Source organism: Peromyscus eremicus, chromosome X (assembly GCF_949786415.1).
Source record: "Peromyscus eremicus chromosome X, PerEre_H2_v1, whole genome shotgun sequence".
In the NCBI taxonomy this organism is placed as follows: Eukaryota; Metazoa; Chordata; class Mammalia; order Rodentia; family Cricetidae; genus Peromyscus; species Peromyscus eremicus.
This window is the reverse complement of record NC_081439.1, coordinates 62,176,712-62,320,890: the sequence shown is the minus strand read 5'-3', so window position 1 is coordinate 62,320,890 and position 144,179 is coordinate 62,176,712.

Below are 144,179 nucleotides of genomic sequence, written 5' to 3'. Positions count from 1 at the left end.
TTGTGTTTGGCTTACTCAATTGCTACTGAAGATAACTGTGCTAAATCTCCAGTCATCACAATATCTATTATGCAAATAGATAATGTATCCCAAGCAAATGCTGCATGAGACTCTGTGTTAAGAGGTTCATGTGTGTCATTTTAGTTCCTATAATGAAACAATAAGCTTGGTGTTATAATTATTCCCATTTGTTGGATAAAAATATGAGAAAATAATTAACAAAGTGATTAACCCTGAATAAATTATCTAGTAAGTGGCAAAGATAGAATGAATTTGATTTTTTTTCTTTAACTTTTTTTTGTTTGGTTTTTTGAGACGGGGTTTCTCTGTGTAGCTTTGTGCCTTTCCTGGAACTCACTCTGTAGCCCAGACTGGCCTCGAATTCACAGAGATCTGCCTGCTTCTGCCTCCCGAGAGTACTGGGATTAAAGGCGTGCGCCACCACCGCCGGGCTGATAAAAATTTGAATAGACTTGTCAACAATATTTTTAAACTTTTTTTTACATCCCAACCAAAGTTTCTCCTCCCTCCTCTCTGCCCAGTCCCTGCCCCCTGCCTCCCATCCACTCCTTTTCCTCTCCAGGGTTTTCCTTCAGATACTGGAGGGCATCCCATGGATATCAGTCAGCCATGGAATATCTATTAGGTCTGTCTTTATATGTTACTTGGTCTTTTTCTCTTGCAGCTTTTAATATTCTTTCTTTGTTCTGTACTTTTAGTGTTTTGATTATTATGGGATGTGTGGACTTTCTTTTCTAATCCAGTCTATTTGGTGTTCTGTAAGCTTCCTGTACCTTTGTAGGCATCTCCTTCTTTATGCTAGGGAAATTTTCTTCTATGATTTTGATAAATATATTTCTGGATTTTGTGCTGAGATTCTTCTCCTTCTTCTATCCCTATTATTCTTAGGTTTGGTCTTTCCATGGTGTCCCACATTTCCTAGATGTTATGTGTAAAGAGTTTTTTAGATTTTACATTTTCTTTGACTGATGAATCTATTTTTCCATTGTATCTTCAATGCCTGATAGTCTCTCTTCCATCTCTTGCATTATTTTGGTGATGCTTGCATCTATAGTTCCTGCTTGCTTACCCAGATTTTCCATTTCCTGAATTCCTTCAGTTTGTGTTTTCTTTATTGCTTCAATTTTGATTTTCATGTCATGATTATTTTTTTCACCTGTTTATTTTTTATTAGCCTCCTTGGTATCCTTTAAGGGATTTGTTGATTTCATCTAATTTCTGGTTGTCCTTGAGCCCTTTAAGGTAGTTTTTCATTTTCTCTTTAAGGACCTCTATCATCATCATAAAGTTGGTTTTTAGATTGTTTTCTTGTGCTTTGGCTGCATTGGAGTACTCAGGTCCTGCTGTCATAGGATAGCTGGTCTCTGCTGGTGCCCTATTACCCTGGTTCTTGTTGACTGTATTTCTACACTGGCATTTATGCATCTGTATTTGGTATGATTAGTTTTAGTCCCTGATTTCTGAGCTTGTCTTTGTTGGATGGATGTTTTGTTCCTTGGTTTCTGTTTCCTCTTTAGTTTTTAAATTTTTGTGGCCTGGATTTCTGGCAGCTGCTGTGATCTCTGGTCTAATTGGGAATCTCTGTCCAAGCTGGGTGTTGACCTTCTGGTGGTTAGCTTGGTCTTTGGTGCATCAGGAGGTTTCTATTGTTCTGATTGATGTGGCCTGCTTCTGTTCTTCTGACTGGAGTGGCCTGCACCTAAGCAGCTGAAATCTTTTCAAGATGGTATGACTTGCACTTTTCTGACTGGGCTGACTTGGCTTGAGTGGTGAAAGTCCACTGTGGTTGAGGGCAGGGCCCAGCAGCAGGACCAACAATTAGCTGGAATGGTGATCCCAGGACTGTGGGAAGTGTCTTGGAATACAGAATCTAGGGAGTGGGGCAGTTCTGCTGGCAGGCTGGTCACTTACCAGTTCTGACTGGTATGGCCTGCCCTTGAGTGGCAGAGGTCTGTTGGGGTTGGGGACAGGGTCCAGCAGTGGGGCTGATGATGATCTGGGAAGACAAGGACTGCAGGAAAGATTCCTGGGAACCAAATGCAGACAGGGGTACAGTTCAGCTGGCAGGTAGGTCAGTCACTGCTTCTGACTGGCTTGGCCTGCTTCTGGGTGGCAGAAACCCATTGGGCTTGGGGCAAAGTCTAGGAGCTGGGACAGCCACAAGCTGGGATGGTGTGGGCCTGGGGAAGGGTCCTGGTGGAGGACACAAATTCTAGTTCAGAGACAGCAGATCTTTTAAATATCTCTTCAATAATATATTTGTAACACTCTACATTCTATATTTATTTTTACTTACTGTATGTCATTTGTTATTGGGACCACATATGGATATCTAATTGTCAAGAGTCAGACTGTTTCTTTGGAAGCAGATCTTGTGATGATTTCCAGATTTTATTTTTGTTACACATTTATGAAGTTCACAAAGTATACATGATGTTCTTCATCCCAAGAGAAACTACTGCTTCTAACCACATTTTGTAATAAATTTTCTTGGTAGGATTAGTTCATTATCTAAAGAGATATAAGAATTGCATGTTGATTTTCTTTGCCCGTTGTCTTGTGTTTTCAACTTCTCCTGGGACAGTATTCCCTTTGAAATCTCCCACAGTATTTACTGCATTGTTTTCCACCTTTCCTTGGGTGTTAGAATCTAGTCTTTAAAATCCATCAGAACATTCCTTTTTCTTCTTCAGAATTGACCTCCAAGTTCACTTTCTGAATTCTGGCTAAAAAAAAATCCGTTATATACACACAGAATTGGGAACATGTGAATTTAACAACACTTCATTGAGGAAAACAGCCGGAGGGTTGAGTAGAGTGTGATCTCAAAATGAATCAGAAGTGACGTATATACTTAGAAGGGACAGCTAATGTAATCTTGGTCTGCATTAACAGAAGTAATAGTGTTTAGCCTTTAGGCAGCAATTGTCCCATTGTGCTTTGTGCTATGGATTAGGCCAATATTAAGGGGAAGAGTCTTGATAAATTAAAACATGCCCAGAGAATGGCAAGTAGATAAGTATGGCGTATAAAAATACTACTATAAAAATTTTGAATTTACCATTATCATTTAACTTAAATTTAGTTTAAAATGTTTGCATCTGTGTTGAGAATAGGAAATATGATAACATATGGAAATAACTTGATTAGTTTTTATGTCTTCAGACAGTATCAACACAGGTAAGTTATGTGGGCAAAGGGGAAACAGATTTCACTTCACATTTTTGGAAGCTCATTAAGACCTAGTCAGGATCACCAGTACAAATGGTTATTTTGCTGACGGATGTGGAGAGAACACTGGAGTGAGTAGTCATGAAAATGTAGCTTGGCACTAGAACCCTCACAATGTTTTTGTAATGATCTTATAAAAATCATTGCTTTTCTGTAGGTTTTTATGCTATTGCTCCTGTTCCCCTGGAATTTAAAGATGCTGGCTTTCTTGAGAGCAGAACCCATTTCAAGCTCTACAAGACAATAATACCAAGGGAGAACTTTTAACAAATAGTTATCATCTATAAAATAAGTACAGTGTGAACACTGTCTTAGGGTTTCTGTTGCTGTGATAAAACACCAGGACAAAAAGCAACTTGGAGAGGAAAGGTTATATGTTATTTTACAGCTTGTAGTCCATCTTCCAGGGAAGTCAGGGCATGAATTCAAGGCAGGAACCTGGTAGAGATGCAGGAACTTAGGTAAAGACCGTGGAAGAATGCTGTGTACTGACTTGCTCCTCATGGTTTGCTCAGCCTGCTTTCTTATAACATCTGGGACAAACAGCCCAGGGGTAGTCCTTGAATCTACCATGGGATTAGCCCATCCAGTGAGTCAAGAAAATGTATCACAGACTAGCCTGTTGGCCAATCTTATGGAGCATTTTCTTGAGGTTCCCTCTTCTTCAATAACTGTAGTTTGTGTCAAGTTGACATAAGCCAGTTGGCGCAAGCACTGAGTGGAATTAGTAACTAGATGAACACCTGTATGGAATAAAAGTAGAGGAGATCACTATAATTAGTAGGAATATAGAAACTACAACTTCAAAATTCACTTCATTTTGCGTTATTTTGTAGTGATACATGTTCTGGAAATATGAAAGTTCACTCCCCGAATTAGGACACACACACCTCCAGGTCAGCAAAGCTCTAAATGCTGAACCGATAAGGAATTTAGGCAAACTGACTATATTTATGAAAACTGGAAGCAATTTACTTTGGTCATCTAGCTTGAACTCTTAATTGCATATATTGTATGACTATTAGTAAGTCAGTTTTATGACCTCAGATATCATTAAAACGAAGTTTTGACATATGACTCAAAATCCCCCTACAATGATATTCTAGGAAGAAAAATTACTTGATTTATTTTGCTTGTTTATCACTTGAAATAATGTATTTTGACATCACCAAAGGAGATTGTCATTTACAGACAGAAACATTTACTTAAATATATAAAGTCTATTTTCAAATATGGCAAGTCAAAGATCAGAATTCAGGGAAAATCCCAATTGTAAGAATAGAAGGAATAATTGACCACCTTTAAGCTATACCTTAAGTTATACAGACATATAGTTTAGAAATGTGGATGAGTCTGCTAAGCATTAAATACTTCTCAAGTGAAAAATGTTCTGGCCTCATTTAACTGTTTATTTGATTACCTTGTGTTACTTCTGAGAAAATAATTTTCTTCTTTCCATGGACTCTTGAAAGGAAATCCAGATGAAGTTTGATAGGTTATTCCTTAGAATGCTTCTGATTCACTTTAACATATGAATTACATAAAATAATTACTCTATTTATATTGCTTGGCAGACTAAACACAGGCAGATGCTCATTATGTTTCAAAGCTGAGTCCTAGGTAGTACTGGCCTTCCCAAAGTCTTAGGAGACCAGTATCCCAGCATATTTTTAAGACATTCCTAACATACCATAACACACCAGTGAACCCCAGTAAAGTAAGTTTTTCACAAGTGTGTGTATGTCATAGATTAGATAGATAGATGTATATAGATAGATATGTAGGTAGATAGATAGATAGATAGATAGATAGGTAGATAGGTAGATAGATGTATGGATAGATAGGTAGATAGACAGAAAATATGGATTGGACAGATGATTTTAAGGCCAAATATGAAGTGTAAATAAATGGTTTATTTTTTATATTTCCAGTCTGCCAGTATTTCCTAAGAAAAATTAATTTTAAAAGTTTGAGATTTACATTTACAGCTCTTTGTGAAAGCTCAGTACTACCAATAATATTTTAAAATTATTTTTGCCTGATTATGATAAGGATTCTTTTTTGACGTAACTGCCAATTAACAAATGAATGGAAAAAGAAAATTTGATATATACTCTTAATTACTTTTCTATTGCTGTGATTAAAACACCATGACCAAGGCAACTTATAAAAGAACATTAAATTGGCTTGAAGTTGCAGAGGATTTGGGTCCATGACATAGGAATGGTGGAACAGCTGAGAGCTCACAGCTTGATCCACAAACTTTGAGAGGGACAGTGGGAATGGCATGAGTCTTTTGAAACTTCAAACCTACCCCCAGTGACATACATACCTCCTCCAACAAAGCCATACCTCATAATTCTTCCCAAATAGTTCTAACAACTGTGGACCAAGTATTCAATGAACATATGGATATCATTCTTATTAAAACCACCATATTCCACTCCCTGCCCTACATAGACTCCCAGCCATATCATAGAGCAACATGCATTTAGTCCAATTTCAAAAGTCCCTATAATCTTTCACAGTCACAATACAGTTTAAGCTGTAAGAAGTCATAAAGAAAGTACTCAAAAATATAGGCATAGGCAATGATTTTAAAAATAAGACTCAAAGGCACAGGTGAAAAAAGTAGACAAATGGAATTATATCCATCTAGTTTTTAAAGTGGACTAAAGTATAAATAGCTACTACTTAAAGAAGGCATAAATATGGCTAAGTATAAGAAAAATTACACAACTCACTAATCAGGGAAACACAATCAAAACCACAATATCAAATCACAAAAATGCCAAGTTTTAGCAAGGAGGTAAAGAAGGGAATTAACACATTGTTGATAGGAATGTAACTTAGTACAGTCATTCTGGAAAACACTGGAGATTCCTCAAGCTTGAGGGGTTAGTTGAACAACGTTTTGATGCAGAAATTCTACTACTGGGTATAGTTCCAAAGGAAATAAGATCATTATGCAAGGTATTAGTAATTCTATGCCTATTGTGCCACCATTTCAAATAGCTACAATAGGGAGTTAATATAGATGCCCATTATTGAATGCATAGATAAAGAAAAAGATACTGTATACAATGTAATATTATTTTGCCATTGAAATAATGAAATTCTGACATTTTCAGCAACATAATCTTTAGGAACTGGAGATCATTATGTTAAGCAATGTAAGCCAGACGTAGAGAGACAAATGCTACACTTTCCTACTGATGTAGTGGAAATGAAAACGCTAATTTATTTGATGAATAACGGCAAGGAGCATGGGACATAGAAATAATTTTGATGAGAGAAGGATTTGTTTATGTTTTTTACATTGCACAGTAGGGTGACTGTTGGTTAAAACAATCTATAATGTATTTCAAAATGACTAGAAAAGACCATACATTTCTCAACACAAAATTTATTACTATTAGAAAAAACGGAAGTGCTTATTATCTTTATTTTTATTATACATGGTATCTAGATATCAAATTATAACATTCCCCATAAAGATATGCTAATATGCCTCAATAAAAACAGAAAAGACACAGGCATAAATCTGCACATTAAAGGCAATTTATTTTTGACATGAAAGAACAACTGAAAAGACTGAATCTTCAAAAATTAGTTTGGGGAACATTGGATAGTTACATGCAGAATAATGAAATTGGACCCATACTTCATATTGTGTACAAAAGTAAACTGAAAATGGATTGAACATTAAATATACTACCTGAAATTATAAACCAGCAGCGGAAAGCACAGAGGGAAAGCGCCAGAGTAGTGGTCTTAATGACGATATGTTTTGGGAAGTGTGACAGAAGCTTGAGCAACAGTGGCAAAAGCAGGTAAATCACATGAAAGTCTATAGCTTCTGTATAGCAAAGGGAATAATGAACAGAGTGAAGAGGTAATCTATAGAACCAAATGGCATGTTTATGAACCATAAATATGATAAGGAACTAATAAGCAAAACATATAAGGAACTCAAAAAATCAATAATGAGAAAACAAATAGCCCAATTAAAGCTCATTAAATACTTGCAACAATATGGTTTATAGTGTAACCATGTGCAGGCCCAAGTTTCTTCTTCACTGTCACCATTTTTCCGTCTTTCCATCACATCCAGTTCATTTGAAGCATTATCATGTATTTATTTGCTACACTTTCACTTTTCTTCGCTAATGTCATCTTTGATTAATTATTTTGCAAAGTCGTATCTCATGGTTTTGCCATTGGGAACTAAAGAAGCAACAGAATTGTGTGCTTTATCTTCTCTTTATGAGCATAATTACAGATAAACTCCAAAGGATTTTAAAGATATGATAGGCCACCTATTATTTTAATGAGTTTTTAAAAATTTTTTAAAGATTTTTTTATTCATTTTACATACCAATAACAGATCCCCCTCTCTTCCCTCCTCCAGATCTCCCAGCCTTTCTCCCCAACCCACCCTCCATTCTCTCCTCCAAAAAGGTAAGGCCTCCCATGGGGAGTCACCAGAACCTGTTACATTCAGTAGGGGCAGGTCCAAGCCCCTCTGCCTGCATCAAGGCTGTGCAAGGTTTCCCTCCATAGGTAGTGGGCTCCAAAATAATGAGCTTTTTTGTACAATGGTTTGCAACTGAAGAGCTAGCAGCAAAGTATACTTTATGAAGTTATTCAGTGTTACTACACTGTGGGAAATGTGATCTCAACCATGTTTCATGAGAATATTGCCGTTTAAATAAATTATAACAACTGAAATTCATACATATCAGAAATTTGAAAGTGATGGTTTCATGTATTTATTCTAAAATTGTTTCATTATTAAAACATTTCCAAAGGAAATCTGAGGCACAGATGGCTTTGCTGGCAAACGCTTGAAACATATGTGCAAGACATTGCTTTGGTATTGAACAAACTCTTCCAGAGGATGGAAAGAAAGAACATGTTACAACTCATTTTTTTCTTTAATGCTAGAAAAAATCTTCAGCATTAAAATCACAAAGGAACACTATAAGAACTGAAAATTATGAATGCCTTTTATGTTCATAGGAATGGTTGTTTAGTAGAACATTAATAAATTAACACTGACAATATATAAGAAGTATGATACAACATGGTAACTTATGAGAATCCTGGAGCATAAAATTTATCTTACATTTTAAAAGCTAATTGAATGTTTTTCCTCATGAATTGGGAAAAAAATGAGAAATAAACACATGGTCAGCTTGGTAGATGCAGAAATTAGCAATTAATTAAAATCCCTAGGCAACCAGAGATGGAATGAAACATTCTTAATTTGAAGTTTTTACCTAGAAAATGTAGTAAAAGCCTTTTACTTAGCGGTAAATTATTTGGAGCTGTCTTTGTGTGACTGGACACCAAGTAGAATGCCCACTCCTACCACTTACACCCACTGCTAACTTTTTATTTGTAGTCCTCACCAGTTCAATAAAGAAAGAGAAATTATCCCAGCATAGGCCCTAGGTTCCAAAAAGCCAGCTCATGCACTAAGGACAGGTCTTGGTCCCACTGCCTAGGGGCCTCCTAAATAGTTCAAGCTAATCAGCTGTCTCACTTATCCAGAGGGCCTGATCCAGTTGGGGGCTCCTCAGCTATTGGTTCATAGTTCATGTGTTTCCACTAGTTTGGCTGTTTGTCCCCATGCTTTCTCTAATCATGGTCTCAATATCTCTTGCTCATATAATCCCTCCTCTCTCTCACTGATTGGACTCCTGGAGTTCCACCTGGGGCCTGGCCGTGGATCTCTGCATCTGCTTCCATCAGTTATTGGATGAGAGTTTGCTCAGCCTAGGTGAAGGGAGGAGGGGACTGGACCTGCCTAAACTGAATCTACCAGGCTGAGCTGAATCCCCAGGGGAGTCCTTGCCTTGGAAGAGGTGGGAATGGGGGGTGGTGGATTGGGGGGAGGGCAGGGGGGCGGGAAGAGGGAGGACAGGGGAATCCATGGCTGATATGTAAATTTAAATTAGTTATAAAATTAAAAAAAGCAAACGAACAACAAAAAAAAACAAAACAAAAAAATTAGAAATTAATGACCTTAGGATAAACTAATAATATTTTTTGTTTGATAGCATGATTTTGTAGAAAATTCACAATATATCCATACCATAACCCTTTATTTAGTAATTGAATTTAGAAAAAAATCAGCAGAGTACCAGTGTATGTCCACATCAAACAACAGAGAACCATCATCAGAATATATTTTGAACTGAATGTATAAATATGCAGGGTATAGCTGAAGCAATCTTAGAAGGAAAGCATAACCACTAAAATCTTATGTTAGAAAAAGAAGGTAGATCTCTAACCTTCCAGGAAAAAGCTAGAAAAGTATGAGCAAAATTAACTTAAGCATAAAAGTAAAGGAGTCAAGAAATATAATAATAGAAATCACTAACATTGAAAAGAGAAAAATAGAATTAAGAAGACAAAAGCTGATACCGACCAAAGATGACAGGAATCATGTATATATGGAGGCTGTCTCACTTTTTTTTCTATGGAAAATGGGACTAGCTCCTTTCCACGATGTATATTCCAGGGTCAACAGTGAGGCAAACCAATTGCTTTGTCTCAGGAGGATTTCACTCACTATATTGTGTCTACATCTAGAGTCTGGAACCCAAGTTAGAAGCATGTGACTAGGCCGGGCGGTGGTGGCGCACGCCTTTAATCCCAGCACTCGGGAGGCAGAGCCAGGCGGATCTCTGTGAGTTCGAGGCCAGCCTGGGCTACAGAGTGAGTTCCAGGAAAGGCGCAAAGCTACACAGAGGAACCCTGTCTCCAAAAAAAAAAAAAAAAAAAAAAAAAGAAGCATGTGACTAAGTATTGCCAGGGTGAGATATGAGCCAGAGGGGACTTTTCAGAAGCTAGCCAAGCAGAACCAAACTCTCTTGGAGGGTGTTGGTCTAAATTAGTAACATAGGTGATGGTTGTAGTTTGGTTTCTGTTGATGTTACACAACACTGTCCAAAGCCACCTCGGGGAGGAAAGAGTTTGTTACATTTTACGTCCATCATGTGGGGAAGTCAGGGCAGGAACTCAGTAGGGCAGGAGCTGAAACAGATCACTGAGCAGCAGAGGAACACTGCTTACTGGCTTGCTTGCTTCCAGTGGCTTGCTAAACTTGCTTTCTTATAGAACCTAGGACCACCTCTCTGGGGGTGGTACTGCTGCCAGAGGCCTAGGCCCTCCCACATCCGTCATTATTTAAGGAAATGCCTCAAAGATTTGCTTACAGGACATTTTTGAGTTGAGGTTCTTTCTCCTATCCAGTTGATTGTTTCTAACAAAGCACTTTCATTTGATGCTATTATGCTTCCATGTTTTGCTTTGTGTTGTCTGTTTCCTTACCTGTCAATAAGAAAATCCCCATTAATCAGAAAATCTTCATTGTGTCCAACATCGTGGGTCTCTTTCTTTACGTTTTCTTGGCATAAATTTACAAATGCATGTCTTAAATTTAAATATTGAATCACTTGGTTTATTTTTGTATACCGCATAAAATGATGGTTTATTTTCACTTTCCTGCTGTCAAGTATTTAATTTTTCCAGCATTATTTATTGATGGACTTTTCCTATTTTGTGACCTTGTTGGTTTTTTTCAAAAAGCAATTAGCCATATTTAAATGGGTTCATTCCTAGGTTTTTTGTTCTGTTACATTGGTTTTCTGTTTATTTTTTAATAGTACCATGATGTTTTAACTAGTACAGATTTACAGAATATATTCTGAAAATGTAGAGTACAATACCTTCAGCAATATATTTTTGATTATTCATGCTTTCATGTGATTCCAATTAAATTTTAGGATTCTTTTATATTTCTGTAAAAATGTTGATTGAAATGTTATAGAGATTTCATTGACTATATAGTTTAGGTAGTAAAAGTATTATGAGATATATTTGTTTGTTGATATCTTCAGTGTTTGTTCAGTGCTTTGCACTTTTTAGTTTACAAATATTTCAAAATGTTGGATAATTTACTTCTGCATATTTTATTATATTCTCATAAGCGAGATTACTCAGATAATTTCTTTTAAAGAGAGCTTTTCATTAGTATACTGAAATGTTACTGAATATACTATGCTGTTTATAACCTGAAACTTTACTATATTGGTTAGTCTTTTAAAAAATATTTATTTAAGCCAGTCATGGTGGCACATGCCTTTACTCCCAGCATTTGGGAGACAGAGGTGTAACATGAATCTTAAAATAGTCTTTTAGTAAAAAAAAAACCAAACAAACAAACAAACAAAAAAAAACCCGGGACCAGATATTGGGGTGAATGCCGAGAGATCAGAGACACAAAGGAACAACCCACTGCCAAGTCTCACCTCACCAACTCCACAAATTCTCTGACTGAAATCCTCTGAGTCCTCACCCAAAAGGCTCCAGCTGAAAAAGCCTCTAGCTGAAAGGTATGCTTCTGCCGAAAAGCCTTTAGTTCCTGTCTCCTCACGCCTTATATACCTTTCTCTGCCCAGCCATCACTTCCTGGGATTAAAAGCATATGTGCTTCCCAGTACTGGGATTAAAGGTGTGTGCCACCACTGCCTGGCTCTGTTTTCTCTCCTAGACTGAGTCAATCTCATGTAGTTCAGGGTGGCTTTGAACTCACAGAGATCCAGACAGATCTCTGCCTCCTGAGTGCTAGAATTAAAGGTGTGTGCTACCACTGTCTGACCTCTATGTTTAATCTAGTGGCTTGTTCTATTCTCTGATCTTCAGGTAAATTTTATTAGGGTACACAATATATCACCACACAGAGGCAGGTGGATCTCTGTGAGTTCAAGGCTAGCCTGGTCTAAAAAAGTGAGTGAGTTCTTGGACAACCAGGACTATATAATAGATAGATAGATCCAGTCTCAAAAACCAAACAAAATCTTTATTTACTTACATATTTGTGTGCGTGTGTGTACCTGTGTGCATGTATGTAGGCAAACCTGAGCCATGGCATGCATGCCTGTAGAGGTCAGAAGACAACTTGAAAGAGATGATTCTCTCCTTCCACTAGTGGGTTCCAGGAATCAAACTCAAGTTGTCAGGCTTGATGCAAGAACATTTACCCACTGAGCCAGGTCTCCTGCTAGTTTGCTGGTATCTTTAAGGTGTTCTTTTCATAAGATAATGTCAGCACCAAACACATAATTTCACTTTTTCTTTTCCTTTTGGTACCCTCTTTTCCTTGAATTACTCTGCTAGGACTTTTAGTACTATATAAATTAGAAATGATGAGTGGACATTTTTGTATTTCTCCCATTTTAGAGAAAAACCTTTAAAATTTCAAGTACTGGAAAATACATCAGTTATGTGCTTGTCATATGTGGAATATTTTGTGTTGAAATACATTCCTCCTATACTGAATTTATTGTGAGTTTTTACTATGAGATGATGTTGAATTTAAAAAAAAATTGGCTTCTTTTGAGATTATATTCTGTGTGCTTATTCTGTTATGGCACTATCTGATGCATTTATTGCTTTGTTGAATTGTATTTGTATACTTTTGACAAATTCCACTGGATCACAGAGAATAATTTTAATGTACTATTGAGTTTATTTTTATGGTATGTAGCATTTTTTAATCTGTGAACATCAGATTTTTTTTTATAATTTTTTTCTTTTTTTCTTTTTTTTGGTTTTTCGAGACAGGGTTTCTCTGTGTAGCTTATAATTTTTTTCTTATAATGTTTTTGTGTACATTTATCATCAGGATAAAGATGACCTAATGAAATGAATTTAATGTTTCTTTCTATTGACATTTTATGGATATTGTTGAGGTTGCATAGAAGATATTCACTATAATTTTAATTTCTTTAAAATTTTCCTTTATTTTTAAGAATTTCATGAATGTATATAATGAAATAAGATCATATATACCCCCAGTTCCTCCATTTAACTTCTCCTTTGTGCCTCCTAACATATTCCTCTCTCAACCTCATGTTTTGTTTTGTTTTGTTTTTCAGTAGCCCACTCAGTCTAGTTAGTACTGTCCATATGTGCAAGGTCATGAGACCATCCACTGGAACACTGGAAAGTGGCCAGGCTTTACAAGAATGATGATTCTCCCTCCCCTAGAAACTCACCATTAAGGGGTGGGGCTTAGGGGTCATCTACTCCATCTGTGCCAGGATTCTGACTGGCTTGATCTTTTGTATTTCTTTTCAGGTAACCACAGCTACTGAGTTCATGATTGCCATACATAGACATACCATGTCCATAAGACTGCATTTCCCAGCACTTCTTGCTACCCTCCAACTCTTAGGTGCTTTAAGCCTCCATTTCCACAATACTCCCTGAGCCTTGGTGGTTGTGGTATTAATATAGATGTCAATCTAGGGCTGAGAATTCAGTCTGCTGTTCTCTGCATGTTGACGAATTATGCATCTCTCCATTGACTTGCCCACTCCAAAAGGATCCCCCAAACAAAAAGCAAGCAAACAAACAAAATAAATCTCTGGCCAAGATTGGGAGCAGCAGCCTGGATCTATAGGTATAAATACAAATATTTATAAGACAATTTGACTACATGATTATTTAGCAAAATAATAATAGCATGTTCCACTCTAGGGTTTGTGACCTCCCACACCAGAATTTGTCTAGAATTACAGTACCATGCAGGAAATTTCTTCCATGGAGGAAACTTCAAATCTAACAATAAAGTAGTTAGTTACACCATTGCTCTCATGTTACTGTTACACTATGAACATATCTAGCATGGAAGGTTGGCTTTGTAGTACATGGTGTATATATAGTGCTGATTGAGACCAATGTTGACTTCCAGCAGCCTGTACTTCGAGCACTATATTATCTAGCAAACAGAGAGGAAGTTTCTGGGTCTGAGATTGAATTTTCTATGTTCTTGGAGCCAGAGTATCTGGTGTCTTCATCAGTATATTCTTACCATGTAATTTGAACTTAAAAGTCTATTAAAACTTTTAAAATTATATTTTTAAATTAGCTTATGAGTTATTGTATTTTCATAAGACCTTAGAACCTTAGTTTTAGTTAACGCACCCATTACCTCTCATCTCCCAAAATCCCCACTCCCATCTCTACATAATCTTTTAACTTTCAGTATCTGTAGCTAGAATTTTCCTGCCTGGCCCACAGTCAGGACAAACCTCTATCACCTGCCAGTCCCACAGCCCTCAGACCCAACCAAGTAAACACAGAGACTTATATTGGTTACAAACTGTATGGCTGTGGCAGGCTTCTTGCTAACTGTTCTTACAGCTTAAATTAATCCATTTCCATCAATCAATACCTTGCCACATGGCTCGTGGCTTACTGGAATCTTCACATGCTGTTTGTCATCATGGCGGCTGGCAGTGTCTCTCTGACTCAGCCTTCCACTTCCCAGCTTTATTCTCCTCCTTGTCCCACCTACACTTCCTGCCTAGCCACTGGCCAATCAGTGTTTTATTTATTGACTAATTAGCAACACATTTGCCATACAGAACATCCCACAGCAAGTATCTTTCCCTTTTCTGTCATTTCATATATTTTCTACTACCCTTTCACTTTTTAAAGGCTGGCTTGTTGCCAGGCAGTAATGGTACACACCTTTAATCCCAGCACTTTGGGAGGCAGAGCCAGGCAGATCTCTGTGAGTTCAAGGCCAGCCTGGTCTACAGAGTGGGTTCCAGAATAGGTTCTAAAAGCTACGCAGAGAAACCCTGTCTCAAAAAAACCAAAAAAAAAAAAAAAAAAGCTGGTTTATAAGATGGTAGGCCTCCATATGGGTTTTCATGCTGTTTCTTTGTGTTAGTCCTCCCTCCATCCCTCTCCTTCTCCTCATTCTCTGGTGCTCTCCCTCACTTAAGCCCTACTGCTGTCAGTATTCACTCTCTACTTATGTTTTATATATAATCAAGTATTTTTCTTTCCTTAACATGTTTCCCCATAGACCACTTTCTAGTTTCCTGGTTTTTAGTTGTGCTTCAAGTTAAACACACAGAAGAAAAGATTTGAGCTAAGCTTTACATTTAGTCTTTGTCTTTGTAGGATAATTGAGTTTCCTCACTCAGTACACTTTTTTCCAGTTGAGAATTATTCCATTGTGTATATGCACCACATTTTTCTTAGACATTTATCTGTTGAATATCTATGTTGGTTCCATTTTCTAGCTATTGTGAGTAGAGCAGCAATGAATGTGGATGTGCAAGTATCTCTGTATTAGGATATAAAGTCCGTTGGATATATGTCCAGGAGTTGTATGTTTATATTCATTATTAATATACTTTGATGAAATTCACCTCTTTAAATTCCATCTGTTAATTCCATTGGTCATATTTCCTTCCCAAATTGTCTTTCTTGTGCATTCACTTAATTTTTAAAAATCTAAAATCTGAATACTAGACAAAATACATGATATTTTACTTTATTACTATAAGCATCCTAAGTGCCAATAAAGTGTGTTCATGTCTGTGATAGTAACAACTGATAGTGATTTTCTATTTTCTATTTCTGTCACTGGAAGAGTAATAGTTGAATGTAGCCAGCAGTTGAAGGTATTCTTCTTGATGATGAGGTGTGTTTGTGGGTACCATCACAATAGCTATACTGTTTTCTGATGAGTGACACCTATATTTTGATCATGAAGCCAGACTCTGGGGCCTAGACTAATATGAAATGACTACAGATATATAGTTTGGTAGCAGAAGCATTGTTTCTATAATTCAGTTTCCTTTGTTGCTTTCATTGGTAACTTTTTGCCAAGAAAAGGGAAGCCAGGAGTATGATTCAGGATGAAGGTCTTGCTGCTTTGAGAATCAGGACACCCATCTGCTTGCTTTGTTCCATAGTCCATGGTACAGGTTCACTTAGGAGTCATGGAAATAAGTACTGGTGGACAATTACACAGTTGATAAGAGCAGCTCGAGGGTCCACTGCACAGGACAGTAGCATACTGTGTCAGTGGTTCCTGTTCCTGATTTATGCATGTTCATGGAGTAACAGTAGTACAAGTGCCCGGAGTGAAACTTTGGGTAGAGAACCCACAGTTGTGCTGCTTTTAATGCTGAGGAGCGCATTTTGCAGCCCTGAAGCTATACTGTTAAACACAAGCATGTTATAGAATAACATAGACTCTGCCTTTGTGGAGTGGACCTATTTAGCATAAGTGCAGATATTTGAGGCTCACAAACTGACAGAAATTCCAGGGGTCAAGGTTCAGGCACATTCTAAACAGCTAAGGCTTCATGAGCCAAAGTCAGATAAGCTTCAAATTTCAGTGTTATATTTAGTTCATTTTAATAGTCTTCAAAAGTTTAACAGGTCTTTCATTGTTCAAAGGTCCGAGTCCAAAGTCTTCTGAGATTCAATGTAATTCTTAACTGTTAGCTCCTTCACAATACGAAGAAATCAATGTTATATACTTCCTGTAGACAGTGACATAAAATAATTGTCATTTTATGAAGATAACAAGGAAAGATCATAGCAAACAATATTGAACTCAGTAAGTCTAACACCAAACCCTGTGGCTCCATGACCAGCCTCTGAAACTTATATTGGTATCATTAGGCCTCAAAGGGGTTTGAGCACACCGTTTCTTCAGTTATCCTTTCTGCTGCTTTCCTCAGTGGAAAATCCAGAAGTCTATAGTGAAAATTAAACTTTTCCTTAATAGCTTCACAGATGGCCTCATTTCTTAGAAATCTGACCATAGACACTGTCTGTTCTAAGTAGATTTCTTGATCTCAGGCACAACTCTACAATAGCTCTGTAATTCTTGCATTTTACGTTCTTGCAAAATCAGAACCATGTAGGCAACACTGCCAAGTTCTGCTGCCATTTCAATATGTAGTCTGGCCCTCATCTAATATAGTTGGAGTGACCTCTGTGTGCCTTGGCTGCTGAACCTGTGAACTTATTTCCTTAAGCTATTGGGTCTTCAGTAGGAAACCCATTCAGTGGCATGTTAAGTTCAGGTTCTTTCCTGTCAAATGCATTTGTATTTCCACAGGATAGAGCCATGGAAGGGTAGAATCTTGCCCTCAGGACACCTTTTGCATTGTTCCAGTAAGGAGGAGATTTCTTTTTGATTACAGAGTCTCTTTTACAGTCATAAAAGTTTTATCTGCACCATCCGTGTCTGAAACTTTAAACTTACACTACTTGCCTGTCCAACAGTATATTTCATCTTTCTGTTCTATCTCACTGAAGATCTAAATAAGAGAATAGAGCAGTAACCATGCCACACCCTAATGTTATGTTCCTTTGAAATTTCCTCTGCTAAAGATATTGGCCCCATCACTTTTGATTTAATACTTTTTCAAGCTATATTGATATCATATTTTATCCAATTACAATAGAATGAAACTAGAAATCAGTATCTACAGAAATACAGGAAATATGGAAACCTGGAAGTTGAAGAATGCATTTTTGAATGATTCATGACTGATAGAATTTGGCAAGTGATGGATTTAGAAAATTCTCCTATTGAAAAATGAGCACACAGTATAGCAGAACTTGTAATAATCTACTAAAGTAAAATAAGGTAGTTCTAAGATAGTTCATAAGTTTAGATTCCCTTATGCACTTCAAATTCTTAGAAAAACAAAAATAAGAGAATCTTGAAATCAGGAAAAGAAATGTTAAATATAAGCTAAATTAACGAAATGGAAAATAAAAAATGAAGTATCAATGGATCAAATATTTGATACTTTCAAAGACTAAACTAGATTGACAAATTTTAACCAAGGTAATCAAAAGAGTGAAAGAAAAAACCAAATGATTATAAATAGAGGTGAGGAAGGCGTTACAACAGATACTCCTGAAATTCATAGGATTATTAAACAGTGTTCTAGAAGAAATGAATGTTTAAAAGATTTATTTGTGTGTGTGTGTGTGTGTGTGTGTGTGTGTGTGTGTGTGTGTATACAGATGTTTGTGCTCAGTCATCGATGAAGGCCAAAAGGGAGCACTGTATCCCTGGGAGCTAGAATTCTAGGTGCTTATGGGGTACCCAGCTTGTTATGTGGGATCCAGTCTCCAGTCATCATGATGATACCTCAAGTGCTCTAAATGACTGAGCTATCATTCCAGCCCCAATGAGCATATATGCTCCAAAACTTGAGTTATATTTCATTTCCCTCATGTAAATGTTGATGTAAATTTATCTATTTTTCATAATTTCAAGTACTCTTTAAGATATATCTAAGTTGTATTACTATGTAGATTTATGGGTTCAAAGATTTTGAAATTATTAGAAATTCAACTTATTTTTTGTTATTTTTTAATAATTTTTCTTTAACTTTAGAATTTTATACATGCTTTGTGTGTTTTTCCTGCTATTTTTTGATAGTAATAGCTCTAAATTTTATGTGGTGCTCACTCTTACTAATCTGTATTCCACATTAATGATTCTATCACTTTAGATGTGAGACCAACATTTTGATAATAGTTTCTGCAATGTACTTAAATTTATTTAGATTTAAAAATGTTTCTCTTGCTTTTAAAATGTTGAGTATTTTCCCATTCACTGTAAGAAATACATAAAAACTTACCATTTAAACCATTTTAAGTGTCCAACTCATTAACAATAATATATTCATTATTGTGCAAAAGATGGATATTCCTTATTTTTATTGTCCTAGGGGAAAATTTTGTACTCTTAATTAATAATTCCCCAATTTACAATGGATAGCAACATCTTTTTTTTAATTAGTCTATCTTTTGGACTTCATATAACTTAAATAATACAGTATCTGTCCTGTGTCTGAATTAATTCCTTTAGCATTATTCCCACAAGGTTCAGCCATGTTTTATTGTTTATGTTGAAACATTATTTATTTACTTATTTATTCATTTTAAAATTAATTAATTTTGTTTTGTTTTTCAAGATGGGTTTCTCAGTGTAGCCCTGGCTGTCCTGGAGCTCGCTTTGTAAACCAGGCTGGCCTTGAACTCACAGAGATCCACCTGCCTCTGTCTCCTGAGTGCTGGGATTAAAGGCATGCGCCCCCACCACCCAGGTTAGAATCATTATTTTATTGCATACAATATGATAGCAACAACACTGAGGAGTGGAATTAATTACTGTTCACCATTGTGACTGAAATACTCAACAGAAACAACATAAGGGAGAAAGGGTTGATTGTGGCTCCTACTTTCAAAGTCCAGCCTGTTGTGGGAGGGAGAGTATGACAGAAGAGTAGTTCAGTTTGTAGTTGGAGATTCAGAGAACAGGGGTGTACACACAGTCTGCTAATTTTTCCCTTTTCGTCTTTTTTTCTTTCTAGAACCTCCAGCCAATAAGATGATGGTGCCACCCACATTCAGGGTATATCTTTTCCTCTTAATTGGTCTTTTCTGCAAATGTCCTCAAAGACACAACCAGAGGTATTCCTTGCCATCTTCTCAGCAATTATGATATCAATAAAGTTGATAATGAAGATTGACTATCACAGAGGCTAATGCCATTGAAATATTCTTTTTTACTGTTTATGTTTTCTGAGAAAGGTAGAAAACTATTCCACTAAAGGACATACTGGAATCAGAAGGTTGTTGTCACAGGGTAGAAGGAAGAACAGAGGGTATGTCTAACCAATAATTGTTTTTAGGAGAAAGGCAGTGTAGGGTATATAGGTAAGGATTAGCTATTTGGGTAAATTCTGGCATGCTTCGGAATATAATGATGGACTCCCTTAATACTGCATCTGGCCATGTGGTGGTTTATGACAGGGAATATATTGCTTGGTTTTGTGGACTTAGTTTGTGGTATTGATCCATGAAAGGTTGTTAGTTAACGGAATACGTAGTTCCTATCCAAACTATGTTTTGACTAACCCTATAAGAAGAATTCTCTCTCTGGATAGCAAGATTTTAGTGTCCAAACCTTCATTCAAATATTAAAAGCATGACTAATAATTCACCTTTGCTATTTTGAATAATGCTGCTTCTGATATTAGTATGCAATCAGTTTTTATTTTTGTCCTCCATTATTGGGGTACATAGTTAAAAGAGGTCATGGCAATTCTTTTGGGTATTCTACTTTTTTTTAACAGACTGATCTCAGACTTACCATATTCCCAGGGATGATCTTGAACTAACTGCCCCTTCCTCTTCCTCTCAAGTGCTCATGTTACTACTACTACTACTAGCAGTAACAGTAGTCGGACCATTTTACATTCTTCCTAAAAATGCACAATACTTCTAATTTTTCCACATCATCATTAATACTGTTTTCTAGTTTTTCTAGAAAAGCTTCTACATTAGTTTATTTTTCCCCAACAAAATATCAGAAGCACTCTAAAAGGTAGAAGATAATTATGTCACAGTACTGGAGATTTGAGGACATGTCTGTGAGCATGAGTTTGGCTTTAGCACAAGGCTAGTAGCAACCTCATGGCAGACCTCAGGAGCATGTAAGACAAAGAGAAATCACATCATCAGAACGAAGCCATTTGATTGATAATGCAAAGGTTGGAATTTTAGCGGAGCTAGCTAGAAAATGCCCAGAATATTATCAGAAAGAAAACATTTGGGAATTTTGGTTAAAGGCTCAGCAAAGGAAAATATTAGAGAAATAGTCTCAGACTGAAATGAGGGTTTGATTAGAAATTGGGAGGAAAGGACATCCTTGTCATACAGTTGAACTTGGATGTGCTGTGTCTATAACCTAAGACATGCTAAAATCATGAATGATGAACTAGTTAATTTGATAGGTAATATCTCAAAACAATGAATCATTCAGGCTGTGGTACTGGGATTATTGGTCTGTTTTTGTCAGATGTGCATAGATCCTCAGGAGCAAAATGAGAAGAATTTGGAAAGTTGACAGTTGGTCTTCTCAAACATATTTGAGACAGGAGGAGGTAGCAGAGTTACCCCTTGAAAAAGAGATTAGCACATATAAAAAGTATCTATGAGCTAATTAGCAAAACAGAGAAAAGGCCCTGAGAACATCTCAGCAATTTCTTGGCTGTCTGTATCATAGGCTCAGAGGCCTAGAAAAGAAATTCTTTCATGGAAATTCAGATTGCTTTCTTTAGGCTTATTGCTCTGGACTGCCTTAGGATTTGTTTTCTTCTGTTCAACCAGAAAATTATTTTATGGCCACAGCTGTGGTTCAAGGAAACTCTGGCATAGTTTCTTCCAATGACAATACAGGTTGGCAATGTAGATGGGAGAAATCTCTCAGGGTATCACCCTATATGAAGAGCTTCAAGCAATCAATGACTACTGAGAGAAAGAATCCATCTTCTTCAGGGATGACCCCTTCCCCTAATTGGTTATCTCATACCAAGTGGTCAACACTAATGACATACATACAAGCAACACTAAATGGATTCAGCAAGTTGTATTTATATTTTTATTATCACACACTTATATATAATAATAATAACTAAAGAAAAGAGGCTATGAATTTGAGAGAGAGTGGAAGTGGGGCAACATGGGAAGAATTGGAGGGAGGAGAGGAAGGAGGGAAATGTTGTGAAGTTAGTACTCACATATGAAATTATCAAAAAGTAAATAAAAAAATTAAAAAGAAATATATTAAAGTAAAAGTATAAGTGTCATCAACAATATAATAGGGAGCTAGAAGGGGAAAGAGAACCTTCAGAGAAATCCCCTGAATAAAGGAAATATTCTGGCTTTTATTAGCTTGGGGGTTAATGGGATTTTCCATACCACACGATTTAGTTTGGTACAGCCTATATTTCAAGCATCAGGTATTGGGCATAACCATAAACTTATATTGCAGTTAGAAGCAGCAGCACAGCACCCCTTTGAAATTCTCTGTTCCAAAGAGAGAGCTGCAGGGGGGTATGGCCTGATTTCTCTAGGATGTTAGAACTGGTCTCCTAGATTCACCAGCCTCTTAAAGAGTCAGGGTTGTGATTTAACAGTAGAGTTAGATACTGACTATTGGAAGACTTAATGCACTTTGCATTATATAATGGAGCTGAACCTTAGAGGGCCAAGTATCACATTGTAAATAGTCCTGCTGCCCTGCCCATCACAAATGTAAAAAACAACAATGACAGCAGCAATTGAATCTTTAAGCTGTGCTTTACCCAGAAAGCCAGCAGCCTGAGAAGGTAGATTTCTTCGCCTTTTCATCGTTAGCTGGCAGATTATATAGGGAGGGAAGTGTAGGGAGTCAGTCATTTCAAAGTGTAGTCTTGCCTCTCTGGTTAGATGATCAGCCTTGTCTCTGAGATTTATGTGTTGGGTCTGTTCTCCTTATCATCTCCTTTTTGTCACTGGGAAGAGGCTCCTCCTGAGCCAGTAGTTTGGATGGCATCGAGACTAAGATTAACTCAGAACAAACAACGCAGTGTGTGCATGCAGATTTCTTCCTACAGTGTGCTCTTATAAAATAGAGACTATGCAGTGTCCCTTCCAGAATGTTAAAATTTGGGTGTGATTTCGGTGTGCTACTGTGTTCCGAGGTGTCCAAGTATTAGGAAATTCATCCCGAGGGTAGCAGTGCTGAGGTAGTAAGACTTAAAACTTGGTGCCTAGAGTAAGTGTCTAAGGTCACTGAAAGGAGCTCCTTTCACAAGAAAGTGAGGTGGTCTTCATTGGATTAATTGGACTTCTGATATTTTGTAAAAACAAGCTATTACAAAAGAAATCCAGAGCCCCGTGTCACTTTCTGGCTTGTGTTTTGTGATGTAATCTCCATCCTAACATGCACGCTCCCAAGAGATCATTTCCAGAGCTAAGAAGCTGATAGCTATTCCCTTGAAAATCCATATGACTATTAGCTAAATAAACATATTTCCCTAAAAATTTTCTTTGCCTCAGGTATTTCACTGTAGTCATAATAGCATATAATAAAACCTCCTAGATTGTGAAATGACATTTCAGTGTAGTTTTTATTTTCATTTCTCACTAGTTAGTGATATTTAATATCATCTCTTTACATGTTTTTTTTTGATATTTGGTTATCTTCTATGAAGAAATCTTTATTTTAATCCTATGACCATTTTGGGGGGATTTAAAATTATTTAAAATGTTTTTGTACAATATATTTTTATTTTATTTTCTTCCTCCCATAATTCCTCCCAGATCTCCTCCATATCCCTACTGTCTCCCTTCCTCCCTCCCCCATCAAACAAATCCAAACAATCTCCCAAAAGAAAAATTCCAAACAAACAAAACCAATAAGACTAAATTGCAAAAATGAAACGAAAAGTCTCCACTGCAAAAAGAAAAAAACCATGAATTTTGTTATGTGTTGGCCAATTACTCCTGGACTTTGGGTTAGAAAAGCAGTTCAATGGGGCTTAATGGGTAATACATGGAAGACAGTAGTGCTGAGGGTGAATTGAACTGTGGGGGCCTGGCTCAAGAGGTTTCAGAGGAGCAGAATTTTAGTGTGGGACCTAGAGACTAGTCTTTTGATATTTTTGTGAAGAATGTGGCTGCTTTCTGCCCTTGTCCAAAAAATGTGTCTGAGGCTAAATTGAAGAGTTTTGGATTAATAGCTCCCAACCTTGCTCAGAGACGCTTCTTTTTGCAGTGGGCAGTGGTTAATGCAGAGACACCCAACTGGTCAAAGTGCTAATAATAAGTGCTTGAGAGTGATCAGCCAAATACAGGACATCTTTATCAAGCTACGAACTCTCATCCCACCAAGGTTCAGTGAACAGCATGAAGCAGGAGGTGGAAACGGGAGGACGGGGAGGTGTGGTGTGAAATGCTGTCATCTGGACATTGAGTAGTTGTTTGCACTCATGAACTCACAGCAGCTGTGGTTACCTGCACTAGATCTGCCCGTGAACCAGCTAGTCAAAATTTCAACATAGATAAGGGAGAGGCTCACAGGATGCCCCCATAGCTAAGGACATATTTGCAGTTTATAGATGCTGGGGGAAGAGGAGTAATTTTTTGTTCTCGCTGAGGTCAGCATCCCTTATTCCACTTAGCATCAGGTTTTTCTTTAAAGAGCCAAGGAACAGCCAAGTTTAGGCAGTGAAAGAAAACAATCAAAAAGAGAAAGCCGGTGAAATGTATTTGAACAAGGGGGCCATGTTTCAGCCCCAGCAAACAGCAGAACTTGGCAGTTTGGCCACATGGTTCTGACTTTAGAGTCAGGGATACAAAAGAAGGTTATGGAATCTTCCCCCATTGACTAAGGAAAGCCGCTGAGATCAGACATGTGTTGGGGGTGTCCCTGAATGGAGGCCTAGAGAGGTCATTGCATGAAGCTGTTAAGGCGAAGCCTGGATTGCCTTGGAGACCCCAAAATATTGGAGATGTCAGAGTCATAGGACACTTGCTGAGGAGAGCTGCTAACAGGGAGTGGACCCAGCCCAAGAGAAAAAGTGTGTTTCAGTCAAACAAAGCTGGAAGGAGTTGGAGATCTGAAGAGAGTTTTGACATCAGACATGGAGATGCAGGGTTTGCAGTTTGCCCAGCTGGTTTTCAGTCTTGCTTTGGTCCAGAATGTTCTTGTTATGTTCCCTTTCCTCCCTTTTTGGAATGGTAATGTACATTTTGTGCCATTGTATGTTGGAAGTATGTGATCTCCTTTTCATTTTGATTTTACATGGGATTACAGTTAAGAGATTACATGATTAGAAGAGACTTTGAACTTTGGACTTTTATTTACTTTTTTGACTTTTTTCTTTTGTTTATTTTTTATTAATTTTTAAAATTGATTTTACATACCAACCACTCAGAGCTGGTGGGTGACTACAAGGAAGGAGTGTCTTCAGGACACAGCAGAGCCATGGCATAGCATGCACAAGACATGTCAGACCCAAAAAGGCAGACAAAAATCTCAGCATGGAGAGGGAAATTGGGCATGAAATAATATTTCTAGCCAAGGAGTTATTGGCAGTTGTTAGTTGCTACGAAAGGGAGGGTCAGTTCTCTCAAAAAGTTGTACTCCCTGATCAGCGAAATGTGCTCCAGTGGAAGACCACATATCTAAGAATATTTGGGCAGTACAAATTGACCTTGATATGTGTGTTGGGGAGGACACATAATTGGGTGGGGAAGGAAAGGGGTGGATCTGGAAAGTGTTGGAAGATGAATAGTAGATATGATCAAAATTCATTGTAAAAAATTCTTGAAGAACTAATGTTTAAAAAGATAAAAAATATAGTGTATGCCATTCTCAAAGAACTAATAAAAAGGAAAAAAAATCCAAGGTCTTCTATTTGCACTCTAAAAAGGCTTACTATTTACTTTCCAAATCTGACACTTTTCTTTTTTTTACAGCTCTACTGAAAGTACCCAAGGGGTGGATTTTTTTTTATTTCTTACCACTTTGGTCTAGTACTTTGTGTGAAGGCTCATTATTGTTTTCTAAAATGTTTTACTTTAAGTCCTCTCCTAAAAATGGCTTCCCACCATGACACCAGTGAGCAATCTGGAAAGGGCAATGGGCCCTTCTCTAGTGTCTGTATGCTGTGTAGCTTGCAAATTTCCCATCGTGAATACTATTTTTGCAAAATGCCATAATGTGTGCCTGTGGGGCTTTCTGACACTTTTCTTACATCTCTACTGAAGGTACCCGAGGGGTGGATCTGTCTGTCTGTCTGTCTATCTATCTATCTATCTATCTATCTATCTATCTATCTATCTATCTTTATTCTATCCTCTATTTATTCCTTACCACATTGGTCTAGTACTTTGGGTGAAGGCTCATTATTTATTTTCCAAATCTAAAGTTCAGTATTTCTGGATTTCAGCTAGCCTGTAAGTCTCCTGGTTATTGTTGTGTTCCCTTGCTTCTCCTCTTCAGTTACCTTTCTCTGTAGCCATGCCTCTGATGCTTTGTTTCAGATTCATGAAACTGCATGGGAGTGCTTAGTGCCTCTAATTTACCAGTTTCCTGTCCCCTAAGCCACAACTTTGAGAATTACTCATTCTCTGGGTATTTCCCATGTGTATGCAAAAATTTCATGCTAAAACAGGCTTCGTTTACTTTCATTAATCTATTTTTACAAGGGACCCAGACAATAAACCTAAGATGAGTAGTTGGAAAATTGTTTTTTCTATCGTCTACATCATTCATAATTAATGATACCTTGATGTAACTACTTCTCTTGTATACATGACTCAGTTTTCCAGCTTAATTGTATTTGATTCATTACTTTCACAAGCTTTTTTTTCTTAATAAGTACTGAATGTTAGAAAAAAATTTCAGTACATGATGAGACAACTTATTTCTCATTCTTCATTAATATTTATTTACTGTTATGTGACTGTTTCTGTCTGACAAAATTTATTTTTATTTCTTTGTTATAGCAACATATTAAGACAAATGTTTCTATAAATGATATAAAAACAAGCAGTCCTGTAGCGTCTAAATTTCTTTTTCCCCTGAGGTATTCACATTTGTCTCTTTCAATTCATCATTCTGGTAATTATTTCTATGCACCTATGTAATACTTCAGTGTTTTTTTATTGTTTAAATTTTGACACATCATTGTCTTTTAACCTTGATGTATACAAATTTTGTTTCATCCTCTCCATTCTAATGTTACTATATTCACATACTATATTGTAAATATTTAATTTTTCTGTATACTTGGTTATCTCAAAAAATTGATTACAATGACTGCCATTCTCTTAGGTACCTAATTACTAAGCTTAAAGGTCAAAACAGTTGATGCAAACTAACAAACCAACTAACACAGAACCATACCTCATGTATTTGGCCCATACAAACTGAAAACAATATTTTCCTGCCTTAATCATTGTGGTGGTTTGAATGAAAATGGCCTCCATAGGCTCATAGGGAGTGGCACTATTAGGAGGTGTGGCCTTGTTGGAAGAAGTATGACCTTGGGCTTTGAGGTTTTAGATGCTCAAGCCAGGCCCAGTCTCTCTCTCTCTTTCTGCTCTCTGCCTATCCAGATGAAGAACTTTCATCTCTTCTTCTAGCATCATGTCTGCATGCTGCCATGCTTCCTGCCATGACAATGATGGACTAAACCTCGGAACCTGTAAGCCAGGTCCAATTAAATGCTTTCTTTTATAAGAGTTCCCGTGGTCATGGTGTCTTTCACAGCAATAGAAACTATAACTAAGACAATTATCTTAGGGCCAGATGGCAGGCAACTATAGGCAACCTCTATAGCTCAAAGGCCTCATAATTATTCAAACTAGTCAACACTAAAGTGCTTCCAGTGCCCTGCCTTTTCCTCCCTAATGAAATCTAATAAAGGCAGGGATCTAAACATTCTTCTTGCTCTTGTATTCTGTTTGCAAACCTGTGACTTGACTGCTCTTTTGTCCTCTGCATTTTATTTTGTATAGAAGTCATTGCCTCCTATAGCTACAGGCATATAAGCATAGGAAATTTTCTTGTTTCTCTGAGATTCTCCTATGTTTCCCCTTGTAGCAACATTTTTGACCTGATACAATATTTCAGAACACATATAATTTTCACACTTCTACCCTATCAATAATTTGACATATCCAACCAATGCCATCTTCTCCGTTTCTCTTTACAACTCAGACTACAGGTCGATGTGCCTATTGATTTCCCATATTGTATTTCCTTACATAATTTCTAGCTCCTTCTGGCTCCACATTAAAACTACCATTGCTAAGATTGGCTGAGTTTTGTGATTTCTTGGAACTCAGATAATGATACCCTTAAATTAAGGTGTATTTCATATTTCATTTGAGCATCATATTCCATCTGAACAATGTGATCTAAAAAATGCTAACAGGCCTTTAAAACAGCAAAGAGTCAGAGTCCCTACATTTTTTTTCTCATGTTCCTCTTCCATATACACAAGAGCTCTGGAATGCCCTTATCTGCACTAAGACCAGACTGCCTAAAGGACTGAATCATTGCCTTCCAAGCCTTCCCTGAAATCTTAGTCTGTCTCAGAAGTGTGAGGAACCACTTGTAGTCAGATATCCATCACAGCCAGGGAGCCTGAATTCAATCTATCACAGCTCCAGGATGAGAGCTAAACATGGTGTGATGATTAATATTGGCTTTCAACTTTATGAGATTTAGAATCACCATGGGAATAAGCCTCTGGGCATGGCTGGGAGGGATTATATGGATTATATTCATTAGGCTGCATCTTTTAGTCAGATGTTTAATGCTAGTGGATCTGGAAGTATGGAGACAGATCCATTATAACTATCTCAGTGCTGTGTTTACTTCTTTCTTTCCTTATACACATGGGAAACACCCATGACTAGAGCATAAGTCATTCTAGTGTTCACAATCTAAGGAGTCTTGGAAGAGTGGTAGGACCACCTACATGGCCCACAAACATTAAGTGGCCAGCCAAAGACCATGATATACAAACAAGGGGAATGACTAAAATAAAGAGAATGTTGGGTATAAGGGTCCTAAGTCTTACCCTTATACACACAGATGTTTAGCTACCACTCCTCATCAAAGAAGCCTCTCTTTACAGAAAAAGAAGACTATTACAGAAAAACCACAACTAGACATGTGCAGAGATAAAAAGATCGTGGGAATCTCAGCCTGAAAGAATATATCTACATCAGAGCTTCTGAATCTATGACTCATGTAGCATCATGGAAGAGGACTTGGAAAGATTGTAAGAGCCAGAACACTGGAAATCCACCTTAAAACAGTCTCTTCTATACATGGCTGCCTAAACAAGACCAGAACACCGACAATATCAGTGGGCATATTAACATGGAAAGGGAAAATTTTCAAGGTGTTGTATACCCTCAGACAATGAGCTACAAGCAACTAATGACTGCTGGGAGGAGAATGAACCTCTCATGAGTATGAGCCCCTTACTGGTTGTCCAATGCATCATGATCCACCTTGTAACTGTATACACACAAACAACAAAAACAGAATCAACAAGTTTTATATGTGTGTGCACATACATATATGTATATGTAAGAATTATAATCAAAGAAAATGAGGCTATCAACTTGAGAGTGGAGTGGCATAGGAGGGTACTGAAGGAGAGTAAATGGGGGCACTGGAGGGAGGGGAGAGGGGAGGGAAAGTGATGGAATTTTATTGTATTTAAAACATTAAAAATAAAATACAAAAGGGGAAATATACTATTGGTGAACTGTAGCTAGAGTTTTCCTGCCTGGCCCACAGTCAGGGCAAATCTCTATCACCTGCCAGTCCCATAGCCGCTCAGACCCGACCAAGTAAACACAGAGACTTATATTGGTTACAAACTGTATGGCCGTGGCAGGCTTCTTGCTAACTGTTCTTACAGCTTAAATTAATCCATTTCCATTAATCTATACCTTGCCACATGGCTCGTGGCTTACCGGCATCTTCACATGCTGTTTGTCATCATGGCGGCTGGCAGTGTCTCTCTGACTCAGCCTTCCACTTCCCAGCTTTATTCTCCTCCTTGTCCCGCCTACACTTCCTGCCTAGCCAATGGCCAAACACTGTTTTATTTATTGACTAATTAGCAACACATTTGCCATACAGAACATCCCACAGCACTTCCCCCCCCTTTTTTTTAAAAAAAAGAAAGGTTTTAACCTTAACAAAGTAAAATTACATATAATTTGGGAATTTGGGCGTAGCTTCTCTTACTACTTCCTGCTGGAGGGGGGTGCTGTATCTTATGGGGACACAAAGAAAATTTTAGGATTATGGAATAGTCCATGAGGCTGTATTGTCTGAGCCAGTTGCCTTCAAACCCTTCTGGATGTTGGATCATCTGGGCCATGGTGTCATCGGAGACCTTTCAGGAGGTCTTGGCTGGTCAAACCTGATGTATCTTAATCTGGAACAAATCCATAGCCTCTGGCTTTCTGTGGGAACAAAAGCAGAGTCTCCTTTCCAAAACAACATATCCTTATATCCAAATTTTGAAGTCAAGGTACCTTTAAAATATACATTTTGGCATAACTCAACAGCTTTTACAATCAAATGTTTTTCTGCAGTTAAAAATCCCAAAGACAACACAATCCAGATTCTCTGTGTAATATCCATTTTTACGTGGCTTATTTTTTATACTACCTTTACTGTCTCTTTAAAGACTTCATTTTTAAAAACTATTTATTTCTTTATATAACTGTATATATCACCTTTTTTGTCTCTTTCAAGCCTACGTATATTTTACACATTGTAAACTATTACATCTGAATCTGTCTTATTGTGAATCTATTGCTTTAACCTGCAGCAGCTGTGGCTGCTGGCTCCACCCACCTCAGCTTCCCAACATGGCTACGTTTACCACCAGCTCTGGGAGCTATCCTGGGTCTATGCTTTTATCCAAGCAGCATGTAGCCCAGAAACCTCTTTTTTTGTTTTGTACTAGCAAAGTCTAAATCCACCATGCAGCCTAATGTGCCACTTGCAGAGACCTCATTCCCGCCATACTGCAGGTCGAGCGCGCAGGCCAGGAACCCACCAGTAGCTCAAACCGGCATCTACCACTCATTTGAGAGAGACAATTAGGAACTGTTTTTAGCTCTGTTTTAGAATCTTTTTTCTCAGTTTTTAGGTGGAAACTCTTGCCCCACGTTGGACGCCATTTGTAGATGTAACCAACCTTCTCAATAAATAAGAAACACAGAACCAATGCAAAGAAGAAAGCCAAGAGGTCAGAGCTAAGAGCTAAAACCTTACCCTTCCTCCTGCAGTGGTCCTACCTCTCCAAACTAGCTACCCCTGTGTTAAAGTCTTTATATAGTGTTCCTGTTCTGCCTTCTCATTGGTTGTAAACCCAACCACATGACCGCCTCGTCACAGCCTGTCTGTATAGGCCTCCAGGTTTTCCTTGCTTGGTATTGAGATTAAAGGCATGTGTGTCCAATAATGGCTGTATCCCTGAACACACAGAGACTTACCCAGCTCTGCCTACCAAGTGCTGGGATTACAAGTGTACGCCACCACTGTCCTGCTTTCCTATGGCTTGCTAATAGCTCTGACCCCCGGGCAACTTTATTTATTAACATATAAATAACATTTTAATACAAATAAAATATCACCATAGTGAACATATGACACTTGTCTTATACAGGATAATCATCAGCATAAACAATAAGAAAGATAAAAACCAGTAAGTTCAACTACCCTGCCCCAAATTCACTTAGCTGACTATAATTTAAGATACCACGTGGTATCTAACAGCTGTGTGTAACTCCAGCTGCAGAGAATCTGATGCCCTCTTCTGACCTCTGCAGCTATCAAGCATACACGTGGTATATATATATATATATATATATATATATATATATATATATTCATGCTGACAAAAAATTCATACATATAAAAATTAATTCTAAAAAATAGAACTCTAGATATAAGCAGAGGTGGACCTCTTTACATTATTGAATAGATATCAAAACTATAAAAATAAGTAAATTATAAGCTATTATAAGAAAACACTCCAAATCATTTATAAAGGCCAACATGTCAAAATCACATTGGATCTCTATAAAGCCCTAGAAGTTGGGAAGTTGTATAATGAACTGCAAGGACTGAAAATGAATAACTGCTAACCAAGAGTACAGTATCCAGAAAAGTTATCTTTCAAAATTGACAGAGAAATGGGAACTTGTAGAGACAGCACAAACTAAAGCAATTCATGGCCAGAAGCAAGTACTTACAGAAATACTTAAAGAATCTTAAATAAAGAAAAGGAAGAAGTTCTGTATCAAGCATGGAATCACAAGTAAAGATAAATATTGTGACAATAGTAGATGACCAAATGAGAACTAAGGAGGATTTTGTCATGTGCAATGCAATAAACCAACAAACACCTCATACTAGTGTTGAAATTAATTTTCATGTCCCTGACAAATCATAAGGGAGAAAGGACTTACTTTTGGCTCCCATTTTGAAGGTACAGTCTATCATGGGTGGAAGTGAGGCAGCTGGTAGCAAATACTTGAAATGATGAAGCTTGATTTTAGTTTTACTATTTCAGTACTATTTCATAACAAAAATAAAATGCTTTATTGTATTTATTAGGCATGGATTATTTATATCATTGACTCTCCTTTATTAGGTAACTTCACTTTCAGGACTTCTGAAGTTTCTTTTCAATGCTGGAGTTTTAACCCAGGACCTTGTAACAGGCCAGTACTCTACCACTAAGTTCTACCACAGCCCTGTTTATTTCTAAAAATTATTTCATTGGAGTGATAGGACCATGAGCCTGTACTGATTTTGTGTCATTGTAGCAAGAATATTGTAAAGGTCATATGACAGATTAACTAAAGATCTAATTTTCTTATGTGACAAATTAATACTTTTAGAGTTTTATTTGGAGATAAGAATTTGACATATATAATCCTTAAAGCCTTGAGGCAAAAATTATGGCTTTGGGGTAAATTTAAAAGTTTATACATACAGTAAATAATCTTGTAGTTAGCTAATTGGGATTTAATGACAAAAATAAAATTTCAAGTACAATATTTTTGATGCTATACAAATAGAAATGTATTAAAACAGGGTTGTATAATTTTCATTAAGTTATTGAGGATTTATTTCCTAAAAATAATTTATTTCACATGGGCAGACATGACCTGTTTCTCATGAGTCTGTATGTAGAACAATGTTATTTTAGCCTTGATTTTCAAATTTTCACTCATTTTTTAGTTTGTTTTAAATTCACCATTGAAATAAAAATGAGTAATACATTATAAATTGACCTTTGTATACTTTTAAAAATGAGACAAATCTACTTAATAATGCATTTTTGTTCTCATCTTGCATAAAACCAAAAGTTTGTATTACTAAAGGGTTAGTTTTTATGTGTATGTCTCTCTGTGTGTATGTATACATCAGCATGTGCATGTGGGTGCCAGAATAGAGCAGCGGAACTGCAACTGGAATTACAGGCAGCTGTGAGCTGCTTAGCCTGGCTGGTGGGAGCTGAACCCAGGTCCTCTGAAAGTGCAACAAGTGCTCTTGACTGCTGAGCCATCTCTCTTACCCGAAATTTGCATAACTATTGAAATAGTTATCATATGCACAGAGACTTCATGTTAAAACAGGGACCTATTTGATTATTCACAGATGTTTCAAACTTCACAATTTTTCAATGAAAACAAAAGTAGGCTATACTTTGCAGGTGGATGAACAATTTTTAAAGTGTTTTATTTTTATTTTTAATTATGCATAAATGTGTGTGTGTGTGTGTGTAGGAGTGTGTTCTTCAGTGCCCAACGGGTCAGAAGAGGGATTCAGATCTCCAGGAGCTGGAGTTATGGCTGGTAGTGGTGAGACATTCTCAATGGGACTCTGAGAACCAAACTCAGGTCCTCTGGAGAAACAGCCAGTGCTCTTCACTGCTGAGTCCTCTGTCCAGTCTCGTGATGTACAGTTTTAGAAATTGCTCTACAAGACCGTGCCAGTAATACCCCAAAACTTTAAAAAGTGATAAATACGTTTCTGAATCATATTGGCTTATGTGACTACTTCCATGACTATAAAATATATGTATTTTTCCAATTAATTTGTCTTGGTTAGTTTATTGCGATAAATCCTAGAAAGATTTATGTCCACAACTTCTAAAGCCAGTAATTCTCACTTTAATTTACGTGTTTGTGTGATAGATGTTAACTATTCTTTTCTTAAATATTCATATGATGGCTTATGTGATTCAAATAGGTCTCCTTGTCTGTTTCCTTCTTGTATTTCTAATTTTTTAATCCCAGTCATGTATGAGATTTCTCTAGCTTTCTGGTACTTTTAACATTTAGAGTCTCTTAAGGCTCAGACCTTGGCTTTCAGCTTAAATTACATTGTGTCCTTTGTCATGTTCACTTAGCCACAATATTTAATAATTTCTTAAGACTTGATGTACCTTTATTATCATTCTATAAATTTTTTAATTTTCAAAAAATATCTGTAAATAATTTAATAATCACCCTATTAAATCTACAAAAATATCCCCCCAAGCATGCAAATAAAACCCAGAAAAAATACCAGAACTCTCCCTTTATCACATTGAGAGCCATAAGTTTTTACACACACACACACACACACACACACACACACACACACACACACACACGAACTTTCATTGATGCTCATGAATAATCTTGTAGTTGTGTGTCTGTGTGTATGTGTATATCCATATATGTACTTATGCATTAACTGGACCTTGTGATTTCACCGAAGTAATTGAGACATATATACTGAAAAATTCAATTAAACATTAGTTGAAATATGAATTTCTGTTTTAGTTTCCTTTAAATTTTATTTTTGGAGCTGCCATTGCTAATATTTAGTTTTTACTTAAGTTTAACCAATCATATCGTTTAAGAAATTTGTGAAGTTTTTCATGTGTAATATGCACCAGTAGTTTTCTTGAAAAAAATACAAAAGTAATAGATGAATTCTTTTTTTAAATGTAGAACACTAGAAATAATTTACTATCCTAAAATGAGAAAATAATATTATTAATTAATTTACATGAATTTTCATCTATCCAATCAGCTTCATTGTTTACATTATAAGATGTATCATAGCTTCATGGTTTGGTACCTTTGATTTTGATATCTAATGATTTGTAGTTTGAATAAATTTCTTAATATTTCTACAAGAGCCTTGCTTTTTTAAAATAATTTTCATCACAGTTAATGGAGATTGCTTTAAATCAGGACTAACTGGAGGTGGTGAAAACTGGGGAAGTGATAAGAGCCTGAGATTTGGAGAAATAATTTTATTGTGATTATACAAAAGAAAACAATGGTTGTAGGTTAATCATTTCATTGATTTTAAATTTTAGAGGATTGATTGTAATGGAGTCAAATGTTTAGATGACCATGCAATTGAAGGTCTTTTTGGTGGTGCAACTGCACATCTTGATAATTGTCCAAAGAATACTTTGGTGAACGGACACCTGAGTGACCTAATTATAGGCCAGTTGAACATCATGATACTTGTGCAGATGAATGCCTTGGTGATATAACTGAAGATATTGTTTGTATGCATGAAGACATTAGTATTGGTGTAAATGGGCTTCAAGTTTTCAAAAATTGAAGATCTTGACAGTTGAAACTCTTAGTGATTGCTGTGGATATCGTTCTGTATAAATAAAACACTGACTGGCCAGTGGTCAGGCAGGAAGTATAGGCGGGACAAGGAGAGAAGAGAATTCTGGGAAGTGGAAGGCTGAGTGGGGGAGACACTGCCAGCCGCCGCCATGACAAGCAGCATGTGCTTTGCCAGTAAGCCACGAGCCACATGGCAAGGTATAGATTTATGGAAATGGATTAATTCAAGATATAAGAACAGTTAGCAAGAAGCCTGCCACAGCCATACAGTTTGTAAGCAATATAAGTCTCTGTGTTTACTTGGTTGGGTCTGAGCGGCTGTGGGACTGGCGGGTGTCAGAGATTTGTCCTGATTGTGGGCCAGGAAGGACAACTCTAGCTACAAGTGATGGAATTAAACATGATCTTGTTGACAAAACTGAAGACCCTGGTGGTTTATGAATAAAAATTTGATGCTGATGAAACTGAAGGTCTTGTTAACTCTGAAACTAGTATTTGCTTTTTTTCTGTGAATGAAATCTTTGACAATTGACTAGCTGAATATGCTGGTGATTGTAGAACTGAAATATAGCCAGTTAGGTCTATAATTATACTCATTTCAATATTGGAAGTGGTTACAGAAGGAGATAGAGGTGGAACATCTGCTGATCTTTACCCTTTGGGAGTATATAGCCTCGTGTTAGTTTAGTTTTTGGAAAGGTGTATGTACTGAAATGTAGAAGTCTGCCTTAGGAGGAGTAATAGGAAGAGCTGCTTGTGTAGTAGTTTGCACACAATCAGTTGGTGGTTGTGCTTTTGGAGCTTTCAAAGCGGATGATAGAAGCTGAGCTTGGAGATGTACAATTAAAGGAAAAAATTTTTTTCCTATGCAAAATTTTTAAACCATTATTTCTATTTCTGTCCCTCTGTCTTTCTGCCTCTCTCTCTCTCTCTCTCTCTCTCTCTCTCTCTCTCTCTCTCTCTCTCTCTCTCTCTCTCTGTGTGTGTGTGTGTGTGTGTGTATGTGTGTGTGTGTGCTTGTGTGTGTATCAGAAGAAAACTTGATGGATTCAATTTTCTCCTTACACCATATGGATCAATTGCAAATTGTCAGGCTTGACAACAAGGAACTCTATTCTGTGAACCATTTGGCCACTCCCACAATCCCCTTTGGAGTTTAACAGTTAACCAGTGAGGTGATAATTGACAGGTAAATGAATTTTTCAGGTTGCTGAGATTATGTTTTGAGAGATGTTGGTACACATTTCCTATAACATAAGTTAGAATTTTATTCATTTCACTAGCTGGCAATGTGGAAATTGAAGAGCTTGGTCCATGAATGAAAGATCTTACCATAAGCAGTTCAAATATGATTTCCTGAAACATATCTATCGACTGGTATTGAAGCTTACTTTCTGATTCAGTGTAATAAACATGCTTCATTTTGTGCTAAATTTCTTACTCTTTTTCTTGAGTTTCAAGTGTAATCTCTTTTTTATGTTATTTAAGTGAAATACAGGGAAATTGGGAAAATATTTAGAATTCTTGTATTGTTGTAGTAGTAAGGGACAGGAATATTGAGAGGTAATGTCTGTACTGGAACATCTTGTATTTCACAATTTTTAGCAAGTAGCAGCTTAGAGAAGTATACAGGTTATGCTTCAGTAGTGTTACTTGCACTATTTCATCCTTAATTCTGTAGTTTGGAAGGAAAATCTTTCATAGGGATCCTTGTGAAGAACTCCATCAGTTAATTGGATTACATATTCTTGTAAAGCTTGAATCTTAAGCTTATTAACATCTTTGGATGTTCCTCAAATGTATCTTCCATGTGTTTATTCAGATTATTTACTTGGATAGCTATGTTCTTTAATATATGATTTACATAATTAATTCATCTTGAATTATTTTGGGCACCACCAATTAATTTAGATTCCCTTCATCCATTTCTTCACTTAAAGACACTTTAGATTTATTGCAGTACTAAAATTGGAAGACATCCCAGTTTTAGCTTATTTTAAACATTGCCAACTCATCTAAGATTCACTCAGTCTTGGACAGTGTTTGAGTCTTGTGAGCCACATCTGACTCTCACATTGGTTGCTCTAATCTGAAGGTGAGAGCTTTGTGTCTTTTCTTTTCTACTAGTAACCAGGAAACCATGATTTAAGTCAGACTCTTTCACATGCCAGAAGTGAGAAGCAGCAGGCTTATGTCATTGTCATGCTCTTCTGCTCTTATCTCTGGAATTAGTTTCAGATAGGAGATAACAGCAGCAGAAGGCACTGGGCTAACCTAAATATTCAGTTGTGTGTCTTTAATGCATGACTCTAGGCTTGAGAGCAAACTCTTCCACGAGGTACTAACTTTTTTCTAGGACAGATAGAAATTTTATACTTCAATTATTTCTTCTAAGCTTTATTAGTTATCTTATAATATCTGTTTTTTCATTATAACTCATTAGCAAGTATGGCAGCTCTAGTCATTCAGCATTCCTGTCAGAAACCTCATCATTACCTTTATTCTGACAGCTTTCCTTTATTTCTACAACCTGATTCTATGTATTATCAAGTATAACCCAAAATATATTTAGTATTCTATGATTATCCAGCCAACATCATAGACAACACCCCCATAGGCTGTCACCAAGATGTTTAACTTATGTTCTAACTTACTTTTGCTCTCTTCCAATATTTGTTGCTCCTTCCATTCACACACTCAAGCATTCTTTCATCTATGCACATGATCCTAAGGTGTTGTGTAATTAAAACTTTATTTAAAGTGTAGATCAGTGCTATTAAGTGTTTTATACAACCCCCCACACCCCAAATAAAAACAAGAATAAAAAGCAGAACTGCTAATGGTCAATGGCAACACTATAGAGACATAAATAAAAATGTTGGGTTTAATGGATACGTTAGTTGTAATGCTAACATGAATATATGCATATATTCAAATGTACCAAACTATAAGAACTAAATATTTGTAATATCAACAATAAAATTATATTTCAATGAAGCTAAGAAAAATAAAGTTCTGTAAGTACAGAGCATGGGATGTATATTCATTTATGTTGAATGTGAGCTAAGAGAGTGTGATAAAATTTTATCAGCGAAATTTCACCAAGAAATATTGAGAAAAAGAAGTTTGAAAATGGAAAAAAGTATATAAGAATTTGCAATAATCTCAGCACACTCACTATAGAAAGTGATTTCAAGTCTGTAGAGAGAAATATCTATAGGTACTGAGAGTCTTTTATTCATTTATTAAGGAATAATTTACATATAAGTTTGAAGAAAAAATGAGGAAAAAGGTGGATGAATTTGAAAATTCTTGTATCTTATAATTCATATAAAAGTGGAGTGATAAAGGAAAGTATGCTGGTCAAAACTGCCAGAATTCTTTGAAGAAGATAAGACAAAAGAGGAAAAAGTTCATGGTTAATCAGATATAACAATAGCATGGATTTGATAAATCAGAAGATCAAAAGGTGAAAATTATAACAGATGTGTCTCTGAATCATCGTAATTTTAATTTCAGATCACTGCAAAAGAGCAAGTATCCCAAACAATTACTTTTTGGTCTCTCACTGTGTATAAAATTGGCTCTCTATATAATATATATATAATATATAATATAATATAGCCAATTAAGTACACAATAGCATTATAACTAATAGGGCACACACCTTAATACCTTCCTTGAATAATGTCTTGCAGTAGATTGTATTGCTTTGAGGTATTATCTACTGAGTAAGGTTATTGATTACTGAATGCTGGGGTGTCTGTTGCAATTTCTTAAAATAAGACAATGAAGTTTTCTTCATTGATTGATTCTTCTTTCCAGGATGATGTGTTTGCACTATGCAGTGCTATTTGATACCATATTACTCACAGTATAACATCACTGGAAACAGTGATCAATCCTCTCAAACCTTGCTAAGGCTTTATAACCTACATCTGTGGTTATTCTAAATGCTTTTTCATTTCAGCAATACATGTATGTAAAATCTTCACCAGGAGGAGAGTCTATAGAAGGACCAACATTCTTTGCTTATCCTTAAGAAGTAACTTTCCATTCTTTAATATTTTATTTATTTATTTATTTACTTATTTATTTTACATTCCATCTGTAGTCCCCTCTCCTCCCAGACCCTCCCCTCCCACTTGCCCTCTGCCACCACTCCTGTCATCCACTTCTCCATTTCTATTCAGAAAAGGGCATTCCTCTCCAGGATATCAACAAAACATGGCATATCAAGTTGCAGTAAAACTAAGCACCTTGCCTTATATTAAGGCTGGGCAAGGCGACCCAGTATGAGTAGGGTCCCAAAAGCCAGCAATAAATTCAGAGACAACTTGTGCTCCCACTATTAGGAGCCCCACAGGAAGACCAAGCTACACAACTGTCAGATACATGCAGAGGTCCTAAGTCAGTCCCATGTAGGCGCCCAGGTTGTTGGTTCATCTGTCATCTCCTTCTAGCCCAGGTTAGTTGACTCTGTGGGTTTTCTTGTGATGTCCTTGACCCCTCTGGCTGGTACAGTCCTTCCTTCCTCTCTTCAGTAGGAGTCCATGAGCTCAGCCTAATATTTGGCTGTGAGTCCCTGAATCTGTTTCCACTAGTTCCTGGATGAAGCCTCTCTGATGATTATTGGGCTAGGCACCAATCAATGACTATAGCAGAGTATCCTTAGGCATCGTTACATTGATTTTTTTCTCCAGTTGTATTTGGTTCTATCCTAGGTCTCTGGGCCATCCAGCCTCTGGGTCCTGGCACTGCAGGCAGTGTCAGGGTGGGCTCATTCTTGTGGCATGGGTCTAGGTTGGACCAGTCATTGGTTGGCCACTCCCGTAAGTCCTGTGCTGCTGTGGATATCGTTCTGTATAAATAAAACACTGATTGTCCAGTGGCCAGGCAGGAAGTATAGGCGGGACAAGGAGAGAAGAGAATTCTGGGAAGTGGAAAGCTGAGTCAGAGAGACACTGCCAGCTGCTGCCATGATAAGCAGCATGTGAAGATGCCGGTAAGCCACGAGCCACGTGGCAAGGTATAGATTTATAGAAATGGGTTAATTTAAGATGCAAGAACAGTTAGCAAGAAGCCTCCATGGCCATACAGTTTGTAAATAATATAAGTGTCTGTGTGTTTATTTTATAAGTGGGCTGTCAAACTGCCGGGGTTTGGTGGGACCTGGAGAGAAAACTCCAGCTACACTGTGCCACCTTTATTTTACCACATATTGCAGGCAGGACAAACTGTAGGTAGAAGGTTTTGTGGCTGGGTTGGTGTCCCAATCCTTCCTCTGGTTACAGGAGATGGTCAGTTCAGTCTCTGTATCCAGCATTACTAAGAGTCTTAGCCAGGGTTACCCTCACAGATTCCTGGGAGTTTCCATAGTACTAGGTTTCTACCTTGCCACTGAAATGCCTTCTAATTCAAGTTGTCTCTCCCAGTACTCTATCATTCCATCCTCCCCGACCTGATCTTTCTTGTTCCTGTCCCAACTAGCACTCAGTCTACTTGAGATATCAATTTTATTTCCCCTTCCCATGAGGAGATGCATGCATTCCCCCTTGAGCCTACTTTTTATTTAGCTTCTCTGGGTCTGTGGATTGTAACATAATTATCCTTTAATTTATAGCTAATATCTACTTATAAGTGAGTACATACCATGTATGTTTTTATGGGTTAGGGGTTTCTTCATTTAGGAAGATCTTTTTCTACTTCCATTTTTCAGCAAATTTCATGATGGCATTGTTTTTTTTTTAACAGCTGAGTAATACTCCATTGTGTCAATGTACCACATTTTCTTTATCTTTTCTTCAGTTAAAGGACATCTAGGTTGTTTCTAGGTTCTAGCTGTTACAAATAAAGCTGCTATAAACAAGTTGAGCTAGTGTTCTTGGGAGAACCCTTTGGGTATATGCCCAAGAGTGGTATATAGCTGCGTGTTGAGGTAGATCAATTCCCAATTTTCTGAGCAACCACCGTACTGATTTCCAAAGTGGCTGTACAAGTTTGCACTCCCACCAGCAATGGAGGAGTGTTCCCTTTGCTCCAAATTCTCTCCAGCATGAGCTATCACCTCTGTTTTTTTTTTTATCTTAGCCATCCTGACAGGTAAGGTGGAATCTCAGTGACATTTTGATTTACTTTTCCCTGATGGCTAAGGGTATTGAAAATTTTTAAGATTTTTTTGACCATTTGAGATTCTCCTGTTGAGAATCCTCTGTTTAGACCTGTTGTACCCCATTTTTAATTGCAGTATTTGTTTTTTTTATGTCTAGTGTTGATCAGATGTGGGGTTGGTGAAGATCTTTTCCTATTCTGTAGGCTGCCATTTTGTCATATTGATGGTGTTCTTTGCCTTACAGAAGGTTTTCAGTTTCATGAGGTACCATTTGTTAATTGTCAGTCTTAGTGCCTGTGCTACTGGTGTTCTGTTCAGAAAGTTGTCTCCTGTGCCAATGTGTTCAAGGCTATTCCCCACTTTCTCTTCTATCAGGTTTAGTGTGTCTGGTTTTATGTTGAGGTCTTTTATCCACTTGGACTTCAGTTTTGTGCAAGGTGATAGATATGGATCTATTTGTATTCCTCTATATGCCAACATCCAATTAGACCAGCACCATTTGTTGAAGACACTTTCTTTTTTCCGTTGTATAATTTTGCCTTTTTAGTTAAAAATCAGGTGTCCATACGTGTGTGGATTTATGTCTGAGTTTTCAATTCGATTCCATTGATCAATCTGTTTTTATGCCAATACCACACAGTTTTTATTACTATAGCTGTGTAGTAGAGCTTGATATCTGGGATAATGATATCTCCAGAAGTTCCTTTATTGTACAGGATTGTTTTAGCTTTCTGGATTTTTTTTTCCATATGAAGTTGAGTATTGTTCTTTCAAGATCTGTAAAGAATTGTGTTGGGATTTTAATGTAGACTGTATTGAATCTGGAGACTGATCTTTTAAGATGGTAATTTTTACTATGTTAATCCTACTGATCCATGAGCATGGGAGATCTTTCCATATTCTGATATAGTCTCCAATTTCTTCCTTAAAAGACTTGAAGTTCTTGTCACATAGGTCTTTCCCTTGCTTAGCTAGAGTTACCTCAAGATATTTTATATTATTTGTGGCTATTGTAAAGGTATTTTTTCCCCTGATTTCTTTCTTAGCCCATTTATCATTGGTATATAGGAAGGCTACTGATTTTTTGAGTTAATCTTGTATACAGCCATTTGGCTACAGGTGTTTATCAGCTGTAGGAGTTCTTTGGTAGAATTTTTGGGGTTGCTTAAGTATACTATCTGCAAATAATGGTGCTTTGACTTACTCATTTTTGATTTTTATTCCCTTGATCCACTTTAGTTGTCTTATAACTCTAGCTAGAAATTCAAGTACTATATTGAATAGATATGGAGAGAGTGGACAGCCTTGTCTTATTCATGATTTTAGTGGAATTGCTTTGAGTTCTTATTTATTTAATTTGATGTTGGCTAGAGACTTGCTATATATTGTTTTATTATGTTTAGGTATGCCCCTTGTATCCATGATCTCTCCAAGACTTTGATCATGAAGGAGTGTTGGATTTTGCCAAAGACTTTCAGCATCTAATGAGATGACCATGTGTTTTTTTTTTCCTTTCAGTTTGTTTATATGGTGGATTACATTGACAGATTTTCATATGTTGAACCATCCCCGCATCTCTGGGCTGAAGCTTGCTTGATCATGGTGGATGATCTTTTGGATGTGTTCTTGGATTCAGTTTGCCAGTATTTTATTGATTATTTTGCATCAATATCCATGACTGGAACTGGTCTGTAATTCTCTTTCTTTGATTGAATCTTTGTTTGGTTTGGGTATCAGAGTGACTGTGACATCATAAAAAGAATTTGACAAAGTTACTTCTTTTTCTATTTTGTGGAATAATTTGAGGAGTATCGGTATTAGCTCATTTTTGAAGGTCTGGTAGAATTCTGTGCTGAATCTGTCTTGCCATGGGATTGTTACTGGTTGGGATACTTTCAATGACTGATTCTATTTCCTTGGGAGATATTGGTCTATTTAAATTGTTATCTGATCTTGATTTAACTTCAGTAAGTGGTGTCTATGAATAAAATAGTCCATTTCTTTTAGATTTTCCAATTTTGTGGAGTACAGGTTTTTGAATTATGACCTAATGATTCTTTGCATTTCCTCAGTGTCTGTTGTTATGTCCCCTTTTTCATTTCTGGTTTTGTTAATTTGGATATTATTTCTCTTTTGGATAAGGGTTTGTCTATCTTGTTGATTTTCTCAAAGAGCAATCTCTTTGTTTCATTGATTCTTTGTGTTGCTTCTTTGTTTCTATTTCATTGATTTCAGCACTGAGTTTGATTATTTCCTTTCATCCACTCCTCTTAAGTTTGTCTGGTCTTTTTTTTCCCTAGAGATTTCAGGTGTGCTGGTAAGTCACTGGTATGAGAATTCTCTAATTTCTTCATGCAGGCACTTAGTGCTATGAACTTTCCTCAGCATCACTTGCATGTGTCCTACAAGTTTGGGTATATTGTGCAATCATTTTCATTGATTTCTAGGAAGTCTTTTTTTAAGCACAAATATTTATTTATAACAAAGGAGTTTGTGTACAGTGTTGAAAATCTACAACTTCTTGTTAAATTCACATTTGTACTTCACCCTTTTAAACAAACATTTATAATCATTATTTTATACAGATATAGATATTCTAAGAAGTCTTTAATTTCTTTTTTTATTTCTTCCTTGACCCACTGGTAACTCAGTAGTGAGTTGTTCAGTTTCCATGAGTTTGTAGGCTTTCTGTTGTTTCTGTTGTTGAAATCCAACTTTAGTCCATGGTTGTCTGAAAGGATACAGGGGATTATTTCAATTTTTTTGTATCTGTTGAGATTTTCTTTATGACAGAGTATTTGGTCAGTTTTGGAGAAAGTTCCATGAGGTTCTGAGAAGGTATATTCTTTTGTATTTGGGTGAAATGTTCTGTAGATATCTGCTAGGTCTATTTGAGTTATAATGTCTGTTAGTTCTATTATTTCTCTCTTTAGTTTCTATCTGGGTGAAATCAGTCCATTGCTGATAGTGGGGTGTTGAAGTCTCCCACTATTGATGTGTGGGGTTTGATGTGTGGGTTAAGCATTAGTCCTGTTTCTTGTACAAATGTGTGTGCCCTTGCCTTTGCAGCATAGTTGTTCAGAATTGAGATATCATCCTAGTGGAATTTTTCCTTTAATGTGTACAAAATGTCCTTCTCCATCTCTTGGTTAATTTTGGTTTGAAGTCTATTTTGTTAGATATTAGAAGAGCTACACCAGCTTGTTTGTTAGGTCCATTAAATTAGAAAAATTTTCCAACCATTTACACTGAGATAATGTTGGTCTTTGATATTGAGGTGTGTTTCTTGTATGCAGCAGAAGAGTGGATACTGTTTTTGTATCCTTTGTTAGCCTGTGTCATTTTATTGGTGATTCCATTGATATTGAGATATATTAATGACCACTGATCGTTGTTTCCTGTTATTATATTGTTGTTGTTGTTGTTGGTAGTGTGTGTGTCTGTGTCTGTGTGTGTGTCTGTGTGTGTGCCTTCACACATATGTTTTTCCCTTCTTTGGATTTTGCTAGTGTGAGATTATCTATTACCTGTGTTTTTGTTGTTGCTATTTAACTGGAAGTTTTCCTTCCAGTCCCTTTTTTAGGGCTGGATTTGTGGATACATATTGTTTAGATTTGACTTTGTCAAGAGATAATCTTGTTTTTGCCACCTATGGTGATTGAAAGTTTTGTTGGGTATAGTAGTCTGGGCTGGCATCTGTGGTCTCTTAGAGTCTGCAAGCCCTTCTGGCTTTTAGAGTCTCTGTTGAGAAATCAGGTGTAATTCTGATAGGTTGGCCTTTATTTATTACTTGGCCTTTTTTTTATTTGCAGCATTTAATATTCTTTCTTGCTTCTGTATTTTTAGTGTTTTGATTATTGTGTGATGTTGGGATATTCTTTTCTGATCCAGTCTATTTGGTGTTCTGTGAGCTTCTTGTACCTTTATAAGCATGTACTTCTTTAGGTTAGAGAAATTTTCATATTTGATTTTGTTAAATACATTTTCTGGGTTTTTGAGCTAAGATTCTTCTCCTTCTTTTATTCCTATTATTCTTTTTCTTTCTTTCTTTTTTTTTCAAACAAAGTTATACTATTCCTATTATTCTTTTTTTGATTTTTTTTTTTTTGACACAGGGTTTCTCTGTGTAGCTTTGCGCCTTTCCTGGAACTCACTTGGTAGCCCAGGCTGGCCTCGAACTCACAGAGATCCGCCTGGCTCTGCCTCCCGAGTGCTGGGATTAAAGGCATGCGCCACCACCACCCGGCTCCTATTATTCTTATGTTTGGTCTTTGGTGTCCCAGATTTCCTGGATGTTTTGTGTTAGGAATTTTTTAGATCTAACATTTTCTTTGACTGGTGAATCTATTTTTTATTTTATCTTCAATGCCTAAGATTCTGTCTCTTCCATCTCTTGAATTCTGTTGGGGATGTTTGTATCTTTAGTTCCTGTTTGCTTACCCAGATTTTACATTTTCTGAATCCCCTTAGTTTGTGTTTTATTTATTGTTTCTCTTTCAATTTTCATGTCTTGAATGTTTTCCTTCACTGTTTTCTTTTTCTTCTAGGTTTTCTTGGCATTCTTTAAGGGATTTTTTTTTTATTTCCTCCAATTTTTTTGTTGTCTATTCCTTGATTTCTTTAAGGGAGCTTTTCTTCTCCACTTCAAGGACTTCTTTCCTCATCACAAAGTTGATTTTAAGATTGTTTTATTGTGGGTGCTCCCTTCTCAGTCCCCTGGTCCCAACCCTCCAACTGCCCCTGCTGCATCTCTCTGCCATGCGCTTCAGCTGCCTAGCACTGCTCCAAGCATGGTGCTGCTGCTCGCCTTGGCCCATCTCACCACCATCTCTTACATGCTAGAACTCATGGATGAAAACTTTGAGTCACATCTCTGACATGGGCTCAGCGGACCTCATGATAATTGAGTTCTTCACCCCCTGGTGTGGACATTGCAAGAGGCCTGCCATATAGCAAACAGTTTGTAAATAATATTAAGCTTCTGAATGATTATTTTATAAGTGGCTGTGGGACCACAGGACCAGGCAGGACACAGGAAAACTTCCAGCTATGTTTGGCTGCCCAATGTGTTGACTTGAGTTTCCACCTAAAACCTGAGAAAGCTTTGAAAAAAAGATTCTAAAACAGAGCTGAAAACAGCTTCCTAAATGTGTTGCTCAGGCAAGCCGTGAGCTACACTCTAGTGGGTTTGCAGCATGTGGGCTCAACTGCAGCATGGTAGATTCCTGCAGCAGTACACAGAGCCATCTCCAAGCCGTGCAGTATGCTGTGTTGGTGGATTTGGCATTTGCTAGTGCAGAAAAAAATGGTTTCTGTGCTACACACTGCTTTGATGGAGGCATAGACCCACTGCTTCCAAGAGTTGGTGGTATGCATGGCTCCCAGAGCTGGCAGTAAATGTACCACTGCAATATTGGGAAGCTGAAGTGGGTGGAGTCAGCAGCTAAAGCTGCTGCTTCAGTACTAGTCACTGCAGTTTAAAGCAATAGATTCACAATAAGGCTGATTCAGATGGAATAAGACTTTAAATGGTTTACAGTGTGTGTAAAAATGTACATAGGCTTGGAAGAGAGAAGAAAATGAATATACACAGTTATATAAAGAAATTGTTTTAAAAATAAAGTCTTTAAAGAACCAGTAAAGCTAATATAAAAAATAAGCCCCATAAAGATGGATATTACACAGAGAGAATCTGTATTGTGTTGTCTTTGGGATTTTTAACGGCAGAAAGACATTTGATTGTAAAGGCTTTATATATATATATATATATATATATATATATATATATATATATATATATATATGGTATGTTGACTTCAAAATTTATGTCTAAGGATATGTTGCTTTGGAAAAGAAGTTCTGCTTTTGTTTCCTCAGAAGATGAGAACCTGTGGATTGCTTCCATGATAATATGATTTGATTAGCCAAGACCCCCTGAAAGGTATCTGATGACACCATGGTCCAGATGATCCAACATCCAGAATGGCTTCAAGGGAACTGGCTCAGACAGTGCAGCCTCACAGATTATTTCAGTCAAGACTTGACCATAATTCTTAATTTTCTCAGGATCTCCATAAGGATGCAGCTGCCTCATGCAGCAGGTAGTAGTATGAGAAGCTATGCCCAAATTCCCAAAATATCCTTTATATATGTTTATTTTTATTTAAAGGGGGTTGATTATAAATACAACCTCTTTCTAAAAAAGAAAAGGGGATAATATAGATATGATAGGATAAAGAGTAACAACTTGTTTAAAATGTTTTACATTACTATGGATTTTAGTTTATTGATACAAATTTAAAATTAATTTTGTTATATCGTATATATATATTTCTACTCTCATTTAAGGTATTATGTTTATATAACACATTTAAATTGTAATGGATAATTAAAAATACAGATTAATAATTAGTCTTCTATGATAGTCAAACTTATAGTTATGTGTTTTATATATATATATATATATATATATATATATTTCAATTAGGTAAGTAATCTTCAAACACTTCAAAGACCTACAGAATATGGCATTTAAAATGTTTTAAAAACTTAGACTTAGACTTTCTGGACAGTAAGACATATCTGCTCCTGGCAACACCAGTTTACTTCAAAGTGGAAGATGGGCATTGATGACACTCCATATGGAATTTATCTTCTTCTTGGCAAAAGTTAGCCATTTGGGCAAGACACTGTTCTTGCCTGGACTACTTAACAAAATGTTGTATCTACTGGATATGCAGGACCTATAGGAAGGTGACCACTGAACTTTGCAAGACGAGATGGTTCTTCAGGTTCCTGCTTCACAGAGGAGACTGCCAAACATTCTACAGTATGCAGGGAATGATGACTGAGAGACTAGGCCTGTAGGCTTAAAATGGATGCCCCAACATTGTAGAGGAACTTTGGGTGACTGTCCCGGCAGCCAGCTGTCTCTGTCATTCTAGATTTTTGGAAGTTGCTTACAGTGCACTTCCTGTTATTTAGGTAGTATTATATCCCTCTGGGGTCTTTGATATAGTTGAAGACTAGGTAGTTATAATTTTCCTTAGTTGTGATAAAAGTTAGATTAGATATGATACTTTAGACTCACAAATACAGGATAGATGATAGAATATTTTCTTTAATTTTGCCAAATACAAATAGACTAGATATTGTAACTGTAATTCTTGCTTTATAACTGTTCTATTATATGTAATTTTACTATGTTAAAGTTAAAACCTTCTTTTTTGATTATGTAGAAAAGGGGAAGTGCTGTGGGATGTCTTTCTGTATGCTGTGAATATGTGTTTCTCCCATTGACTAGTAAATAAAGTTCTTTTGGCCTATGGCAAGGCAGCTTAGAGGCAGCCAGGAAATCCAAGTGGAGAGACAGGAAGAAGAAAGTCAGAGAGAAGAGAAGCCATCCTGCCACCCAGAGAGCAGCATATAATGGCACACAGGTAAAGCCACAGAACATGTGGTGACATACAGATTAATAGAAATGGGTTAATTTAAGATATAAGAGCTAGCTAGGAAGAAAATTGAACCATAGGCCATGGCCATGCAATTCATAATTGATATAAGCCTCTGTGTGTTTACTTGGGTCTGAGCAGATACAGGACCAGGCGGGACAGAGGAAAACTTCCAACTACATTGTTTTCTTGTGCTTCTGTTGTGTTGGACTATTCAGTGATTGCTGTTGTAAGATGGTGGTGACATATTGCCCTGGCTGTTGTGTTTTCATATTTACATTTAAGCATCTGCATTTGGAGTGAATACAGGTCTAGGTGCCAATTTTTGGATTTGTCTTTGTTGGGGTGTTTTCTTCCTTAGTTTCTGTTTCCTTCCTGGTCTTTTGAATCCTGTGACCTGTGGTTTAGTAGAGGGTCTCTGCCCACATTGAGGGCTGCACTTGTGATGGCCTAGATGGCCTGTGGTCCAGTAGGGCCCTGTTGTCCAAGTTTGGGGCTGTAGTTCTGGCTGTGTATGTGTGTGGCCTCTTATCTGGCCAGGGGTCATCTGGGGTTCAGATGCTGGCCTGGTTTCTGATGGGGTAGGAGGCTTCTGTCTGGTTTTCAGGCAGTTGGCCTGGTCTCTGTGGTTCAGGATGCTGGTCTGGCCTCTGAGGATCAAGATTCTGGCCTGGCCTCTGATGGGGTAGAGGGCTGGTTTTCAGATAGCTATCCTGACCTCTGATGGGGTAGAAGGCTTCTGCCAGAGGTGCAGTCCAGGATATGGTGATAAGGAGAGGAAATACAGTTGGAGTTATGCTGGGCAAGCATGAGTGGAGTGGAGGGCAGTATTACCTGGAGTTCAGGATACTGGCCTGGTCTCTGGGGATAGGGTAGGCTTCCACCAGAGATGTGGGCAGGGATGTGGTAATAAGGATAAAAGTGGGAGTTTGAATTATTCTGGGTGAGTGCAGGTAGATTTGGGGGGAGTCTTACCTGGGGTTCAGGATGCTGGTCTGGCCTCTGGGGGAAGTGGAGGCTTCCACCAGAGATGTGGACCTGGATGTGGTGACAAGGAGAAGAGGGGCAGTTTTGGTTATCTCATTCTTTAGTGTTTTAATACATTGTGGTAGATAGCTTTATGTCAACTTGATACAAGATAGAGTCATTTGGGAAAAGGAATCTTAATTGAGAAAATATGTCTGTCATGGTTTGAACAAGAATGGCCCAACAGGCGCATATATTTGAATGTTTGGTTCCTAGTTGGCAGATAATTTAGGAAGGATTAGGAGGTACTGCCTTGTAGGAGGAGGTGTGTCACTGAAAGTAGGATTTCAGGTTTCAAAAGCTCATGCCAGTCCCAATCTCACTCTCTTTCATCCACATGCTTGTGGATAAGGTGTAACCATGCTTGCCTGCCTGTTGCTGTGCTCCTTGCAATAATGGTAATGGACTAACCCCATGAAACTGTAAGCAAGCCATTAAATGCTTTTGTTTATAAGTTGTGTTGGCCATTGTGTCTCCTCACAGCAATAGAACAGTAACTTAGCCCAAAGTTGGTACCAGGAGTAAGGCTTTGCTGTGATAGGCCTCACCATGCTGCTTCTTTTGGACTTTGGGACAATGGATTAAAAAAGCAGTTGAATACTGTAAATGAGGCTTAATGAATCACACTAGTAGAAGATTGGAAGACAGTATTGCTGAGAGCAATTTGGATTATGGAGACTATTGTGATATTTTGGCAAAGAATGTGACTGAGTTTTGCCCTTGTCCTAGAAATATGCTGGATGCTAAATTAAAGAGTTTTGGACTAACATCCTTGGGAGAAGAGATTTCAAGACAGCCTTAGTCATGGTGTCTCTTTACAGCAACAGAACAGTAGCTAAGGTAGCTTCCATAAAATTTATCTGTGGGCAAGCATGTGGAACATTTTTTAATTAGTGATCGATGTGGGAGGGCCACTCCTGGAAAAGTGGTCTAGGTATGTATAAGAAAGCAAACGGACCAGGTGGTGGTGGCGCATGCCTTTAATCCCAGCACTTGGAAGGCAGAACCAGGTGGATCTCTGTAAGTTTGAGGCCAGCCTGATCTACAGAGCGAGATCCAGGACAGGCACCAAAACTACACAAAACTCTATCTCAAAAAACAAAAAAAAAGAAAAGAAAAGAAAGGAAGGGAGGGAAGGAGGGAGGGAGGGAGGGAGGGAGGAAGGAAGGAAGGAAGGAAGGAAGGAAGGAAGCAAACGGATCAAGCCAGAAAAGAACTAGCTAGTAAGCAACACTCTTCCATGATTTCTGCATCAGTTTCTGTTTCCAGGTTCCTGCTCTGTTTTAGTTCCTGCCCTGATTTCTCTTGGTATTGCAGTGTAACCTGAAAGTTGTAAATGAAAATAAACTCTTTCCTCTCAGCAAGGTGCTTTTTATCATGGTATTTTATCAATAGAAACACTGAGACACGGATACACAGAGTATATATATGGACACTAATACATATAAACTTTATCTTTTAAAAGAAATTATATATTAACTACTATTTTAAAATGTGAGGAAATCAGCATCGAAGCTTTTGTTTCCCCTGCCATTCTCTTGATGTTTACGTTCAGCAAAAATTGTGTCATTTATATTCTATTTTATAAACCAGTTTCCATTGGTTCTACATATTTCTGGAAGGCCATTCTTATAGTCAAATGTTTTTACAGTGGTTCCTTTTTTCTTATTGGATGCACATTTCTTGAGCTTTGGTATATTTGAACATCTTTGTTGACATTTTAGAAAATTTCTTTCACAATATCATTACATATAATAGTCTCAGATCAATGTTGTCCCTATTATCCTTCCTTATTTCCTTCTTTTTCCCATAAAATTACTTTCTACCAGTCACCCTCCTATATTCATGAACGTTTTTGACCAAATATATTTAATCAATTAAGGTTCCTACATGAGCGTGATTTGGGTATTATTTACTTGAGCAAGGGTGTTGTACCAGTGGCTACACCACTGGAGACTATGACTCCTGTATTAGTTAGGGTTTCCATTGCTGCAGTGAAACACCATGACCACAATAGAAAGCTAGGGAAGAAAGGGTTTATTTGGCTCATACTTCCCTATCACTGTCCATCATCAAAGTAAGTCAGGACAGGAACTCAAACAGAGCAGGATGCTGGAGGCACGAACTGATGCAGAGGCCATGGAGGGGTGCTACTTACTGTCTTGCTCCTCACAGCTTGCTAATGTTGCCTGTGGATCAAGATGTAGAATTCTTAGCTCCTTTGCATCATCATGTCTGCCTGCACACTACCATGCTTCTCACCATGATGATAATGGAGTAAACCTCTGAAACTGTAAGTCACCCCCAATTAAATGTTTTCCTTTATAAGAGTTGCTGTGGTCATGGTGTGTCTTCACAGCAATAGAAACCCTAAGACAACTGCTGAAAGGACCAAGCAGACACCATAACAAGCTGTCAGTCTTCTCTCAGAGATCAGGCCTCAATTTTAGTTTCCTGAGACTTGAGCAAGCAGTTTCTGGGAGAACTATGACATAGTCCTTGCACTAGCTCCCTTTCTGCACGTACTCTGACTGTTCAAGGTTCAGCCAGTTGTTTACTGTGAACGTGTGAAGCCAGTCAGCCCCCATGGCAGCTCAAGGACAAAGCCTGGTCCACTGAGTCAGCGCCCATAGTCAGTATGTGCTAGGCCAGCCAGTCCCCATGGCAGCTCAAAGACAAAGCCTGGACTTGTCCAGGCCTGCCCCAAAATGATAACTGTAACCCCCAACCAGTAAATTCAAAGGTTACACACCCTCACCCAATCATATGACGCCAAGGCTTGTACCACCCTGTTTGCAGTTTTTCCACCCCTCACCCTGAGAGCTCAGGGCCGTCCTCCTCCACCTGCTGTGTTGGATGTTGGATGCAGACCAAGCCCGGGCTTGCTTGCTATCAATAAACCCCTGTGTGTTTTGCATTGGATATCGGCTCTGTGGTGGTCTTGCTCTGGGGTCTCATGACATGGCCACAACACTGCCAACATGAGATACAAACTTGGCCATGTCTGAAACAAAGCTTCTGTGTGCTGACTCCCAGGAAACAGTTTCTAGATTTCACCTCAGTGATGCTGGTCTCTTCCCAATAACCACTAATTTCTTAGCTCCAGCTGACTAGCATCGAGTATTTCAGCAAAGCAAAAGGTTTCACTTTAGTAGTTCTGGTCTCTTGTGAATCACAGCTGATTCTTCAGCCACAGCTAACCAGAACCAAAGAATCTTAGTTCAAATTAACAAATATCCTCAATAGAGTCTTTAAACTTCCCTCTGAAACTTCACAAGCCAGGCCTCCATTATCTGTATTGCTTTCAACATTCTTATATTCCAAGCCCCCACAGAACAGCTCACTGAGCTTTACTCAATGACTTTTCTAGCCCAAAATCCTTTAGCAATCCTGCAAAAAAAAAAAAAAAATAGGCCTGTCACAGCAGTACCTCACTGTCCTGGTACCAACTCATCTTAGGGTTTGTACTGCTGTAATGAAAACACTATGACCAAAAAGAATGTGTCTTAGTTAAGGTTTCTATTGCTGTTAAAGTGACACTATGACCATGGCAACTCTTAATAAGGAAAACATTTGAAAACATTTAATTGGGTCTGTCCTACAGTTTCAGAGGTTTAGTCCATTATCATCATGCCCAGAAGCATGGCAGCATGTAGGCAGACATGATGCTAGAGAAGGAGCTGAGAATTCTACATCTTGATTCACAGGCAACAGGAAGTGAACTGACACACTGGGCATGGCTTGAGCATAGATAAGACTTCAAAGCCTGCATCCATAGTGACAGACTTCCTCCAACAAGGCCACACCTACTCCAACAAGGCCATACCTCCTAATAGTGCCACTCCCTATGAGTAAAGAGAAGCAATTTTCATTCAAATCACCACATTTCACTCCCTGGACCCCATAGATTTGTAGCCATATCATAATGCGGAAATACCTTTATTCCAACTTCAAAAGTCCCCATAGTTTATAACAATCTCAACCCTGTTTAAAAGTCCAAAGTCTCTTCTGAGACTCATGACAATCTCTTAATAGTAATCACCTATAAAATCAAAATCTAAAAGCAGATCACATATTTTCAACATATAATGGCACAGAATATACATTGCTATTCCAAAATGCTGAGAAGGGAGCATAGTGAGGAAATACTGGACCAAAGCAAGACCAAAAACCTGCTGGGAAAACTCCAAACTCTGCATCTCTATGTCTGATGTCAAAGTACTCTTCAGATCTCCAACTCCTTTCAGCTTTGTTGACTGCAACACACTTCCCTCTCAGGCTGGTTCCACTCCCTATTAGCAGCTTTCCTCTGCAGGCATTGCATGAGCCTGGCATTTCCAACATCTCAGGGTCACCAAGGCAACCCAGGCATCACCATCACTGCTTCTTCCAATGGCCTTTGTGGATCCCCATGCAGGGACACATGCCACATGCTTGGCCTCAGCAGCTTTACTTAGTCCCTGAGAGTGGTTTCATAACCCTTTTATTGCATCCTTGACTTCAAAGCCACAACCATATGGCCAAAGCTGCCAAATTCTGCTGCTCTCTGGAGATGGAACTTGGTCCCCTTGTTCAAAAACATTTTCACCAGCTTTCTGGTTTTGATGCTTTCCTTCACTGCCTAAGCTCGGTTGTCCAGGAACCTGCTCTGTAGACCATTCTGGCTTCAAACTCAAAGATCTGCCTTCCTCTGCTTCTGTAGTGCTGGGATTAAAGGCATGTTGTAGCTGAAGTTTTCTCTGGTCCTTCCCACACCCACGGACCCCGCAGCCACTTATAAAATAATCACTCAGAAGCTTATGTTAATTAAAACTGCTCGGCCATTAGCTCAGGCCTACCACTGACTAGCTCTTACACTTAAACTCAGCCCATTTTTGTTAATCTATATGTTGCCATGTTTTCCATGGCTTTACCTGTGTGCCATTACTTGCTGGTCCCTGAATGGCGGGCTGGTGTCTGCTGACTCAGCCTTCCTCTATCCAGAATTCTTCTTGTCTGTTTATCCTACCTATACTTCCTGCATTCAACTGCTTTTATAATCCAAAGTCCCAAAGTCCACATTCCTCCAAACAAATATACGGTCCAGCTTATCACAGCAATATCCAAGTCCCTGGTACCAACTTCTACCTTAGTTAGGGTTTCTATTGCTTTTAAGGGACACCATGACCACAGAAACTTTTAATAAGGAAAACATTTAACTGGGGCTGCCCTATAGTTTTAGAGGTTTAGTCCATTATCATCATGGTGGGAAGTTGTGCCATTGTGTATGTCGACATGGTATTGGAGAAGGAGCAGAGAGTTCTACATCTGGATTGGCAGGTGGCGGGAAGAGAGAGTGACACTGGCCTGACTTGAGCATTTAAAACCCCTAAAGCCAGTCAGGCAGTGGTGGCACATGCCCTTAATCCCAGCTCTTGGGAGGCAGAGGCAGGTGGATCTCTCTGAGTTTGAGGCCAGCCTGGTTGGTCTACAGAGCTAGTTTCAGGACAGCTAGGGCTGTTACACAGAGAAACCCTGTCTCAAAAAAACAAACAAAACAAAGAAACATCAAAGTCCACTCCTAGTGACACACTTCCCCCAACAAGGCCATACCTCCTAATAGTGCCATTCCCTATGAGCCTTTGGAAGCCATTTTCATTCAAACCACCACAGCAAGTTAGGGAAGAAAGGTTTTATTTGGCTTCCATTTCCTCAGTAGTGTTCATCATTGAAGGAAGTCAGGACAGGAACTCAAATAGGACAGGAACCCAGCAGTGGGAGCTGATGCAGATACTGTGGAGTAATGTTGCTTACTGGCTTGCTCCTCATGGCTTGCTCAGCCTTCTTTCTTATAGAACCCAGGACCACCAGCCCAGATAGTACTACCCAACATGGCCTAGGCCTGCCTCCACGGATCACTAATTAAGAAAATATTCTCCACCCGAATCTAATGGAGGCATTTTCTCAGTTGATTTTCCCTCCCTTCAGATGACTCTAGCATGTGTCAAGTTGACAAAAAAACTATCCAAAAAAGCGCCTCTCCTCTCCTGGAACCATTAACTGATTATAACCCCTTCAGGAGAAGTGGTTATAACTCCTCCACCCATGATGGAGTGTTGATGGACCCCGTCTTGTACATATTTTGTGAGGCAGCCACTGATGCTGAGTTCATGATCGTAATAGCCATGTCATATGCAGATGACAGCATTCCACAGCATTCCACCATATTTTCAAGCTCTTACATTCATAATCAAGTAAGCTTCAATTCAGAGATACATGGTTCAGTTTTTAATATTTATCATGAGATTATAGTAATTCAGTCATGTCTTCAGGTTTCAACTCTATTTTCTATTTTCACATGAACAATCAATCACTTTCTCCACTGATATCTTGAACCACTCAAGGTCATCCATGTGTGTTGGGTTTAGCCTATTCCAAAATCTTGTTAATCTTGATATATTTTTTAGATAAAGATTGTAATGAATTTTGGCTTGAGATTAGGATGGAATCTCCAACAATTTCTGAAATAGCACTAAATGTACTTCTGCAATTTTGTACTATATGCTTATGTGAAGCAGTGTTCTTGTTATTAATTATCACAAAATTAAAATATTGGTCAACTCTGGAAAACACTGAAGCTGCTCTAAACACCGTACTAATAAGGCACTCAGGCAAGACCCAATTACATATGTAAAAATAAATACATATTCATCTTTTAAGTGTACAAATTACTTCAATCATTAGTAAATGCCATCATTGTATATCAAATAATCATCTTAATATCTATTTTATTGTGATTTATTATCAGGAAATGTCTAGAATATATGCTAATTTATATACCTAGATATAAAAGTCTCTTGTATAATGTCCTAGTATGCTTTCTATTGCTGTGATAAAACACAGACCAAAAGCAGCTTGGGGAGGAAATGGGTTTATTTCACTTCACAGATTATAGTCCATCATCCAGTGAAGTTACAAGAACTCAGGCAGGAATCTGGAGACAGGAACTGAAGCAAAGGCTTTAGAGGAATGCTGCTTATTGGTATCCTCACCATAACTTCCTTAGCCTGCTGTTTTATACACCCTAGGACCACCTACCCAGTGGTGGCACCACCCACAGTGGACTGGGTCCTCCCACATCAATTATCAATGAAGAAATGCCCCCAAATACTTGCCTACCAGCTAGTGTCATAGGGGCATTCAGGTCCCCTCACCCCACATAACCCTAGCTTGTGCCAAGCTGATAAAAAATACCAGTGCAGGTGAACAGGATCAAAAGTGGAAAAAGTTTAAGAACCTTTGCTCTAGTACATGTAAAGAGTCACACAGACAGACACACACTGCAAAGAAGGATGATGATGAATTATAATATATATATGCATTCATTTCAGAATTTTGCTATTAAAATGTAGGCCATCCTCCCCACCTATGTGTGGTGTTATTACTAAGTGTCTCCTACTGCACTCTTTTCTCTCTCAGGTTGGACACAGCTAAAGTATTGATTCTTTACCAATCCTGTTGTACAATGTCTTAAACAAAACTCTGATTCCACTAAAGCAGCTGAGGCCACTGTCCCAGGAAAACCACATTCCTTTCTACTCCAAACTCAACTTCCAATAGAATTAGTGACATGGTAGGAAGAAGGCCTTTCAATGCCATCATTGGCACAGTGGGTGCTAAAGGGGACTTCCTCAATCATCTTTGCTTGCAGCTGCTTACAAACACCCTGTAGAAAATAATATTTTTTTCCTTAACTTTTGGTTTGGTGTTTTGTGTGTTGGTGGGCTTTGGTTTTGAGTCTGATATTTGGGGCTATTTTGTAGTGAGATCCTATCTGGAGCTTTTTTTTTTTTAAATTTTTATTTTGCAATACAATTAAGTTCTACATACAGGCACAAGGGAACCTATCTGGAGCTTTAAGCATGCTAGGCAAATGCTCTACCATAGAACTGTGCTTCATTCCCCACTCAGAGCGCCTGTCTTTATCTATATTGTGTCGTAGAATATTGGTAAAATTGGGAGCTCAGCAAGTGAATCCCCAAATTAAATCAGGATTGTTTAGGAATCAAAGACTTGAAAAGGTTATTTTTATGCACACTATCAGGACAGCTAAATTGAATAAGCTGCCTCTGAGAGTCCTGCTTGTTTCCTCTCTTAACAACATGATCTTTGCATTAGCAAAATGTTTCTTTTCTTCTTCTTAAAAATTTGTTATTGTATGTGTGTATGCAACATGGGCAAGAGCCTCACATGCACCACCGTACATGTTTAGATATCAGAGGACAACTTTGTGGAGTCAGTTCTCTCTTTCTACTTTTACATGGATTCCAGGGATTGAACTTAGGTTGTCAAGCTTTGCAGCCATGTTTTCATCAGCTGGACTATTTCAATGGCCTTTTTTCTTCTTCTTCCTTGAGACAAAGTCTCAGGTATCCCAGGCTGGTCTCTAACACACTATATAGACAAAGATGACCTTAAACTCCTGATCTTCTTGCCTCTACTTCCCTTCTCTGTCCTGCCTGCCAGCTCCCAAATAACCACATAGAGACTTCTTATTAATTATGAAAGCTTGGCTGATAGCTTAGGCTTGTTTCTAACTAGTTCTTATAACTTAATTAACCCATCGTTATCAATCTACATGTTGCCACATGACTCGTGGCATTTACCTGTCCTCTTGTGTGTCTTGCTCCCTCTCCAGAACAACTCAAAAACATACATTTGCTACAACAAAGAAATAAATATTGCATGGCATGGAATAAAATTTCAAAGAAAGCTATTTTTAATAGCAGAGTATTCAACAAATACTAAAATCAAGTAACAATGGTTTGAATGTAATATAAATATTTATAATATGTGTATAACATAAATGTAAATTATTTATTTTATAAAGTAATTTATTTATTCATCCATAAACTTGAATGTTATGTGCAGAGCACAGTGGAGAGATATCTCTACTTAGAAATAATAGGAAATGTAAATGTCTTTATACAAGAACCAGTATAACTTGTATGAGACAAAATAATCAGGCCTGTGGTCAGGGGAATGCTCTGAAATGAGGTTTGAGTGACCAGAAGAGTATTGAAGGACATGAGTTTTATCTCAAGAGTCATAAACTTTCATTGATGCTCATGAATAATCTTGTAGTGTGTGTGTGTGTGTGTGTTCATTTGCACTTTATTCATTTATCATTGTCATTCACCTAGGTTGTTTTCCATGTCTTGGCTATTATTAACAGGGCTTTGACAAATAGTAGGTATCTCTTTTACAAAGTGGTTTTTTTTTTTGTATCTAGATATATGTCAGGAAGTGGAATCATTTGATCATATGTAGATCTGTCTAGTTCTTGGAGGAACTTTTATACTGTTCTCTATAACAGCAGTACTAATTTACACTTCCAACAGCACTGTATAAGAAATTATATTCTCTCCATCTTTGGTAACACTTTTTACTTTTCTTTTGATAATAGCCATACTCATTAGAGTGGGTTTATATCATACTAGTTTTGGTTATTTGCATTTTCTTGGACAGGATTTCACAATTTTTCTAGTCATTTGTATTTTTTGATAAATGCCTACTTAGATTGTTCTCAGCTTTTATTGTCTTATTTGGTTTTGATAATTTGTCTTTAGCTTCTTTTTATTTTATAATTTAATTTAATTTTACATATCAGCCACGAATTAGCCTGTCCTCCCTCTCCCCCCCTCCCCCCAGCCTACCTTCCATTCCCATCTCCTTCAGGGCAAGGACCCCCTGGGGATTCAGCTCAGCCTGGTAGATTCAGTTCAGGCAGGTCCAGTCCCCTCCTCCCTTCACCCAGGCTGAGCGAAGTGTCCCTACATAGGCCCCAGGTTCCAAACAGCCAGCTCATGCACTAAGGACAGGTCCCGATCCCACTGCCTGGGGCCTCACAAACATTTCAAGCTAATCTACTGTCTCACTTATCCAGAAGGCCTGATCCAGTTGAGGGCTCCTCAGCTATTGGTTCATAGTACAAACTATTGGTTTCCACTAGTTTGGCTATTTGTCCCTGTGCTTTTTCCAATCATGGTCTCAACAATTCTCGCTCATACAATCCCCCCTCTTTCTCCCCGATTGGACTCCCAGAGCTCCACTGCGGTCTGGCCGTGGATCTCTGCATCTGCTTCCATCAGTCCTTGGATGAAAATTCTACCACGACAATTAGGGTGTTTGGCCATCCTATCACCAGAGTAGGTCAGTTCAGGCTTTCTCTTGACCATTGCCAGTAGTCTATTGTGGAGGTATCTTTGTGGATTTTTGGGGAACTCTTTAGCACTTTGCTTCTTCGTATTTCCCTGGGGTCTTCATTTATCATGGTCTCTTTTTCCTTGTTCTCCCTCTCTGTTCTTGATCCAGCTGGTATCTCCCGCTCCCCTAAGCTCTCTTTCCCTCAAACCTTGCCTTCATTACCCTCCTCACGTCCAGTTTGCTCATGTAGATATCATCCATATCTCTGTCATTGGGCAATCCCTGTGTCTTTCTTAGGGTCCTCTTTTCTAGGTAGCCTCCCTGGAATTGTGAGTAGCAGTCTAGTCATCCTTTGTTTTACATCTAGTATACACTTATGAGTGAGTACATACCATGTTTGTCTTTCTGAGTCTGGGTTACCTCACTCAGGTTGATTTTTTTCTAGATCCATCCATTTGCCTGCAAACCTCATGATGTCATTGTTTTTCTCTGCTGAGTAGTATTCCATTGTGTATATGTACCACATTTTATTTATCCATTCTTTAGCTGAATGGCATCTAGGTTGTTTGCAGGTTCTGGCTATTACAAATAATGATGCTATGAACATAGCTGAGCATGTGCCCTTGTGGTATGATTGAGCATTCTTTGGGTATATGCCCAAGAGTGGTATAGCTGGGTCTTGGGGGAGATGGATTCCCAATTTTCTAAGAAAGCTCCATATTGATTTCCAAAGTGGCTATACAAACTTGCATTCCCACCAGCAGTGGAGGAGAGTTCCCCTAGCTCCACATCCTCTCCAGCATAAGGTGTCTTCAGTGTTTTTGATCTTAGCTATTCTGACAGGCATAAGGTGGTATCTCAGAGTTGTTTTGATTTGCATTTCCCTGATAATTAGGGATGTTGAGCAATTCCTTAAATGTCTTTCAGCCATTTGAGCTTCCTCAGCTCTATAGCCCATTTCTTAATTGGACTGTTGGGCATTTTGATGTCTAATTTCTTGAGTTCTTTACATATTCTGGATATCAACCTCTGTCAGATGTGCGGTTGGTGAAGATCTTTTCCCATTCTGTAGGCTGTCTCTTTGCCTTGTTGACCATGTCCTTTGCTCTACAAAAGCATCTCAGTTTCAAGAGGTCCCATTGATTGATTGTTTCCCTCAGTGTCTGAGCTACTGGTGTTATATTTAGGAAGTGATCTCCTGTGCCAATGCATTCAAGACTACTTCCTACTTTCTCTTCTATTAGGTTCAGAGTAACTGGATTTATGTTGAGGTCTTTGATTCACTTGGATTTGAGTTTTGTCCATGGTTACAGATATGAATCTAATCGCAGCCTTTTACATGTTGACATCCAGTTTTGCCAGCACCATTTGTTAAAGATGCTTTCTTTTTTCCATTGTACACTTTTGGCTTCTTTGTCAAAAATTAGGTGTTCATAGGTATGTGGATTAATTTCAGGGTCTTCAGTTCGATTCCATTGGTCCACATGTCGGTTTTTATGCCAGTATCAAGCTGTTTTTATTACCATATCTCTATAGTAGACCTTGAGGTCAGGGATAGTGATGCCTCCAGAGGTTGTTTTATTGTACAGGATTCTTTTGGCTATTCTGGGTTTTTTGTTTTTCCGTATGAAGCTGAGTATTGTTCTTTCCAGGTCTGTGAAGAATTGTGTTGGTATTTTGATGGGGATTGCATTGAATCTGTAGATTGCTTTTGGTAAGATTGCCATTTTTTACTGTGTTAATCCTGCCTATCCATGAGCATGGGAGATCTTTTTATTTTCTGACATCTTCTTCAATTTCTTTTTTTCAGGGACTTAAAGTTCTTGTCATATAGGTCCTTCACTTGCTTGGTTAGTGTTACCCCAAGGTATTTTATATCATTTGTGACTATTATAAAGGGTGATGTATCTCTGATTTCCTTCTCAGCCTGTTTTTCAATTGTATATAGGAGGGCTACTGATTTTTTTGAGTTGATCTTGTATCCTGCTATGTTGCTGAAGGTATTTATAAGCTGTATCAGTTCCTTGGTGGAATCTTTGGGGTCACTCAAATATACTATCATGTCATCTGCAAATAGGGAAAGCTTGACTTCTTCCTTTCCAATTTGTATCCCCTTAATCTCCTTATGTTGTCTTATTGCTCTGGCTAGAACTTCAAGTACTATATTGAATAAGTATGGGGAGAGCGGACAGCCTTGCCTCATTCCTGATTTTAGTGGAATTGCTTTGAGTTTCTCTCCATTTAATTTGATGTTGGCTGTTGGCTTGCTGTAATTGCCTTTATTATGTTTAGGTATGTTCCCTGTATTCCTGATCGCTCCAAGACCTTTATCATGAAGGGGTGTTGGATTTTGTCAAATGCCTTTTCTGCATCTAGTGAGATGATCATGTGGTTTTTTTCTTTGAGTTTTTTTATATCGTGTATTACATTGGCGGACTTTCGTACGTTCAACCACCCTTGCATCCCTAGGATGAAACCTACTTGATCATGGTGGATAATTGTTTTGATGTGTTCTTGGAGTCTGTTTGCCAGTATTTTATTGAGTATTTTTGCATCAATGTTCATGAGGGAGATCGGTCTGTAGTTCTCTTTCTTTGTTGTATCCTTGTTTGGTTTAGGGATCAGGGTAATTGTAGCCTCATAGAAGGAGTTTGATAATGTTCCTTCTGTTTCTATTGTGTGGAAAAATTTAAAGAGTATTGGTATTAATTCTTCTTTGAAGATCTGGTAGAATTCTGCTCTGAAACCATCTGGTCCTGGGCTTTTTTTGGTAGAGAGACTTTGAATGACTGTTTCTATTTCGTTAGGGGTTATTGGACTATTTAAATAGTTTATCTGGTCTTGATTTAACTTAGGTATGTGGTACCTCTCCAGAAAGTTATCCATTTCTTTTAGATTTTCCAGTTTTGTGGAGTAGAGGTTTTTGAAGTATGACCTGATGATTCTCTTGATTTCCTCAATGTCTGTTGTTATGTCCCCCTTTTCATTTCTGATTTTGTTAATTTGGATGCTCTCTCTCTGTCGTTTGGTTAGTTTGGATATGGGCTTGTCTATCTTGTTGATTTTCTCAAAGAACCAACTCTTTGTTTCATTAATTTTTTGTATTCTCTTTGTTTCTATTTTATTGATTTCAGCTCTCACTTTGATAATTTCCTGGCATTTATTCTTCCTGGGAGACTTTGCTTCTTCTTGTTCTAGAGCTTTCAGGTGTGCTGTTAAGTCACTAGTGTGAGATTTCTCCAACTTCTTTATGTGGGCATTTAGTGCTATGAATGTCCCTCTTAGCACTGCTTTCATAGTGTCCCATAAGTTTGTGTATGTGGTGTCTTCATTTTCGTTGAAATGTAGTGTCTATCTTTGAATTTGAAGTGTGTTTCTTGTATGCAGCAGAAAGATGGGTCCTGCTTTTGTATCTATTCTGTCAGTCTGTGTGTTTTTATAGGTGAATTAAATCCATTGATATTAAAGGATATTAATGACCAGTGATTGTTCATTTCTGTTATTTTTTGGTGTTAGTGTGTGTGTGTACTTGTCTTCTTTGGGATTTACTGCTGTGGTGTTATCTATTGCCTGTGTTTTCGAGGGTGTATCTGACTTCCTTAGGTTGGAATTTTCCTTCTAGTGCTTTCTGTAGGGCTGGGTTTGTGGATAAGTATTGTTTAAATCTGGCTTTGTCTTGGAATGTCTTGTTCACTCCGTCTATAATGATTGAAAGTTTTGCTGGGTATATTAGTCTAGGCTGATATCCATGGTCTCTTAGTGTCTGCATTACATCTGTCCAGGTCCTTCTGGCTTTCAAAGTCTCCATTGAGAAATCGGGTGTTATTCTGATGGGTTTGCCTTTATAACTCACTTGGCCTCTTTTCTTTGCTGCTCTTAATATTCTTTCTTTATTCTGTACATTTAGTTGCTTAATTATTATGTGGTGAGGGGACTTTTTTTGGGGGTCTAGTCTGTTTGTTTTTCTATAGGCTTCTTGTATCTTCATAGGCATTTCCTTCTTTAAGTTGGGAAAGTTTTCTTCTATGATCTTGTTGAATATATTTTCTGTGCCTTTGAGTTGGTATTCTTTTCCTTCGTCTATCCCTATTATTTTTAGGTTTGGTCTTTTTATGGTGTCCCAGATTTTTGGACATTTTGTGTTACAATTTTTTGGCATTGGCATTTTCTTTGACTGACGATTTCATTTCCTCTATTGTATCCTCTACACCAGAGATCCTCTCTTCCATCTCTTGTATTCTGTTGGTTATGCTTGCATCTGTGTTTCCTGTTCGTTTACTCAGATTTTCTATTTCCAGCATTCCCTCTGTTTGTGTCTTCTTCATTGTTTCTATTTCCCTTTTCAGGTCTTGGACTGTTTCCTTCATCTGTTTCATTGCTTTTTCATGGTTTTCTTTCAGGGATTTATTGTTTTCTTCCAGGGCTTTATTGTTTTCTTCTGCTTTATTTGTCTTTTCCTCTAGTTTTTTTTAATAGCGTTCTTCCCATTTTTTGTTTCACTTTTCATTTTTTTTTATTGATTTCATCTACTTTGTTGTTTATCTGTACCTCAATTTCATTTTTGATTTCTTCTTTAAAAGCCTCTAGTATATTCATGATGTTATTTTTAAGGTTGTTTTCTTCTGCTTCTTCCACATTGTGATGTTCATGTCTTGCTGTTGGAGGAGGACTAGGTTCTGGTGATGCTGTATTGCTCTTTATTTTGTTGTATGTACTTCTGCCTTGACGTCTGCCCACCTCCTTGTGGATTCGTTCTTGGTCTTATCAGCACTCTTGGTCCAGTCAAAGCTGACAGATAGGGCGTTTCAGGAAGCCTCTCTTGGTCCAATGAGAGGTGGTGGATTCTGCTTCTCAGAAAGCCACTCTTGGTCTAATCAGGGCTGGCAGATACCCTGTCTCCTGAATTTACTCTTGGTCCAATGATTGCTCTTTGTCCAATGAGGCTCTTTGTCCAATGAGAGCTCGCTCTCTCTCTCTCTCTCTCTCTCTCTCTCTCTCTCTCTCTCTGGGCCAGGTAGGAGCTCTCTGGGCCTGATGAGAGCTCTGTGGGCCGGATGGGAGCTCTCTGAGTCAGATGGGAGCTCTCTGGGCTGGATGGGAGATCTCTGGCCCAGATGGGAGCTCTGGGCCAGATGGGAGCTGGGGGCTGGTCACTAAATCTCAGGAAGTGGTAAGAGTCTCAGGCAGATGGGTGTGGGGGCAGGGCGTGTAGATTGCAGGGTCTGCTGGGGGGTCTTGGAAAAGGGGAACCTTCCCGTGGGAGCCCCGCCAAATGGCGGGCAACTGGGTCCAAGTTGGATGGGTCTTCCCTGGGAACTGCTGGTGCCCAGGGATGGTACCTAGGGGCAGGCCTCCCTGGGTATGACTCCCGACACTTACCTCTGGTATGAATGGGAGCTCTGGGCCGGATGCTTGTCTTTAGCTTTTTATTTTATTTTATTTTGGTTTTTTTGAGACAGGGTTTCTCTATGTAGGTTTGTGCCTTTCCTGGAACTCACTCTGTAGACCAGGCTGGCCTCAAACTCACAGAGATCCACCTGGCTCTGCCTCCCAAGTGCTGAGACTAAAGGCGTGTGCCACTACCTCCTGGCATTGTCTTTAGCTTTTTAAATTAATCTGTTTATTTATTTTTAATTTCCTAATATAGTCCTGACATTTAACTCTTTGTTACATACAGACATTTTCTCTGATTCTTCCATTCTTTAAGCTGTTTTGCATTCAAATCATTGACTTTAGTTTGTAGAAGATTCTTGTTTTACTATAATCCCATTTGTCAATTTTACTTTTGTTGCCTGTGTTTTGGGATCTTGTGGAAAAAGCCATTGCCTGTATCAGTGTCCATTTGAATTCTTTCCCGCCCCCCATTTTCTTCCTGTAGTATCATAGTCTCATGACTTACATTTAGGTGTTTGGTTAACATGAATTGAATTTATGTGTGCATCTGTCTGTGTGTGAGGCTATACACAGATGCATGGAGTCTGGAAGCCAGAGGTTGTGGTCAGATGTCTTCCTCAGTCACCCCACATCGTATTTAGAGCTAATGCCTCTCACAGGACCCAAAACTCACCAATTAGCTAGGCTGGCTGGCCAGCTTTCTCTATAGATTCACCCTGGGCTCTGTCACTAACATCAGACTTTTACATGGATGCTGGGATCCAAACTCAAATCCTCATGCTTGTGTGGAAAGCACTTTACCAATGGGCCATCTCTCCACTTCTGGATTGAGTTGGTATACAATAAATGGTAGGGTTTGCATTTCTGTTATCTACATAATGCCATCCCGTTCCTCAAACATCATTCAATATTTGTTCTTATTACTTCATTAAGCATCTATTAAATAAGGATGAATGATTTTACTAGGAACTCAGTTTTGGTCCATTTATCTGTTTGCTTGTTGTTATATCAAGATAGTACTGTTTTTGTTCCTCTGATTCTTTAGTGTGCTTTCAGATCAGACACTCTGATACTTTGAGCTCTTTATAATCTTACTCAGATTACCTTGATTGTTTAAGGTGCTCTTTGCTTCCATATGCATTTTGGGTTTTTTCCCAGTAAATTTGTGAAATTTCCCATAGTTAATTTGATGGTAATTTCATTAAATCTGTAAATTGCTTTGGGCAGCATGGATATCTTACCAATTTTAATTCTAGACCATGAACACAGAAGCTCTTTCCTTATTTTATCTTTTTCAGTTCCTTCCATAAATGTTTTATAATTTTATTTGTGAAGTCTTCTCACTTCCTTAGTTCAGTTTATTTCTGAATACTGTTTCATAAAACATTCTTACTTATTCTTTGAAAATTTCCTGCATATATCATGTATTTTAATCATAGCCACCCTCTATTTAACCTTCCAACTTCCCCAGTATCTCCCAATATATTATCTTTCATTTCTTCTTCCTTTCTTCTTAAATGCACTTTCTCTCTTAATGCACAAAGTCAAATTAGTACTGCTCAGATCTGCAGGGGTATGGGACCATCTACTAGAGGATTAGTATCTTATAGTAGCCTCACACTTGAATAAAATTATTCCTCTTCCCGCAAAATCTATAAACTGCAAATATGTCCTTAGCTATGGGGGCATCCTGTGAGCCTCTCCCTTATTATGTTGAAATTTTGACTAGCTGGTTCATGGGCAGATCTAGTGCAGGTAACCACAGCTGCTGTGAGTCATGAGTGCAAACAACTACTCAATGTCCAGATGACAGCATTTCACAGCACACCTCCCCATCCTCCCGTTTCCACCTCCTGCTTCATGCTGTTCACTGAAGCTTGGTGGGATGAGAGTTCATAGCTTGATAAAGATGTCCCGTATTTGGCTGATCACTCCCAAGCACTTATTCTTAGCACTTTGACCAGTTGAGTGTCTCTGTATTAACCACTGCCCACTGCAAAAAGAAGCTTCTCTGAGCAAGGTTGGGAGCTATACCAGTTTTCTGAGTGAAGCAGATGCCCTGAATTGAAAGTTCAAGTTCTCTAATCTGGCTGGCTCTAGCAGGCTCCCCTGGGTGTTTTGGAACACTGGAGTGGGAGCCTTTAGCCTCTGCTGCTTCAATGTTCCCGGGGCTTTTGTGAGGGAGGGGAAATTGTAAGTCTTTCCTGGTAAATAAAACTCAGAGACTTCCCCATGGCCTCTTCTGGTCCTAGAGGTATGGTGTCTGTGGGGGGATAACATTTCCCTTGAAGTTTCTCCTGAATTCTCCTGGAAATACATATTTGTGGAGTGTATTGGAGAGGACTTCCTCTAGCTTCCTTGCAAAACTCACTCTTAGTTTACTAAGTTCCTTTTTTTCTATTTCATTATTATTATTTTAAGACAATGTTTCATATATCCTAGGTTGACTCACATTTGCTATGTAACTGAGGCTGGCCTCAAATCCAGATCCTCCTTCCTCTACCTCCCAAGAGCCTCCTTGATCTGAGTATTTTTATAGGTATAGTAAATGAGAATAGTTTCATAATTTCTTTCTCAGTATGTTCATGCTTAGTGTAGTGTTTTGAATAAGAATGGCCCTCATAGGCTCATATATTTGAAAACTTAGTCTCCAGTTGGCGAAATTGTTTGAGAAAGATTAGGAAGTGTGGGTGTGTTTGGGGGGGGGGTATGTCACTTGAGGCAGGCTTTGAGATTTCAAAAACTCATGCACCACCACTCCCAGTGTATGTGTGTCTGTCTCTGCGTCTGTTTTTGGTTGTGTCTCAAGATGTGAGCTTTCAGCTACTACTCCAACACCATGTCTGCCTGCCTGCCACCTTGTCCTCTGCTATCATAAGCTCTAATTCTGAAACTGTAAACCCCAAATTAAATGCTTTTTTCTTTTTCTTTCTTTCTTTTGTTTGTTTGGTTTTTTTTTTTTTTTTGAGATAGGGTTTATAGGTTGCCTTGGTCATGGTGTTTTATCACAGCAATAGAAAAGTAGCCAAGACATAGGTTATTAAAATGCTAGTTTATTTTGACATGTCACTTTTGTGTCCTTTAACTTCGTCTGTATTTATTTATAAATTTCAATAGTTTCTTCTTAGGTTCTCTTGAGCTAAGATATATATATATATATATATATATATATATATATATATATATATATATATCAGAGCCAATTTGACTTCCTCAATTTAAATTACTTGAAATTTTCAGTAATTTATTGTGTAAGTGCAGTGAGAGTGGACAAACTTGTTTCATTCCAGATCTTAAAAGAAATATTTCAGCTTTTCCACCTTCAGTATATCAGATATTTGTCACATATAAACTTTTTCATTCTGAGCTATTACTTTTGCACATTTATTTTTTCAGTTTTAATTAAGATAAAATGTTGATTTTGATTGCTAATTAAGCATATGCTGAAAATATAATAGTTTAATTGTTACTCTGTTGACGAGATATACTTATTTATTGACTTTGTGTTTGTTGAAATGTCCTTGAATCCCTAGCATCAATTCAACTTGAGCATGGTATATGATCTTTTTGTTTGGCCCTTAAATATAGTTTCTTTTGTTGTGTTGAAGTTTTTCACATGTATTAATCAAGGATATTTATTTATACTTTTCTTCTGTTGTTAACTTATGCTTTGTTTCTGATTTAAGTATCAGGGTATTGCTGGCCTCCAGAATAAATTTGGAAGAATTTTCTTTCATTAGGTTCACTGAAATAATTTAAAAAGGATTGTTACTTAGTGTGCAATGTTTATTAGAATTCAACAGTGCAGCCATTTGATCCTGGGCTTTTGTTTGTGTGAGAGAGTTTTTAGTTTTTGTTTAAGAGAGAAGTTTGTTGTAGATTCAGGGATGAGATTGAGAGTGAGAGGCAGAAAGAAACAGAGAGAGAGAGAGAGAGAGAGAGAGAGAGAGAGAGAGAGAGAGAGAGAGAGAGAGAGAGAGAGAATGAACAGAAGAGTTCGTGTATAGCAGTAAAAAATAGGGAACCCTCGACCCACTAATCTGGGACTTTTTTAAGTGCTTATTGATGAAAACATGTTACCTTTTATTCTCCCCTATTCACCATGTCCTCACGGTAAGATTTGGTAGGAAAATGTATCTATTTCTTCTAGATTTTCTAATATATTAGCATATATTTATTTGTTCACAGTAATCCATAATAACTCTGTATTTCTGTGGCATCAATTAATGTATCTTTTTACCCCTCTGGTTTATTTAACTTATCTTTCTCTTTTTCTTGGTTAGTCCAGATAATTATTTTTGGGTTTCATTTATAGTTTGAAAGAACATGCTGTATGTTTCATTGATATTTTGTAATTCTCTATTTCACTTATTGCTGCTTTGGTTTTTTTTTTCATGTCCTTCTTTTTATTACTTTTGCCTTTGATTTGCTCTTGCCTTTCTTTCTCAGGCTTTTCATTAATAACATTTTTTAAAATTTCAAGTCTTTTGACAGTTGTTGTTTTCCTTTAAGTGTATTAAGTTCTGTTGTTTTACAATGTTTATTTGACTCAACGGTGAACTTTATGTATCTAGTGCATCATTATCTGCACCAATTTTTACGAAGTGCCTTTCTACAAAGTGAATTTTCTCCTGAAGATGTGTCTTCAATTACTGTTTTGATAAGCAACACACTCTGTAGATTCACTGGGGTTAATTCATAATAGTTGATTTACATTTCTATTTGTAATCAACACTTTGGGTCATGGTGCATTTGCCAGTAGTGTTAAAGAGCCCCTTTATTTACAGGACTACATTTAGGAAAATGTAATCTAGTGGCCTGTACAGATATGATACATACCATAGTAAATGTTCATTCTGTGGCCACTCTAACACAATGGGAATGGTGGTACTGTACATGTGTTGAACTAAAGGTTTTCTTCAGCAGCAACATACCCTTGTGCCTCATAGTTGCTCTAGTGACCACAGGTCATCGGCTAGGGCAGTAGTACAGTAATACATTGTTTCTGTAATACACATTCTTAGGTGAACTGAAAACATAGGCCAACTTCACAGCTTATCATGATTAGGGCAGAAGCTCTGCCGAATTTATAGCGCGAGCAGATTACAGTGTTGGCTCAGGCTGACCCTCTAACCTCATGCCCAATGACAGCACAGGGTCAACAGTTGGCAGAAATAGAATTGCACCCAATATATACTCCGTGCCACAAACTTTGAGTGCCATGGAAGAGAAAATATAATTTGCTTTCTTTTTTTTTAATTTTATGTGTATGTTTTGCCTACATGTATGTCTGTGTACCATGAGTGTACCTGGTACTCCCAAAGAGGGAATCATATGCCCTGTAACTGTAGTTAATCAATGGTTGGAAGCAATCACTGGGTGCTAGCAATTGAACCCAGTTCCTCTGGAAGAACAGCCAAGTGCTTTTAGCTGCTCAGCTATTTCCTCAGCACCTTACTTTGCTTTACTGAACTAGGCTACAGAGCTGCCTTTGGGTTCTTTCTTTTCTTCCCTTCCTTCCTTCTTTCCTTCTTCCCTTCCCTCCCTTCCCTCCTTCCCTCCTTCCCTCCTTCCCTCCTTCCCTCCCTCCCTCCCTCCTTCCTTCCTTCCTTCCTTCCTTCCTTCCTTCCTTCCTTCCTTCCTCCCTCCCTCCCTCCCTCCCTCCCTCCCTTCCTTTTGTCTTTCTTTCTTTCCTTTTTGGGATTTTTTTTGAGAGAGGGTTTCTCTGTGTAGCCCTACCATCCTGGAACCCACTCTATAGAGCAGGCTGGCCTTGAACTCAGCATCTGCCTGTCTCTACCTCCCAAGAGCTGAGGTTAAAAGCATGTGCCACCACTGCCCAGCTAGGTTGTTTCATTAATTTCTTTTTTTTTTTTTTTGTTTTTGTTTTTTCGAGACAGGGTTTCTCTGTGTAGCTTTGCGCCTTTCCTGGGACTCACTTGGTAGCCCAGGCTGGCCTCGAACTCACAGAGATCCGCCTGGCTCTGCCTCCCGAGTGCTGGGATTAAAGGCGTGCGCCACCACCGCCCGGCTGTTTCATTAATTTCTAAGCTTGTGATAAGTATGAATCCTTCCTGTTGCAACAACTGTCTATGTCTTCAGGAAAATTGCTAGCAGCTACAATGATGATGATGCCACTGACATTCTCCCTCTTGCCATTTCCCATGTAGTAAAGAGACCTCCTGAATGAGGAACAAGACAGTTTCCAGTCTCTTTTATTCTACTTTCAATGCCACTGTCCTGTGTTTCTGTGTCTTAGAATTCCTTTCTTGTACTTGCTAGATTCAAGTGCCACTCTCTTAGATATGCAGGCATTTATTTTTGCCCTGCTTCTGTTGTGGGGGAATAGGGGCACTTCTGCTTAATCATATTACCAACCACATTGCTCAGAACAAAAATGATTTGCTTTGTTCATGGTTTTTGGAGATTGAAAGTCCAAACAGCACAGCCTTGGTTCTGATGAGCCTTGCTTCTAGCTGTAGACTTCTTTACAGTTGTCGTCAAATGGCCAGACGGTAAGCTAGAGCCACCATGGAGAGCCTATTCTAGTTCTTTTTATAATAATGATCACTAAAGTAAAATTAACTCACTTTTCAAGACAAGTATTATTTACTTCTGAGGGCACTGGGTTCTATCTCTTAAAGGTCTTAGAATTTTTTAACATCATCCCATTTGAGACCAGATGTTTAATACATGTAAATTCAGTGGACAAATCATATTCAAATGATAGCAAATGTTAAGTGTGAGTTAACGAGACCTGATGGAAGGTTGTGGCAATGGTGGTAATTTTTGTGCCAGGGTAGTAATAGTGGTAGATGTGGCAGGATTTTTTTTTGAGACAAGGTTTCTCTGTGTAGTTTTGGTGCCTGTCCTGGATCTCGCTCTGTAGACCAGGCTGGCCTCGAACTCACAAAGATCTGCCTGGCTCTGCTTCCTGGGTACTGGGATTAAAGGTGCGCGCCACCACCACTGAGCCAAGAAAGTGGTTTTATTCAAGATATATTTTGAACAGAAGAGTTTGTTTGAAGTAAAGGGTATGAAAGAAAATGAAAAGCAATTTATAAGTTGGATCAGAAGTTTTGGAGACAATTTGGGTATGGTTATGATAAATTTGTAATATTAATGTGTGGAGATATTATAAGCTGGGGCTGGATGAGAAATTGTAGGAAGAGAGTATATAGAGAAATAAACATTTCCCAACTTATAAGAAAACAGAATGTTCACTTGCAACCAATTGATAATGAATTATAAAACAAAATGGAAAAAATCAAATTTAAAAGTAGTAAATAACAAAATAACAAAGCTGTATTGTATTTTGTATTTTCTAATGGTGTAAAATCATTATTTAAAAATCTAAGGAGATGTATTTGGAACAACAGTGATTTAATGTTAAGTAATGCCATTCATTACATGGGACTCAGATTCTACTGGGAGAGATGACAAAAACTATTAACTAGATCAATATATAATTACAAATGGTGCAAAGTGCTATGAATAAAATTAGAGCTGCTAAATGGCTAGATGTTTCGAGGGGTATGCTGTCTGTCAAGGAAGACCTTTATGTGGAGGATATATTTGAAGTGAATCTTAAATTCAAAGTCAGAAATGTCTAAACATAAATGACTCATATAGATGAAAGTAAAAGCTTAGTAATAATGAAGGAAAGCTCCAGTAACAAAATTGGTATCAGACAGATTGAATTCATGTACAAATGTATAAAGAATTAAATGATAGAAATATTCATCAAAAGAATAACCTGTAATGACTTTCTGAGATAAGTGAATTTCTACATAGTTAATTATATTACATTGAAATACATGAACAAGAAGAAAAATAAAAAAAGAACTATAATGGGTAAGGATTTACCAAGGATAGAGAGGTTCTAAATAAATAAATTGAATTCTGCTTGTCTAATAGATAGGTGGGCGATATAATTACAGTACTTGGGAGGATATAGCAGAGGAATGCCTATAGTTAAAGGCCACTCTGTGCTATGCAGGAAGTTCCAGGCCATCTGGGATTGCAGAATGAGAGCTTACCTGAAAAAAGAGTGTATCAAACTCTTTATCTGACTCCAAATAATGCATCTTCATTTTGTATAACATTTTAATATTTAACTATTGTTATACGTTGAGTTCTTCCCCCATTTTTTGAAACCCATATGCTGAAATCCTAATCTTCAGTACGGTGGTGTTAGGGATGGGGATGGATTATGCAAGGTAATTGAGGCACAGGAGTTGTCTCCTCATAAACCTGATTAGTGTCCTTTATAGTGTGACTCCCAGAGTTCTTTCCTCCATGCAAAGAAAGAGAAAATTACTCTGAAAAACTGGAAACAGGTCCTCGTTTCATAACCTGATCTATCAGCACCATACTTCCACTCTCCAGAACTACAAGAAATAAATTTTTGCATGTACTATTCTACCCAGTCTACTGTGTATTTTCATAACAGCCTAAACTATTTGCTAAAAATTGTTGAAACAATACAAAACAGTTATGAAAACAATGCTCATAGTTTGACAGGTATCTATTTCACGTGTTTTGATGGCATAATTATATTATATAGGTTTATTACATTTAAGTTTTTATTGAAAATTGTATTTTTACATTTTATTTATTTATATACATTTTATTAGACTATAATTACATCACTTTTCTCCTTTACTTTCTTTCCTCTAGCCCCTCCCACCCAGATCACTTCTTTTGAATTCCTTCCATGTCTCCTCTACTCTCAAATTGTTAGCTTTTTTTATTCAATTATTATTGTACACACAAACACACACATATGCACAAATATATAAATACAATGAGCTAAGTTATATGTATTAAGTTATTGTTTGCATGTATATGGTTTCAAGACTGACCACTTTATACTGGACAGCCAATTGGGGGGCTCATCCCTGGGAGGGGCTATATCTCCCTTTCTCAGCAGTCAGCAGCCTTTAGTTCCTTGTCCAGTGCACTGACCCCATGAGACTTTCCTTCTATGTTATCAAGTCTGCTGATACTGCCGTTGTTCAGATTTTGTTTAGGCAGCCATTTCTTTGAGAGACTGTTTCACAACAGACTTCCTGATATTCTGGCTCTTATGGTCTTTCAACCCCCTATTCCAAGATGTTCCCTGAGCCATAGATATAGGAGCTGTAATATAGATGCATATATTGGTGCTGGGCTCTCCATGATCAGTTGGTCTCTGCATTGTGTCCAGTTGTGGTTTTCTGTGATAGTCTCCATTTGCTGTAAAGAGAAGCTTCTTTGATGGGGGGTGAGCACTACACTTATCTTATAGGGATAAGATTTAGAATGTAGTTAGGAGGGATAAAGCCTTGTTTGATAGAGCCTCAAGGAATATTGTTTTATATTACCTAAAACATACACAATATATATAAATGTTTGTGTGCATATATACTCCACATAAGAACCATAGACTAACAAAAACCCTAGAACCAGTTACCATAAATCTTCTTTAGAATGATTAGTCTGGGTAGTCCAAGTGATTCCCAAGATGATATAGACTATGTTGCCTTTGGTTGCCTCTCTAAGGTTGAAGGTAAACATCACACAATTAGAAGAACATAGGGCATGGATTATTAGAGCTGGATCTAACCAGAAAGCCACCTTCCTGTGATCTAGCTTCCATGCTACAAGAAAATACTATGCAAGCTGTCAAGGGAGGGAAGCAATTAACAGTTCTACCCAATTCCAACACTTATGAACCGTAATAATGTGCAGCATGACAATATATCCATAGAAGTATAATAGTAATACTAATATGTTGGTGGTAATCAATGGCTGTCTAATTTAACTTAGAGCCACTCAAGAGGATGGAAATAATGCCTGGTAGTGCAAACCTAGCCCACTTCCTAAGGCTGGTGAGGGCATAGATCTTAGAAGAATCCACTAGTAGAAAAGGGATGTGTGTTTTGGAAAAATATTTTGTGTGTGCATCTGTTGCCTGCATGTATGTCTGTATACTACATGTGTGTGTGTGGTGCCCATGGAGGCCAAAAGTGGGTGTCAGATGCCCTGGAACTAGAGTTATGGATATTTGTGAACCACCATGTGAGTACTCTGAATGAAATCCAGGTCCTCTGAAAGAGCAACCATTGCTTTTAACTCCTGAGCCATATAACCAGCCCAAAATTATACCATAACATTATTAATTGGCTTTATAGTCCGATGTAGTAGTCTCATCTTCAAAAATAATTTTGTTTGGTGTAAATATAAATTTTCTTTTAAAAAAGTTTTAATTATGTTTATTTATCCTTAGAAAATTCCACAGATTAATACAATGGTTTTTTATCATATCCATTTACCACTGCCTTCCTCAGAATTGCTCCTCTCTCTCCATTAGCTGCCGTCAACCTCTAGCTCATTTCTTTCAAGAATCAGTATAACATAAGTAGTTAAGAGAATATTCGCCCCAGATTTCATTATTTTTCTTAATATCTTTTTAAAATTCAGCAGAGCATAAGGGACTTTTATCCCTCTCTACCTACAGTTGTCCTTCTTAGTAAGTCTTTGCTCATGAAATTTTCTCTTACTATGGTGTTGCATTTTATGAAATCAGTACAGTGGGTCATTTTTGTGAGCTTTAATTTATCCTTTTTATTGATAATCTGCTCTTTGACAATTTCATACATTCAAATAATTCTGACTTTTCTCCCCCCATTTTCTCTCATTTCCCTGCGGTGGATATTAACCCCTTTCTTCTCCCTACCAACCCCCTTCCCAGATTCATGATGGAGGTTTGTTTTTGACTCACTTATTTTAACTAGTGCCACCTGTGTGACCGTAGGATTGGCACTATCCACTGGAACCTTGGGCAGTTACCAGCACACAACTGAAAGCAGGACTCCCTCTCTCTGAATCTGTCAGTAGCCAGTAGTTCAGCAGGGAGGGGGAGGAGCCCCTGAGCCCCTGATCCCTCCATGCCTGATTGAAGACACACCGATTTATGGGTAGCCGCAGTGTATGCAACCACATGCATGTGAGTTCATAATTGCAATGGCTGTGTCTGGCCTAGAAACTAGCATTTCACAGCTTTCTCCCTATTTTCTGGCACTTACATTCTTTTTTTTTTTTTTTTTTTTTTTTTGGTTTTTCGAGACAAGGTTTCTCTGTGTAGCTTTGCGCCTTTCCTGGAACTCACTTGGTAGCCCAGGCTGGCCTCGAACTCACAGAGATCCACCTGGCTCTGCCTCCCGAGTGCTGGGATTAAAGGCGTGCGCCACCACCGCCCGGCTTACATTCTTTTAAACTTCTCTTCTGTAGTGTTCCCTGAGCCTTAGAGAGCATGATATAAACATCTTTTTGGGGTCTGAACCTTTATCTCTCAGTTAATTTAATTTTTTGATTAGTGTTACTGTAGTCTAGCTTTCTTCATCCTTTCAATTTTTACATTAATTGGTATGGTGCTAGGCATTGAGCCCAGGGTTTCACACATAGTAGGTGAGCACTTTACCATAAAACTACACTTCCAACCCTCATTCCTTCACTTTTAAGTTATATGTGTCTTTGTATTTTTTTAAGAGTTTGAATTTGTAAGATCTATTTAGGCCCTGTTTTGTGTAACAGTCCTGGCTTTCCTGGAACTCACTCTATAAACCAGGCTGGCCTCAGACTAACAGAGATCCACCTGCCTCTTCCTCCTGAGTGCTGGGATTAAAGGCGTGGGCCACCACTGCCTGGCTTGTTTTAGTGTGATTCTTAATACTTTTTGATTGATACGTTTTTTTCCTCTGCCTCATTTAAAAATGATTTATCTTTGATTTTCTTCAGTTTAAATATGGTATTTGTAGGTGCTGCTGACTTGTTATCCACTAACTTGCTTGATATTTTTGTGAACTTCTCTGACATGTGGCTTGGTGGGATAGTTATTTGGAGAAAATGTCAGTCATTATTAATTCAAGTGTATTTTTCACTTCTTCTAGTACTACGTTATATGTATAGTTTATCTTTTATAATCTTACCATTACTCTTGGATACTCTGCCCAGCTTTTTTCAAAGTAACTTCTCACTTTAGGGAAATTCTATTGGCATGTATTCTAATTTACTGGTTATAATTAAAACATTTTATTTACAGTAGTTAAATTTGTAGACTTTTTGTTCTTTATTAACTTTAATCTCTCTTCTCTCTTCTCTCTCTCTCTCTCTCTCTGTGTGTGTGTGTGTGTGTGTGTGTGTGTGTGTGTGTGTGTGTGTGTGTGTGTGTGTATGTGTCTGTGTGTCTGTGTTGGAGCGCACATGCACGTGATGTGTAGGTTGTGAGTTTGGGCATGTGTATGCACAACAGATATGTGGGGATCAGAGGGCAGGTTTTGGCATTCAGGTCTCTCTTCCTACTGTGGGTTCCAGGCATCGATTTGGGGTTAACAGGCCTGTATATAACAAGCATTCTTACTTGCTGAGCCACCTTGATAGCCCTTTTATTTTGTAAAATTTCAATCTTTTGGCTAATTTTAGGTACATGTCTTCTGTTGATTGACTGGATTCCCAGAATTCACCTACTATCCTCCACCTCAAAAAAGGCTAGAGAAGATATAGATTCACAGTATGTGACATCTTGTCAGATGTTTGTTGTAAGCAAGAAGATATAACATCTGACTTAACATTTTAAATGTTCAGTGTGGCATTTGTGCAGTTTTCCAAAACGGAAAAGAAAGTTTTGGATGTAAAAGGCCAGTAACGAAGCATTTTTAATAGTTCAGAGAAAAAGTCCTGCTGGATTTTAACAGTGTTGGGATGACTGAATGGTGAGAAATTGTTGGATTCTGGATATGTTTTGAGTGGATAGTCACAGATTTGGGTAGTTTATTAGATGTGGAAGGCCAAAGAAAGAGAAGAAAGCATCACTAATGAGCCAACTTATTTTTCTTTGACTTGAGCAACTGGAAGAATGCACATTCTATTTGCTTAGCTGGCAAAAGCTATGTAAGAAACAGATTTGGGGAAGTAATCAATTTGATTTTGCAAATATTAAAATTTGATGTCTGTTAAATACTTAAGTTTATTGAGTTTTCAGGAATCTATTTGAATCCAGAGACTAAGAAACATATCCAAGGTGGTGATAATAAAGAGCCATCGGTGTATAAGTATTTAAAGCTCTAATGTTGTGGTTAACAATAGCTAAGGGCTTAGAATCTGAGGACCAAGCACTAGAGGACATGAGTATTTAGAGGGCAAAGAAGCTATAACGTAATAACATTAGAAAAATACATGATTTTGTTGGGAAGAAAGTTTGATAACAATGCCTATAGGGTCTAAGGCTGACTATATTTTGGAGGGATGATGTGACTGCTTTTCCTGTCAGATTTAGTTAGTAATGAGCCCGTTAATAAAAGTGTTCCAAAACTCAAGCTTTTTTTTTGAAAGTAAACTAAGCCTCTAGCCTATAAAACGCAGCACATATGCTGGAGTTTGTCACCAATCAGCCTAATTTCCTCAGTTGTGTCAGGGATCAATAGCCTTATCCACACTTAGAAGTCAAATCAATGAATGCAGCTGGGAAGGAAGCCATTCATTTTCTGTGACCATATGCCACATTTGTAGCAGAAGGTGCAGAAACACTTGGAAGTTAGACAGATGGTCTCCTTAAGAAGGTAAATAAGTAAGAGCCCATGTTAACAAAAGTCTTTTTGTAGGAGGGCCACAGAGTCCCTACACCCTCTTACTTATTGAAGACCAAAATGAGCTTTGCTCCTCTTTATTGGCTAAATGTGTCGGTGTTTATTACACCCAAAATTGAAATAGGTAAAAAATGTAATATATTTAGATGCTATAAATCCTGTGCTTGTTAATCTTTACCATTCTTGTTCTAAGTGTCACCTTAAATGCTGATAGCCTCTGAATTTATCTTAGAGCTGGATTTATGTTTAAAATATTTTCAGATTAAATGTGGCTTAACTATAACTCTTTTATTTATCAAATTCTCCTCCTATTCTTCCTAAGGTTTTCATTCTATCATTAAGTGACATAAATAGCAACCAGTTCTCTTCTAGTCCCAATCTAGGACGTATTTTGTTCTTACATTCTTGGTTCAAATCCAACTTATTGTCTAATCTTGCTAGTTTTACCTTTAAAATACATATCCAATCCATCTTATAACTCTTTGTTTTAAATTATCAAAATTTCCTGTTTATTATTATTCTAATAGTTACCTATATTACATTGATAATTATATCTTTGCCAGTGATACAATTTATTTTCCATATAGCAAGAGAATGTGGCTTAAATATTAGTCAAAATCAAAATCTCATTTGAATGATGATTGTATGATCTGGAATGTCTTCTTGTACAACTGCATTTTCAACTACTACCCTTATTCATTTTATCTTAGTTATACTGCTTTCAATGTGTTTTGTGAAAAGTTATGTTTATTCATACCTTAGGGCCTTTGTACTTACTATATTTTTTTTCTGTCTCAAATCAAACCTATGTCTTTCTTATTTGGAAGTCAGTATTGTCAATCCTATATCTGGGTTTGATTTGGGACAATTTACTGAAACATTGTGATCTTATTTTTTTGACAGTTTTGGAAGTAATATTTTGTACTTCACACAGTTCTTGATGGGATTAAATTATATAAAATACTTAAAGCATCTAAGAAGAGTCTGACCTAGTCAGTGTATGACTTCCTATTAAATCCTCTGTAGATATAGCCTTTTCTATTTCTAAACTCCTTAGAGTAAGGTCAGTAGAATATAATGTATTTCAATCATTACAGTTCTTTAAAATTTCAATTACTTTGGTTTATAATTTGTTCTTTTGATCTCCATTAGGCACAAAAGTAATATTTTATATTATTCTAGTATCTTCTACAATGACTGACACAGAACTAACCACAAAGTAAGTGCTTATCAAGGCATAATGACTTACAATCTCAAAACAGATTATTTTAATACTAAATAATAAGGTCAAATAACATTTATACATTTCATTATGTATTAATGCAAGATTTGTTGGGTTGCAGTAAGCCATTTCTGTGGTCAGAAACATTCCTTCTGTTTATAAATAAGAAGATAAATGATAATGAATTCTGCATTCCCTTAGTCTTTCTGGCCTTTCATTACTGTGTTCCTTTCACTTGCTAGCATGTTTTTAGCTCAGTGTTCTAAAGTCATTCTAAATCTCTGGTGTCTGTTTCAATGGGTAGACTAATTGTTTATATTTCTATTGTGTTGTTTTATTTTTTTATATGCCTCTATTTAATGCAGTATGTTGTGAAGACTCAACAATGACTGCAAAAGTATAGCTTTCCTTACCTACCCCATTAGACTTTAAAATGTGTGGGTGAGCTCTTCTAAAGTTCAAGGATAATATTAATGGGGTAGGCTGGGGTGGGAGAATGTTAATGAGCAAGAATTAGGTTGAAGTTAGACAGAAAAAAAATGTGATTTTTCTTTTCCCATCAGCTATCAATTGCAAATAGCTCCTTGGTGAGAGGTGGGACTTGGGTCCTCTTCCCCTTCTTCATGCTGGGATTTTGTCTTGTTTGAACTTGCGTCATTCTTGTGTGTGCTGTCACAGTCTCTGTGAGTTGACATGTGCATCAACCCTGCTGTATCTGGAAGATGCTGTTTCATTGGCATCATCCACCACCTCTGGCTCTTACAGTCTTTCTGCCTCCTCTTCTGTATAGTCTCCTGAGGCTTGAAAGGAGGAGTTTGATGAAGACACCCCATTTAGAGCTGAGTGCTCCAAAGTCTCTCACTCTTGCACATTTTTCAGTGTAGGTGTCTGTGTTAATTACCATCTACTAGAAGAAGCTTCTGAGATGAGGACTGAGAGATTCATTGAGCTATGGGTATAGAAACACGTTTATTAGGAGCCATTTTATTGCTATCTTCATTTATCAGAGTAATAGCAGTAGGTTTTCCCCTAAGGCCCATGACATACCTAGTTTTAGGTTCTTGAATCATTAACAGTGTCAGGTATGGTTTCCATTTCATGGAGTTAGCCTTAAATTTAATGAAGAAATGATTGGTTACTCTGATAATATTTGTGCCTTTATTATACCAGTATACCTTGCAGGCAGGTCTCTGTTGCAGTTCATAGTGTTTGTAGCTGAGTGATACCAATGATTACTTTTCTCTTCCAGTAGCATTCATAGTACCTTCCAGCACTATGAATGTTAGTCAATAGTGATGAAGCTACTAGTTGGACTCCTAGTCTATTTCTCTGTGTTCAATGATATAAGTAAGTGGTGTCGGCAGCAATAGGGCCTTACCATCACGTTATGCAGGATAACCAGTAGGCTTGAAAATAGCCTGTGTTGTTTGCAGGAGGTTCTGGCCTCTTTGTCCAGTGACTCAACAAGATGTAACCCATTCCTGGCACTGAAGATTTTACTTGGCAGCATAAGATGGCTAGTTGGAGCATTGTCTTCCTCATTGTGCAGTAACATCATGTAAGTTCCTTTCACATATGTATGTATTTTAGGAAGCTTCTATAGTAGTAGGTTCCCATATAGCTGATTACATTTTTAATTCACACACAGGAAGTAGAGAGGGCTATAAACCCTCAAAGTCTGCCTCTAATGACATGCTTCTGACAGCAGGCTGAACCTCCTAAAAGTTGCATAACGTCTCCAAACAGCACCACCTCCCAGAGGCCAAACATTCAAATATATGTGCCATTAAAAGTAGCATACACATGAAAAGTGTTCAAATTTGAAAACAATTGTGTTCATTTTTTCAAAGTTTCATATTTTCCTATGGTCCGATTCATGCTATTTTTCAGAGTTCTCAGAAATCTCAATAAAATATAAAATACTGAGTGAATGTATCTTTCTTTGAGGAAGAAAAAGACCTGAAGCTATCCAGTGCTCCTCATTTCAATAGAAAGTTAATAATATTTCTGATTAAGAATCTAACCACATATACGTTTCATTAAAAATTTTTAATCAAGAAATCATTTTTTAAAATAAGAATCTAATTATTTGAAGAGTCCAGTTCAATGACTTTCAGTATATTCAAGTAGGGCTTTATGACTGGAGTGAATTTTAAAAATTTTGTTATCTTAAAAAATAAAACCCTATATTCTTTAGCTAGTACCACCCTTTCTCTTTGACTTTTTTGTAGTCAGAAGCTTTGAATAATCTAAGAATTGCCCTTCTCTGAACTGGCAAATGTCACTAGGAATTTCTCTATAATATAGCATGTGGTCTTTGGGGAAAGACTTCTGGTTCTTAACATAATGGGTTCAAGGTTCATCTACATTATAGCATTTGTACGTATTTTTATGACCTGATATTCAATTTTATGGATACGTAACATTTTAAAATCCATTCATATTTGGGTTTATCAAAGCATTTCTCACATCCATTCAGATAATTGCATGTGTTCTGTTTTTTTGTTATCTTCTTAATGTTACTTTAGGTGCTTTTCTGACATTAGGGAACATTTTCAGCCCTTCTAAATCCCATTTCATAATGGTGTATAATTACCATTTTGTCTGGATTTTGTTTGCTAATGTATTATTTAGGATTTTTGTATCTATGTTAGTAAAGGTTGTTGGTACATAGCTTTCTTCTGTTGTGATGTCTTTTTTGTGACTGTGGTATGTGAGTGATACAGCCTTTGTTTGTGAAATAGGACTTATCCATCCATCACTGAGATCTTGAAATTATTTATGAAGAGTTTGTATTAATTCATAAGTATTTCTAGAATTTAGTATTCATTTGATTTGACCTTTGGTTTTTATTTGTGACCATGATTCTTTGAATATTTATGCAATATCTTCACTTATTAATTATCTAATTTGAATCACATTAAATTAAATCACTAATTTGGATCCCACTGTTTCATAGTTTGTACCTTTATATAAAGTTGTGCATTTCATTTAAATGCTTAATTTGTTCAGAATTACAGTTTTTCTTCAAAACCCTTTTTCTTATCAGTAATTTCAGTAATAATGTCACTTTCATTTAACTGTATGACTTTTGTGTGTGTCATTGTATTCTTACTATAAACTTGCCATAAATTTAGGGGATATTCCTATTTGAGAAAACACAAAGAACTATTTTTTAAAATAATACTTGTTCCAAGAATTGATCATTACATCATCATTGCAATGATGGTTCCTCAATATTCTCCTTTGATGCAAATTGCATCTCTTCCAAATTCTAAGCATTGTGGAAAATAAAGACGGTGGAATAATGAATACTCTGTGATCTCAAATCTTAATTATTGGATCTTATAACTGTCTTATTATTTCGGAAAACATCTTTGCTAAAAGTATTAAGTTAAAGCTCTTGAAATTAGAGTGTTATCTTGGATTACCAAGGTGAACGCTGCATGCATTATAAGTGCTCTTATGTGAGAAAGAGAAACAGGAGATAATACAGGGAGGGACATGTGGGAGGGAACGAGGAGAAAATGAAAGCAAGATTGTAGGAGTTTGGCCACAGGACAAGAAGATGTACAAAGTAAGGAACAGATTTTCTCCAAAGAAAACATGACCATGAAGGATTGTGAACTGTGAAAAAATGCATTTCTATTGTTTTAACGTTATCAAATGTATAATGTCCTATTACAATAGTCACAGGAAGCTAACGTAAAAGATAAATGAAGAATGAATAGATAATAATATAAAAGCTTTGGTTTCATGTGCAAGAGACAAAACCAACTCATATATATATATATATATTCATATAATATATGCATACATTTATATTATCAGCAATATCAGAGATAGACTTTTGTTCTCCTAATCTTCTGGAATCAAAGTTTAGAAGAACTGTTCATTCTTCAGTCAAACATCTCAATAATTGGTATAAACAGATTGCCCTACTTTGGTGTAACTGTTCACTATTTGTCATTTAATCAGATGTTGCTTAGAAGTTCGAACCACGCCTATTTGAGCTCATCCTATATACTCTAATGAAGGTTGAAAGATGAAAGCCATTGATTTCTAAGATGAAAATAGCAGAAATCTAAGCAGCAGCATTCTTTTAGAAACCACATGCTGCTATATTACAGAGTGTATAATTTATTGGAGATTGCCAAATTAGAAGGGCCATTCAGTCCTGAGCATATCCCTCTGGGGAAATCTGAGAAAAATTACATAGCTTAAAGTTGTGTGTTTATTGTTTCAAAATTATTTGTTCTCTTCAACCTAGTTCAGTAAAATTGGATAACAGCATTCTTAGATCAGCTATATTACTATACAGCTAGAATTAAATCAGTTTAAGGAAATAGCAGTAGTATGTTCTCCTTTAGTGTCTATAATCTCCCCATCCATGGATAGTTGACCAAGTTTACTGTACCAGCCATAAATTGCCTCCTATTGAACAGGTCTTCCATCCATTTAGGCAGCTGTTGGTTACCACAAAATGAAAGTGCCACTATTGTATTATTGGGATATCTTACTGCATCAGTCATTGCTTTAGTTCATAGGCTTTACAAATGGATAGGAGTACAGCTTACTCCTCTCCTGTGGTGGCTTGTATAATATCCTCAATTATTATGGGAGCCAGTACTCAGGGAGGAGGCTTCCAAAAATTACCCTTCAATTCCTCCAATTTGTGTGTCTAAAGTGTCTGGTGTCTTCAGGAAGAGGGTCTTTTCTTTGAGTTCTAGAAGGCAACCAAGGGGAATAGCAGTAGTTCATATTGTTTTAGGAGAGTCTTGTATTCATTCCCCCAACTGAAAACTTGAAGTGAGGTTTCATACCTGGCAGTGACTCACGGCACTTGGGGAGAGCAGCCATGTGTGTGCATGGTGGGGGGCATATATGTATGTGTGGGGAGGCATATACCCAAAGGACTCAATATCCTAGTGTATTTCTATTGGTTGTAGATTTAAGGCCATGTTTATTAACATGTTAAAAAATGGATAAACAAATTCATTCTTTTTCTCATATAAGTTTGCTGGTTTATAGAGTTAATATTTGACTCTTTCCTAGGTCTCCTTTGTTTATCCATGCTACTAGTAAGATTTTTCATTTTCTACATTCTTTTACTTAAATATGCCAGTCTTACTGTTTTTGTGTCTTTTTATGTATTCTGTGCAACAACAGAATGCTGGCTAGTTTATGTCAGCTTGACACAAGCTAGAGTCATTGGAGAAGAGGAGGGATGTAATTTTGTTAGGTTTGCTTTTTGAACTTTGAAAATCTATCTGCCCCCTTTTAGCAGTATTGCTTTGTTCTATGTTTTTTTTTTTGATGTTTTATGTATAATGTTACATTGACAGGTTATTTTATGGCTTTTTTATTTGCATTTTTAAGTACCTCTTGTACTTGGATTTGCATTTCATCCCCTATTTTTGGAGAAATTTCTACTAATAATTTTGTCGAATAGATTTTTGTGCTTTAGTCTGTATCTTCATTTCTAATTATGTGCCTCCAATTTATATTTGCAGTCTTTTAATTGTGTTCAAGTCATTGTGGTGGTTTGAATGAAAATGGTCCCCGTATGCTCATATGGGGTGGCATTATTTGAAAGGATTAAGACATGTGGCCTTGTAGCTTGAGCTGCTTAAGGGACCCCCTGGCAATAGGATCAGGATCCATCCCTGGTGCATGAGCAGGCTTTTTGGAGCCCACTACCTATGGTGAGACAACTTGCACAGCCTTGAGGCAAGGAAGGGGCTTGGACCTGCCTCTACTGAGTGTACTAGGCTCTGCTGACTCCCCATGGGAGGCCTTACCTTCTTATAGGAGAGAATGGGGGTGAATTGGAGGGGTGGGATGAGGGAAGAGAGAGAGATCTGTGATTGGTATGTAAAATGAATAAAAAATTTCTTAATAAAAATTGGCATCCAGGCAGTGGCACTGGGTCCTGTGCTCATTGCATGAGTCGGCTGTTTGAAACCTGGGGCCTATGCAGGGTCGCTTGGCTCGGCCTGGGAGGAGGGGACTGGACCTACCTGGACTGAGTCCACCAGGTTGATCTCAGTCTGTGGGGAAGGCTTTGCCCTGGAGGAGATTGGAATGGGGGGCGGGCTGGGGGGAAGGTGAGGGGGGCGGGAGGGGGGAGAACAAGGGAATCTGTGCCTGTATGTAGAACTTAATTGTATTGCAAAATAAAAATTTTAAAAAAAAATTAAATGAAAGTCAAAAAAAAAGACATGTGGCCTTGTTGGAGGGTGTGACCTGCTTTTTTATTTTGATTTTACAAGGGGAAACAGTTAAGAGATTGCCTTGAGTCTCAGAAGAGACTTTGAACTTTGAGCTTCTAAGCAGTGTTGACATGGTGACATACTATGGGGACTTTTGAAGTTGGACTGAATGCATTTTTACATTATAATATGGCTACAGGCCTATGGGGGCCATAGAGTGAAATGTGGTAGTTTGAGCGCTGTTTGAGAATTAGGTGTGGCCTTGTTGGAGAAGTATGTCAATGAGAGTGGACTTTGAAGTTTCCAAAGCTCAAGCCAGGCCCAGTGTGTCACTCTTCCTGCTGCCTGCAGATCTGGATATAGAACTCTGATCCTTCTCTAGTACCGTGTCTACTAGCTTGCTGCCATACTTCCTGTGATAATGATAATGGACTAAACCTCTGAAACTGTAAGAAAGCCCCAATTAAATGCTTTTTTTTAAATAAGAATTTCCTTGCCTATGGTGTCTCTTCACAGCAATAGGATGGTGACTAAGACAGTCATCATGAATATGATGGTCATGATTACCTTTTTTATTGCTTTCTGGATGCAAGAAAGCATCAATCAGCTCTATCATCAATTCCTGATCCTTCTATGTGGTCTATTCTATTGGTGGTGTTTTTTAATATATTTTTTATTTATAAAGCTTTGTATTTGCAATTATTTGTAGTTTATTTTTCAGATTTCTTGGTTGTAGCTAGAGTTTTCCTGCCTGGCCCACAGTCAGGACAAATCTCATTCACCTGCCAGTCCCACAGCCGCTCAGACCCAACCAAGTAAACACAGAGACTTATATTGCTTACAAACTGTATGGCCATGGCAGGCTTCTTGCTAACTGTTCTTACAGCTTAAATTAATCCATTTCCATTAATCTATACCTTGCCACATGGCTCGTGGCTTACCGGCATCTTCACATGCTGTTTGTCATCGTGGCAGCTGGCAGTGTCTCTGACTCAGCCTTCCACTTCCCAGCTTTATTCTCCTCCTTGTCCTGCCTATACTTCCTCTTGCCTGACTACTGGCCATTCAGTGTTTTATTTACTAACCAATCAGAGCAACACATTTGCCATACAGAACATCCCACAGCACTTGGTTGAATATTTTATCTAAAAAATTGACTTAGTTCCTTCATTCACCTATTTATTTGTGTCTTCAATCATTTTTTTTCCGCAGAGAGATCCTTTATTAAGCAGAAAAGTTAAAGTGGCTGCTTTCTGACTCAGGCAGAAAACAGCAGCAAATGATCTTGCAGATGTAATTTCTTTTGTTTGTTTTGAGACAGGGTTTCTCTGGGTAGCTTTGCACCTTTTCTGGAACTCACTTGGTAGCTCAGGCTGGCCTTGAACTCACAGAGATTCCCCTGCCTCTGCCTCCCGAGTGCTGGGATTAAAGGCGTGCGCCACCACCACCTGGCCAGATGTAATTTTTGTTTGTTTGTTTTGTTTTGTTTTTGTTTTTGTTTTTTAATGCTGAATGCCATTTATTGAAGGAGGGAGGAGGTCTTAAATAAAACTTATAGCACAATGGGAGAACCCCAGAGGGCAGAAGTTGCTAGCGATGTTTTACAGTCTTGTATCTAAGCTGTTAACACCCAATATGCAGGATACACATATAAGGAACTTCCCTTAAGCATTCAGGGTGGAACCTGGCAGGGAATTAGCATAGGGAGGACATCAAAGTCAAGGTCAGCAAGCAAGACAACAGCTACCCAAAACGGGGGCCAGGGCCCTACAGGTCCCCCCCCCCTTTACTAAAAAATGAGCTTCTGACTTAGGTTGCATGGGACTTTGTGGTGGTATTTTACTTGTACTGAAATGTGATTTTAATTGTATGTTTTAAATAAAGTTGCTTGGGGGTCAGAGCTATTAGAGCCATAGCAAGTGCGTGGCAGTGGTGGCGCACGCCTTTAAGGACCTGGAGGGTGGTACATGCAGGCAGTGACAAGGCAGTCATGTGTTTAGGTTTACAACCAATGAGAAGGCAGAACAGCTAGACTATATAAAGACATACACACAGGAAGTTGGCCCCTTTTTCGGAGAGCTCTCTTGACTGAAGAGGATCACTGAAGCAAGAAGGGTGAGGCTCTTAGCTCTGACCTCTTGGCTTTCTTCTCTGAATCGGCTCTGTGTATCTTATTTAATAAGATGGTTGGTTACATCTACATTTGGCGCCCAACGTGACAAGAATCCATTAAAAACCGCTTAACTTGGCTTGGCGGCAGGTCCAGTTTCCTGCCAGGGCGGCCAGCTCCCTAGCCCGGGCCCAGGTCGGCTTGGCCTCAGGCCGGGCTAACCTTGAGCTACTTGCTTAAAGCCAGTGCTACAAACAACTCAGGCCTGCCCTGCCGAACAGGGCCCCTGCCTGTAAAACCAACGCACGAGGTCGGAGCTTAAGGTAGCCAGAGCCAAGGCTTGACTAAGCTCAAGCGGGAACACGTGGCTGGATTCAAGCTCTTAGGCAGAACTTGCGGCTACAGTTCTTGCGTTCTCTCTCTCTCTCTCTCTCTCTCTCTCTCTCTCTCTCTCTCTCTCTCTCTCTGGACTCACACCTCGGACACTAGGTGGCTGTTTTGAAATTCCCTCAGATTGGTACTGTTCTACGAGGACTTGGTAAGTCACTTAACATATCAGATATTTTAAAGGAAACTATTTAAAAGAAAAATTTTTTTCCACATTAAAAAAAAGGGTTTTCTGTGTACATTGGAAGAAAATTGGGCTTTGTTTGCAATTTTAGACAGTCTGACAATGGGACAGCTATATGAGAAGATTAATGTTGATCGAATTATGCATTTTATTACTATGCTTATCCTTATTTTACTATTTAAAAAGATAGTCAATTTAAGTGCCAGGGTGACAGCTTTAGAAAAACCTGTTAAACCTGTAAAAACTCAGACAGAAGAAACTAACAGTGAAGTTGCTTCAAGATTGGATCATAGGGTTACAGAAAGAAAGCCTGTTTTCACACAGTCACCCTTAGTTTGTCCTGTAACCGTACAGCAGTTGCCTGATCAAATGACTACACAAAATATTTGGGCTCCAATTGAAATGTTAGATTTACGAAGGTTTAAGGAGGCAATAGTATCTTATGGCATGCATTCCCCATATGTAAAGCAAATGTTAAACTCTTGGTCAACATATAATAGGATTGTACCACAGGACTGGCGGGAGCTGGCACAAGCTGTTCTTGAACCCAGTCAAAGGCTTCAGTGGCTAACTTGGTTCAAGGATGAAGCTAAAAACATAGAAAAACAGTGGAGGGATAAAGGAATACAAGTCTGCTAGGATCAGCTTATGGGAGAAGGTCAATATGCTTCAGCACAAACACAATGTTTATATGATGTCCAAACCCTAATTTTATGTCGAACAGCAGCCTTGAATGCATGGGACAGAGCTGAGGAACCAGGAAAAAAAACTGAGTCATTTACAAAGGTTGTACAAGGCCCAAAAGAATCTTTCACAGATTTTTTACAAAGACTGGCTTCAGCAGTAAAGAGAATGGTCCCGGATTCAGAAGCTAGTAAGATAATAATTGAATCTTTGGCCTTTGAGAATGCGAATGCAGCATGCAGAACAATAATCAGGCCGTTAAAGGCAAGATCTGCACCTTTGGAAGATTGGATTAGAGACACGGTTAATGTTGAAGCTCATGAGCATGATGATATGTGGGTAGGAGAAGCAATTTCAAAAGGTTTGAGGAATGTTAGACGTTTTGGATGTGGAAAGCGAGGACATTTGAAAAGGGACTGTAAACAAGTCATTCCTAGAAACAATGTTTCTTCAAGGAACAATGGCAACAGAATGCCCCTTCCTTCTGGAGTATGCAGAAGGTGTGGTAAGGGAAAACACTGGACCAACGAATGTAGATCAACAAGGGACAGACAGGGTAATCCTTTGCCTCAGTCTTCGGGAAACTCCCAGAGGGGCCTCATGCAGGCCCCAATAGCAAATCCAGTTCAAACCTTTCCTGCAGTCGTAGAGGAAACCCCTACTCAGAGCAATTAAATAACCAAATGCCTATTGGAATAAGTCATGCTGGTCAGGATGATGAAACAGACAGAATAGAAAATTCAGGAGAAAACATAAAGAAAATTTTTTGGCAAACTTCTATTAATGAACAAAGACCAAAATTATCGATAAAAATAAATGGTGTTTTGTTGTCTGGTCTGGTAGACACAGGTGCGGACGTTACCATAATTGCACCAGAATTTTGGCATCTAACTTGGCCTCTTCAGGAGGTAAACGTTCAACTATTAGGAATTGGGACATTATCTCAGGTGAAACAGAGTGCAAGATGGCTCGAATGTATAGGTCCAGAAGGACAGAGAGGAAAATTGAAACCCTGTGTAGCTAACATAGCTATGAACCTTGTGGGGTCGAGACTTGTTGCAACAATGGAATACTCAGATTAACATCCCTCCAATCTCAGAAACAAATCATAAACTAGCACATGTTTCTGAGAGAAATATTAGAAGGCATTATTCTGAGTGGTCACCCGCCAGTCCCACAGCAATTTTAAGAATACGACACCCACATTCCCAGAGAGGTGGTGTGGGGCGGGTGGTTTTTTGGTCTTTTTAATGGGTTTTGTGTCTGGGATAATTTTCATTGTTTAGGGGGGTTGGTTACAAGTTGTTGTCAAGGGTTAGGAAAAAGGCTAAGCAGATTAGATTTAAGGTTCTTGTTTAAAAAAAAAGAGAAAGAAAGAAGAAGAAAAAGACAATTACTAGTTTTAAATACTTTACATTGGATTGTTTTGTTTTATATTGTATACAAATTATATATATTGAAATCGATATTGTTAGAAAATGCTATATGTATATTTCTAATTGTACTTATACCGTTCATTTAACAATGCAATTTTCTGATCCTTGAATGTTATTATTACCAACTATTAGGATATAAAGAAATGATAGTTAGTAGTTAGACATTACAATAGAACTTGTAGTCATATTAGATATGTTTTAAAAATTGAGCAGATATATTTTAGATAGGTCATCTTCAAACCCTTCAGAGAACTACAGAATATGGCATTTAAAATGTTTTAATAACTTAGAAAATTTTTCTTTTTTTGTTATGACTATGAGATATGTCGGCTCCTGGCAGTACCAATCTACTTCAGAGAAAATATAGGCATTGAAGAAACTGCGTATGGAGTTAGCTTTCATTGTGGCAAAAGTTAGCCACTGGACAACAAATTATCCTCGAATCAACTGCTGACAAAATGGACAGACAGGACATGAAACAAAGGACTACTGATTCTTGCGTAAACAAGCGTGGTTATGGCTTTATCAAAAGGCATCTTCTGAGGCCAGAACAATATGGCATCATCCCTGACATGGCCTTCACAACTCGGAAAAGGTACAGTGCCCTTTTCTTCGAAGGCAGCTGAACAGGCAGTGGGCCGATGGCTTCTGATGTGCAATGGAACAGCAGCTGAAACAGTTATTCTTGAAGAGTAACTAAGCTCACGCCTCTCAATAGTAGACTGGCATTTGATAGAGGGATGTGGAGAAGAACGGGATGCTGAGATGAAGCCATATGTACACAGCCAAGAAGAATGGACAGCTGAATTAAAAAACCATCAACAATTTCCAGAATTTAAAATCCTGAATCATGACATGACACTAGTGGAATTCAGGTGTTTCTGGTATATGGACTGCTCTCACCCAATGTGAGTTTGAAATGTTGACCCTGTGTACATCCTACTTCACAAATGAGTCTGTCAGATATGCTAAGCCTAGAGACTGAAGATGATGCCCCAGCATTGCGGAGAAACCTCAGGTGACTGACTGTCCAGGCAGCTGGCTGTTTCTGTCAGCTCACAAATTTTTTGGAAGTTGCTTGCATGCACTTTCTGTTTTTATTTTTGTTAGCTAATATTATTTCCTTCTTGGGTCTCTGAGGGAGTTGAAGATTAGTTAGTTATAGTTGAGGGTTAGTTAGTTATAGTTGAAGATTAATTAGGATAGAAAGTGAATTAGATACATTTTGGACTTAACAAAATAGGATAATGAAATTATTATCTCTGAATTTGTCAAATACAAATGGACTAGACATTGTTTAGACATTTATTATTTGTATATATTGTATATAGTTATTGTACTTTTGTATATAGTTTTTCTTTTGTTAGTTATAACCTTTTTCTTTTTTTTTCCTTTTTATTAAAATAGAAAAGGGGAAATGTGGTGGTATTTTACTTGTACTGAAATGTGATTTTAATTGTATGTTAATAAATAAAGTTGCCTGGGAGTCAGAGCTATTAGAGCCATAGCAAGTGCGTGGCAGTGGTGGCGCACGCCTTTAAGGACCTGGAGGGCAGCACATACAGGCAATGACAAGGCAGTCACGTGTTTAGGTTTACAACCAATGAGAAGGCAGAACAGCTAGACTATATAAAGACATACACACAGGAAGTAGGCCCCTTTTTCGGAGAGCTCTCTTGACTGAAGAGGATCACTGAAGCAAGAAGGGTGATGCTCTTAGCTCTGACCTCTTGGCTTTCTTCTCTGAATCGGCTCTGTGTATCTTATTTAATAAGACGGTTGGTTACATCTACAGGACGTCAGCAGGTCATCTTACCCGTCATGGAGACACCTGCCCAGGCTACACAGGCGCTCTGTCTTAGGTTGGTGAGCGCCCCCCAGACATTTCCTGTCTTTGAATACTAATTATCATACAGGCTCAATCGTGTGGAGAGCTGCAGAGTTAACTGCTGCCAAAGATCTCAAAGTGGTGCTGGGCTTGCAATCATTTAAAGTAATATTTTAAAATTGTTCTATACTATTTCATCCAATTTCCACATCTCTTGATTCAGTTATTGAAGAATTATAAACCATTTGAGGAGCCATATTGCCTTGCTGTTTCATAATTCTTGAGTTTCTATGTTGTATTTTGCACTGTTAGGAAGGTACTTGTTATTCTTATATGAAGTACTTGCTTTTCATAGGCTAGTTATTAACAAGAGCATCCTGTGAGAGATGAATTAGGATCAGATCTTCTCTGAATGTCACTTTGGCCAGGGTTTTCTTCCTTTGTTGCCATAGTTAGGAATTTTGTCTTTGGGTTTCCTTTATATTCTCTTGCTTTCTATGTATCTCAAGCTAATTTGGTTAAGGTTTTACTTCTGTTTATGAATGTATCTTTCACTTATTTGGTAGTATTTCTAGAAGCTTTTGACTGCCTTCCAACATACTCCCTTTACTTTCAGAATTAGAAACTTTTTAGGATCTATTACATATGGTAATGCTTTATTTTGCATTTCACCCCACTGCATACTCACTTTGCTTAAGACAATTCAATAGTTACTACTCAAGTTGTGTACTTTTAGAGTTAAATATTTGTGGAGGCTTTAAAAATTTGCCATGTTTGAGAACTCATCTCTCTGTGAGTCTTGATATGAATGCAATGTGATCAACTACTCCAAGCTCTTTTCCCTATGACTTCCATCATGATGAACTGTAACTCTGAACTGTGAGCCAAAAAAAACTCCCTTAAAATATTAAAATATAAATAGAAAATAAAGCTTTGCAATACTTATACTTCTTCCAAATTCACCACATTTTACTTCTGCATCAGTTTTCTTGAAATTCTTCAGTTTTAGAAAATTAAGTACAATTTTGAGATTGTAAATTTCTCTAGAAATCTTAGTTTTGAAATGTACATATATACCTTTTATGTGCAAATGATTTTTGATCAAGTCCATTCCCCATTCCCTCTTCTCCAATATTTCCCAATCTGCCCACCATTGTACATTCCCAATTTCATGCTTTTACTAGAATCCCTACACAGAGGGATATATAAACAGTATCCTTCTCCTAAGATCACAATGACAAAATGAGGCAAGAGTCAACCAAAGTTCACTCTGGGGAACCAATCCAATGAATTTATTGGTCTTCATTTTAAAGCATAGGTGAAGGATTACTTACAGGAGTGTGGGCTTGCCTTCTGCAATTGCCTGCACCTAAAAAGCCATACCCATCAGGGATGAGAGCTTCCTCGTAGTCACATAGATGGAGCCCTTTCCTTTAATCTTCTCTTGTGCATCTGCACACACCCACTAACCTCTCCACCAGGGCATGTGTAGTGTTGCCAGTTGGTAAGGATCAGTTGGTTACTCAGTAGTTGGTATGGAACAGTTGGTTACTCAGTTGGTAGGGAGCAGTTGGATACTTGCAGGAGGGAGTAAACTGGTAAATTGTCAACAAGCCAAGCTGAGATGATCTTTTCCAATAGGGCACAGCTGAATGTCCAAGATGGCAGTTGCTTGGCTCAAAGGACAGTCACTCATGACACATGTTCTTGTTCTCTCTCTCTCTCCCTTCCACCTGCCCCCAAATTTACTTAGTGCTGCCAGTGTAGAGATGTCTCCTGGAATGTGTGATTAGATATAAGGACATCTACTGAACCATGGGTAGCCTTTTCACAGGCAGCATCCTTAAAGAAAGCTGAATCTTCTGCTTCTAGAGGGAAATATCACAACATAATAAAGGCAAAATTCAAAAGTGGAGTATTAGGGTGGTTAAGAGCCCTGGCTGTTCTTCCTGATGACCAAGATTTGGTTCTAGGCACTAACATGGCAGGTCATAACCACCTGGAACTCTAGCTCCAGGGTATCCAATGCCCTGTTCTGGCCTCTGTAAGCACCACATTGTGCTCAAACATACATATAGACAAAAAGACACATAAAATGCGTCTCTTTTTTTTTTGAGCTGAGGATCGAACCCAGGGCCTTGTGCTTGCTAGACAAGCACTCTACCACTGAGCTAAATCCCCAACCCAAAATGAGTCTTTTTAAAGTGGATTATTTTTGAAGGTCATATTAATAAAAAACTTCAAATAAGAACTATGATTTCATTTATGACATTGGGGAAATATTTGGAAAGAAAAAATAAAAACTACTGTGTTGCATATTAAAAATGTCGTATTCCTTGGATATCCTTTCAGAAATATTGTAAAAACATTTTCTTACAAATTTGTTAGAAGGAAAATTTTGTTTACTTTGTGCATCAAACATTCTTGGAGCAGGTATATGACCAGTGTGGACATTGATCTATATCTGCTAAAAACTTATTTCTGAGATTAGCATTTTCTATTAATGTCTTATGATCAAGGTATATTTTTATTAAAAGTAATCTAACATAGCCCAAACTTACTTGAACTTGCCATGTAATAGAGGCTGGCTTTTAACTCCCAATCTTCCTGTCTTTGTCTCTTTAGTGGTATGATTGTATACATATAATACCATGTTCAGTCCTCCTCTGTTTTCAAAGTGTGATCTAAGCACCCTCCAATTTATAATTAATGTAAAACAAATTGGTTCTGTACTTAAGGGTAAGACAGAAGTGTTCAGCATATATTTGTTGGAGTATAGTTATAATCTTTCTGCCACTCAATATTTGGAACTGGTCTAAGAAAATTAAATATATACACATATATGTTTAAATGCAAATGATGTGTTGAAAGGTGTGTGGTTCATTCATTCCTTTAAAATATATACTGAGATAAGGAAGACCATTTGCAAACCATTGACAAATACAATAGGTTTTACTTTACCCACTCCACTTTTCTGCATTATGTTTATTGAATTGCCATCTTGTCTCATGCCAAAGACATTTATTGAATAACATATAAGAAATACCAGTGTAAACTGCATTAATATGTATATTTTATCAGTGTTGTTGAAAATGTTAATTTCCTTATATAATGCCATATAAGGATAGTGATAATATCTACATTGCATGGTTAATATAGAGACTGAATGTTTCAAAATTTAAAATATAAATATATAATAAGAGCACTTTTAGACATAAATTCACCATGAAATCAACCTTGTCTGCCAATCACAATTAATAATAACAACAGGGCTCATGGAAAATAATTGTGTGTGTGCGCGTGTGCGTGTGCATGTGTGTGTGTGTGTGTGTGGTATATACATGTATAGATACATGTGTACATGTGGATGTCAGAGGCCACTACCAGATTTTATCCTTGACTGCTCTCCAATTTATATTTTGATATAGGGTCTCTCACTGAACTACTTCAGTTAGGCTGATTATGAACTTTCCAGGATCTCTCTTGTTAGAGATATGTACTTTGATAGCTGGCTTTATTTTCACATAGATGTTGGGCCTCAGAACTCAGATGTTCATGCTTCCATAACAAGTACTTTACCCACTGAGTCATTTCTCTAGCCTAGGATTTCCCCCATATTTCATACCTGCTAAGTATAATTAATATAATTATACAAGTAGGATTGACTGTGACATTTCCATACAGGAATATCCATGCATTAATTGTGTCTGCCTACCATTCTACCCTCCCCTTATTTCACCTTAGCACCTTTCCAGTCTCTAAAACTAATTATTCTACATTGGAATATTTTGTTTCCATGTATGAAAGAAAATGCATGATTTATCTGTAATTATTTTACTTAACGTGACTTTTCTGTTACTGCCATAAAACACCATGACCAAAGGCAACTTCAAGAAGAGAGAGTGTGTTTTGGCTTATGGTTCCAGAAGATAAGAATCCATAATAGCGGAGTCGAGGAATAGTTGTGAGCAACAGTGATGGTAGCAAGAGGAAGAATTTTGAGCTCACATCTTCAAACACATGCACAAAGCATAGATTGCAAACTTTTACTCTCAAAGTCTACCCTCCTCACATAATTACATAATTTTTCAAGCAAGGTTACAGCCCCTAACCCTCCACATATAACACCATGAACTGGGGACCAAGTGTTCACAGACCTGAGACTATGGGGGACATTTCTCAATTTAACCACAAAAAATGATGTCTTGCATTTCTATCCATTTTTTTTTCAAATAGCAGGATCTCATTTTCATGTTGAGGCCAGGCTTACTAATCTTTTATATTAATTTCTTTCTCTGTGTTGGATGCTAGGTAACTTAGTCAACTTTACAAGTACATAAGAATCATAGTATATAAATATATTTCGATCTCACATCACACATTATTTACATTTTCCATTTACATTTATCAGTATTTTTAGTTGGCAAATAATAATCTTGTTTATGGAAAATAATGTGGCATCACAATCTTTCACTCTCTGTCTCTGTTTCTCTCTTTGTATGTTGTCTCTCTGGTAGAATAATTTATTGAAATAACATATCTCTCTCACTAATTATCATTTTCTTTCTAAGTTTTTCTTTTATGACAAGTAGAATTTTATGCAATTTATTTTTATTCATAATTTAAAACTTCATATTTTAATAAAGAGACATTTAAATAAGGTAAGAACAGGTTACAAGTATTTGATAATACTGTGCCACTACGAATCAACAATATTAAATTTCCTTTTACCTATTCAAAACCTTTCCGTGAGGGTAATTCTTTTCAATGAGGCTAGTAACTTTCTTTACTTGTGGGTGACATCCAAGGCAGTCCTAACATCACTGTTCATTGTTTTATTTTTTTTAATTGAAAATAGATACTTATACAATACATCCTAACCACAGTGTTCCCTCCCTCTGTTCCTCCCAGCTCCCTACCACCTCCCGTCTCCTCCAATCAACTCCTCCTCCATTTCTCTTCAGAAAAGAGCAGGCCTCCAGGAGACAGCAACCAAACATAACAAAACAAGATACAGTAAGACATGGCAAAAACCCTCATTTTGAGGATGGACAAGGCAACCCAACAGGAGGAAGACTCCCAAGAGCAGGCAAAAGATTCAGAGACATATCCATTCCCACTGTTAGGAGTTCCACAAAAACACTAAGCTACCAGCTATAACATACACAGAGAATACCTGGCACAGACCCATGCAGGCTCTGTGCATGCTGCTTCAGTCTCCAAAGGCCCATATGAGCCCTGCTTAGTTGATTCAGTGAGCCATGTTCTCCTGGTGTCCTCCATCCCCTCTGACTTCTACAATCTTTCCTTCCCCTCTTTCATGGGGTTCCCTGAGCTGTGAGGGAAGGGACTCAATGGAGATCTAGAATTTAGAATCTGTCTCTGCACAATGTCCGGCTGTGGGTCTCTGCATCTGTTCCCATCTGCTTAAAAAGGAAGCCTCTGATGATGAGTGGACAAGGCACAGATCTGTAAGTGTATCAGAATATCATTAGGAATAATTTTATTATTTTTTCTACCCTGAGTCTCTAGGTTATCCATTCTCCAAGTACTGGCCATCCAAGCAGTGTTGGTCCTGGGCTCTCCCTCGTGGCATGGACCTCAAGTTAAGATTTTGTGGCTGGGTTGGTGGCCATGTTTTTCTTTTGGTAGCCTGCAGAGTACTGTCCTGTACCACAGAGATTAGAATGTAGGGGTGTAGGCTTCATGTAGGCACCAGCTCAACCTCTCTACATTCAATGAGCTCTGTGGATGTTGTCTTAGGAAATGCAACTCTCTGTCCTAGCATCAACCTGGGTTGCTGGGAGATCTCCACAGGACCCCCTAGGCCAATAACGCAACTGAATACAACCCAGTCCCACCACTGTAAGCCTTGCCTAGCTACAGGAGACAGCCAGTTGCGATTCCTTATCCCCCATTACTAGGAGTCCTCACTAGGATCACCCTCATAGATTCCAGGAAGATGGCACTGCATTAGGTTTCCACACTGACCCACAAGTGCTCCCCAATTCCAGCTGTACTCCCTGCATTCTCTCCCTCCAGTTCATCCTTCTCACATGATCCCTCCTGTTCCTGTCCCCATCTGCTCCCAGATAACCTGAAAAATCTATTTTTCTCTCCCAGAGAGATCCATGCCTTTACCCTAGACCCCTCTACTTTACCTAACCTTTCTGGGTCTTTGGATTATACCTTGATTATCATTTACTTAACAGATAATATCCATTTATAAGTGAATACATGCCATATTTGTCTTTCTGGTTCTGGGTTATCTCAATCAAGGCAATTTTTCTCTACTTCCATCCATTTGTCTGAAAATTACATAATGTCATTTTTTACCAGCTGAGTAATACTCCATTGTGTAAATGTACCACATTTTTTTATCCATTCTTTGGTTGAAGGACATCTAGGCTTTCCCAGTTTACCAGTTCTTTTTGGCCTTTTGAGATAGGGTTTCTCTGTAAAACAGTCCTGGCTCTCTTGAAACTCACTGTAGACCAGGCTGGCTTCGAACTCACAGAGATCTGCCTGCTTCTGCCTCCTGAGTGCTGGCATTATTGGCCACCACCCCCAGGCTCATGAATCTTTTATATACTTTGGATATTATTCCTCTATTGGATATAGAGTTGATTAAAATAATCATTTCCCATTCTGTAGTCTGCCTTAGAGAAGCTTTTCAGTTTCATGAGGTTTTAATGCATGTGCTATTGATATTCTGTTCAGAAAGACATCTCCTGTGCCAATGTGTTCAAGGCTATTTCCAAATTTCTCTTCTATCAGACTTAGTGTGTCTGGTTTTATATTGATTTCTTTGATTGACTTGGACTTGAATTTTGTTCAGGGTGATAAATATGGATCTTTTTGCATCCTTCTTCATGAAGACATCTGGTTTGACCATCAGTATTTGTTGAAGATGCTGTTTTTTTTTTTCCACTATGTATTTCTGGCTTCTTTATAAAAAAAATCATGTATCTGTAGGTGTGTAGATTTATGTCTGGGTCTTCAATTCAGTTCCATTGATTAACATGTCTGTTTTTATGACAATACAATGTGGTTTTATTGTCATTACTCTTTTGTAAAACTTGAAGCCATGGATGGTGATACCTCTAGCGTTTCTTTATTGTTCAGGATCATTTTAACTATCATGGTTTTTTTGTTTTTCCATATGAAGTTTAGTATTATTCTTTCAAGGTCTGTAAAGAATTACCTTGGAATTTGATGGGGATTGCATTGAATCTGTAGATTGCTTTTGATAAGATGGATATTTTTACTAAGTTAATCCCACTGATCCATGAGCATGGGTGATCTCCATCTTCTGTTATCGTCTTTAATTTTTTTCTTCAAAGACTTAAACTTTTTATCATACAAGTCTTGTACTTGCTTTGTTAGAGTTATGCCAACATACTTTATATTGTTTAACACTATTGTAAAATGTATCATTTTCCTGATTTCTTTCTGAGTCCATTTGATGTTTGTATGGGGGGGGGCTACTGATTTTTTTTTAGTTAATCTTGTATCCAGCCACTTTGATGAATGTGTTTATCAGTTGTAAGAGTTCCCTGATAGAATTTTTTGTGTCACGTACGTATACTATCATATAATCTGCAAATAGAGATACTTTGACTTCCTCCTCTCCATTTTGTATCCCCTTTACCTCTTTTAGTTGTCTTATTGCTCTAGCTAGAACTTCAAGTACTGTATTGAATAGATGTGGAGAGAATGCACAGTCTTGTTATTGATTTTACTGGAATTGCTTTCAATTTCTCTCCAGTTAACATGATGTTGGCAATTGGCTTGCTGTAAATTGCCTTTATTATATTTAGATATATTCCTTGTATCCCTAATTTTCCCAGGACTTCTATCTTGAAGGAGTGTTGGATTTTTGTCAAATGCTTCTTCTGCATCTAATGAAATGATCATGCAGTAGTTTTTTCAGTTTGGTTACATGGAGGATTACATTTTTTTATTTTTTTTTGTATATTGAACCATCCCTGCATCTCTGGGATGAATCTACTTGATCATGGTGGTTGATCTTTTTGATGTGTTCTTGGATTCTGTATTTTATTGAATTTTTTGTGTCTCTGTTCATGAGTGAAATTGGTCTGTAATTCCCTTTCTTTGTTGAATCTTTGTGTGGTTTGGGTATCAGAGTGACTTTAGTCTCATAAAATGAATTTGACAATGTTCCTTCTATTTCTATTCTGTGGAGTAATTTGATGAGTATTGGCATTAACTCTTCTTTGAAGTCTGGTAAAAATCTGCACTATAATTGTCTAGCCTTGAGCCTTTTTTGGTTGGTAGACTTATAATGACTGTTTCTATTTCACTAGGGGCTATAGGTCTATTTAAATTGTTTACCTGATCTTGAGTTAACGTTGGTACATTTATCAAGAAAACTATCCATTTCTTTTAGATTTTCCATTTTGTGGAGTACAGGGTTTTGATGTATGACCTAATGATTGTCTGGATTTCTTGTGTTCTGTTGGTAGTGCTTGTTTCTGTAGTTTCTGTTCACATACCTAGATTTTATATATCTAGAATTCCTCCAGTTTGTCTTTTCTTTATTGCTTCTATCTCCATTTTCAGGTCCTGAACAATTTTATTCGTTTCCTTTGACTATTTATTTTCCTTGGCTTTCTTTAAATTTTTTTAAGGGATTAATTGATTTATTCTAAATTTTGAGCGTTTTTCACCCCCCCTTGATTTCTTTAAGGGATTCATTCATTTCATCTTTAAGGACCTCTATCATCTTCACAAATTTTGTTTTAAGGTCATTTTCTTATATTTCAACTGTGTTGGAATGTAGTTTGAAGTTTTCCTGTGTCCTGGCTGGCCAGTGGTGTATTACGCTGGCTGGACTCTGGTGGTTGCATATTGCCCTAGCTGTTGTTGATTGTCTTACACTGGTGTCTAGGCATCTGGATTTGGATTGATTATAGGTCTAGGTGCTGATTTCTGGGTTTGTCTTTGTTGGATGGGTGTTTTTTTTTCTTTGGTTTCTGTTTCCTCTCTGGTCTTCTGGCTGGAGTGGCCTGTGGTTGAGTAGAGAGTGTCCACCCAAATTGGAGGCTGAAATTATTATTATTATTTTTTTTTGGTTTTTTGAGACAGGGTTTCTCTGTGTAGCTTTGCGCCTTTCCTGGAACTCACTCTGTAGCCTAGGCTGGCTTTGAACTCACAGAGATCAGCCTGACTCTGCCTCCTGAGTGCTAGGATTAAAAGCCTGCATCAACCACCGCTGGGCAGGGGTCGGGGGGGAAACTTTTGATGGCCTGGATGGCTTCTGATTGAGTAGGGGGTTTCCACCCAGTTTGGGGGCTAGAGTTCTGGTGATGTGTGTGGTCTCTGATACAGATGGGGGTCCTCTGGGGTTCAGGATTCTGGCCTGGCTTCTGGTAGGGTAGGAGACTTCTGTCTGGTTTTCAGGGAGCTGGCCTGACCTTTGGGGGTTTGGATGCTGGCCTGACCTCAGTAGGATATAAGACTTATTTTGAAGGTGTGAGCTAGGATATGATGACAAAGAAAAGAGCGGAAGTTGGGGTTATGCTGCGTGGTGGGGTGGGTGGAGATCTTACCTGGGGTTCAGGTTGCTGTCCTAGACATTGATGTGTAGGAGGCTTTTAATAGACATGTGGGCCAGGATATGGTCAGTTTGTTTTCTTGTTTTCTGTTTTGTTGTTGTTGTTCTCGTTTTTCATTTTGTTTGTTTTTTAGTTTTTTCTATATTTTGGATATTAGCCATCTATTGAATGGTGTAGTTGGTAAAAATCTTTTCCTATTCTGTAACCTGCTGCTTTGTCTTCATGATGATGTCCTTTGCCATATAGAAGTTTTCAATTTTATGAGGTACCATTTATTAATTGTTCTTATTGTTTGTGCTGTGGGTGTTCAGTTCAGAAAGTCTTTTCCTGTGTCAGTGCAGTCAAGGGTATTCCTTACTTTCTCTTCTATCAGGTTCAGTGTGTCTGGTTTTATGTTCAGGTCTTTAATCCATTTGGACTTCAGTTTTTTCAGGATAATAACTATGTGTCTATTTGCATTTTTTTTACATCCAATTTAACTACTTGTTGAAGATGCTGTCTTTTTCCAGAGTATATCTCTGCATTCTTCTTAAAAGTAATCAGGATTCTAGAGGTGTATGGACCTATTTCTTGGTCTTCAATTCTATTCCTTTGATCAATGTGTCTATTTTCTGCTGATAACAGTCTACAGTTATTATTACAATACCTCTTAGTACAATTTTGGGTTGGAGATGGTGATACCTCTAGCAGTTCTTTTATCACTCAGGACTGTTCTGGTTATCTTGTGTTTTTGTGTTTCCATATGAAGCCAAAAATTGTCTTTTCAAGTTTTATGAAGAATTATTTTAGAATTTTGAATCTGTAGATTGCTTTTGGTAGGATAGCCATTTCTACCATATTAATCTTATTGATCCATGAACATGGGAGATCATTCCATCTTCTGATATCTTCTTCAATTTCTTTTTTTTCAATATCTTAAAGTTTTTGTCATAAATGTATTTCACTTGCTTGCTTATAGATCCCCAAGATATTTTATACTTTTTGAAGTCATTGTGAAAGTTGTTTTCCTGACTTCTTCCTCACTCTATCATTTGTGTATAGGAAGACTACTGATATTTGTGTTAATTTTGTATCCTCCTACATTACTGAAAGTATTTATTTTGTAGGTGTTTCCTGGTGGAATTTTTAGGATGACTCATATGTGCTGTCATAACATCTGCAAATAAAGATATTTTGATTTCTTCTCTTCCTATTTATATCCTCTTGATATGCTTCAGTTGTCTTATTGCTTTAGCTAAGACTTCAAGTTCTATGGTGACAGGTATGGAGAACCTTGACTTGTTCCTTATTTTAGTGGAAGTGCATTGAGTTTCTCTCTATTTAATTTGATGTTGCATACCAGCTTGCTGTAAATTGCCTTTATTATGTTTAGGAATGTCCCTTGTATCCCTACTCTCTCCAAGACTTTTATCATAAAGGGGTGCTGGATTTTGTTAAAGGACTTTTCTGTATGTAATGACATGATCATGTGGTTTTAGCCTTTCATTCTATTTATGTGGTAGATTACATTTATTGATTTACATATGTTGAACCATCCCTGCATCTCTGGAAGAAGCCTATTTGATCATATTAGATGATCTCTTTGGTGAGTTTTTGGATTTGGTTTGCAAGTATTTTATTTAGATTTTTTTTTTTTACTATTTTCCAGTACTTTATTTTTTTCTGCTTTTCACTTTTTCCCCCAAACATAATATTATTATTAATTTTTGGGAAGTTTGTACAATGACCCCAATCACACTCTCTACTCATTCCTTTCAAGTCCACCCTCTCACCCTTGCACCCCCAACAAAAAAAACCCCATCAAGTCCAATCTGTGTTCCCCATATACTCACTGAGAGCAACAATTAATAAATGGGGCCTCCTGAAACTGAGAAACTTTTGTAAATCAAAGCACGTGGTCAATAAGACAAAAAAATAGCTTACAGATGGAAAGGTTCTTCACCAACTTCACATCTGACAGAGGGCTGATCTCCAAAATACATAACGAACTCAAGAAAGTCGCATCAAAATACTGAACAATCCAATTTAAAAAATGGGCTATACACAAATAATATAAAATACCTTGGAGTAACTCTAACTAAGCAAGTGAAAGACCTGTATGACAAGAACTTTAAGTCTCTGAAGAAAGAAATTGAAGAAAATATCAGAAAATGGAAAGATCTCCCATGCTCATGGATAGGTAGGATTAACATAGTAAACATGGCAGTCTTACCAAAAGCAATCTACAGATTCAATGCAATCCCCATCAAAGTCCCAACACAATTCTTCAAAGACATGGAAAGAACAATACTCAACTTCATATGGAAAAACAAAAGACCCAGGATAGCTAAAACAATCCTGTATAATAAAGCCACCTCTGGAGGCATCACCATCCCTGACCTCAAGCTCTACTATAGAGCTATAGTAATAAAAACAGCTTGTTATTGGCATAAAAAATGGCATGTGGACCAATGGAATTGAATTGAAGACCCTGACATTAACCCATACACCTATGAACACTTGATTCTTGACAAAGAAGCCAAATCTGTACAATGGAAAAAAAGAAAGCATAATCAACAAATGGTGCTGGCATAACTGGATGTCAACATGCAGAAGATTGCAAATAGATCCATATCTGTTGTCATGCACAAAATTCAAATTCAAGTGGATCAAAAACCTCAACATAAATCCAGTTACACTGAACTTGATAGAGGAGAAAGTAGGAAGTAGTTTTGAACACATTGGCACAGAAGACCACTTCCTAAATTATTTAGAATTTTTGTATCTATGTTCGTAAAGGAAAGTGACCTGTAATTCTTTCTTTTGCGGGTATTTATGTGGTTTAAATTTCAGACTGACTGTGGCCTTATAAAAAGGATTGGCAATATTCCTCGTGTTTCTACTTTGTGGAGTATTGGTGTTAATAATTCTTTGAAAGTCTGGTAGAATTCTGTGATAAAATCATCTGGCCCTGGGATTTTCTTTTTTGGGCAACTTTTTATGACTCCTTCTATTTGCTATGAGTTATAGATATGTTTAAACTAATTATCTGATCTTGATTTTATTTTGGTAGGTGATATATATTGAGAAAATTATCCATTTCTTTTAACCTTTTGTATTTGGTGGAGTACAGGTTTTTAAAGTACATCCTTATGATTCTCTGGAATTCCTCAGTGTTTGTTGCTATGACCCCCTATTTGTCTCTAATTTTGTTAACTTGGAATTTCTCTCTCAGCCTTTAATTAATTTGGCTAAGAAATTTTTCCAATCTTACTGATTTTTTTTCAAAGAACCAAGTCTTTGTTTCATTGATTCTTTGTATTGTGTTTTGTTGTTTCTATTTAGTTGATTTTATCCCTGAGTTTGATTATTTCTTGTCATCTACTCCTTTTGGATGTTATTTCTTCTCTTTGTTCTAGAGAGTTCAGGTATGCCATTAAGTTACTACTATTAGATCTGTTCAATTTTTTTATGTAGGCACTTAGTGTTATGAACTTTCCTCTTAGCACTACTTTCATTTGTCCCATAAATTTGGGTATGTTGTACATTCATTTTCATTGAATTCTGGGAAGTCTTTAATTTCTTTATTTCTGGCTTGACCTAGTCATCATTCAGTAGAGAGTTGTTCAGTTTCCATGAGTTTGTAAGCTTTCTGTTGTTTCTGTTCTTGTTGATGTCCAGCATTAATTCAGATTGGTTAGTTAGGCTACAGGATGTTATTTAGATTTTTTATCTGTTTTGTGTCCAAGTATGTGGTATGTGGTCAATTGTGGAGAAACTTTGATGAGTTGCTGAGAAGAATATATACAAAACACGTATAATATATATGTATACACACACATATACACACACACACATTAATATGTTATGATAGAATAAGTCTTGGTGGCAAGAAATTGAGGCAGCTGGTCACACTGCACACACATTCACAAAGCATGGAGAGAAATGAATGATTTTGCTCACTTTTCTTTCTCCTTTTTACTCAGTTCACAAACCCAGCCCATAGAATGGTACCACCCAGAATTAAGATGAGTCCTCCCATTTTAATTAACCCAATGTAGATCATCTCTGACAGCCATGCTCAGAGGCATTCTGCCACATACCTTCATTACTAATTGTGGCCATTATGTAATACAGTAAGTCATTAAAACTTATTTTTCCAGCTCAGGCTAATCAAAACTATACATCTTTGGAGTGACATTTTTCCTTTTCCTCCTTTTGCAAACTAATTGCTTTTCCTTTTTGAGAAAACTTTTTTTAAACGTGTGTGTGTGTGTGTGTGTGTGTGTGTGTGTGTGTGTGTGTCCATATGCTACTTGTGCATAGTTAACCTTGGAGGACAGAAGAGGGCATAAAACTCCTTGGAGCTGGAATTACAGGAGATTGGAAGCTTCCTGCCATGGGTGTTGGTAACCCAGCTCAAGTGTTCTTTAAGAGCAGCAAACATTCTTAACCACTGAGCCATTTCTCCAGTCCCTAAAATTAATTGCTTTAATTTAATGCACTTTTAAAATTCATATAAATTTTATTTTTCTCATTGTATACTGTATCTTATTGTAGTACCTTGTTCATTCAGTATTATTTTTGATCCACTTTTATAATATTCATCTCCCCAAAGTGTATTGAAAATTCCCTTATGGCTAAGGCCATATCTTGTTTACATCCTTATTTTACACTCAGTATATCACAGGTTGAGATAAACATTTACTTTATTATGTTGAAGGATGCATCATTGGCAGATTCTTGTTGAGATAAACATTTGCTACAGTTTCATCTAGGTAATCTACCCATACCCTCTTGATGTGCCAACTCCAGGCTTGATCTCCTAACCGCTGAGTTTTCTTTCTGATTAGTAAGCTGTTACATATAAATGGAAAGAAAATAAATCTATTCATTCTTTGGCTATTCTAAGAAAATGTCCTATAAATTATACCCAGTGGAATCTTTAAAGCCACAAACCTTTGGGCAATGAAAGATCCAAATATCCTGCCTTGTATTCAGTGCAGTTTTCCTACATGGTCATATATATGAGGAATATTTTCATGGGCATACTTGAAACTTTGTGACTATTCGTTGTTAGTGATGTGTCCTTTTGTGCCTTATTTTTCAGATTTGTTTAAACCATCTTTAAAAAGTTCGTTGTTTCCTAATGAAAGTAGTGTATTTTTTGTCACTGATTTATTATCTTCTTTTTCTTCTCTACTGTCACTCATTTTAAATGTACTATTCCAAATGCACTCCTGGTTCAAGATGAATAGGCAGATACGTTATAAATAGACACCACAGGACATTCTGTAAGCTGTTAACATTCATTAGCACTTCAGGACTTAATATGGAGGGAACCACTTCTCTGCTCTCTGTCATCTCTGCTTGATAATAATGACAAGAAGCAATGTGAATTGACTAGCCACCAGCCACTGACAGAATTCCATTGTCATCTGAACAGTTAGGTTGATAAGTTGACTGATGTGAAAGCTTGTTAGGTATTTCAGTATCCAGTACCCATATACAGGGCGAAAGGGAATAATTTACATTTTCTGGGCAACACTGAGACTTCAATGAAGGATTTTTCCTTCTGCTATTACCTTGTGAAAAAGACATGACAGCAATTATTCATCATATTTATTGACTTGATAGAATGCTTGAAAAAGGATACAGCAAGTGGCTCCTGGAAGAGACAGGCACAGACAAGCTTGCAAGGTATCCAAATAGGATAGGATTTTGTATAAATAGTTAAGATGTCTGGATTGTACTGAAATATTTAGTCTGTATTTATTTATCAGACATTTACTAAACCATACTTTGTGCTAGGCCTTGTACTAACTTTTCCAGATATATAAACATAATAAATAAAATACAAGAATAAATGTTCTTAGTGGATAAAACAAACAATAAATATATTATATTACAGCACAAAAATCAAATCTATATAATGTGATAGCAACTTTTAGCAGTTGCTGTAATTTAAAAGTCAGAAACATTTAAATCAATCTAAGTTTCTAGTTTCTTGGGAAAAAACAGAAAATTGGATATTCTTGAGTTCATATTCTCAGAGTTAGCTAAGACTGAACAGCCTCATGCTACTGTTAATGAATGCTTAAAGTTACTGTAAAGATGCCCAGCTGAGTCATCAATGTTAACTTTCTGTCCCATGGAAACATTTGAATTCTGTGTACTCTTGTGTCTTGTAAGAGTAATGTTTCGTTTAGTTAACCAAAGAAGAGTGAAGGATAAATTAGAATGTACAAGACATGTTTTGCTTTCTATGGACACTATTTGTGTGCCATATTGTAGTAAAGAATGGTAGTAATTTTTGTACCCTCTGAAGTATCTAGTAGCACGTATTTCAGTTAAGAAAATGATGAATTAAATGAATGCCCGAATGAATTAAAGTTCTTAAGCCTCTTTTACCAAAACTTGTTGATATTTTCCCATTCATCTAGTCCCCAGAATCCATGGATCTTTATTCTCAATAATCATAGATTGTTTGAACCTGAAAAATCAGTAGAAGGGACTTGTGACTGAAAAAGCTCCCACTCTAAATTTAGAAAGCATGCCCAGAATACATGAATTCTGAATCTGTCTCTGACATAACCAACATGAGTTCATTACTTTCCTCAGATAGTTATTACTTGAAGGAATGCAAGTACACTAACACAACTGGGAAGATTTGGTGAGGTGATTAAGTTGTAATTTCTAGCAAATATTTCTTCCAATATTTTAAATGTTTAAGCTCTGACATACAAATATGATGAAGCTGTGATAATATTTTACAGTTCAAGTGTATATATCTATAATAATAATAATTTATAGTATGACAGCTAGCAATATTTAGTTAGCCCAAAACCAATGAGATTTATGTCACTATTTGCTAAATACTTTAAATTTACTGTGTTATGAAATCCTCATAAAAACTCCATGATGAATTATTCAACATAGGCTCGTGAGATGGATCAGAGAGTCAAGGCTCTTGCTGCCAAGACTGACAATCTGAGTTTGGTGCCTGGAATCCACATGATGGAAGGAGAGAATTGACTCCCTCAAGTTCTCCTCTGGTCCACAAACTCATGCTGTGCACACGCACTCATGTATACATACACATGCACACATGCACACACACATTAAACAAAATATAAATTATTCCGCTTGTCTTATGTATGTGGAGACAGTTTCCATAGTGAAAAAAATGCCTTGTTATATTAACATAGCTAGCAAGTGATGAGCAATAATTTGAACCCAAATCTCAATGTTTAAACTACTCTAAAATACTAAATATCCCATTTATAATAAGTCTGTCTTTTTGTATCAGAAAATCATCATTGAAATATGCTGCTCTTGTGTTAAAATGTAGACTCAGTGTAGTTATCCAGTATCAGCATTTCTTTTCTTTTCTTTCTTTTTTTTTTTTTTTTGTTTTTTTTGAGACAGGGTTTCTCTGTGTAGCTTTGCGCCTTTCCTGGGACTCACTTGGTAGCCCAGGCTGGCCATTTCTTTTTTTAAAGATTTTATTCTGAAGAATATTATGGTAATGTTTCAGCCGTGGCTCCAGCTTCATGTTCAACCATCAAGTAGTCCAGGTACCAGTATCATCACAGTAATCCAACAATTGTACAAATAATCTTACAGACTCCCATTGGCTCAAACAATAGAACCAGTCATGAAAATATTTTATTTTATGATTTCCTAATGCTGTTATATCTTAGAGAAAGTGAATAGCACTCTTGTTCAATAATATAGAGTGTTGGTTCTAAGGCTTGAACCATTAACTTTTTTTTTTTTTGGTTTTTTCGAGACAGGGTTTCTCTGTGTAGCTTTGCGTCTTTCCTGGGACTCACTTGGTAGTCCAGGCTGGCCTCGAACTCACAGAGATCCGCCTGGCTCTGCCTCCCGAGTGCTGGGATTAAAGGCGTGCGCCACCACCGCCTGGCGAACCATTAACTTTTAATGAAGTGTTTCTTATAAGTTCTTCAGGGTTCTCCATATTTATAGCTGAAATAGGACCACCCCACTCTCACTCCATTGGTCACATACTGTTCAAGATGGCCTATTACAAACTTATACAAGCCAAAAGAAAAACAATAAAAGATGATGAAAGTGGGTCCTGTTTTTGTTTTTTTCTTGATATTTATTTATTTTAAAAAGTTTTTTTTTTACATACCAATCCCAGTTCCCCCTCCCTTCCCTTCTCCTGCCCCCCACCTCTCCCAGTCCCACCCCCTATCCGCTCCCTAGAGAGGGTAAGGCCTCCTTTGGGGAGTCAACAAAGTCTGGCATACTAAGGTGAGGCAGGACCAAGCCCCTCCCCACTGTGTCAGCTGAGCAAGGTATCCCAGCCTAGGGAATATGTTCCAAAAAGCCAGTTCATGCACCCAGGATAAGTCCTGGTCCCACTGCCAGGGGTTCCCCATACAGATCTAGCCACGTAACTGCCACTCAAATTCAGAGGGCTTTTTCTGATACAGTGTTTTTCTGTGTATCCCTGGCTGTCCTGGAACTCACTGTGTAGACCAGGCTGTTGGCCTCAAACTTAGAGATCCACCTGCTTCTGCCTCCTGAGTGATGGGATTAAAGGTGTGCACCATGAGTCTTTTTATCAGAGATCCAAAACTGTAATGAGAACAGTAACTCATAAGGACCTAGAACCAGAAACAGGAAGGCTAGAGTACAGATTGCACTCCTCCCTCCCTCCCTCCCTCCCTCCCTCCCTCCCTCCCTCCCTCCCTCCCTCTCTCCCTCTCTCCCTCTCTCCCTCTCTCTCCCTTTCCTTCTAACCCTCTCTAATTTTATCTCTCTTGTTTATTAGCCTCTTCTTACAGCATCAAACTCTTCATGTGTCTCCTCTATTTCTTTGCAGTTTGTTAGCAATATATACCTATCAATGTCCATCATGAGCTGCCCAGCAAACCCTGCCCCCAATCAGCCCAGATAGCTTGGCAATGGTGACCTCATTTTCAACTCTAGATATGGCCCTGTGACCGATGGAGCATTTCTTATTTAAAAGAAAAGAAAAACCACAAAACGACTCCATTGTTGCCTGCCTCTTTTACTCTTTGGACCATTTCTTTAAAGGACATCTAAATGAGAAATACACAAGCAGCAACTGTGCTGCTCATCCCTTGAATCAGTGTGCCTAAGACACAGGGCATGAGTTTATCAGTATGATTCCCAAAGAGGTTCGGTTCACATAATGAAGGTCCTTTTGTACCATGATAGTTTTAACTCATTTTACAGACAGGTAATGGGAGGCAGTTTCTGAGAAAGAGTATAGTATAGTTTGATTTATAAATCATAAAATGGTTCAATTGAAATGATGAAGAGAAGGAATGAAGTAAACCCTTGAGGCTGAGATGTCTGAAATAGGTCAAATGTGATGACAAAAAGCAGCATCAGATGGGATGGGATGAAGGTCAGAGATCCTAGACATCTCTGAGGAGGGCCTTCTTTTTGATCAAATGACTATGGGCCATGAAAGAAAGGAAAAAATCAGACTTGATAAGCTCAGTGACTGCATGGATTCTGACAATTTAAATAAAGTAGTGTAAATGCACTAAAAGCAATAATGGGGAGGCCATAGCATTTCTAAAACTGATGTCATTTTATTCCACTGGCTAAGTCACTTAGATGTGTTTTCTCATGACTAAACATTTTGATCCCATATCAAGGCCCTCTCAACATTCAGTTACTGGCAATTTCATAAAAAAATACATACACACATATGTATTATGTAGATGTATTTAAAGTAAGCTAAAGGTCATATATTTACTGTTATTACTTTGATTGGATTTAAAGTCATCTAGAAATCAAGATGCAACTCTAGGTGTGTCTGGAAGGTATTTCAGAGGGGATCAACTGAGAAGAGAGCCTCCCAGAATGGGCATAGCATCATGTCATGAGCTGGAGGCTCCAAAATAATAAAAGCAGAAAAAGAGAGAGCCTAGCAGGCTCTAGCCTTTCCCTCATTCCAGTTTTGGACCTGACATGAGTGAACGGAGTTGCTCCATCAAGACCTCCTTGCTGTGATGTTGAACCCTCAGGAACTGGGAGCCCCAGTTACCCCTCTTTTAAGTTGTTCTTGTCACAGTGATGAAACGCTAATTCATACAAATAGCCCAGCTTCTCCCAATGAAATCATAGAGTGCATGATTTCTGTCCTAATTATGATGTTATCTTCCATGTGGAGGAACTTTTGCTACTTTACACACTTTCTTATGTTCTCTTTACTTGGTCCTAGGAGAAAGAGATGGAATCTAGCAATCTGAAAAGTCTAGAGTAACTGCTAACTGTAGCTCCCTGAGAAGGAGGTTTTTAAAAAAAGGAAATCTACATCTATTGGCACTAGTGCCCATATATACCAGAACACAAACTAAATGCAGTATGGTTATAAGCATGACCTAGCACTGAACAATGCCTAAATTAGAATTGTGGAAGTACAGCAAGTTAATGTTATTTTTTCTGAAATGCATTAACATTTAATTTTGTTATAAACTTTTGCATATTATATTAGCATACAGGAAGTAAGGACATATTATCATTGTGAGTTTTCCAAATTTGAATAACCGATGATTGCAAATTCAAAGATGGTTTTATGCTGTCTTCCATGAGAGTCTGTAGTATCCCTTCTGGTGTAAATTATCTAACCTGTAACAAGACCATTATAATTTCCATAAAATGAATGCATTGTGCACCCTCTTTCCTTTGGGCACTTTAGTTCCCAGTTCTTGGTATTGTTATTTGCCATCAGTGGTTGTGAAGTTGATTATTGAAAAGTTCCTGAAAATCTGTCATCAGATGGCAATACTCTAATAGGAAAATTCACAGTATGTATATGTGATTTGTCCAAAAGGAATCACCAGATACAAAATCAAAACCAGATACAAATACAATTACTGATAAAGCAGTTGTGTATTATGATGCCCTTTCATTTTTTTAACTATTTTTCATGGAAACATTCAATAAAATAATTGTACATAAAAGTAAATTGTGTTAATATATAGGAAATAAGAAAAGAAACCTAGTTTGAATCTATGGAAGGAAAAATTTTGTCCTATGAAGTTGAGTAGATACAAATATCAGTACTTTCATCATAGAGACAGATATTTAGATTCTACCTAGAAATAGGAACAGGAAACAACTGGCCATTAAAGAAAGTTATCTTTATCCAAGTTTTGAAAATTAATAAACTGACTTTGAATAAATTCTACACTTCCAGTTTTTGTTTAACAACCATTTCGCACTTCTCATTCTGATAAAGTGTAAATCGCAATGCAAGTAGCTGATCGGACTCAGTGCTAACGTAACTATGAAGCAAATCTAGAAGTGACTTTCAATTTCTATTCATTATGGAGAAAATTTTCATTTTGAAACCTTTGAAATGTAGTGTAGTATTTCACATAGCATATTCCAGTTCAGACCAATCATATTTTACGAATTCCATTCAACTCTCTTGTGTGACCAATCATATTTTACAAATTCCATTCAACTCTCTTGTGGATATTAGTATCTTCCATATTATATAGCAAAATTTTTTTAATAATTGAGAGTATCCCAATAATCCTTGATTTTATGTTTGTATTTATAACTGGTTGGAAGTGAAGTATCACTGAATGTTACAATATTTAAGTATGATGTATTAAGAAAGTGGCTATTACTAAACTGATATGTCATCATGCAAAGAATTATCATGACCACCACTTCATTTAGTTTTTCCAGGTTAAAAGTATCAGCTTTTTTTTAAATAATAATTAATACTTGGAATAGATAGCAGACCAGAATTTAAAGTAACTTAACAAATCAAGCACTTGATATGAAAACAATACTGTATCATAAAAGTTATTTTCATTTGTACAAATATGGAAAGAACAGCAGACTAAAGATGCCAATATTACATTCACATCATGTAAAGGTAAAATACTAGCACAAAGTAGTTCAACTAATAGAAAAATAATAAAAAAATTGAACAAACACATAGCACATTAATGTATGCAAACAATAAGTACCATATTTATCAACACAGAGTAAATACAGCCTGGTTTATTGTGAATGCAACTTAGGAGTTTTACTGCCTCTGTTCAAATCCAGTTGAATAACACAGTATGATGCCAATAAAAGTGATTATTTGTCTTAACATTCCCTATTTTCTTGAATGCTTTACTACCTTTTTCCTAGAACTATGGTGTGGATGGGTTTCTAATAATGTCTGCCGTGTTTTATATACTAAAGAATTGTTACAGTAAATAGCTATAGTACCTGTGTGTTGGCGTGGGGGTAGGTTTACCAATATCCAGTATATTGGATGTATCATCAAATACTACTTTTTAAAACATAATTTTATTGATTCTTTGGGAATTTTACATCATGTACCCCAATCCCACTCATTTCCCAGTCCCTCCTTATTTGCCCTTTACCATTGTAGCAGCCCCGCAAAGGGAAACATAAAAAGAAATAATAAAAATAAAATCAAAAATAAAAATAAGAATATTAATTAAAAAGCAAACAAACTTGTATTAACTAAACATAACACTAGTTCATAAGTAAAATATGACACATATTTCTTACAATAAAAATGCATTATTTTAGATTTTTATTTCAGTAGCACAATTTTGCCACATTTAATTTGGTGGTTTTATCATTTTCTAATTTTATTGACTTAGAAATTGTAACTAAATTTGAATATGTACCATTTTAAGTATCATAGTGTACTCAAAAATATGTGAAGGATGTAAAGCAGTGCTCATTTAAATAAAATGTTGTGAAGGAATCATTTATGTCACCATTGGACTTCTGTAGCAAACACAGTAAACTTGTGTCTAAATTTCTGTTGATTGATAATTATCTTGAATGCTTTACTTATGTACCCTGGGCCAAGGAAGTTTTTGTACTAGTTGTCCTACAATAAACTTGGGAAACTCTATTTATAATGCATTACTTAATATTTTTCTAAATGTTATTTATTCAACTATTTATTTAGTATTACTTGTTATATTATATATTATATATACTTATTACATTACTTATTATTGAACAAGTAGTAATTATAATATAAAATCTTGAGGAACACACTATGTTTATTTTCTCAAAATGTAGTTATGGTGATATTTTATTTGTACTAAAATGTTATTTGTATGTTAATAAATAAAGTTGCCTGGGGGTCAGAGCTATTACAGCTATAGCAAAAGCTGGGCGGTAGTGGTGCACACCTTTAATCCCAGCACTTGGTAGGCAGAGCTAGGTAGATCTCTGTGTGTTCAAGGATACAGCCAGCATTGGGGACACACGCTTTTAATCTCAATACCAACCATAGAAGACCTGGAGGTCTGTACAGACAGTCAGTGACGAGGCAGTCATGTGGTTGAGTTTACAACCAATGAGAAGGCAGAACAGAAAGTCTATATAAAGACAAAAACACAGGAAGTACTTCTCTTTCGGAGAGGTCTCTTGGCTGAAGAGGGTAGCTGCAGCAGACGGGTAAGGTTCTTAGCTCTGACCCCTTGGCTTTCTTCTTTGCATTGGTTCTGTGTTTCTTATTTAATAAGATGGTTAATTACATCTACATGTAGTGGCTTTGGGTATTATTTGGTCTAATATGAAATATACTTCAAATTATAGCCATTGATTTAATACATCAGAATATAGTTACATTAGGAGGCAGCATTTCATCACCATAATGAAATATCTGACCTGGTATTCATAAAGAGATAGACTATAACTTATCTCTGTATTTATTTAAGCTCAAGGACAATTTCATTAGAGTTTAAAAGGAAAACACCCTAGGGAAGGCTAGGTGTAAATCTCAGCAGTGGCCCTGAGAGGAGAATGGAGGCAAGAAGTTAAAGAAGCCATATGGTTTGAGCCACATGGAGGGGAGGGGAGCATTAGAGAAAGAGAAAAAGAGCCCAGAGTATTAAGATAAGGCATGCTTAGAACAGAGACAGAAGGAAAGGAAAAGTTATGCTTTTCTGAGTAATTCAGAAACTCACAAAGATTTATAAAGCTCTTTGGTTGCAGTCCACTAAGCTATGCCTTAGCTCAGTCTTCCATTCTTTTGGAAGCTTAAAGTTCAGTAGTCAATGTGTCCCATTTATTTTTGTCTCATCTTTGAGTGACCTAAAGACCTCTATTTGGGTACATCTTTTAAATATTCCATGACTACAGAATAGCACTGCCCTGAGACTTTAAAGGCTTTGATTACAGCGGTACCTTAAGTGATACAAATCAAATCAAAATGACATCAGTTTTTATTACATTAGATGTACCTGTATGTATTGAAACCCCGCTCACTCTTTCAAAGCATAGATGTACAATCAAAGTTGAATTAATTAAGTCTTGGCTCCATGTCAATAGAATAATTCTTCATATTCGTCTTTAGAAAATTTTAGTTCTGGGTTATGGAGCTATCTACATAATATTTGAGTTTAATTTTTCACATGATTATGCATGTGATCAGAGTAGCCTTATGCATGTAACAGTGTGTGTTACAATATTAGTATATTATCTCATGTGAATTAATTAGATGCACTTTAATGTGATTTTAACAAGCTACTTAATATATACACACATACACACACACATACTCCTTCTGGTAACTTGTGTGTATATATTATATATACATATTATATATATATCATATTAATACAACATATACCAGGGCCATATTTTATTTTTGTATTATTTCTAAAATGTAACTATAGTTTTGATCATATAAAGATCCTCCTGGACAATGAAGTCAGATTTGCTGTTATATATTGTATGTTTTATAAAAGTTCTCAATGAAAAACCACAAATCTAGTAGACAAGAGAAGATTTGGCACTGTTAGTTGATTTTATCCCTATAAAAAATAGCTAAGACGAAACAGTTTAAAAGAAAAAGCATTTACTTCGGCTTACAACTTCATATATATCAGTCCAGACAGTTTGATCCAGCACCCAGTACCTGTGATAAGAAGAAATATCACAGTGGTAAAAAAGTGGTAGAACAAAACCACTTAGCTCACAATGCACAGAAACAGAAAGAGAAATAGAAGGCATCTTCCTGGTACCACGCCTCCTCCAATGCACCTTTAAAGGCTCATGCATTTATGAACTGTTAATCCATTACTCACATTAGCATCCTCATGACTCAATCATTCCTCAATTAATTAGAAAAGTTTTATATGTGAACCATAAGAAGCACAGAACTCAAACCTTCATTAATAACCTAATAAAATATAGGATCTTAATAAAAAGTTATAAAGTATTAGTTACATAGAGTAGTTAAATAGACATATTAATGTAAATAAATGTAACCCTTCACTTGAAAATGACTAGAAACATTTGTAAAATGGAAGTTGTAACAGTGAAATTTTGGCAGAATAATTTTTTGAAATGAGAAAAGCAGTATGAGAGTTGATAGGGGTGGGTATACATATCTATTTTAAATTTTAGCTCTTTAATGATATATGATGTTGAACATCTCTTTGTATACACCTTTTTAAACTTTATATGTTCTTTTTGGATAGACTTATTTAGATACTTTGCCTGATTCTTCAAACAGGTTAATTTTACATTGTTCAAGTTTGGAGTTTCTTTGTGTACTTAGGATAATAATGCTTTATTAAATATATACCTTATGAACTTTTACTTCACTCTGTGGCATGTATTTTATCCTCTTAAACAGTGTATGTTGTTAAATGTAAGATTTAAATTTTTATGGGGTCCAACTTAGTTTTTTTCCTTTATGTATTTGGTTTTGTTGCTGTATGTAATAGTTCATCACTATACCCAAGAACACTTAAGTGTTGCAAGTTAATTACTGGAAATTTGCTGTTACTTCATTGTTAAGTAACCACATGAACACTTTTGACTACTTATTTCGCTGATTTTTTTGTGACCTCTTTTCTAGTCTGTTTCTTCAATAAGATTGGTAGATACATGATAATACTATCTGTTATGATCACTATTGTATATCTGAAGTGGCCTCCTACTTTGGAGTTGTTCTCTGTGTAAGTTTTTCCTAGTAACTCATGAATTTAAAAAAGCACCAATATAAATCATATATAATTTAATCCAGAATGCTTCAATTAACATAGATACTAACTCATTTATTTCTATATTGAAATTAAAGGATGTTTTTCATTTGTAAATGGTTAAGTGAATCTTCTGTTCATTTTCTCAACCATTAATAAAACATAAAATTTTAGAGCAGAGTAATCCTTACTTCAAAAACATATTGTTGCCATGATGGTTGTATGTATAACAGGGGGGAAAAGACATCAGCCTGTGGGAATCCTGATTCTGTGCTTTCTCATATGCCTGTTGCTTAGTGACTGTTTCAAGTTATAAATAATAATAAAACATGTCTCTCTATTAACCTACATCCAAGAGTTAGGAGACCTAATTCTATATATAGCTCTGACACCAGTCTACCATATGAATGGTAGTATTCGACTAGGGTTTTATGAACCAGGGCCCCAGTGCTTATCTCAGTCATTAATTACCTTCTTATCCTCTATTCTCACCACTATCTCAGTAATTGATATATAACATAATCTTACTGTATCTCTGAAAATAGTCTCATTTCAATGATTCTATTCACTCACATGCCCTGAAAGAGGATAGTAAAGGCTAAGTACAATAAAAATTGATTTATTCTGTAGAATCTTAGTATCTATAAATCTAAACAGTCTGACTCCTTCAAATACACTCAGCAATTTACTGTTTGTTATGCCCCTGATATGTTAAAAATATCATAGTAGACTCTAGGGAAGTAGAAATAAATAAGGCAACAATGCTGTAATTCATGAGGTTCAAAATGACACCAGAAAGGCACGTAGGTAACCAAGAGTTATAAAGTGCTATAATAGATGAGACTGGAGGACTAATGGAAAACAGAAAACTGGAAGAGGAAGTGTTACTCTCTCGGAGTTTTGAGAGAGACTGAAATGATAAAGGCATTATTATAATGATAAAGTCATTATTATAATGATGAGGCATTATGGAGAGGGATAACTAAAACAAAAATCCTTTTAAAAAGTCATATGGTAACTCACTATAGTAGGAGGTTTCTAAAATACATACATATAAGTGTATAAAAGCAGTTTAAATGGAATTACCCTATAATGGGAGAACAATACCACAACTATATACCATACGCACTGCCAAATAAAAGTCTAAGTACCAGGAATGTGTGACTTCCTTTTGAATTGCTGACCAATGGTTCTCCACACATAGCAAATATTACAGGCTATTGCTATTGCCCTTGGTTTCCTTACAGAATATGGCAGGAAGACCCCATTGCTAAAGACACCACACATGTGAGTTAAAAACATGGAGAAATCAAGTGGGTACTGACTTGGAAACTTTATCTCTGTCATCTAGTGTTCACAATGCTCAAAGGTGTTAGATATACTATTGGAGGAGAAAAGTTGTCAATCTCATCCAACCTTGAACTTAATAACAGACTATAATAATGACATGTCTGGCAAGATATGCCCATTTATTCAATAGTGACACAAATGTTACAAATATTATAGAGGTGACCAACCACTTTCTTACTGGACTCAAGGCCTACTCCAAAAGATGGAATCCATATCTGACTCTGTTAGTGAGGCCAAGAACCTATAGCTAGATATATCATAGACTCTAGGACAGTGGTTCTCAACATGTGGGTTGCGACCATTGAAAAACGTATATTTTTGATGGTCTTAGGAACCACGACCTTAAATTTATTTTCATTGCTCTTACAACTTTAATTTTGCTGCTGAGTGTTGTTTCGGTTCCTAAGATAATCAGAAATGTGTGATTTTCAATGGTCACGACCTACAGGTTGAGATCCTCTGTTCTAGGGGAAAACCTATTACTATTATTTTGCTAAATGAATGTAACATTAAAATGGCTCCTAATGACTTATTGCTATTTCCCTTAAACCTAGAACATCTCTCATCATCCTTCATTGGATGGGTAGTATTGCAGTACAGTTGCAGTCAATTACAGTAGATGGCATTTAACACAGACCACAACTGATTAGCATAGAAAATAAGAAACTTTGTAGTGTGTAGGCCTGGAGGAACATCTGTATCACATCTTTCCCCACAAGGCTCAGGCACCATTGTGGAAGAAAGTGTAGAAAGAGAGTGAGAGCCAGAGGTGGTGAGTAACTTCTAGGAAATAGTGTTTCCTTGTAGTAGGAAAGTTTCTCCAGTCCCACCCCGCTCTACAGTCCCTCAGCTGCTTATAAAGTAATCACTCAGAAGCTTATATTTATTATAACGGCACAGCATTTCCTGGATTTAGCAGCGCAGACATGCACATAAAGTCACAGCAGTTCTGACAGGATACACACAACCTATTCAAGCTAAAGACAGATAAAAATCCCAGTTTGAGGGAAGGAGCTGGGTAGATAATCACCTTAGCTGAGGAACTTAGTTGTTTTTATTTAATAGTATGACCTCTAGTATATTGATCATATTCCAGGATAGACACCATACCCAAGAGTAGTCAGTCAACACACACCAATTTAGTGAGTATTAAAAAGGAGAGAAAAAACACAAAATTGGGTACAAAGGGGGATGAAGGTGGATCTTGGAGGATTTGGGAGTGAGGAAAATATAATCGAAATACACTGTATGAAAAATCTCAAGTTTAAAAAACACTGAATAGTATGTAAATAAAGAATAATTTGTTTCACAGTTTTATTGATATACCTGGGAAAACTTGAGTATTCATAGTGCATTTGAAGGTCTTCATTCTACATACTGATGAAAACATTTTTCTAAATGTCACTTAGTTAAGTAAATGCTTATGAGTAAGAAAAGGGCTAAGAATGTGATCAAGTAGTAAAGGAGCAGAGTGTGACCAATTTGTTGATTGTTTTATTATAACTGATTGCTGAAGGAGATAGATGAGATTTTTTAATGATTTTATAAGTTCTGAATTGGATGGGTAACCATGCCAACATAATCTTTTGAAAAGAGGTTTCTTGTATCTCTTTCTTGAGGGTTATTTAGTCTATAAATTCTTGTGTGGAAGCATCATCAATCCAAGTGGCTTAACCTATATATGTATATGTATGTGTGTTAATGCATTTATATACATATACACATACATATTGTGTATAATTTTAATTAAATATAAAATAATATGATTCCTCAAAGCTTTATCAAACAACCTTGGTGTTATTAGATTTAATGGTCATATTTGAGAAAAAAAGTAGGTCAGATTTATAGGTGGTACAGCTTGGTTGGACTAGTTAATTGATTCTATCCCTTGGCAGCTTGCATGATATTTTCTGGAACCAAAGCTAGAGCTCAGGAAAGCAGCTTTCAGGTCAGATACAGTTTGAATCATCTGAGTTCTGTGCTAAGTGTGTGATGTCTTCAGCAGTAGGAGCCTACCCTCAACCCCTGAGGGGCAACCAAGGGCTACATCAATAGTCTATATTGTTTTAGAAGTTACTTGGACTACCCTGACCAACCCTTTGAAAAGATGTTTCTAGTATCTGATGGTGGAGTTTTTGTTAGTCTGTGTTTCTTGTTGGGGAGCATTGTCAACCCAAGTGGTTTAACTTCCATATTTATACAATACATACACATATACACACATATATACTCACATATGTAGTACATATACACATATGAATATATCATACACACATTATGTGCACATATATGTTAATGTATGAATATACATATGCATATATGGATTATGCATAATTTTAGTTAAATATAAAATGCCAAACAACCTTGTTGTTATTTGTACCTCCTCCTTATGTATTGACCCCCTAGTGGTCAACCTTGAACCCATATATACACACCACCAACAAAAATGAATTTCAACAGGTTTTATATGTATTTGTGCATACAAATACATGAAAATTATATATATGTGTGTGTAATTATATATATATATATATAATTATACACACACACACACACACACATATATATATATATATATTACAAATACAGTTAAAGAAAAATAAGCTGTCAATTTGAGGGGAGGCATGGGAGGAGTTCGAGGGAGAGGTAGTGAGAGGGCCTGGCAGGAGGAAAGGAAGGTAGAAGGAATGTAGTTCTATTTCAATTAAAAACATTTAAAAATAACATTAAAAAAAAGAATTAATGGGGCTAAGGGTAAGGAAAAATATGATTAAATATAGTGAATTTCTTCTCAGGCCTATTGGCTTTAACGTGCCCATGAGGCACTCAGGTAGAAATGTACTGTAAGTAGATAAATAATAAACCAATTTGGAAATAAGGATAGCTCAGTTCTCAAAATCAGGTTTAGAATTTTGGCAGATGACTGGATGACTAATGATTATGGTTGTAACCTCCGCACCCATACACAGGGAGATTAAAGATGGAAGAGCAGATGCTATTCAGCTAGAGTATGTGAAGGAGAGTGCTGGAATACAATGAAGATAAAACATAAAGAGAAAATATGGAACAAGCAGAATATAAAAGGTTTCATAGTAGGAGAATAAGATGCTTTACATCAGCTTCCCTGTTACCCTAGTCAAGAGTAGGTTGAGCCGGGCGTTGGTGGCACACGCCTTTAATCCCAGCACTCGGGAGGCAGAGACAGGCGGATCTCTGTGAGTTCGAGGCCAGCCTGGGCTACCAAGTGAGTCCCAGGAAAGGCGCAAAGCTACACAGAGAAACCCTGTCTTGAAAAACCAAAAAAAAAAAAAAAAAAAAAAAAAAGAGTAGGTTGAAATCAGAAAAGCCCTCCCATGAGAGTAATAAGGCAAAAGAAGGGGCCACAGAGGGACAAAAGGAGACCAAATTAGCATTAAGAACATCTGAACATTTTGTTGCCTGGAAATCTGGCAAAATTCATAGACCCTGAGTTCAGAGGTGAATTGATGAGGCATATGAATCACAGTACTGTTTGAGAGGGAAGAATGCATTACACAGTGAAATGCTGCTTATGACATTTTGAAACTAACCAGCCACTTCCCATTACTACTAGTGTGCAAAACTCCCATTTTCAAGCCACTGAAATTACTTCACCTCTACAAATTTGCCAGAGATTGACAGGTACACATTACATAGCCTGCTCTACATTGCTTGTGAATCCTTGAATGACTCCAGTTCTATGAAGTCTCCAGAGAGAGCTATTCTCTGTACTGCATAAGTGGACAACCATGGATTTGCAATCTGTGTGTCATCTTTCCAGATACAGAGCAGTGACTCCAGACAAACATAGCTACAGAGCCTAAAAGACATGTGCAATATCATGCAGATATCTGGTGTTGGCTGCCATTTGAGCTATAACACATCTTAGCACTTTAGCTCTTCCACTAATTGGCTCATTGAGACTCACTAGTATCCTAGTGTGGTTGATGATTATACAATATTGTACTGCAAAACCCCAGGTTTCTGAAGTGTTCTTGCATTTGTATGGCCCCTGGAGAATGATCAGATCCCTTCTGCCATTGTGCATGTGCACTGCAATACACAAATCAGACCCACTAGGATAACTACATGGAAGGTAACCTGCCTGTACTGCTACATACACTACATATGCTTATGCTGCTGTGATACCCTTTACTATGTAACCTGAAGAAACATGTAAGCTCTTTAATTCCACTGCTTCATACAACTCAAACAAAGCAATGATGACAGTTAAAGAAGCTACACAGAACACAATATTATATTGCCAAAATGGAATGAAAGCCAAATATAGCCTCCCCAATGATTGCACTAAGATACAACTGATGAAATGCTTTTACTGAAAATGCTACCATATTTGCACAAAATATCTGCCAGTTGTATAAATAGCAATGTATAAGATATATGAAATATCAAGGCTCAAATATCCTAAGGAAGGAAAAACTAATGAGTGCCAGAAAAGGAACTTAGGACATGTCAAAAGGAAACATAATTTAACAAAATTGGGGAAATTTTGCCAATAATTCTTCAGCTAGAGGTGGGACTTCCTGGCCATCTCCTCCTCTATTTTGGGATTTTGTCTGACTTGATCTTGTGCGGGTCTCATGGTTGCAGTTCCAGCCACTGTCACTTCATATATGCAACTGCCCTATTGTATCAAGAAAACATTTATTCTAGTTAATTTTGTTGATTTGATAAAAACCTAGAGTCATGGGAGGAGAGAACCAAAATTAAGGGATGTTTCCATTAGGTTGGCTTATGGGCATGTCTGGGGGCCATTTTCTTGATTGTTGACTGATGACATAATACAGGAAATTGGGATTGAATAGTGGTGGTGATGATAGGTGAGAAATTGAAGGGTAATAATTGGGAGTAGACTTGATCAAAACACATTATATTCATGTATGAGATTCTCACTCAAAACATAAAAGGAAATGATAGGGTTAAATTATACCTTGACCAAATGGACCCCACAGAAATTTTGTCAGACAGCTTTAGAATATATGCTGTTCTCATAAATGCATAGAATATTCTTTGGGATATATTATAGGATTAGACCACAAAACAAGTCTCAAAAAACAAAAATCCAAATCTTAAAATTAATATTTCTTGCCATAATGAATTAAAAGCAGAAAGTACTTGAACAGAACTTAAAATTGTACATATACTTCAAAACCAAAAATAAAATGCTGTTGACTACACAATAGCTCATTGAAGAAATCCAATGAGAGATAGATTATTTATTTTAAAAACAAAAATTGCAACAGAGCATCACCAAAACTTATAATCCACAAAAGTACACTTAAGAGTGAAGATTATGGAAATAATTACCTTAATAAAATACTAATCAGAATAAGAAAAATCATATAATTCTCATGACATTATCAAGCCAAATTCTGTATTCTTACTTCATGAAAGTCTCCCAAAATTAAATATAAGCATAGCAATATAATCAAGATGCCATATAGCAATATCATAGCCAATATTATATTTAATCTGGAAAATATCAAATGCATTCTTTCAATACTGTTAGGAGACTAGGATGCCCATTTTCACTACTTTTATTTGACACAGAAGAAAGTAAGATAAAGAAATACAAGAAAAACAAGAGTAAAGGAAGACAAATTAGCCATTTTACAGAGAAACCTTCAGACACTTTGGTGATGGTGATAATAATTCCAACATTCAAGAATCAGATAGAAGGGAATCTAAAGTTTTAGGCCAGCCTGCACTACATTGAGAGTTCTAGGATGGTCTGTACTACAAGGGAAACTATATCTCAAAACAAAACAAGAAGCAAAACATATAACAACTCTACAAAAAGACTAGAATGGATGAATAAATTCAGCACATTTGCAGGATAAAGAATGAACATACAAAAAGCAATATCATGTTTGTATCCTTGTAATGAACAACCCAATAATTAAATTATGAAGTATACCTCATAATGGCTACAAATAACAGCTTCCTAAGAATAAATTAAAATTTATTTAAATTTAGATTTAGATAATCAAATTTATTTAGATTTAGATAATCTTCCTATTATCTAAAACAATTTGTAGACTTAATATGGTCCCGATCAAAATGCCAGTGGTATTCCTCACAAAACTACAAAAAAAAATCATAAACTTTATATGAAAACATAAAATATCAAAATAAAAAAGCAGTATTGTAACACTTGATCTCAATATATACCACAAGGTATCCATATATACCATATGCTCAACAAGACTACATGGTACTAGCCTAAAAATAGAGACACAGACCAAAAATATAAAATAAGGATTTTATAAATAACTCTACAAGTTATAGACAAGTGATCCTCGTCAAAGGTGCCAAAAAGCATTTATTTCAGCATATCATTCTCTTTAAATGGTGTAGTTAGAAGTTTTTCTGTGTCCCGGCCAGCTGATATTCAGGACAAATCTCTCCCACTCGCATCCCCCCAGTAAGCACACAGAGGATTATATTAATTACAACTGCTTGGCCATCAGCTCAGGATTATTACTGACTAACTCTAACACTTAATTTAACCCATAATTCTTTTCTATGTTTAGCCACGTGGCTTGGTACCTTTTCTCAGTTCTGCCTTGTCATCTTGCTTCCTCTGTGTCTGGCTGGCAACTCCTGACACTGTCCTTCTTCTCCCCAGAGTTCTCCTTGTCTGCTTGCCCCACCTATACTTCCAGCCTGGCTACTGGCCAATCAGCATTTTACTTATCAACCAATCAGAGCAACATATATCACAGCATACAGAATGATATCCCGTAGCACTTACCCTTTTCTGTCTAATCAAAAAGGAAGGTTTTTAACTTTAACATAGTAAAATTACCTGTAATAGACCAGTTATCAAGCAAGAATTACAGTTATAATATCTAGTCTATTTCTATTTGGCAAAATTAAAGAAAATATTCTATCTATCCTATATTTATGAGTTTAAAGTTTTTTATCTAATTTATCTTTTATCATAACTAAGCAAAATTATAATTATAACTATCTACTCTTCAACTACAGCAAAGACCCCAGAAGGATATTATATTACCTAAGTAAACAGGAAATGCATTGTAAGCAAATACCAAAATTATGGAAATGACTGCCTGCCTGGATAGTCATCCAAAGTTCCTCTGCAACTTTCGGGCATCCATCTTCAGTCTATAGGCCTAGAGTCTCTCAGTTGCTTCTCTCTGTGTCTTGTAGAATGTTTAGCAGTTTCCTCTGTGAAGAAGGAACCTAAAGGACCATCTCACCTTGCAAAGTTTAGGGGTCACCGTCCTATGGGTCCTGCATGTCCAGTAGATACAACATTTTGTCAAACAGTACAGGCAAGAACAGTTTATTGCCCAAATGGCTATTTTTGCCAAGAAGAAGATAAACATATGGCGTGTCTTCAACTCACATCTTCCTCTTTGAAGTAAATTGGTGATGCCAGAAGCAGACATGTCTCATTGTCCAGGAAAGTCTAAGTTTTTAAAACACTTTAAATGCCATATTCTATAGGTCTTTGAAGTGTTTGAAGATTACCTACCTAATTGAATTATATCTATCTATACCTAGAAAACTTAACTAACATGACTATAAGTTTGATTATCATAGATGACTAATTATTAATCTTTATTTCTCAATTATACACTATAATTTCAAATGAGTTGCACAAACAAAATACTTTATACAAGAGTAGAAATATACATACAGTATAACAAAATTAACTTTAAATTTGTATCAATAAACTAAAATTCATAGCAGTGTAAAACATTTTTAAACAAGTTGTTGCTCTTTAAATGGAGGTTCAATAATCTACCCTTTTATCCTATCATATCTATATGCTATATTTCTATATCATATTCCCCTTTGTTCTTTTAAAAAGAGATTAACTATGACCAATAACAATTTGTAACCAACAACCTAAAAAAAGACAAACATCCATAATTCATTTTTTGGGAATTTGGGCATAGTGTTCTAGGCTTCTTCCTGCTGATAGGAGGCACTGGTAGTCTTATGGGGATCCTGAGAAAATTCAAGATAATGGTCAAGTCCTGGGAAGATTGGTTATAACCTTTGTTGATAAGTATCATCTGTTAAGGTTCAGGCGGTCTGGCTTGATCAAATCTGATCCATCTTAACCAGGAACAAATCCATAGCCTCTTTCTTCCTGTGGAAACAAAAGGAGAGCCTTCTTTCCAAAGCAACATATCCTTAGATCCAGGTTTTGAAGTCAAGATACCTTTAAAATATACATATTGGTTTAACTGAACAGCCTTTATAATTAAATGTCTTTCTGCAGTTAAAAATCCCAAAGACAATATAATCCAGACTCTCTGTGTGATTTCCATCTTTATGTGGCTTATTTTTTATATTTCTTTTTTTTTTTTTTTTGGTTTTTCGAGGCAGGGTTTCTCTGTGTAGCTTTGCGCCTTTCCTGGAACTCACTTGGTAGTCCAGGCTGGCCTCGAACTCACAAAGATCCGCCTGCCTCTGCCTCCCGAGTGCTGGGATTAAAGGCATGCGCCACCACCGCCCGGCTTTTTTTTTATATTTCTTTTACTCTCTCTTTAAAGCCTTTATTTTTTAAAACTTTCTATTTCTTTATATAACTGTGTATATTCCTTTTCCCCTCTCTTCCAAGCCTATGTACATTTTTGCACACACTGTAAACTGTTTAGGGTTTATCCCATCTGAATCTGTCTTGTTGTGAATCTATTGCTTTAAACTGCAGCATTACTAGGACTGAAATGGCAGCTTTGGCTGCTGGCTCCTCCCACCTCAGCTTCCCAACATTGCAGCAGAACTATGTTTACTGCCAGCTCTGGGGGAACCACGTTCATCGCTGACTCTTTGAAGCAGTGGGTCTATGCTTCCATCCAGCAGCATGTAGCTCAAAACCCTTTTCTTTCTTTTTTCTTTTTTCTTTTTGTCTGTAGTAGCAAATCTATATCTACCACACACCATGCTGTGCAGTTTGCATACGCCACTGTGGACAGTGGCAAAAATCTGCCATGCCACAATCAAGCCCATACACCATGAATCCACCATACTGTAGCTCAAGTCCACAGGCCAGGGCATCTCTGTACCTTGGTGTCTCTATATCTCAACCTGCATGAGACATGAATTAGGAAGCTGTTTTTGGCTATATTATTGTGTGTTTAGAGGCCCTTTTAAACTCCTTTAGGCATTACGGAAATTTGAGAGCCCCACATTGGTATTCTAAATGTAGTTGGAAGTTTTCCTGTGTCCCAGCCAGCCAGTGTTTGGGACAAATCTCTTGACTAGTATCCCCCAAGTAAGCATACAGAGGATTATATTAATTACAACTGCTTGGCCATCAGCCTAGGCTTATTACTGACTAGCCCTTACACTTAATTTAACCCATAATTCTTATCCATGTTTAGCCACATGGCTTGGTGCCATTTCTCAGTTCTGCCTTGTCATCTTACTTCCTCTGTGTCTGGCTGGCATCTCCTGACTTTGTCCTTCCTCTTCCCAGAATTCTCCTTGTCTGCTTGCATGTCTATACTTCCTGCCTGGCTACTGGCCAATCAGTGTTTATTTATCAACCAATCAGAGCAACACATATTCACAGCATACAGAATGACATCCCACAGCAAAATGGTGCTGAGAGAACTGGATATTGATATTCAAAAGAGTAAAATGACCTCTTTTTTGAATCATATAAAGAATCAACTCAAATGGATAAAAGATCCAAAAGTACTGGAAGAAGCATAGATAAACAGTAGAAGATACTGATATAAGCTATTCATTTTTGGTTAGTGTCCTCAAAGCATAGACAACACAAGTTAAAATGGATAAATGAGATTGTATCATATGAAAGAACTTTTCAGTAAAGGAAGTAACCAAACAAATGAAGATGTTGACATAGAAGAAATTCAAAGTAATAAAGTTGATGGTATAAAGGACTTGTTATTTGATTTGCTTAGGAGATATTAAATCACACAAATGGAATTTAGCTAAAGGAGCACTGCCTCCAAAGCATGCCAGGTCTGTTAGAGGTAAGGAAAATTTAGGATGCTAGGATGTAAATGTTTATTCACCAGGGTTGATCAGCCATTAGGTTCAATGCAATGACAAAGGAGATGCTGTCTTAAGACCAGCCATTAAGTCCTGATTCTCACCCCAAAGATATACCTCTAAAGGGCAGTTCAAGGTGTGAAGGCAGCATAGGTTCATAACCATCCTTAAGCTACTGTCTGCCATTGAGTCCTCTGTGCTCTTGTCAGGAAAATTATAATTCTACCAGGTGGCCAAGATGTCCCTGTGTAACAGTTGTTAAAAAAATAAACAGTACTGGAATACTTAAAATAATTCTGGCAATGTGTAATATCTTTGCTGTGTAAACCTATGTGCCTAAACTTCCAGGCTTGCAGTTTTCTTTCTCTGTTTAAATTATTCAAAATGTAGCCTGAGGCCAAAACCTGAAAGAGACTTAAGGATGACAATGTTCGTGGAATGCATAAGCCTAAAGTGAATCTATGCTAACAAGAAATCTTCTGTTGGGAGTTAGCTTTTATTGGACATTAGCCCCAGTTGGCCAGATGCTTAGGTAAAAAGAGTTCCTTTATCTGTAAGTGTTTGGGGCTAGTTTCACTGAGAAAGCATATTATTTCTGTAACAAAATAACATGCTGGAGGAGGGAAATATTTGTAAACTTTGTAAGATAAAACTAATAGAATACTTAAGGAACAAAAAAATTACACAACAAAAATCCAATTAAAAATAAGTACATTAATTGCATAAACATTTCTCAAAAGAAAAGATGCATAATGTATTATGCATTACTAAACATAATGAAAATGCTAATGAAAATCAAAATGAGATGTCTTGCCCAAATATGAATGTTTATTTTCAAAGAAGCTAAATAATAAATGTTAATGAAAATGGAGAGGTAAAAGGACTTTTCCTATACAGTTGGTTAGAATGTAAATTAGGACACCCATTATGGCGAAGAATATAGTGTTCCCTCAAGAAAATAAACTTGGGTTTTCCTTATCACTTGTTGATATATTCCAAAGGGATACCTAGACTTTCATATTTATTGTTCCAGTATTGATAGTAGCCAAGATATGGGCTCAAAGTGTTCCACTGGATGTATAGATAATTAAAATGTATTGGAGGCACACAATTAAATATTACTCAGCTATGTAAGGAATGACATCTTGTCACATATGACAAAGTGGATGAAAGTGGCAGACATTGTATTGAGTGAAATAAAGCAGATACTGAAAGAAACACTTGTGGAAAAAATAAAATTATTCTCAATGTCAAAGAGAATAGAATGATAGTTTGTAAAGGCTAAGAAGAATAACATGGTAAGAGTCAATGATAAATATCAAAATGCAGCTGTGTAGAATGGATCCGTTCTTGTATTCTGAAGCACTGTTACTGAATACAGTTGAGATTCTTTTAGGGGGGCCCATAGTCTCCTTAATAGAAAGAAATCTTTGAGATGGTGTCAGAAGGAAGCTCAAAGGCGATTTTATTAGATTTCGAGAGAAAAACAACAGGGCAGGTAATCTGTAAACCTTGGCAGCTGACAGGCAGATTCAGCAATGGAGGTTGGCAAGCCGCTGCCTGGCAGGAGGCATTGGAGGTTCAAAAAAAAAAAAAAAAAAAAAGACTGAGAAAGCCCAAAGTGATCTGGAAAAGCATGCGTAGGCTTTTGGCCAGGATCAAACAAAAGAGATGGAGAGAAATAAAATAAAAAGGAAAGGTTATTCTTCTCTGAAAAGCAGGCAGGGTCTGCAGTGCTATGTGATGGAAGCTTTGAAAGGAGCCCTGTCCAAGAGAAGGGCTTCCGGAAAGAATAAGTATAATATATCATTAAGAGGAGAAGTATGTCTCCTTTCTTCTTGTCTGTCATCGGAAGAATCAGTTTTCTTGTGATGTGGGCTCCTGGCAAGGTAACTGGCAGACGCAGCTGGATTCACTCTTAAAAGAAAGAGACAATATTATGTGATGGTTTTAGGGTAGTTGACAATGTCAGGTCTTTACCCAGGGCTGGAGGTAGAACTTAGATTCTACTTGTCAGAGCAGAAGGAAATAGTTTTTCTTTAATGGACCCAGATAACCTTACCTTTTCATAGGGTGATTTCAATCCTAAGGAAGAGATTTCTTTTTCTAATGTTACCAAGGAAACAGGAGGTGGGATCCAAAGTAGACCATAGTGGAGGAGTCCATCCCCAATGGCTTATACAGCTTCTCCCTCTAACAGTATGATAAGGCAATTATAGGCCTCAGTGATTTATGGTGTGTTTTATAAAGGGCTTAAATTAAATAACTTGATAGTTTCAAACACAAATGATAGAAATGGAAATTCTCTACTCTGATCTGATCACTAAATACATATTGAACAATAAATAAATGTACTAAAATGTCATTTTGTACCTAATAAATATACATGATTATTTTGTAGTAATTAAATATAATTTTTTTAAAAATTAAGAAAACTTTCAAAATTGTTTGTATTGCCTATGTTTTGGGAGGTAAAGAACATGAGAACAGAGGTGATGTCTCCTGGAGAGATGTAAAGAATGTTTATTTACCACAGAATGATTCTAAGTCAAATTTGTGAATGGATGAGTATGCTAGGGATGCTTGCAGCAGTATGGTTATGTGACTACTTACAGGAATGTGGGTCACTCAAAAGGAGCCGAATCAACAGGAAGCCCCTCCCCAGCAGGGGTGATGACTTACAAAAGCATCAGCATTGGATCCTTACTCTTAGTCAGCCTTCTACCTTCTATATACTTTTAATACTCAAGTCCACTCTTAGCTTGGGAGGTAGGGCAGGATCAGCAAGGTTCTAGAGACATTTTTCAATCACCTGCAAGAGAATGTTAATGATTCCATTACCACTACTGTAGGCCTAGCTGCCATTATGTTGTTTTACATATTTCAATGTCTGGACCAATTGACTCCTGAGCCAAGATATTCTGCAGTTCGTAAAAGTGACATCTGTTCTATAATGTCAAAGGTCACATGGCAGAATAGCTATATTGTAACATCCCTTCCCTTCCTTCAGCTTTTACACTCTTTCTGACGCCTCTTCTGGGATATTTTCTTACCCTTGGAGGAGGTGATAGAAATGTATGACTCATGATGGGAGGACGTGCAGAGATGACCAGCCACACTAGTGGAAGCCCATGATCTGTGGACTGGTGGCTGTGGAGCCCCCATGGGACTGGACTAGGCCCTCTGGATACAGAAGATGGTTTTTTGGCTCGAATTGCTTAGGGGGGCACCCAGGCAGGGGGATCAGGATCTGTTGCTGGTGCATGGGCAGGCTTCTGGGAACCCAGTGCCTGTGATGTGACACCTTGCACAGCCTTGGTGCAGTAGGAAGGGTCTTGGACCTGCCTAGGCTCAGTGTGCTGGGCTCTGCTGACTCCCCATGGGAGACCTCGATTTGGGGGATGTGGGGATGCAGGGTGGCTTGGGAGAGAGGGCTGGGGGGTGGGAGGAGGGAAGAGGGGGGAAATCTGTGGGTGGTATGTGAAGTGAGTAGAAAATTTCTTAATAAAGAAAAATGGAAAAAAAAATCGGCTGCTATGCCACAGATCACTTCTCAGCAATTGGACCATGTATTATGAGTCTATATACTAAAATTTGAACACTGCAAAAAACCTGTCTCTTGACTGATACTGACAAGATAGCAGCTCCTTGGATAAAGCACAAATGTTTAGAAGCAATTTGACAGACATCAAACCCCTTTTACAAAACAATAGCATTAGCATATGCTGAAGCCTATGTCCCTAACCACAGACGTTTGTACTGTGTTACAAAAACCTTGAGGTGAGTCCTGTAAATCCAGTCATAAAGCAGTTGAATGTACTTAGAAAAATCATGACACTATCATAATGCCTGGCATTCTGACAGCATTAACATGTAGAGTTCATACCTAAATAGTATGATTGATCAGTCTCCCCCAGAAGCCTGTAAAACATTCTATTTTTTAATATGAATGCTATCGTTTTGTGAACCAGTTAATTTATTGGGGTTGCTTATAGGAGTATGGGTGTGAGGTTTTTTTAGGAGAACAAAATCTACCAGATATGTCCCAGATTGATTTCTCCTTGTTATATTATGGCATGTGACCAACCTTACTGGCAAAAGTGAGTATTGTGTTACCTCTAGGACCTCCCTGACCTTCAAACATAGGGAATTTGCCCATTCCTGGCAGTGGGATTTGATACAAGAGCCTCAAATTCTGGGAATGTCTTGAATTGTGTCCCACCAACAGGACTCTTTATTCCTTTAAGCTCTTTAATTGCTGGTTTTATGTTCCTCCAGATACTTTTCCAAAGCTGTAAGGTACTCATCATTAACATTAATATGTTGACAGAATCTTTGAAGGTTCACTGCTCTCTTTTAAGAAAGTGGAAATTATTCTTAAGATTCAGCAACCAGCTGGGCGGTGGTGGCACATGCCTTTAATCCCAGTACTCGTGAGGCAGAGGCAGGCGAATCTCTATGAGTTCGAGGTCAGCCTGGTCTCCAAAGTGAGTTCCAGGAAAGGCGCAAAGCTACACAGAGAAACCCTGTCTCGAAAAACCAAAAAAAAAAAAAAAAAAAAGATTCAGCAACCAAGGAGTTGCTATAAATAAATATTATCAAGGTCAATGTAGCATAAAAAGATTCCATCAGTTATATCAGGTGTTTGTCAAAAAAGCAATCTTGGATATAGTAGCATGGACAGAGGACACCATTAGCACTTCCAGTCAGTCCTCTAAGGGCTTACTTGCCTGCTGAAATGGCTTTGGGTGCAGTCACTAATCTGTATTTACAGGATCTTATATCTCCCAACCACACAAAATCAACTTTACAGTTTATATCAATGAAGAAAACACTACCATAATCATACGATACTTGTGTCTTACCAATCTATACACTGTTAATACACTTTCTAACACTGGATAAAAGTATATAATATAGTTTCTGAGGGGATATTTTCCTACCCATAGGATAAATTTAGTCTTGTTCACCTTATCCCTCTACCCTCATATTCATCCACTGTGATCCAATCCCCCTAGACTTTTTTATTCTTCACAATAGTGGGCATTATGATAATCATTTTCTTCCATCCCTTTAGTACTATTCTTCATGCTTTAAACTATTGCAGAAGCTTGTAAGCACAGCATCTTTGTACCTTTCCCAAGAAAGTCTGGATTGACACCAGTACTAACGTTGCCACAGTTGTTTTCAAGTGAAATGGACAGGTTTCTTTGCTTGGCTTCTGTCTTAGTTACTTTTCTATTGCTAAGATAAAATACCATGACCAGGGCAATTTATAGAAGAAATGGTTTATTTAGCTTATGGTTCCAGAAAGATAATAGTCCATGATGTGGGATGTAGGTAGCATGCCGCAGGCAGCTGGAACAGCAACTGAGATTTTACATTCAGGACTGCAAACAGGAATCAGAGAGAGAGAGAGCCACTGGAAATGGCACATGACTTGAAACTTCAAAGCCCACTCCTAATGAGATACTTCTTCCAGCAAGGCCACAACTTGTAAGACTATCTAAACAGAGCTGACAGTTGTGAACTAAGGATTCAAATGCCCAAGATTTGTGGGGAACATCTCATTCAAACTGCCATGGTCTCCATTTTTTCATCCGCTCTGGATTGCTAATTAGGTTATTACAGATATGATTGACATAATGCTAGAAGTAAATCACTCAGAGCTGTCTTACCTGGTAAAAATCATGTAGAATCACATGACTCAGCAAAGCTGACTGAAACTACATAAGTCATGAGGTCATGTATTAACTTCTTTCTTAATTCTGTTGTGTATGTAGCCTTTTCTAGCCCAGGGAATTGGGTGTTAAGTAGTGCCTTTCTCATCCTAACTTCCCTATCATCTTGACTGCAATCTGTCTCTTCAGGAAGTACTACTAGTACAAACCACCATAGCCATCTTTATTTTTTCTTATTAATTTTTTTATTTAAGAATTTTTTTATTCATTTTATATACCAACCACATATCCCCCTCTCATCCCTCTTCCCACTCCCCCCCAGTCTTCTCCCGACCCACCTCCATCCACTCCTCCAAAACAGTAAGGCCTCCCATGGGGAATGAGCAAAGCCTGGTACATTCATTTGGCAGAATGAAGCCCCTCCCCACTGCATCAAGACTGAGCAAGGCATCCCACCATAAGTGATGGGCTCCAAAAAGGCAGCTCATACTCATACACCAGGGACAGATCCCACTGCCAGGGGCCCCTCAAACAGACCAAGCTACAGGACTATCTCCCACATACAGAGGGCCTAGTCTGGTCCCATGCAGGCTCCATAGCTGTTGGTCTAAAGTTTTTGAGTACCCACGAACTTGGCTCAGTTGTCCCTGTAGGTTTCCCCGTTATCATCTTGAACACCCCTTTGCTCATATAATCCCTTAACCCCCTCTCTTCGGCTGAGAAAATGTGGTACATATACACAGTGAGTATTACTCAGCTGTAAAAAACAATGACATCATGAAATTTGCAGGCAAATGGATGGAACTAGAAAATATCCTGAGTGAGGTAACCCAGACTGAGTGAGGTAACCAAGACAAACATGGTATGTAGTCACTCATAAGTGGATACTAGAAGTAAAACAAGGGATAACAAGACTACTACCCAGAGCTCCAGAGAAGCTAGCTAACAAAGATGACTCTAAGAGGGATGTGTAGGTCGCCCTGGGAAAGGGAAATAGACTAGATCTTCAGAGTAAACGGATGGGGGGCAATGGAAGGGAGAGGAGGGGAATGAGAACATGAGGGAGCAGGATGGTTGAGCTGGGGGAGGGATGGAGTAGGAAAGCAGTGAAAGAGATATCTTGATAGAGAGGAGATATTATGGGATTAGGGAGAAAACTAGTGCTTGGGAAATTCCCAGGAATCCACAAGGATGACCCCAGCTTCGACTATCAGCAATAATGGAGAGGGTGCCTGAACTGGCCTACCTTGGTAATCAGATTGGTGAATACCCTAACTGTCATCATAGAGCTTTCATCCAGTAACTGATGGAAGCAGATGCAGAGATCCATAGCCAAGCACAAGGCCAAGCACCAGGACACCATAGACATCTTAAAGCAATGCCCCATATATGCTATCCTTGGGGATGGCAACATATTTTATAATACTTCAGGGATTCCCCTGTAGATGCAGATGATACACCAAGACTTACCCTCTGGACAGATACTTCAACTTCAGTTGCATGTCTTTTTATCCATATAAAGGGCTATACAAATGATCATTCAGATTCACCTTTGGGTTTGTTGTGTGTGTCTTTGCTCAGTGCTGTAGCTGAAGCTTTCTCCGGTCCTGCCCAGCCCCATGGACTCTGCAGGCACTTACAAAATAATCACTCAGAAGCTTATATTAATTAAAACTGCTCAGCCATTAGCTCAGGCCTACCACTGACATTTAAACTCAGCCCATTTCTGTTAATCTATATGTTGCCATGTGTTCTGTGGCTTTACCTGTGTGCCATTATATGCTGCTCCCTGGACAGCAGGCTGGCATCTCCTGACTCAGCCTTCCACTTACCAGAATTCTCCTTGTCTGTTTATCCTGCCTATACTTCCTGCCTGGCTACTGGCCAGTCAGCATTTTGTTTATCATCCAATCAGTGCAACACATTCACAGCATACAGAACATCCCACAGCACAGTGCATATTTGTTACAAGACTTTCCTTGGAGAGACTTACAGAAACATAAATTCTCTGCAAATTGTGCACCAGCTGACCGAAGAAACAATTTCATCTAAGTCTAGCTTCATGAACCAGTGAGTTTATTAAGGTTCCTTACTGAGCATGGATGAGGGGATTCTTGGAGGAATATGAGTTGTGCAGAAGCAGTGATATCAGCAAGCTGTTCCACTCCAGCATGGGTGCTCACTCATAAATTCTGCCTCATTAAAGTCATATCCACAATCAATCTTTCATCTTCTGTATACCGTAGCACCACACAAGAACATATGTTGCTATGGGATAGGTCCAAGAGTATTGCATGGAATCTTGAACAAATTTCTGGTAGACCCCCACATCCTTTTACAAAAGAATGAAATCAGCATTTTATTGTTTGGCTTACCTCATCACCATAACTGCTGGCCTAAAATATTCCAGGTCACTGCAGAAATCTCTGCTCCATGATAACAGTGTCATGCTACACCAAAGAAACTATCTATACACAACAGAGGTAGTTGAAGAACTTTCACAATTTTATTATAATGATTTTATAATATTAATAACTTCAGATGCCCATTATAATGATAGCAAACCTCCCAAGTCAACTTTTAGTAGCAATAACATTTTTGATAACATTGTTTTAATAAATTGTTTGCCTATGTTTTTAAATAAAACAATAGTATAAAATATGTAATATAACTTTAATATAACATGATTTTAGCATTTGTAAATACATACCAAACATTTTAAACCACATTATATATTGCACTGATCTTATATCTCTTAACAACTCAGTTTGTAAATCAATATCATGTAGCTTAAGTTTTCCTGCCTGGCCCACAGTCAGGGCAAATCTCTTTCACCTGCCAGTCCCACAGCCTCTCAGACCCGACCAAGTAAACACAGAGACTTATGTTGCTTTCAAACTGTATGGCCGTGGCAGGCTTCTTGCTAACTGTTCTTATAGTTTAAATTAATCCATTTCCATAAATCTATCCCTTGCCACATGGCTCATGGCTTACCAGGATCTTCACATGCTGTTTGTCATCGTGGCGGCTGGCAGTGTCTCTCTGACTCAGCCTTCCACTTCCCAGCTTTATTCTCCTCCTTGCCCCGCCTACACTTCCTGCCTAGCCAATGGCCAATCAGTGTTTTATTTATAGACTAATTAGCAACACATTTGCCATACAGAACATCCCACAGCAATATCATTACTGTTTTCCAAAAGAAAAAAATGAGCCTGAATTTATCCATACTGTCTTCCAATTTATTGTACATGAGTACAGGTTATACAATAATTCTTCATATTTTAATAATTTGTCTTTATATAGTAACCATACAAATGTTTATCTTCACTTTACAAGAAGGGACTCTGAAAATCAGAAAAAATAAATTAATTCTATGAAATCATATGTTTGGGAAAATTAGAGCCATGATCGTAAGCTCTGTAAGGCTAATGTATTACAATTTGCACGGTCTTTTTTAGAATTTATATTTTATAATGACTAAAGGTAATAGGCAGTGCTGAAGAGGTGGCTCAACAGTTAAGAGCACTTTTTGTTCTTGAAGTAGATCTGAGTTTTATTCCAAATATCCAAATGGTGGCTCACAACCATCTGTAACTCCAGTTCCAGGCAATCTGGTGCCCTTTTCTGACCTCTGTGGGCACCAAACGTACACATGGTGGACATACACGCTTTCAGGAAAAACACTCATACACATAAAAAAATTTAAAGAGGAAGGATAAATATATTTATCAGTCTCAAGTAGCTTAGGCTTGCATAACAAATTTAAATCTAACTACATTTTTCTATCACATCACACTGCTTCTCAATTTTTATCTTCCAACAGAATGTAATCTAACCTTTCATTATTGTCCTCATGAAGATAGAAAATGATGTCACAAACTTCAGTTTGTCCCACTTTCTCTTTTAACTCACCAATCCCAAAGGTATAATGCAGCCAGATAGTAGCTAAAGCACCACACCCAGAGCAAATTCATTATTTTATGCATCCTATGCACCACTGCATTTGCCTGTTGTTACTTTATTATATCAATCTTTTAGAATTTATCTTCTAAGATGAGACTTTCTTGACTCTTAAGCACAATTCTGATTATCCTCCTTGGCTATGATATTTCAGATTGCAATTTCAAGTCCAATTTAATCGTCATTGTCCTTTTACCTTTGCAAGGTAGTTGTCCAATCAAGACATAGGTAATCCTGCAGTGACACAAAACTAGCCCACAGAAAAAACTCTAGATATCACTCAGTATAAAAGTCAACCATGGCTTCTGAATGTCTACTTTCCATCTCAAGTAGAAGCAAAGATAAGCAAACTGTTCTGTTAGGTTATAGTTTCTTGAGAATAGCTTGACCTATGTTAAATTGCAGACTAGTAATAAGTATAATTATGGAGATATCAGCTGGCTTTTAACATTCTGTGGCTATAAATGAAGACAAATTGTTAAAAGCCTTAGTTTCAATATCCAGTTGAAATTAGTTTTATCAATCAAGATATCCACAGCAAATGAATTGCTTGGAAGATGCTTAGGAAATAATAATACTGTAATTAACAGTCATATGCCCATATGTGCTCTGAGCTCTCCATTCCACAGCCCAGCTAGTATCTAATTAGTAGTGGAACAAAAATAGAACAAGTAGAAGAAACAAGGGGGGAAAAACAACATTTCTAGGTAGAACAAACAGTATGTTCACAGCACTACGCCAGAAACTGGGTGATTCAGAACGGATGGGGAGAATAGTTCTATCCTTTTGAGAATTCACTTATTCACAAAAGATGAACAAAATAAAGAATACAGATTGTTTGTGTATATTTTAGTTACTTTTCTGCTGCTGTAATAAAATACCATGACCAAGGCAACTTGTAAAAGACAGCATTTAATTTGGTTTACAATTTCAGAGGGTTAGAGTCCATTATAGCTGAGTGAAGGAACAGCTGAGAGCTTACATCTAGATTTACCACCACAAGGTAGAGAGAGATAACACTGAGAACACCAGAGTCTTTTGAAACCTCAAAACCCATGCCCAGTTGTGTGTGCCCCCAGAGGTTTCCTAGTGAGATCTGAGCTTGCTTCACCCAACAGGGCTGCATTAGGGGATGGCTTGACCACATGCATGGTTATCAGGTGCTTGGAAGGGTCTGTACTTGGCTATGCTAGGAGGACGTCATTTGCCCTGCCCCTTGGCATTCTTACAAAAAAAGCCCTTTTGAAGAGACAGAAGGGGCTGGTGGATATTGATCCAGGTCCTCCTGAAGCTGTCCTGTGTTTCTGTCTGTCTTTTTTATACTACCTTTCTATTTAAATAGTTCTTATCCCTCTCTCCTCAAGAATACCCTGGGAAAAAGTTTGTTTAACATCCTGACTACAGTTTCCTCTCCCTCCTCTCCTCCCAGTCACTCACCACACCTTCCCTCTCTCCCCTCCATCCACTCCTTTTCTGTCTTCTACTCAGAAAAGGGCAGACCTCCCATGGATGTCAACAAAACATGCTATATCAAGTTGTAGTAAGACTAAGTACCTCCCCTTGTATTAAGGCTGTGCAAGGCGACCCAGTATGAGGTAAAGGGACACAAAGTCAGCCAACATGTTAAGGATAGGACCTGCGCCCACTGTCAGGAGTCCCATAAGTAGACCAAGCTGCACAATTGTCAGATATATGTAGAGTGTATAGGTCAGTCCCATGAACACTCGCTGGTTGTTGGTTCAGTTAAAATGGACTTTTGAAAGTTCAACAAGCCCGGACTTCCCTTCTGGACAAGAGGAGAGTGCCTGGGCTCAGCCTAGATCCCATCCCTGGGCACCAGCCACTCTGGGGAAGACCTGCCCAACTTGGCCCCAGGTTCTAGCCATCAGGCAGGATCCCTTCTACCCCCACCCCACCAGGAAGGCTCCCCTTCTCCAAGACCCCCGGCAGACCCTGCAATCTCCACGCCCTACCCCCATGCCCATCATCACCCGAGAACCCAGCTACTTCCTGAGACTTAGAGACCAGCCCCCAGCTCCCATCCTGCCGCGGACTTCCCATCTAGACAAGAGAGCTCCCATCTGGACAAGAGAGAGAGACTTCCTGAATCTGTCAGCTCTGTCTGGACCAAGTGCGCTGATAAGACCAAGAATGAACCACAAGGAGATGGGGAGATGTCAAGGCAGAAGTACATACAACACGATGAAGAGAAATACAGCATCACCAGTACCTAGCACTCCTCCAACATCTAGACCTGAACATAAAAAATTGGAAGAAGCAGAAGAAAAAAGCCTTATGAATAACATCATGAAGAAGGTAGAGGCTCGTGTAGAGGAAAAGACAAACAAAAAGTGGAAGAACGCTAAAAAACTATATATATATAAAACTAGAGGAAAGGACAAATAAAGCAGAAGAAAACAATAAAGCCCTGAAAGAAAATCATGAAAAAGCAATGAAACAGATGAAGGAAATAGTCCAAGACCTGAAAAGGGAAATAGAAAAAATGAAGAAGACAAAAACAGAGGGAATGCTAGAAATAGAAAATCTGAGTAAACGAACGGGAACTTCAGATGCAGGTATAACCAACAGAATGCAAGATATGGAAGAGAGGATCTCTGGCGTTGATGATACGGTAGAAGAAATAGATTCATCAGTCAAAGAAAACACTAAAGCCAACAAAGTCATGAACAAAAATGTCCAAAAAATTTGGGACACCATGAAAAGACCAAACCTACAAATAATAGGGATAGAGGAAGGAGAATACCAACTCAAAGGCACAGAAAATATATTCAACAAGATCATAGAAGAAAACTTTCCCAACTTAAAGAAGGAAATGCCTATGAAGATACAAGGAGCCCATAGAACACCAAAGAGACTAGACCCCCAAAAAAGTCCCCTTGCCACATAATAATTAAACAACTAAACGTACAGAATAAAGAAAGATTATTAAGAGCAGCAAAGGAGAAAGGCCAAGTGGCTTATAAAGGCAAACTCATAAGAATAACTCAGTGGAGACTTTGAAAGCCAGAAGGACCTGGACAGATGTAATGCAGACACTAAGAGACCATAGACGCCAGCCTAGACTAATATACCCAGCAAAACTTTAAATCATCATAGATGGAGTGAACAAGACATTCCAAGACAAAGCCAGATTTAAACAATACTTATCCACAAACCCAGCCCTACAGAAAGCACTAGAAAGAAAATTCCAACCTAAGGAAGTCAGATACACCCTCAAAAGCACAGGCAATAGATAATGCCACAGCAGTAAATCCCAAAGAAGAGAAGTACACACACACTACCACCAAAAAATAACAGGAATGAATAATCACTGGTCATTAATATCCCTTAATATCAATGGACTTAATTTACCTATAAAAAGACACAGGTTTACATAATAGATACGAGAGAAGGACCCATCTTTCTGCTGCATACAAGAAACACACCTCAAATTCAAACATAGACACTACCTAAGAATAAAAGGCTGAGAAAAGACTTTCCAATCAAATGGTCTTAAGAAACAAGTGGGTGTAGCCATCCTAATATCCAGCAAAATAGACTTCAAACTAAAAATCAATCAAAAGAGATCAAGAAGGGCATTACATACTCATCACAGGAAAGATCCACCAAGATGAAGTTCCAATTCTGAACATTTTTGCCCCAAACACAAGGGCACCCACATATGTAAAAGAAACATTACTAAAGCTTAAACCACATATAAAATCCCACACATTAATAGTGGGAGACTTTAACACCCCACTCTCACCACTGGACAGATCTGCCAAATCTAAACTTAATGGAGAAATAAAGGACTTAACTGATGTTATGACTCAAAGGGACTTAATCGATATCTACAGAACATTCCATCCTAACAAAAAAGAATATACCTTCTTCTCAGCACCCCAAGGAACCTTCTCTAAAATTGACCACCTACTTGGCCACAAAGCAAATCTCAACAGATACAAAACAATTGGAATAACCTCCTGCATTCTATCAGAACACCATGGTTTAAAGGTAGATTTCAACCACAACAACAACAAGAACTACAGAAAACCTACAATCTCATGGAAACTGAATAATGCTCAACTGAATCACCAATGGGTTAAAGAAGAAATAAAGAAATTAAAGATTTCCTAGAGATCAATGAAAATGAAGATACCACATACCCAAACTTATGGGACACTATGAAAGCAGTACTAAGAGGGAAATTCATAGCACTAAATGCCCACATAAAGAAGTTGGAGAATCCTGTTATGAGTGAGTACATACCATGTTTGTCTTTCTGAGTCTGGGATACCTCACTCAGGATAATTTTTTTCTAGATCCATCCATTTGTCTGCAAACCTCATGATGTCATTGTTTTTCTCTGCTGAGTAGTATTCCATTGTGTATATGTACCACATTTTGTTTATCCATTCTTCAGATGAAGGGCATCTAGGTTGTTTCCATGTTCTGGCTATTACAAACAATGCTGATATGAACATAGCTGAACAAGTGCTCTTGTGGTGTGGTTGAGCATTCCTTGGGTATATGCCCAAGAGTGGTATAGCTGGATCTTGGGGGAGATGGATTCCCAATTTTCTAAGAA